The sequence below is a fragment of the Diospyros lotus genome, chromosome 1, assembly GCF_014633365.1.
Source record: "Diospyros lotus cultivar Yz01 chromosome 1, ASM1463336v1, whole genome shotgun sequence".
NCBI lineage: Eukaryota > Viridiplantae > Streptophyta > Magnoliopsida > Ericales > Ebenaceae > Diospyros > Diospyros lotus.
The window spans coordinates 25,933,770-26,055,665 of NC_068338.1; the positions used below are offsets into that span (position 1 = coordinate 25,933,770).

Below are 121,896 nucleotides of genomic sequence, written 5' to 3' on the forward strand. Positions count from 1 at the left end.
ATTAGTGGTATTTTTCAGTAGTAACGTTATTCAAAATTACAGAAGTAACCTCCAAATTTGCATGCATGTATGAATCCAAGCTTAAAGAGTCAGAAATGCTGCGTGTAATAATAAATTTTTTCTTCCCAATCCTTTTGGGAATATTGCTACGTGTGCTAGCTATGAATATTCTCCTGTTTGGAAAGTTTCCTTGTAGCTAGTCAGTCAAGGGAGTTGTTAAAGATATATATGAGCATTGATTAGAACTGGGGCCATCAGTCAAGCTAACAATATCTAGTTTTCAAGCCAAGGTCGAAATCCATTGGATATCAACTTGATTTTTCAATCGGAGCCTTCATTTGTCAATCCTCCACTACTAGTTGGGATCTACCTAAGATGAGCGAGGTTTTTCAAGAGGAAGATGTTAAGCATATCAAGCAAATTCCAATCGCATGGTATCAGCTTCCGGAGATGTGGCGATAAATGACATCAGAACCAGCTGAAGGGGTAGGCTGGTGAGGCAATTGCCTAGGAATCCTTTCAGTTTAATAAATAATTATTTTAATTTTATTATTAAAATAAAATTAATAAATTTTTAATTTTTCATTAAGGGTTGGGGCCTAAATTAATGATGGCTTAGGGCCCCCAAACCCTTGAGCTGGTCTTGGGTGACATGTGTGAAAGGTTCCTTCAGTACAAAGAGCGCATGCAAATTGTGTTCAGTATTGTTAATTAACTACAATAAAATAATTATATTATTAATTTAATAATTATTATTTTTATAATATTATAATATTGTTCAAAAATATAATTATAATATTGTATCTAAAAAAATAGTATAGAAATATTAAAATAATATAATACTGTGTAAGAGAAAATAAAAATACAACAGTATATAAAGGAATGGTAAAATTGAGACCTATGTAATACATAATTCTCTTAAAATAGATTCATTGTCTCACCAAAAAAGTTAGAGGCTAATTGACGTCTGTTTTCTAGGGTACAATGGCTTATAGACAGAGAAGTTAGCACAAACTTCAAAACCTAATAGTAAATTGAAACACTAGTTGAACACTGTTAAAACTGGAAGAGTATGAAAATTTTTTAAAAAATATTTCTGCTGTGAATTGCCTTTATTTTTCAATAAAATAAGCCCTCTATTTATAGAGTAGGAAGAAGAGAAGAGGAAGAAGAAAAGAAGACGACAGAAGAAAGGAGGGGGACAACTGAGGCTGCTTTCCTTTCTTAAAAATATAATATAATATTTATATATAATGAAATAAGCAGCCACCCATGTGCACAGTTGCGCATAGTGCACATGCACAGTAATTGCATTATTGAAATTCAAACAATCGCCCCGCACAGTGCGCGAATAGTGCATTCTCATAATTCAACACATAGTGCATGCATATATAGTATACCCCTTGTTTTTTTTCTATCCTTTTTTACTTTTATAATAATATAAACTATACATTATATTACACATACTCTAAAAATAATTTTTCAATCAATTTTTGATTCACCCATTTATCAATTTGGACATATGAATATACCAAAATTTCCAACAATCCCCCACATGAATGAAAATTGATGGAGAAAATATATTTTGATTCGGTGATAATGTTCATTGTTATTTTGGGTGAAGCTTCAAACGACAGCGTTTTTGGCAAAGGCAGGAAGGCCTTTTGGCAACTCCTATGGCTGCCCAAAACAGCAGCGTTTTGGGCTCTAGGTGGAGGGCCAAAACGGCAACCGCTTCTGCCGTTTCAATTGGCGTGCTTCTCTTTGTCTTTTAGCCTGTCTCTCTCCCGATCGTCGATGCTCTGCTCTGTACTTTATACGATTCGATCACCACCGCTTAAGTCTCATTTATATCAGCTACAGTCTCCTCGGGATGATGGAAGAGAGACAACCTCCGATTATCCACTGCATCTAGGATTTGTTTTGATCATTCTCTTGTTCTCATTCTCTCTGTTTCGATGTTCTGATTTGTTCTATTCTCTAAGTTGTAAGCCTCTAACCTTAGATTGTGGTTATGGGGCGGAGTTAATTTTCTGAGGGATTAGTTTTGTACAATGAGATCGGAGAGTTGTTTTTGGTTTGTAATCGGTGGTTGTAAATTTTTATCCCTATAGTACAGTGAACTCCCTTTGTCGGAGCTCAACGTGGACGTAGCCCTCTTTAACGGGTGAACCACGGTAAATCTCTTGTGTTGATATCGTTAATTTGTTTTATGCTTGTGTATGATTTTTTTGTCCGGTCTTTTGTATAAGAAATTGGTCGCTTTTATTTGAGTTGGTAAGGGTTGATTAGGGTTAAGCTTACGGCTCATCCCAACATTCATCGATCAAAACTTGCATAGGATAGATAGGTGTTATCTCTTGAATCTTCCCTTGTGAAAATATATTTACTTTACAAATTGTCCAGTAGACATGATGTCCTTGAATTGTCCTGTTATTTATATAAATAATAACATATCTCACACAAGAATCTTCTTATCGATGTTTAGTTCTCATGATTATGTTCATTTTGGCCATGAACATCATCCTAGTTCTGCAAGAGCTTTTAAAGAATTGAGCCCTATACAATTCTCATTTGAAGCGGCCCCACTTCTCTCTCACATAGGTGATTTCTTAATTCAAAATAATCCGCTTACTCCACTCAAAATTTCTGAGTTTAAAAATCATTAAAACAAATATTGTTATCCTTTCTCTCACGGGTATCACTGTTTCATTATAGGAATGGACAAGAAGGGAAACCCCCCACAATGACCTAATAAAGTTTTTACAATTAGGTTGTCCCTTTAAAGCTAGATCTTTGGATCTTTAGTTAACTAGGTTGGGTTTCCATTATATCAACTTATTCTTTCATGGGCTTTAATCCCATTCCCCTTAACAATTTTTTAACTAACTCTCTATTCAACCTTTGGCTAGCAGATTCGTAATATTATCTTTTGACTTCACATAGTCAATAAAGATAATTCCAATTTAGAGTAATTGTCTAATGGTATTATATCTACGACATATATGTCTAGACTTACCATTATACATGCTACTTTGTACCCTTCCAATTGTAAATTAACTATCACAATTTATACATATTAGAGGCACATGTTTCCACCATATCAGAATATCCTCTAAGAAATGGCGTAGTCATTCTGTCTTTCCACCACATTTGTTTAAAACAATAAACTCAGATTCCATAGTGGATTTGGTTATAACAGTCTCTTTAGAGAATTTTCAGGCCATGGTTACCTACAAGTGTGAATACATATCCACTTGTAGATTTCGAGTCTTTTACATTAGATATCCAATTTGCATTATTATATACTCCTAGGATAGCTGGGTATCTGGTGTAGTGCATCCTATACAGGGCTGGCCCTAAGGTGTTAGGGGCCTTAAGCAAAATTTTATATGGGCCCCTATATTTAAAAATAAAATTACATGTAACGAATATAAATAAATTTATTTTACTATACAAAAATATTTAAAATTTTCACAATAATAGTTTAAAATTTACAAATTTCTCCCTATAGGCACATGATTGCGCCTGCAGCCTGTCGCCTACATCAAATCAATTTATTATCTTCTTTCTATTAGTTTAATTTTCTTAATTTAAAATTAATTAAATATAAAATGGGCCCAAACTAATTTATTAAAATGTGAGATGAACCCATGCCTACAAGACCACCTGGGCCTATGCCAACAAGGCTAGGACCGGCCTTGGTAAGGGGGGCCAAGGCAACTACCTTGGTTGCCTACCCTCAGGGTCAGCCTTGATCCTATAGTTACGAGTATATCGTAACTACCTAAGTACTCTTACTATTGCTTTCCAATATTTAGCATTGGGACTACTTGTATATCGACTCAATCTACTGACTGCATAAGTAATATCTAGTCTAGTACAGCTCATTAAATACATTAAACTTTCAATTACTCTGGAGTATTCTACTTGAGAAATACTCTCATATCTATTCTTGGATAGTTGAAGATTAATGCCTAATAGTGTTCTAGCCACACCAGAATCATTCTTATTAATTTTTTTTAGAATTTTGTTCATGTGATTGACTTAAAATGAGACCATCTAATATTCTTGTGATTTTAACCCTAAAATCACATTTACAAGTCCTATATCTTTCATGTTAAACTTTAAATTTAACATATTCTTATTAAATTTGATCATCTTATCATTACTACCAACAATGAGTATATCATCCACATAAAGACACAAAATGATATAGCCATTTCATGTGTCTTTAATATATACACACTTGCCACACTCATTGATTTTAAATTAATTGGTTATCATTGCATTATCAAATTTTTCATATCATTGCTTAGGCATTTGTTTTAAGCCATACAATGATTTTACTAATTTACAGACTTTCTTTTCTTGTCTTGCTCGGGTTGTTCCATATATATTTCTTCATATCCAAATCTCCATTTAAGAAAGTTGTTTTCACATCCATTTGATGTACTTTTACATTTCGTAGAGCTGCAATTGCAAGTGTCATCCGAATGGAATTTATTCTCAATACAGGAGAATAAGTATCAAAGTAATCTAGGCCTTCTTGTTGCCTGTAACATTTGATCACAAGTCTAGCCTTATACTTATCAATAGAGACATCTACTTTCATTTTCCTTTTAAAGATCCACTTGGACCCTAAAAGATTACACCCAAGTGATAGATCTACTAACTCCCAAGTCATTTTTAATTGTTTCTTTCCACAAAAGTCCAAAAGAATAACATATAGTTTCTTCATAATTTTGTGGTTCTTTTTCTAACAAGTTAAAAAATCTGGGCCAAAAGATTTTCTACTCTTGTTCTTTTGCTCCGTCTAGGTTCATTCTGAAGTTCTTGTTCATATTCTGAATCATGACTCTCTTCATTCATAGTAACATATGTTCATTTAAACGAACTTGAACTCTCCTTAGAGTTACAAGGAAACACATCTTCAAAGAACGATACATTTCTCGATTCCATTATAGTGTTCTTGTGTATATCTGGGTTTTTAGACTCATACACAAGGAATCGATAAACATTACTATTATGTGCATACCCAATAAAAATATAGTCCACTGTTTTAGGACCTATTTTCATTTTCTTTGATATTGAAATAATAACTTTTGCTAGACACCCTCACACTCTTAGGTATTTGTAGGATGGTCTCCTACTTTTCTAGAGTTTATAGGAAGTCTTTTCTTCTTTCTTTCGAGTATCTTATTTAAAAGATAATTGCTCGATAAAACAATTTCACCTCACATGTTTTGAGGTAATCCAGAACTTATTAACATCACATTCATCATTTCTTTCAATGTGTAATTTTTACGTTTCACAACACCATTTGATTGAGGTGAATAAAGTGTTGTGACTTTATGTACGATTCCATGTTGTGAACAAAATTCACCAATTGATGTTTCATGCTCGCCACCTCGATCGCTTCTCAACACCTTTATTTTCTTGTTAAGTTGATTCTCAACTTCATTCTTATAGAGAATATTTTTTTCTAAAGCTTTATCATTGCTTTTAAGAAAACAAAGATATTCATACCCAAAAGCATTATACTATATTGAAAAAGAAAATATAATTGTAATTATTGTTTTTTTATGTAAGAATAATATTAAAAACAAAAAACGCCGAAGCGACTACAACTAAGGCCAAGGCATAGAGAAAAATTGAGCAAGTAAATGAATAAAAAAAAAGATTTATGTATTACTGTAACAGAAATTATATCAATCTGTCGTGAGCACTTGCTATACATTGATACTAATTTATAGACTAACAAACTAAACAACTATGACTTATCCATTAACAACTAACAACAGAAGATAGCTAACAACAGAAGTTATCTTATTTGACTAACAGCTTTGAATAAGTCAGTAAAAGCTATCTTGTTTTGACTATTGTAATTTGATTTTTGAACTGTGCAATATCTGCTCATCTTGTTGGACTGCTTCAATCTGATTTTGAATCTAATTCAACCAATTGTGTTGTTGATCCATGCGGTATCTTCTCATCTTGTTGGACTATCTTTTGGTTTGAATTTGCTAACTCGAAGTCTTCTTGACCACTCAAACTCTCTCCACTGATTTTGAAATTATTGTGAAAACTCACAACCTTATCACTCCAAGATTTTTGGGATTCCTTATTTCTCCTTTGGTTCTCATACTTGATGTTGCTGACATGTGCTGCATCGTTAGTATCCCCCCTCAAACTATGCTGGGGCTGAAGGTACAATTTGGTCCGAAAATAATTAAGAGAAGCTTTGGACATTGGTTTGGTGAAGAGATCAGCAATTTGATTACTAGTAGAGATATATCGAGTGATAAGTTGACCTAGAGCAACTCGTTCTCGCACAAAATGATAATCCAATTCAATATGCTTACTACAAGCATGAAAAATAGGATTGACAATCATATGCAAAGCACTAAGATTGTCACAGTATAAAATCGAAGGAGATGACATTGGAATTCGGAGATCTTTCAAAATAAAGGTCAACCACGTCAATTCAGCTGTAGTATTTGCCATGGCTCGATACTCAGCTTCAGTACTTGAATGGGATATAGTATGTTGTTTCTTTGCACACCTCGATATTAGATTTTGCCCAAGGAAAGTACAATAGCCTGTGGTAGAACGTCTAGTGGTAGGATAACTTGCCCAATCTGCGTCAGAAAAAGCACAAAGATCAAGTGTAGTATTTGAAGTAAAATTTAAGCCCAAAATGAATGGTTCCCTTGATGTATCGAAGAATACGTATGACCATTTTTAAATGAACTTCAGTGGGAGCATGCATAAATTGAGATATATAATTAACACTAAATAAGAGGTCTGGACATGTAAGAGTGAGATATTGTAAAGCTCCAACAATTCCTCTAAAATGACTTGGATCCTCCAAAGGTCTGGTATTAAGACAATATTTTGTTTTTGTTTCTAAAGGTGTACTCATAGGCTTACAATCAACCATGTTTGTTTTCTCAAGTATGCTGAGAGCATAATGTGACTGTGAGAGGTGAGGCCCAACAGGTGTTTGAGAAACTTTGATCCCAAGAAAATGATGAACCGGCCTCAAGTCTTTCATTGCAAACTCGCAGCTGAGAAGAAGAACGAAAAAGCTAACAAGCTCAATAGTAGACTCTATAAGAAGAATATCATCCACATAGAGAAGCAAAATGAGTGAACCATGATCAAAATGAAAAACAAACAAAGACGGATCAGCTAAACTGCAAAAAAAACCATATTTAAGAAGAAAGGCACTAAATCGATCAAACCAAGCACGAGGTGCCTGTTTTAGGCCATAGAGAGCACGTTGAAGTTTACAAACATAGGTTGGACATTGCGGATCAGACATTCTTGGCGGTTGCTGCATGTAGATATCTTTAGAGAATAAACCATGTAGAAAAGCATTTTTTACGTCAAGCTGTCGAATGGGCCATTGTTGAACAAAAGCTATAGTTAGGATCATTCTTATGATACCCGGTTTGATGACTGGAGAAAATGTCTCTATGTAGTCAACTCCATCAATTTGACGGTTCCCTTGTGCAACTAAACAGCCCTTGAGACGATCTAGTAAGCCATCAGGTTTAATGTCATCTTTAACAACATCTTCCTCTATCCATTAACCTTAGAAGAAACAGAATTACCCATGAAAACCTTCTCCCCATCAAGTGGCTTAAAGGTGGCGACAACTCCCTATTTGAGCACACATGCCTTGTGGTACTAGTGTCAATCCACCATTCCCTCAGGTTAGACCCGACCAAGTTCACCTCAGATATCATGGCTAACAGGTTTATATTGGACACTTCTGTAATCATGGTATCTGCCACATGTGCCTCATGGGCCGTGGTTTTTCTTTTTGGAAGTCTACACTTTATAGATTTGTGTCCCATCTTGCCACAATTGAAGCATTTCCCCTAGAACTTATTTTCGAAGACTCCTCATTTGGGTCCCAACTTCGGCTTGTTTTTCTTATATTTAGAGTTTTGCCCATGCTCCATTAATACATTCACCTTAGAAGTAGCAAGATTGAAACTTTTCTTCTCTGACCCTCTGTTGTCTTCTTCAATTCGAAGTCTAACAATAAGTTCTTCAAGGCTCATATCCTTTCGTTTGTGCTTAAGGTAATTCTTGAAATCCTTCAAACCAAGAGGCAACTTCTCAATAATAGCAGCCACTTGGAAAGATTCACTTGGGATCATCCCTTTTGCATGAATTTTATGTAAGATTACTTGAAGTTCTTGCACTTGATTGACCACAATCCTAGAATCCACCATTTCGAAATCGAGGAATCGCCTAACTATGAACTTCTTGGTTCGAGCATCCTCAAATTTGTATTTTTAGTCCAAGGATTCCCATAATTCCTTAGCAGTTTTCATTGTAATGTATATGTTGTACAATGAATCATGCAGACTATTTAAAACATAATTTTTGCATAAAAAATCAAAATGTATCCATGCATCAACTACGTTGATTACTAACATATCTATTTCACCCTCATTTAAAGTAATATTATCCATAGTCAAGAATCTCGCAAGATTCAAAGTAGTGAGGTAAAATAACATCTCTTGCTATCACCTCTTGAAATTCAATTCGTTGTTTGTTAGGCTTTTCTCCATGGCCCGCAGGCACAACAACAGGCATCTGGGTTGCAAGAACAAATCTTTGCGCCCCAATATTAGAGGTTCCAACCAAATTCACAAGAATAGCCATCTCTTGAAACAAAACTTATCCGTGAGGAATTTGTTTTAAGATTGCCAGCCAACTATAATAAAATAATTATATTGTTAGTCAAACAATAATTATATTTATAATACTTAATTATTGCTCAAAAATATAATTATAATAATGATTATAATATTATATTTAAACCAACAATACAGAAATATTGAAATAATACAATACTGTACAAGAAAAAATAAAAGCACAACAATATATAGAGGGATGGTAAAATCGAGACTTGTGTAACACACAGTTTCCTTAAAACAGATTTACCGTGTCACCGAAAGTGCTAGAGGCTAATTGAGATCTGTTTCTAGGGTACAATGATTTACAGACTAAGAAATTAACACAAACTTTAGAATTTAACAACAAACTAGAACACCCTTAAAACTGGAAGAGTATGAAAATTTTTAGAAAATAATCTTATTGTGAATTTTGTTGTTATTTTTCATTGAAGTAAGTCCTCTATTTATAGAGGAAGAAGAAGAGAGGAGGAAAAAAGAAAGAAGAAGAAAAGAAGACTATGGAAAAAGGAGGAGGGCAACTGAGATTGCTCTCATTTCTTAAAAATATAATATAATATATATGCACTGTTGCACATAGTGTACATGTACAGTAATTATATTATTGAAATTCAAACAATTGCCTCGCACATAGTACACCTCTTGTTTTTTTCTTTCTTTACTTTTATAATAATACAAAATATATAGTATATTACCCATGTTCTAAAAATAATTTTTCAATCAATTTTTTATTTATCCATTTATCAATTTTGACATATAAATATATCAAGTATACCAAATTTTCCAGCAAGGATCACCTGAGGCGCATTTGAATTCAAATGGGACAAGATTTGGAAAAGCAACCTACATGATCGATTGAAATGGTTCTTTGGAGTCCAACAAAAACAATGTTGGCTCAGCAAATCTTAATTAGACACCATTCTCGAGAATCAATGAGACAATGATGCATCTTGCTTTACAATGCCCAGTGTCAGGAAGAGCATGGTTGGAGCTTCTTCATGCCTTATCTGACAGGTGGTTGCTCAATGATTTCAAATCATGGACTTAGTTTATGTTAACAATCTCGATTGCCATAGAAGGTTTATCATTTAATGCTTTTACCACTTTTGTTACAATTCTAAATGAAACCTTATAATAGCGATAGAGAAATGAAACCTTCTTCATGCCTTGTTTAGCTTTTCTTGTATTTGGGTATTTTGACTTTGCTTATGTTTCTTCCTTTATCCTCGGTCTTCAGTGTTTCCACCTCCCCATATATATATATATATATATAGTTTTTTATATATAACTTCAAAAGAGAAGAATTTTACCCAACCCTTGTTCCCAAGTGAGGTTAACCACTACCTCGCGAGCATTGGTCCTCAAAATTAAAGAGCCTAACTTAATGTTATGTTTTTATTTCTTATCTCTATTTTTCTAGCTAACAATTTATTTTATTTTTGGAAAAATTGTAAAGAACACCATTGAAATGTGGTGAAATTACAAGAAACCACCTAGTTTTTGATAAATAACAATAACCACCCTGTTATTAAATAAAAGGGTAAAATGATCCATTTATCTCTCATTCTCTCTTATTTCTTGTCTAATTAAAAATAGAAGTTGAAAAATTAATCGACATCGAATGAAACCTAATGAACCTATGTGATGAACAGACAGAGAAAAGAAGAAGATGAAAAAGATTTGATGGAATCTAGATCTAGGTTCCGTTAAACCCATACAAGAAAAGAAAAATAAGAATAAATGGGGTCGTCAAACCCATAACACAAGGAAAAAAAAAAAACCAATCTAGTTTTTGATGGAACCCAATCTAAGTTCAAATTCAAGACAAAAAAAAAAGAAAAAAAGAATTCGACAAAACTCAAGAAATAAAACTAATCTAGTTTTTTATGGAACCCAATCTAAATTCAAATCCAAGACAAAAAAAAAAGGAAAAAAGAATTCAACAAAACCCAAGAAATAAAAGTAGAAAAAGAATAAGAAGAAGAATGAGGAGAGATCGAGAGAGAGAGAGAAAGAGACTTAACATTGTCGTCTTTGTCATTGCTACTATTGTCGTTAATTGCCTTCGTCAGCCATTTGAAGAGAAAGAGAGAAACAGATGAGAGGTTTGAGAATAGAGAGAAATGTTAAAAAAAAAAATAAAGGACAAAGTGTTTAAATATAAAGATATTTTAGTTATTTTTTAATATTTAACAAGATTAATTAATAGTGAAAAAAAATTCCAACATTACATTAAATTAAACTTCAAGATTTGTCATCATCAAAGATACCTTATGCAATCATGTTAAATCTCAAGAGTACCGCATAAAATCTTTCTTTTAATTTTTGTTTATTGAAAACACAACATTACAATATCATGATCTGATAGACGAACAAATGCATCGAAATTTCTATCTATGTGCGAGTAACAAGCCATTGTGATGCTTACACAACTAACAATAAAACAAATACACTAACAAGGCTTCTCTACCCCCCGGCAAACCCAAAAACCTACCACAAGGCTCTCCCTTCCACCGTAAACACCGCCGGCGAACCCAATTGTTTGTGATCTGTCATGAAAATTCTCATTACTAAGTCAACCTTACTCCTCAGGACAAGTGTTTGTTGTTTATTGTTAATTTGTGGAACAGTAGAGGTAGGCCCAACTACAATTTACTATATATATATAAAGACTAATGAAGTGCTTAAGAAAATAATAAACTGAAAAAAAAGGGGGCCCAAATCACAAAATGGATTCCTGTTTGGGAGCATGAAAGGTTGAAAATCAAGCACACTGACACTGCTCATCATAGCATACGAAGAGAAAGGCCTAAAATTAGAGAGGAAAAAGAGCCCCAGTTTGTCTCCTGAAAATCCGCAATCCATCATATCTGGTCGATTTGCGCTCTGTTACGTACACTAATTAAGCTATTTAATTAACCTCTATCACGGTGGATTAAATTACAATATTTGTATATGATACTATACTTGATTATATAGAACGAGCACAAGGGTATATGTTTCATATACTAATTATAACTTAAATCGAACATTTTTTAATAAGAGAGAGGTCTTATAGTTACACCTCAAAAATATAATTGTTACGCTAGACGTTCTACCTCCTTTTTTAATCAGAAGAATGCATGATCAGGAGCTGTGTTGGCACATTATGTATTATTGTTAATTTTATGTGAAGTGATGGTTTGATTTTGTAAATGTGATTAAACTCAAGCACATAGGACGAAGACAACATATGGCTTGTCCAACATAATTTGGCAGAACATGAATTTATTATGTTTTTGGAATAACAAGCCATATGTTTTGAGTTTCTGCCAAATTATAGGTTGGAGACCTCGGTTTAATCTTTATAATGTGAGGGTGTTTCTTAACTAATTAATAACATTATCGTACATAATTATGGTTTTATGTTGTTGTAGTTAAATTTTTTTTCTAATTAAAATCATCGTACATAATTAAAAAAGGTAAAAGTGAACCCAAAGTGGATGTTGAGGGAGATACGATATTAAGCAGGACCCAGTGGAGGGGCAGGGGCATAATCATGATGGATTATTAAGCTTTGTACAGTTGTGGACCAGTGGCCGATTAAAGGCATCCATTGATCATCGGAGATGAATTATTGTACCATATTATTGTTGTTGTTATCACTTATGTAAAAATAAGTGTAATTTAAATTAAAAGTAATTTGATTGTCTTATTAGTTGATAAGCTTCCTGTATATTAATGTATGTGCTTTTTAAGACAATGATGCTTTACACACATGTTGGTTCATTAATTAACTTTTGTGAAGGGATTTACATATTCACTTTCCATGCAACAGTAGTAGTTGTTACTTTGGACGTACAGCACTGCGACAAATTCTCAAAATTCAGAGTTATTATGGCTGACAAAAGTGCAACAATAACCTTAGTTTTTCTTGAAATTTACGAGTAAAAACAATCTCTTTTTTTTTTTTTCTTTTAAAATGTGATATACAAATCTTTTGTTTTTATTTTTCTTCTTTACTTTCTTTTGCTACGTAACATTATATTGAAGAGAAATAACTAATGTTACAAGTTCAAAGATCTTTAGGTTGTAAATTCAATAATTTAATAAAAAATGAGTGATTAGTAAGCAATTCCAATAATTAAATACGAGATGACTAATAAGGAACCCATTAATACATATCAAATGATGATGATAAGTAAAAAAGTAACAAATTTCAACAATAATAATAATGAACTAAGTCGTTACAAAATAAATTTAGATCATTAATATGACCAAAAAACCCAAGTAAGGCTAATAATAATCAAAAAAAGATAGAGCTTTTACTCCAAATAATAACTTCTTTTTTTTTTTGCTAAATATAAAACAATCTAATAAGGATGAATCATATTTGTGAAGCTATTATGTATTATATGAATTCCCATTAAAGGAATAGTAAAAACCACTCAACTAAAAAAAAATACTTAATTTCATTCAAAGGAGATGCTGGACATAAGGGATCCTACAACGACTTCAACTTCTTGAGATCGTATAAATTACAGGAAACAAAGGGTCACTAAAGGGGTATTGAGTAGAAGTTGAACTGATTAACCAAACTCCACCATCTGCCTAATTAAAAGTATATAATAATAATAATAATAATAATAATAATAATAATAATAATAATCAATAAATTAAAGAATTCATCATGAACTAAAGTTAAGGTTTATGTTGGGTCCTTACATGGTTCTATTTTCTTCTTGAATTGCTTTTTAGGTATTGACTAATTGCTTCTTCCCCTCTTTTCTTATTTGAGGAATTGTTGCAATATTGTCAACTTGGAAGAAATTTGTACATTGTGTGGGTGTCATTCCATAATAGCTGCTCCAACTTACATTAGTAAACATAATTAATTAATTAAATAACCAAAGCATACATTAAATATATGTGTTATGAGTACCCATTCTAGGATTCTCTTTAATACTGTAAACCCTAGTTTTGCTTGTCATTGTCGAAGCCCCCACCACTGCTCTCTCTCTCTCTCTCTCTCAATAAAGCAAAGGCTAATGGTAGAGAATAAAAAAGATAAAAAGAGTTTTTCTATCCTGTGTTTTAGGGTATATAATAAAATGTAATAAATGTATTCTATTTATTATAAAATAAATAAATTATATATAATAAACCCTAATCCCTAAATATATTTGTTATAATAAATCCTAAACCCTAAATCTTAAAATATAATAAGTATATTTTATTTTCAAATAATAAAATAGATTTGTTATATCCCATTTTTAGGTTTATTTATTTTTGATTGGTTTGTGTTTAAAAACAAATATATTTCTTATTTAAAACTAATCAAAAAATAATTGAAGGTAAAAAACGAGATATAATAAATGTACTTTATATGAAATAAAGTCTATTTGTCATATTATTTCTCTTTTATGTTGGGTCAAATTTTTGTCCTACTATATGATATTCTACATTTGGCTATGAAAGAGGCCAATAGCCCCACGGATGTAGTAATTCTTAGATTTTGCAAATAAAATCTTTATGTTCTAACAAAATAAAAAAAAAATATTTATTTCAGTTTATCATGCATGTGTGGTTAAGACAAGGAATTAATAAAAAAAAAAAATCAACAGAGGTATTGTTAATAATGTACCCAAAAGACAAAAACAAACCACCTCTTACAAAAATCAACCTCAAGTAGCGAAGCTTTTCCCACATAATGCCTAAATAAAACCATATATACGGGGAGAGACTTATTCATAAACTGCCATAACATGGGCTGAATTGCAAACAGCTACCATGTAGAAAGGATCCATGGAGTTTTGCCTTCATTTGAATGGCTAAAGCCATCACCCTCTCTCCTTAACCATCATCGTCATCCTTATCTTCATCTTCTTCCACTGTAACTCAACAAGCAATTCAGATCACAAACACCATGAGGTTCCTCGAACTTCCTCTCTGCTACCGCGAACAACATGAACATTTTCCCCATGAAGTAACTCAATGTCTGCCTCTTTTAAGCAGGCTCTCGGAGGAAAAACCACCCAAAGATGGGGAAGATTCTGGGCTGCAGAAGGAGAATTTTGGGGTTAAGGAAGAGAAGATGGAGAGTGTTAACGTGGCGTTAAACATTGGATTGCCTAGTACTGGAGATCTTCATACTGATGAGATTAGGAGCATCAAGGAAGAGAAATCAGAGACTTACAGAAGCTCTGAGGAGCAGGGTTTCAATATGGAGAGTAGGTTTTGGATCCCAACACCGTCACAGATCCTCATCGGCCCGATGCAGTTTTCTTGTTTCATATGCAGCAAGACCTTCAATAGGTATAACAACATGCAGGTTAGTAATCAGTTCTACTAACCAGCTGACTGTGATGCTTATCCATGATTAGGGATTGTTTTAGCTTCCTTTTTTCATGATTAAGGAAAGGTTAAGATCGATGCCAGACTATTACTTCCTAACTACCCCATTAATAATCTTTCTGGAATTTAGTTCAAATTAAAGATATGGCTGATGCATATAATCTTTTTTCCTGAATTGCTCTCCTCTCTTAGCTAGAACAATTAAATAATAAAGTGGGCCGATTTTTTCCTCTATATTATGGCTTTTAGATCGAGTGAGATACTATAGCCTAGGGCAACAAAAAGGATGGGGAAATTGAGCCTGCTAAGCGGATGAATTCAGGGAAATTGGGCTTGCTAACAAAAAATAAGGTGAAGAAGGAAAAAACAAATTAAAGATTACGAGTTGTACAAATTCCAATTTGGTCAGCCGCTGCAATATCAGTCCGTAACATCATTTAATTAAGAAGAATGTTTTTTTTTTTCTTCCTTTCGTATAAAGAACAGCATTAGCCTTTCCAAGGATGTCAGTATTGTACAAGCCTTTGATGTAAAATTAATTTTCATATATAAGGTATATATGTACTTTCAGAAATTGTTGTTGATATATAAATAACAATCAGTCATTACTGATCGTTACTGACTTGATTATGTTGCCGGTAACGAGTTTTTGTCTCTTATGTCCCAAATCTCTGGTCTCTCTTTCTTTTTTTCTTTCTTTTCTTTTTTCTACCTAGTCTTTCTAATTTCTCTTTGTTCACAACTGACCAAAAATTCTTTCTTTTGATATTGACATTCTCACTTTTTTCAATAATTTCGTATAAGATCCTGGCTTTGGCCCTATTATTTTTGGCAATTTTGATTATCAGTTTCCTAACTATTGCACCGGTAATTCCCTTTACTAAATCATATATACCTATCAAAGAAAAACTCACCTAAAGATACAGCTTGGCAATGCAAATTAATACAGATCTAGAGAATTAAGAGGAAGAGGAGGCCGCAGGTGATAACTTGTAACTCCACCTTTTGATTTCCTTACTTCTAGCAGACTGGAAATTACCTCTAAGACATGTCCTACTTCCTCTCTTTTCTTTTTTCTCTTTTGAGTTCTTTTTTTCTTTTTCCTTTTTTTGGGGCAAATTTCTCATTGATATGGGACAATTTTTGTTGTTTGGACCTACTTATATGGGGCATAAGTTGTATGGAAAATCTAAGGCTTAATCTAGGATCATCAAAGGCATCGATATATAAATCACGTACCAACACTCTTGGCATCAAAGATTGACATTTTGCACAAGTTTACTGATACTATACGTATATATATATATATATGTATGTATATCTTATGCAACACAAATGCATGTCCATATATATATTTTTGCCACAGATGCATATGTGGGGGCACGGATCCGAATACAGGAAAGGACCAGAATCACTTAGAGGAACACAGCCAGCAGCAATGCTGAGGCTGCCTTGCTACTGCTGTGCCCAAGGCTGCAAGAATAACATCAACCATCCGCGAGCGAAGCCGTTGAAGGATTTCAGGACCCTTCAAACCCACTACAAGAGAAAGCATGGCACAAAGCCATTTATGTGCAGGAAATGTATGAAGACATTTGCAGTCAAAGGGGATTGGAGGACACATGAGAAGAATTGTGGGAAGCTCTGGTACTGCATCTGTGGCTCTGACTTTAAACACAAGAGATCTCTCAAGGATCACATAAGGTCTTTCGGAAAGGGACACTTTCCACACCCTTCTCTTGAAGGGTTTGAGGATGAGAAGGGGTGCATCACTGGCTCTGAAGATGAAAATATTGCTCGCTAGCTAGCTAGCTAGTATTATTCCCTAGAAGCAGTTCATGGGGGTTTCGAGTTCATGGGGGTTTCGAGTTTTCGATGAAGTTGATCAGTAGACGTGGTACAAGTTATATAGGAGCTTTATTAGGCTTGTCCAAGCTCGTGCTCAGTAACAAAAAATTCTCAGACATGTCAATCACATTAGTCACCGACCCAAACCTTTTATAACTTGGTTAAGATAAAGTGCAGTCGCTGATGCTGTCCATTGGAGGGTGGTTTGCTATGGAGCACTTGCTGAGCGATGAGCAATAAACATATAATTAATAGTAGTTAATTTAGGCTGTAATCTTCAGTTGGAGTGGATTTCAACTAATAATTGAGGTGATTACCTTGAGGTAGTGAAGCAGATGAATTTTCTCTTCCTGTTCAAGCTTTAATTTGATCTCTGCTATGGAGAAAATTTGTCTGCTTCATAGCTGATTGGAAATCTTGAATGATTGATTGTAAGGATATATATAGTATTGTCTTTGGACATTAATTAATTACCCTATCTTTTCCATGTTCTAATCGGGCTTACAGCCAATATATCTTGATGATCTTTACACACCTATGTACATCCTTAATTTTGGCATCGTTTTGGGTGTTAATTGTGTTTCAGCCTTGCCCTTGCTTAGAGTTCGACACAACTTTCTGGTTAATTATTAGATAATACGATTGAAAAGAAATTAATGAGCTGGTATTGTTTTCGCTTCTAATAATTTAAGTCGAATTCTGTGAATACAATATTCCTCTGGATTAATATGGTTGGCCATGACACTTACAAAATCATTTCTTTCATACATACGCGCAATAATTTTAATTCTTAGACACCAAATGTCCGATGCGGGTGTTGACAGGAATATTAGAGGTTGAGATGTCAATTAGCTGGCCTATTTGGCCCTGCTAAAATGGTCCCACTGGAGTAAGGCCAACCTTGGCCTACTGGCTACGTACTGCCGGCAACGGGGGCATAGGTCCTGACAAGCTCCCTTGAGGTCACTTCACACTTGCTATCAGAGATGACTCAGTTCAAGCTCGAACCCGGGTCTAGAAATTGACTAAATTCAGCCTCAGCTCAGCTCAGCTCGAATTTATTCAATTATACCTCTAAGTCAAATAGAATAAAATATGGTATAGAGACAATCTTATAGCATTTAATTACCACAACATTTCTTAATTTTATTCAGTAATATTTTAAAATATTCTTTAATTTTCTCCAAATTATCAATTAAAAGCGACATTATTACTTACATTATCTTTACGTCTATTCAATATTTTAGCTAGCTCTTCGCTTTCATGCACCCGCTCAGTCTCACTCTCCACTTATCACAACTTGACATCATATCTTCAAAAAATTTTAATTCGTTGCTAAATATCTTATCCTGTATTTTGGTTTCATGATAATGTTTATGCACGCCCGTACATATGAACTCACCAGCAGCAGGGTATGGATACGCCAGATGGCAGGAGTCCAGAGCGTGAAACAAGAGTGGAAGGACACGTGGCAGGCATGTAGACCCGCGGGAACACACCCGCTGCATGAAGAAGCTGAGTGCGTGTCGGTTCGGTTCGCTGCCTCCGCCGCCTTGCAATCTAAAACCAGCAGCCCCCTCGCCTCCGCTTTTTCGCCGTGTTGCTCTCTCAATCTTCGCTTTAAGGATTCGGAGGCTCAAGAAGCTGAAGTTCAAAGATGAAGGTCTGTTAGTTTACATTGATTTTTTGACCTAGGATTTAGGCGAATCGAAAGAGGGAAAGAGGACGGCATTAGAGAATCGTTCCTAATTTTGTTTGAATTAAGGTACATGAAACGAGGTCTCACGCGCACTCAGCCGGCGAAGAAGAGAAGGTGGCGGCGAGGAAGCAGAAGGCGGACGGCAAGGCGCACGAGGCGGAGCAATCGCCGAAGAAGGCGAAGCCGGAAGGCGACAACGGCCATCCCGACGGAGCGGCTGCCGGCCATGTCGCCATGGAGTTCAGAAAGTTCTGTAAGGCCACGAGTGAACAACTCTCGGTTCAGCAAATGCGCGAGATCCTGGAGGCCAACGACCAGGACATTTCCGGCTCCGATGATGCCGTCGTTTCGAGATGGTTAGTTCCAATCAGCTTGTGCTGAAAAAGCGTAATAACGCGTCTGGAGTTGCTTCTTTTAATTGAGATTAACTGTTTCTTTATTCGAAGCTGTCAGCGTTTGGAATTAGTCGATCGAAATTCGTTAACCTGTAGTGAAACAATAAACATGAGACTAAAGAAAAAAACATAACGAAACGAAGAATAAAAAGCACACAAGAGAATTTTTATGTGATTCAATCAGAATAATGTCTAGTCCACAACTGTTCTCTGGTAATTCCGACAGAATAACAGTATATTATTGTTCATGTCCATATAATGATTTTCGACCCCTATTTATAGTGTGGGGCATTTACAATTTGAATGAATTCTAAATATGGAAGGATTTTTCTCAGTGGATGACATTTCTTTATCGTCGAATTATCAGGACCAAACGTCGTGATTTTTGGGGATTTGATTTGCCTCAGATAAGGTAGGTGGATATCACCTCCAATTCCAATTATTTCGTGATTCTTTCGTTATGTGACCTAAACGGTTCGGCCAATAAGTTGAAAGCATCGCTGGGAGCTCGTTTGGTTCCGTGGTCTGAGCTTAAGTTTTAGTGATGTGTGACCTTGCTCTGACGATCTTGGCCTTGGGCCCATTAAGTTTTGGGAGATTGGATCGACCTGTTAGGTTGAGTCAAGCCCGCTTAACTCTATCCGAAAAGCACCCATAACATTAGCCCCCCCCCCCCCAGGCTCTCAGTGCGATCTGCGAACTGAAAGCTGACAATGGTTGATTGATGCAATAGATCTATCTAGTTGCCCTCTCATCCTTTCGTCTAATCAGTTTGGGCTGCACTATTCCGAATATAAGTTAAGATAGACTCAAAGAATTCCCTAGCTCACAACTAGCAAGCTTGAAACAGCGCATCATTGATGGACGTAATAATTAACAATCAAGATATGTGTCCAGTAGTTTACGAGCAACCATACTTAGGCAAATCAAGGCAAACCTCAGTTAACACGTCCTGACATTCAATCGTAATGGCAAAACAGTACTAATTCATTGACGAGATGATAATCAAATCGAACCAAGTCTCAATTAATACGTCATAATGAGATAATATTTGGATCATATTGAAAACCTTGTCAAGATATTTGTCTAGGTAAATCGCACTACGATCTCAGCTAACATACCATGGCTCCCATTTAACTGACTTGCATCGCCAAACTATATGTCTAGATAGATTGCACTGCAATCTCAGCTAACATACCATGGCTCCCATTTAACTAACTTGCATTGCCAAGCTATATGTCCAGATCGATCATAGGCTGATCCCAACTAACATACCATGGTTTTTTACAAGTTTAACGAGTCGAGAGGGAACACCTAGGTAGGTCACAGACTATGACTTGAGTCAAGATAAACAAATCCCAACTAGTGAACCCTTAGCTCGAAATCATTAATGGAAGTGGTTGCTCATTAGGTACCAAACCATGACATTAGGTCAAGATGAATGGTTCTCATCTCACAAAACACGACCTAAGAAATGATCAAGATGAATGCTCAGTTAAGCCGCAAACCATAGTACAGTAGCTAAGATGAATGGGCCTTAGCTCGCAAACTATGGTCTGGGGGAGGACCAAGATGAATGCTCAGTTAAACAGCAAACCATAGCACAGTGGCTAAGATAAATGAGCCCCAGCTCGCAAACCATGGTATCTCTACTCCCAATTTTAAGGACATTCAATCGAATATCAACAAGAATAAAGTGTAATAAGCTTGCTGATTAGTCTGTTGCACCACATAGTCCCTCAACCGACCTCTTTTAATCAGGTTCTCAATTGCGTCCCTCAAAGCCCAACACTAAGAGGTGTCATGACCCACCTCGTTATGGTATGCACAGAATTTCTTCTTGTTTCTAAATTTGTTGGGAGTTCTTATCGGGTTAGGCCTCCCGAAATCCTCCCTATTTCTCTCATGGCGAAGATCCTCTCTTGGGGATTTGACAGGGCACTGTAGCTATCAAAGCGACCTTTTCGCAGAGGTCGCTCCTCCCTTTTCGCTCTTCGAGTTGGCTTGGAGACCTGATCGCTCAAGCATTCTCCCTGAGCTTCTCTTCCATTGTTTTCATTATTCCTTTTTTTTTTGTTCTAGCTGGAGCTCCCAGCCTCTTCTTTTTGCCCAGCGGTCTTCTTCAAGCCAAACGCCTCCTCTCACCGGATCTTCTTGGCAGCTCGTTCATAAAATTCTCCTGAATCTTTAACAGGAAACCTGTAGATGCTCTCATTATGGGTGTCAACGATTCGAATTAGTCTAGTTCCATAAGAATCCAGTAACCGAACTATTTTTAACGATTCCAAAAAAATAAGAACTATAACCGAACCATTACATATATAAAACCAAACCATGACCAATCTGTCACACCGGACCGATTTCAGTTCTATCCAATTAACATTTAGTTTCTAAATATTTTTGCAAAATATGAAATTATAAACAAATTTGTTAATTAAAATAAACACATAACTTCATTAATGCTTCAACTCTTGAAGTAAAAATAGAACAAAATAATTCATAGACTACCTCATCAAATGAGATTACATCAACCATTTAATATAGCAATAGCATATAAAAGTCTAAAAATAAAAGAGTTCATGAATCTCACTAGTTTTCTAGGAAGTGATATTATTTATGCATATGTATATATATATATGTATACCCAAAAAATTATAATATATATATAAGTATAATATCGATTCCAGTTCGATTCAAATCATGGTTTGAAAAAAAAAAATAGTAACCAAACCAAATATATCAAATCTTAATTTTTTAGAACCAGAACCTAACCTTTGAACCATAAAACCAATTCAAAAGGCACGGTTCGGTTCGGTTTGGTCCGGTTCACCGGTTCTTGGATATTTTTTACACCCCTAGCTCTCATAGAGCTTCCTCTCCTTGCGAAAACCTGTGGAGATCGCAGTCAGGATGCTTTCATCGGAGGTATCTTCAACATTACTCACCTCGCGCTTGAACTTGGCAATGTAGTCTTTCAAGGACTCGTTTGTCCTCTGGAACACTGTGGCGAGGTAGCACGGCAGGGCGAGTTGCCTTCTCAACGCCCTATATTGATCGAGAAACCTCCGTTGGCACTCCTCCCAACTGTCAATGTTACGAGGCGGAAGGCTCCTAAACCAAGCACAGGGAATATCACCCAAGGTCTTTGGGAAGACGCGACACTTGACCAGCGAGCTAGTCGTCTGAAAATTCATCTGGACATTGAACGCGTCCAAGTGGTCATAGGGATCATTATCCTTATTGTACTACGGCATACCCGGAACTTTGAACCTACGAGGGAGAGGTTCAAGCTCAACTTCCCTAGTGAATGGTGCCCTCTTCTAATAGCCATTATTCTGGCCATGAATCCCTTGTTGCGTCTCTAACTGTCGGACTCTTTGAAACAACTCCTAAATGATCGAGTCTGGGTCACAGATCGCTAGGCTTGCGATCGTTTGCTTCGCCCGCTCTCCCACTCTGGGGAATAACGACTTGGGGGTGGGTAATTATCTCCAATGTCCTCCTCACCTGGTGGAGGTCTCTTCTCCCGCGACTGGAAAATCCTCTGAGGTGAAGGGATTTTCGATGGCCTCTAGATAGCCTACGTCTGAGTTTGGACCAGGGCCCTAATTGCGTCAGCGAACTGCATGACTGTATTCTCTAACGCCTCCTGGTGTTACTGTCAGGCCTGGATCGTCTCCATCCCGGCGGTCGGAGCGACGGATTGGACAAGAGCCTGTGGAGGCATGCCAAAAGTGACTCCAGTCGGCAGTAGAACAAGGGCACCCGCTGTAAAAACAACAGGTTTCACGGCTGACGGAACATCTTGCTGTTGATTGCGGTGATTCTCTAAAAAATCGGCCATTGCATCAGAGCTTCTAGTGCCAAAATGTCGACGTTCGAAATTGGTCAACCGAAGTTCGCTAACCCACAGTGAAGCAACAAACACGAGACTAAAGGAAAGAATAGAACGAAACAAAGAATAAAAGGCACACAAAATGATTTTTACGTGGTTCAGACAGAATGATGTCTAGTCCACGACTGTTCTCTGCTTATATATTCTAGCAGAGTAACAGTATATTATTGCTCATGTCCATAAAATAGTTTTTGACCCCTATTTATAGTATGGGGTGTTTACAATTTGAATGAATTCTAAATATAGAAGGATTGTGATCTCGTGGATGGCATTTCCTTATCGTCTTCGAATTATCAGGATGAACGTCGTGATTTTAGGGATTTGATTTGCCTCAGATAAGGCAGATGGATATCGTCTCCAATTATTCCGTGGTCCTTTCGTTATGTGAGTTGAACGGTTCGGCCAGCAAGCTGAAAGCATCACTGGGAGCTCGCTTAGTTTCGCAGTTTGAGCTCGGGTTTCGGCGACGTGCGACCTTGCTCTGACGACATTAGCCTTGGGCTCGTTGAGTTTCGGGAGATTGGGCCAGCTTACTGGGTCGAGTCCAACCCGCTTAACTCTATCCAAAAAGCACCCATAACAGAAGCTATCATGTCTCGCTATATAGATCAATATAGAATTTGTATCTGTTCAATTTTGATGCAGTGATGGCATTCAAAATATGATATAGAAGAAACACCGCAGCTGCTTACGGCAATTGATTTAAAAATTGAGCGTCCCAATGCAACATTAGAAACATTACGTCTAGCTAGACAGCCAGCTTAGAGAAGGCAATTCTTTTCTTCACTCATACATGACTAGAGCGCAAGGGGTTCAAGTTGTTAAAACAGTTGTGTACAAAAATAGGCATTGACACTCTCAGTGCTCGCAAAGCAGGAGCCTCGTCCATTGGGACGCCCCTAGACAGCCATATTTTGGAAATGTGCAACATAAAATATTTGACATGTCAACGACATTAGACATAAATTTCACATCATCAAGTCTTTGGCAGTTTCTATATGATTTTTTATGCTGATGATACAAAAACATTACGTATGATTATGAACAGCCAGGATATGCTGTTCTATGGGGTACTGGATAAATGTCCGATTTGCGGCGGCAATTTGGAGGTTAAGGCTGGCAACTGCTCCTGCAAAGGAGATTATAGTGAATGGTCAACATGCCCCTTCAGCACCAAGGATCCTCCGAGAAAAGAGGAACCCATCAAACTACCTGAATCTGTCCAAAACTCAGCTGTTTCAGATGTAATTTTCAGTCATATTTGTGCATCTTAACCACATTACTTACTAATTTGCAATCATCAGATATAAGAATTGTTGTGTTAACTACTCTGCCATCCTTGTTATGTCGGTATAGTTGATAAAGAGTCGCCAAAGTAACACAAAGCAACGCAAAAAGAGGGATGCAGGATCGGCGGACAAGCCATTTGCAGGAATGATGATATCTTTGTCGGGTCGTCTTACTCGGACACATGCATGTTTCCCAAAATTTTTCCATTGCTGATTGTGTCAAATCATTACTCGGTTCCTATTTGCTGTTATTGCATTCTTAAATGTGCCTTTGCAGCAATACTGGAAATCAAAGATTGAAAAAAATGGAGGCAAAGCTTCAAATTCTGTTGTTGGTAATTTGCCGACTCAATGGAAAGCTGAGAATTTTCAGATATTATGTGAACTGTGTTAATGTGCATTCTGGAGCCATTCATTGCAGGTGTAACTTGTCTGGTTGTATCCCCCGCCGAGCGTGAACGTGGCGGCTCATCTAAAGTTGCAGAAGCAACGTAAGTCTCCATCTCCTGTCTCGATACCTAACATATTCAGTAATTACGTATGCAGAGGTATGCATGGTCAGCATCCGCATGAATATGGCATGCTTCTTACCATTTGTTTAAAAAATATGTTCTTTGCCAGTATTTACACGAAAATTTTGCTTGTATCCCTCTTGTTGGGTGGGAAAATATTCTGATAATGGATGAGAAGAACAAGGAAACAAATTTGTTTGACAGCTGCACAATATTCTAATCTTTGTTTGATGTTGGAAATATCCTACAGGGTGAGGGGCATACCAATAGTGGGTGAAGCTTGGTTGATCGACAGCACTGAGAAACAGGAGGCTCAGCCATTAGATGCTTATGATGTAGTTAGTGATCTTGTGGTCAATGAAAGAAGTATCCCGTGGGATAAGCAAGATCCCAGTAAGGAGGCACTCGAATCACTAGTAGCAGAGGTAGGTTTTATGCTTTCTCAACCTGGTTGTGGAGCCTGCTCAATCCATTATAGCAATGCTGATTGAATTTCCTCTTACAACTTAAGTGGTGGATTTGCAGGTCAAAGTATATGGGAAAAGAGGAGTCCACAAGGCCTCCAAGCTGCAGGATGAAGGTGGACAGATTCTCGAAAAAGATGGAATATTGTTCAACTGTGCTTTGACTCTATGCGATTTGGGACTAGGAGTGAATGAGTGACTAAAAATTATATATCTTTGTTCTGGTTTTTGGTTGCTTTAGGATCTGAGTACTTAGCATTATATATAATTGATGCAGCTTTTGCATAATGCAATTGGTTGTGGTACCAAATACGGGCTTGCATCTGTACTACAAGAAAGGGAAAGCTGGGGCTGATGCCAGAGCAGAAGAAAGGCTCGAAGAAAGGGAAAATGTGGACGGTGCCATCAAGGAATTTGCTAAGCTCTTTGAGGAACTAACTGGAAATGAGTTTGAGCCATGGGAGAGGGAGAAGAAGATTCAAACACGGAAATTCTATCCGGTGGACATGGTACTTTTTCATTTTGTTGTTCCTTTTGTTACTGTTCGCTGTAGTGTGCTAGCTAACTGGAAAATGGGTATGGCTGTGACCAAAAAGGCTGATGGAGTCGATGTTAGGCATGGAGGGCTTGGTCTTCGACAGCTAGGTGTTGCTGTCACCCACTGCAAGCTAGATCCAGTAGTAGCAAATTTTATGAAGGTTTTATGCAGTCAGGAGATATACAGGTTATCCCCAGGGGGAAAAAAAAATTCTGTTCTTCTGCAGCTTCTCCTGTCTTTGGCTTATTGTCGTGGCTAACCTTTGTGTTGGTTATGAAGGTATGCCTTGATGGAAATGGGCTTGGACCCCCCTGATCTACCAATGGGGATGCTCTCCGATCTTCATTTGAAGAGATGTGAGATCCTCTCTCTTTCTATTTTTGTGTACAAGCATGTCTTCGTGCACGTATGCAAGGCTTGCTTTCTCAACAAACTGATGACACCATTGTGTTCAGGCGAGGAGATATTGCTGCAGTTCATAGAAGCAGTGAAAACAATGAAAGAAACAGGACAAAAGGCCATAGCTAGGTGGACAGATTTCACCATGAAATGGTTTACTCTCATGTATTCTACCAGGCCTTTCTTCTTCCGTGAATATCAAGATCTTGCAGACCATGTAATAAGAAAATAGTATGCTAATTCCATGCAACCATATGATATGTTACCTATGGATCACCGAGTTCGTGTGTGGTTGTGTAGGCTGCAGCTGCATTCGAGACTGTCAGGGGAGACATGAGTGGTTCCACACTTGATGACCCTTTGTCTGATGGATACAGGAAATTGGAGTGCTCAATTTTGCCGCTTGAGAAGGATTCTGATGATTACAAGATGATAACAAATTATCTAGAGAAAACCTATAAACCTGTCAAAGTTGGAGAGATTGTACTACCTCTGGCTCTTCTTGTGCATTTATAGTCTGATTCACTACTTAGCATGCTGAGTGCAACAATTTCTTTTTTCCCTTTTTGCCCACGACAATTTCTATTTTTCCTACTTAACTATAGAGCTATGGGATTTCCGTGGAGAATGTATTAGCTGTTGAGCCAAGTGCCAGACCTTCATATAATGAAATAAAGAAGCTTCCCAATAAGGTCCTGCTATGGTGTGGTAAGAGGCTTTCTATTCTCTGTGTTTCTGCCTCTTCTACAGTTGCCGGAAGCCATTCTTCCTCTGTTCACTGTGTTCCTTCTCTTCCATTTACTCTCCAAATCAGGGACACGGACCTCAAATCTGCTGAGGCATTTGCACAAAGGATTTCAACGGTCGATATGTTGGCCACCTACTCCAGGATATATGGTATTTTAAAACCAGTGGCATATAATAATTGCATGTCTCCACTTCCCGTCACGTCCCAACGCACTGGGTTTCTGTCTGCAGTTTGGAAGGTCAATAGTTTGTTCAATACTGATGCGGGCGCAAAGGAAGTCAGTTGACACTTCCCTCCTTGGTTATTTCTACTATACTTTGGCAGTTTCCATTTTTGGGGTTTTGACTACATGGTTTGATCAGAAACGGCCTTGCGAACAAAACTCACGGCCTTTGGCCGTGATGCATGGCGTTTTTTGGCCAAATTCGGTTGTTTAGGCCTCCAAATTAGCAAATTTGCTATTTTAGGAAAAATTTGATTAGCTGATAACTTTTTCTAGGAAGGTCTGTTTTAATTGCAGACATTGCCGTATGACGGCACTGATCTTGTTTCAATTAGCGCTTCGATTTTGTTTATTTAGTTTCCAACTTCCCATTTTTGAAAAATTTTGTTGTTCGTGGAGTTCCTATATAGTGAGGATTCCTAAGAATGTAAAAGACAATTCCTGGATGAATAAAAGTTCGGAGAAAATTCTTTGTTTGTGATTTTCAGTTTCTCTACGCTAATTCGCTGCATCAAATACACTGGGTTTCTGTTTGCAGTTTGGAAGGTCAATAGTTTGTTCAGATGTTGCTGCCGGAACTGCTAGATATGGATTTACTGCAGTTGACAGGCCGGATGGATTCTTGGTATTGGCCATTACTTCCCTGGGTGAGCAAATCAGAGAGTACAATAGGGCATCGGAAGCAGAGGTATGGAAATGCATTTGTCTAGTTCATTAAAGTTGTGAGATCGATGGTGTTAAAATGGAGTTATAATGATCTGCATTTATCCAAGCAGGAAGTGAAAACTCCGGAAGAGAAGGTGGTTGGGGTCAGGGGATTAGGGCGAAAGAAGACCGATGAATCAGAGCACTTCATTTGGAAGGATGACATCAGAGTCCCATGCGGTCGACTAGTCCCTTCAGAGCATAAAGATAGACCTCTGGAGTATAATGAATATGCTGCCTATGATCCTAAGCAGGGATGTTGCTAAACTAGTTCAGGGTTTCTAATTCCGAGGAGGAAGATAACAAAACGGTTTTGAGATATTGTATTGTACCTGGCAGGTGTGCATAAGGTTTTTGGTGGCAGTGAAGTATGAAGAGCAGGATGTGGTGGATGAAGACAAGGATCCAGATGAAGCAGGGGAGATGGAGTTGCAGAAGGATGAAAACAGCAGTTGAGGAATGAGAGGATACATCCGCTGTTGGGTTTTGGAGTTGAGGCTTGTTTTTGCGGTTGAGGCTTTACGGATATTAGATGACTTTCTCTGCTTATCGTCAAGATGGACGGTTACCCTAGAGACTAGGTAGGATGCCTTGCATGTTTGTAAATATGAACGCTCAACTGGGAACAGGATGACCCATCTGTTATAAGTGATAGCATGTAAATAGCAGCAGAAAGTTTTCATCTTTTGTCATCTGAATGAAGCTTAATGTGTTTTAACTATGTTAATTTTGCCATCCGAGTAGTTATTGACACCGTAAGGTCCCTTCTATCTCTTCGCTTCCAAGAATTTAATCGCAGACCCTGCCAGATTGTATCAGAATGCCATCATCCAACAGCTAAAGAATGCACACCCATTTACGCAAATATTAGTTGTAAAGGACATATAATAGGAAGTTAGAAATTGCTTAATCTGGAAGTTTACTTGGTACCTTACCTTTGTATCTTTATTTTTAAGACATTATTATATTAGTTCACTTGCCAGTCAACCGTAGCAACCAGTGGTTTAGTCAATTTCATCTTCAAGTGTATGCATTTGAAGTGAAATGTCATTGATAGATTACTACGGGAGGAAACCTGAACTTGTCCAAGATGAATGGGATTACCTGCGGCCTGGCGACAAGATCATGGTAAAGATCGTACTCTGCTTCGTAGTCATGTAAGCTCAGTTCGGCCTTCTGGTTGGTATGGTAATGGTGCTTAGCCAAACCCGATTTCCCAAACCCAAACAGACCAACTTTATCACAAATTCCAGCCGCGAGCATTACAGCTTGCATTCCAGAGGAGTAATGGAACATATTGCCATCGTGAGCAGATCCCCATTCTTGCACAGGCTGCTTCATCTTCTCCACAAATCGCTTCAAAGAGTAGTACTTCACAATCCGAGCACACAGCAGATCGAACCGCGGATCGGTGACGATCAGTGAGGCTCTCTGAGAAGAATTGCAGATCGTGTAATCCAAGAAATGAGTAGGCTGGCAAATGTACATGACTGTCGCTACATTTGAATCGTAGGAATGGCAGAAACAGCCCTTTCTCAAAGCACAGAGGTGCAAGATGTTGCTGTTGATGAACGAGATGGTGGTTTTCGACCCGACATGGCGCTCGAAACGGCTCGTTCTGGCATTGTTCAAACGGATCACTGCTTCGTGGCTATCAATCAGCTCGCCGTGCTCGTGGTTCAGCAGAATCCCGCTGTTGCCGACCACGGCGCAGGATGAGTACTTCCTCCCCGAATCCAGAAAGCCGTTGCGTTTCTGAATTGGAGCCATAACTAGGCTGACCAGCTCCGACATGATCTCCGGCTCGAACCGCTTGCTCCTCCACCAGTGCCGCAAGTTCCGGCGGAAGTCCGGCAACGAACTGTAGTACTTCGGCGTGCGGAGCTGCGCCGACGAGAGAAACGACCGGGGCCGGCCGCGGGTCGGGAGATTTCCTCCCAATAACTGCCCGATTTCTCGATTCAGCTGCAGTTCCCCTAAATCAGCGGCCGCGAGTTTCATCAATGTTTCGTTAACCGCCGGCAATTTCACCGACACAGCGACGTAGTTCTCGATCTGAGTCGCCACGAATCTACCATACCGAAGGTCAACTTGGCAGCTCAGAGTCACCGCGGCGGCGATGATAAGCAAAACGCTGAGGAGCCTCACCGACAATTTCATCGGAGACGAGCGCGGTCTGGTTGACCGATCAAACGGCGCCGCCCGCTAAATCTTGCAGCGAGCAACCATAGCCACAATTGTAGAAGACATTAATACAGATGTTGAAGAGAGAAGACAAGTTCGATTGCTCATCATTTGCTTGCTTTTGAAGCATTCAACACATCACAAATGTGCGCACATTCGAGATAATGAAATGCGACCGAGAGAGAGAGATGGAAACTTTGAATGTAAGGTGTATGTGGGGTAGTTGACTCCAAGGTGGACCTTCATTCTGCTTTATCCAGACAATTGGGATTCGGGGAAGGAGCCTCTCCCCTAGCCTTTGAGTTGACTCCAAGATGGATCTTCATTCTGCTATATCCAGACAATTGGGATTCGGGGAAGGAGCCTCTCCTCGAGCCTTTGAGTTGTCTCCAAGATGGATCTTCATTCTGCTATGTCCAGACAGTTGGGATTCGGGGGAAAAAGCGCCCCCCCCCCCCCCCCCCCCCCTTTGTAATTGTCACGACTTTTTTTTATTTGCCAAGAAAAGACAAGAAATCGACTCTAATAAGGTCTCCTTGTTAACAAATCACCAAATAGGAAACTATGTATTTTAATTATTCAACGTCATGTGCCCTCTATGTCAAACTCTTTCCAAAAATACTTTTGCACGCTTATTCTATAAAATGGATTTCTTTACTCCATGACTAATGTTTGGTCCTTTTACTCAATATATTTAAATTTGATAAAATTTTAATTATTAGATGTATAAACTCACCTATATATTTAAATAATAAAATGAATATCAAAATAGACGATGAACAAAAAAAATGACCCAAAATAATTTGGTTAAGAAGAAATTGTCCACCATTGAAAAAGAATAGTTGATCAATTAGTATCAAACCCTCAATTTGTTTGTACGATTAGATGCTTTGTATGCGTCAGACATTTAAAGTGTATTTAATTAGAATTATTTTTTATGAAAAATATATGATCAATGAAAAAAATTTCATACTTGCATATTTGATTATTTAACATTTTTCATGAAAAATTTTTATAGTACAACATATTGAATCATATTTTGACCCATTTTCCATAAAAAAATTACAACTAGAGAGAAGGTAGGAATTGTTTTCCATGGAATTGAAAAATATTTTCCTTTTTCATCTTTTTTTAATCAAATAATTGGAATTATTTTCTATGAAAAATGTCATATCAATGAAAAATTTTCTATGTTTGCATGTTTAATTGTTTAACAGTTTCCATGAAAAATTTTCATAGTACAACACATTGAAGTATATTTTGACCCATTTTTCATCGAAAATTACAACTAGAGAGGAGGTGGGAATTGTTTTCCATGAAATTAAAAAATATTTTCCTTTTTTATCTTTTTTCAATCAAATAATTAGAATTATTTTCCATGAAAAATGTTAAATCAATGAAAAATTTTTCATGTTTAATTGTTTAACAGTTTCCATGAAAAATTCTCATAGTATAACACATTGAAGCATATTTTGACCCATTTTTCATAGAAAATTACAACTAGAAAGTAGGTGGGAATTGTTTTCCATGAAATTGAAAAATATTTTCTTTTTGCATCATTTTTCAATCAAATAATTAGAATTATTTTCTATGAAAAATGTCATATCAATGAAAAAATTTCTATGCTTGCATGTTTGATTGTTTAACAATTTTCATGAAAAATTTTCATGGTATAACACATTAAAACATATTTTTAACTCATTTTTCATAAAAAATTACAACTACATAAGAGGTGAGAATTATTTTTCATGAAATTGAAAAATATTTTCTTTTTCCGTCTTTTATTCAATTAAACACACCATTAAGGTCACGAACATGAGCGATAAAACTAAGAAAATAAACAAAATAATAATGACCCCATATGAAAGTCTAGAATGTAAAATAGTAAAACCAGGACTCTCTTGTGATGCGTCAAAGGAGAGTCACGTGAGCATAACATTGCCTATTTCAGGTTAGTTTCATTCTTATTAAGATTTTATTCATAGCAATATTGGTGATCCTTTACTTATGTCTTATGACATGAACCAACTAAACATCAGCAAAACCAAAAATCAAATTAACCCACAATTTCAAATTCCTAAGAGGATAGCTATCATATCATCTTCGCTAGCGCCAAGCTTCTTCTTGGGTTTATATGCACCAGAACTTTTAAAAGAGTAACAACATGTGGATATATTGACAGTTCAAAAGAAACAGTCTATAATTCCCTACAGCCCCTTGGCAGCAATTCAAAAGATGAAGAAAGTAAATGGAAAACTAATGAAGGATGTCAGTAAGATCAAACATAAGTTGGCAAAGATCCATTACTACGAAACGCCAACGATATATGCATTCCATGAATCTTGTTGCTCGAAACTCGAAACCTCTTCATACTTAACATCTCTGGCAGAACCGAACCCCTCCATGCTTCTGATTTCATCGCTATCTGGCATCTGCCGCATCCAGAAATGGATGGACTGAAACCCTGCCTCCTCTAAGCAGTCTTTGATCTCAGGCAACGACCACCTGCAAGCACAAGCATCGTGTCTTAATGCTTTCAGACATTATTGCAAACATGATCATTGTATCATACGACAAAGGAGCCTGAAAGAAAATGCCATCTAAAGAAATATAGACTGAACAGAAAGATGACAAACTCACAGCCTCCAGCTATATGAAAATGCATGGCGTAGTTTTTTCTGCTGCTTTTGGAGGTGAAAATGGAGGCTAATTCTTGTTTTACGCTGAACAATGTCGAAGCCAGCTTGCTCCCAAACATACTAGAAATTAGAACAGATAACCAAGTCAAAGTTCAGAATTTAGAACCAATTTCAATATAGAAATGGTCGGTAAAATGGTTCCATCGCTTTTGAAGAACAAAGGCAATCAGTTAGTCAATCTAGATTTTTCTTTCCTTGGGAGAGATAATAGACCATCAATGAACATTCCTTGCATATTTCTCATAATGCTAAGGCTAGTTTGCAATGAAGACTTCTTTTTTTTTATGGAAAAGAAAATGAAAAGTAACATAGCTTACATGCATGCAAACAAGAAATCCACTTTTCTTTTCCTTTTCTTTTCTTTCCATAAATCCTAGTTACAGACGTAAGATACACATGAGCAGGGTGGCTCTAGCACCACACAGAAACAAATTGGAGATATATTTGGACTTTGGTTGGCTTGGTGTGTGTTACTGTGCTGCAAAAATGCATAGCAAATCAAATTTTCATATGCTTAGGTGCCAAAATAGATTCTAGATGACAACTTATTTCTTTTTTGTAACAATAACCAAATTAAGTAGCTTCTTCATAATTTTGGTTTATTGCCTAGTCAAATCAAGAGTGCTGCCCGAAGAGAGAGGATAGTAGCAAGGACAAGGAAAAGGCAGGAGATGCAGACATACAATAACAATACCTAGGTTTAATCCCAGTAAATGGGGTTGGCTACACGAATTCTAATTTTCCAACCATCTCTATGCACAATCACATCTTCTGTAAGGCCATTATACCTTGCTCAATGCTAGAATATACTATGAATATATTCATACTGGCATCAATGCCTTTATATCTATCCAAATATCCAGAAACAAAAATGAAATAGCTTGTAGCAGTGATTGTGGCATGACAAGTCAACCAAGTACCAATATTACTGTAGTATTTGATGTTGCATGCATTAAGGAAGGAACTTCAATGATATGATGCTCCTTACAGAATAGGATTTTATTAATTGTAGCACAATTGACTACTTTCAATGCATGGAGTATGTATTTGGCGCCCAAAGAAATATAGGAGATGTTTGAACCTTTTATTGCTTTGGTGCATTTTCTTGTGGCAAAAAGGGATCAAGACAATTCTATAAAATTGTTGTAGATGATAGTTTACTTTGTTAACTAAAATCTAGTCTAAATCAAACTGCCTTTCAATAGTTTGTGTTATAATTGTGACCTAGAATTCAAATTTGTCTATGATTGGGATTCCTAATTTGACCGTTATAAAAAGATAAGGAGCCTATTTTCCCTATTTTATCAGGTTTATCCGATGGGATGTCTCATTGTTTTTATTCATAATTTGTTAGTTAATTTTTGGTTAGTCTTATTCAATTGTTATGGTTAAAGAGGATTGAGTCTTGGTCCTTATCTTTTTTGTTTGTTTTCAGATTAAGTGGGTAGATAGTGTGTCTTATTTTTCAGGGAAGTGGGTTGTTAACCCTCAAAACTGTATATATTGAGTCATATTCTACTGGAAATAGATATGATTTTTCTTGCCCAAGTTTTAACATGGTATCAGAGCTGTAGGTAGTTATTTTCCTAACACTGATTCTACCAGCCTTCGTATCCTTAAGCCCTGCAAACTTGTACTACTGCAAGATCAAATCCTACCCCATTTTTTGACCCTAGAGATTAAGTGAGTTCCATCTAAAGACCATGTCTACCGAAACAAAATCTAGTGGTGCATCCGAGACACCTGTTACAACAACTGTAAACGGAGATAACAAAGGTACACCTTCAACCAGAGAATTACAAAATATCTAGGCAGCCTATAGGCTAAATGGTAATAATTATCTGAAATGGTCTCAGCTGGTTCACACGTTCTTGAAGGGAAGAGGCAAGCTGAGCCATTTGCACGACACTAGACCTAAAAAAAGGGATCCTATGTTTGAGGCTTGGGATGAAGAAGACTCTATGGTAATGTCCTGGCTATGGAATTCAATGCTTCCGGAGATAAGTGACACTGTCATGTTTCTACACAAAGCTCAAGAAATTTGGAATGTTGTTAAGCAGACTTACTTTAAGTTCGAGATGCAGCCTAGATTTATGAGATTAAAACAAAAATCTCAACTACAAAGCAAGGGAATCAATCAATCACTAAATACTCCAATCTCTTGCAAACTTTATGGCAAGAGATGGATCATTATCAGTGTATCAAGATGACTTGTAATGAGGATGCAACCCTTCTAAAAAGGTTTGTTGAAAAAGACAGGATTTATGAATTTCTTACAGGTTTAAATATTGAGTTTGATGCAGTAAGGGTACATATACTTGGGAAGGAAGACTTATCATCCCTAAATGAGACTCTAGCCATTGTTCGAGCTAAGGAAGGAAGAAGAGTTATGCTTGAGCCTCCTACGATAGATAATTCAGCTCTAATGACAAGAAGAGTGACCCTTAATCATTCCAGTTTTGAACAATAAGGAGGTGAGGCTAAAAGAACACCAGATGGGTCTCGATCAAGTAATGATCTATCGTGGTGTACTTATTGTAAGAAACCTAAACGTACTATAGATAAATGTTGGAAGCTGCACGGCAAACCTCAAGCTGAGGAACAAAGTGGACAGGAGGATAGGATAGCTAAGTTCTCCCCACTGTCTTTTCTATCTGAGTCCTCAAAAGTCACATAAAGAAAGAATTTGGTTATATCACCTACATTTTGGTCATCCATCCTTTAATGTTCTTAGATTGATGTATCCTTTATTGTTCAAAGGATTAGTTGGAGATGTAATACCCTAGATTTTCAAACTCAAATATGATATAATACCTGAGGTTATTAGGTTCTAATACTTGAGGAAATAGGTCCTTTCAAGGAATTGGAGAAGCCTTAAGGGAAAAATTCAGTTTCTAAACCAGTGGCAAAATTGTAAATACTAAAGTTCGGGTAAAAGTGTAATTTACCTAAAAATCTTGGGGTGTTAGCGTAATTTATCCATTTTCTAGGGACCAAAAAGTACAATTAAAAATGGCCCGGGAACCAAGTTGCAAGGGCCTAAGTGCAAATTACCCGAAAAGTTCAGGCCAATGTGTAGTTCTTGAAACTTGTAGCTAGATCATTGGAATAATGAACTGGACCAACTAAACCATTTGGGAGTAATGATTGTGGATTCCAAACTTATTCCAATATAGTTAAGTCATGATTGCGAATCTCAAATAACATTTAATCCATCATTGGATCATTTTGAAATTCAAGACTTAGCTTCCAAAAGTCTTCAAACCTTATTTTCAATGACATATGGCAATCAACCATTGGCCACTTGGAAGAAAAGATAAGGTCACATGATGGCTCATAATGACCCCCTGAGGTGGCATTACGTGATTAGCCAAGGAAAAGCTTACTTAGCTTCTAAGTTTCCAAAAGTCTTCAAACATTATCTCTAAGGACATGTGGCAAGCATTCATTGGCCACTTGGAGATAGGATTTGAAGTGTAATGATGAGAAATGTGGAAAATGCAATTAACCATGTGGGATGTAGTCATTAATTAAAGGTGTAATGATGGGAAATGTAGAAAAATGAATTAAACCATGTGGGTTGTAATGATGGGAATATTGGAAAATCTAATTAAACATGTGAAGGTTCAAAATATCAGGGACACGTGGCACACTTTGGTTGGGTGCACATGGATGGAATGATGACGTGACACGTGGCGCGATTTGGTTCGCCGAAGTTTCCTATAAATAAGGGCTTTGGGGTTATTCATTTTAGGCACCAAGCAAGGGAGTTTGAGAGAGGAAACACTGTCGAAAAGAAGGGAGAAAGTTGAGAGAGAATAAGCCTTGAGGGAATTTTCAGGGCCTTTCTCGAAGTTCGTACCAATCAGTCAGAAAACCACGAGAAAACTGTTCCCGCTTGTTATAAACAGTGCTTTCTTGGGTAAATAGTCAAGGTGAGTGGTTCTTGTGCATGCTTCCTCTTGATCATTCTTAGTTTCATTTGTGAGTGGTTCTTGTGCATGTTTCCTCTTGATCATTCTTGGTTTCATTTGTGAGTAGTTCTTGCATACTTCTTGCTTTCTCTTGGCCATCCTTGGTTTCATTTGTGGATGGATTTTGGCTTACGTCTTATGTTTCCTTTGTTTCAAGCATATCTTTCCTATCTTTGAACACATCATGGAGTTTGCGGTTGTGGTTTGTTGATGAGTCATCGTGGGAAATCGTGTCCGTGCAATAGGACCGGGTCGTGGCATGCATATCATTTTTCCCTTGGTTTGTGCATATTCCTTCTGCTTTGTCTTACATCATGTTGTTTAATGACTGTGGCTTGTTAGTGATTTGTCATATGTGAACTACCACAGGGACCCGTGTAAGAGGGCTAACCACGTAGGCTCGCGTAATAGGGTTATCTCGTGCTTGTGTAAAAGGGCCGAGAGGTTCAGACATGGCAACACCCCAGCATCTGCTATCACATGAGACTATCTCGTGCTTGTGTAAAAGGGCCGAGTGAGTCAACCATGGCTACGTTCTGGCATGTCTTATCTCGTGCTCGTGTAAGGGGGCCAAGAGGTTCATGGCAGTACCCTAGCATGGCTATCGTTGGGAAGATTTTGCGGCATATCTACATATTACACCTGCATGCACTATTTTCTTTCTTGTATCACTTATTTAGATGTCATTATCTAACTCGGGTGTTTTATACCCCTGGAACATTCATCGTTCCAGGTATATGAGATGTACCAGGTGATACAGGTTCCAGTGTGAGTAAGGGCAAGGAGGTGGTGCTTGACTAGCTCTGGGTTTTTTTTATTTCATTATGTACCCATGTAATCCAAGTGATGTATTGTAAATAACAGCTAGGATACTCAAGGTTATAAAGGGTGTGTGTAGGTGTCCTACATTTGTACCTGCTATGATGTGTTTCATGGAGTATTGAAGGTCATATGCATTTCTTATGCTTGTAAAGAAAATCTAGTGGAAACTCTTTTATTTAGCTTTGGTTAAGCTTGTAAGTTCGATCCAATGCTTCCGTTAGTAAGGGTTTCCATAACACCCGTAGGTGATGTCTTAATTATATTTTAGGTTATTGCGTATTTGGAAAAGTGGGGCATTACAGGAGAAGACTTTCAGTGTGATATATGTGAACTTGCAAAACATAAGAAAACTTCATTTCCAGTTAATATGAAAACGAGTTCTTCTCCACTTGCTCTTATCCATAGTGACATATGGGGTCCCTCTCCCATTTCTAACATCACTAGGGCTCGATGGTTTGTCTTTTATCGATGATTGTTCTCATGTTACCTAGGTTTATCTTTTAAAGAACAAATCTAAAGTGAGTTCCATAGTTCTAGTTTTCTATAATATGTTGAGAACCTAATTCAATGTTGAGATTAAAACAATCCGGTCTGATAATGCTAAGGACTATTTCAATCAATTCCTTATTTCCTATTTTCAAGCAAGAGGCATAATCCATGAATCCTCTTATATTAATACCCCACAACAAAATGGGCTAGCCAAAAGAAAGAATGGACATCTTCTTACAATTACAAGGGCTCTCTTATTTCAAAGAAATGTTCCAAAACAGTATTGGGGGGAAGCCATTTTAACTGCTACTCACCTTATAAACAGATTGCCTTCAAGAAATCTAAATTCCCAAAGTTCACTCTAACTATTTTCTCAATTCTTTCCACAAGTTTCAGTTTCCAATGGCCTTATGCCTAGAGTGTTTGGGTGTGCAGCATTTGTTCATCTACACTCTCAACATAGGGAAAAACTTGATCCTAGAGCTCTTAGATACATTTTTGTGTGGTATTCACCTACTCAAAAGGGTTATAAGTGTTTCCATCCACCAACCAAAAAATTCTTTGTATCAATGGATGACGCAGTGTGTAACGCGTGTGTGAAAAAAATACACCAAAATAAATCCTTGAAAGAACAAACTTCAATGACCAAAGCTTGGCTTTCAAGAAAACGCAAAAACAAGACTGTTTTGCTAAGAACACCCAAATAGGTTGCTGAAATTTGTATTGAGAAAACTTGATTACAACTCCTAACTTCTAGGTATATTTATAGTGTTTGGCTAATCCAAATCCATCTAATATTTGTAAACAAAATCCAACTAAAATCTTAATAGAAATAAATTCTAAGTAAAAGTCAACTAGAATCCTAATAGAAATAAAACCCTAATCAAACATGAAATAGAATCCTAAATCAAGTAGAAATATGAAATAGAATCCTAAATCAAGTAGAATCCTAAAATATATGAAGTATTAAAATATTATTTACTACTATTTCAGTGCTACTGTTCCGGTGCTATTGTTTCGGTTTAGTCGGGTCGACCTTGGGCCGAATCTTGATTGATGACCGCATCATTCAACTCCACTTGAGAAAAATTCGATCTCGAATTTTGATTCGGGTAGGACAAATCCACGTCCAACAAGTACAAAGAGATATTAGCCACATTGAATGTTTGGAAATATCCATATGATTGGGCAAATCCACAACATAAACATTATCATTGGTCTTCTTTGTAATCTTGTAAGGACCATACTTCTTTGACTTTAACTTATTTTGCTTTCCTGTTGGAATCCATTTTTTCTTCAAGAATATCATGACTTCATCTTCAACCTCAAATACCTTGTGCTTCCTATGCTTGTCAGTTGTCGCCTTGTACTTCTTATTTGTGCAACCTTTGCTTGACATCTTTCTAAACCGCTTGAACTTTTTTGCTAAGGGAACATGAGCAAAAACATTCCTCCCCTTCTTAGCCATATCTGCGTTGGCATGGGTCCAACCATTGCTATGTTTGTTGCCCTCTACCTCCATTACATTATTAATGTTAGATTGAGGACATTGAACATTCCATCTTGGGCGCTTCTCTAATTTGGTAAATCTTATCACAGGTCTTTCTACTCTTAGCTTTCTTGATTTTGACTCTTCAACGGCTTCTGAATTCATTAGTAGATTTTTCTTACCAGGAGAAGCATTCTTTTGCAACTGTTTCAAATAAAGGCTCATTCCATGACTACCAGTAGTCTCTCCATCATTTAAAATATTGATGTTTGAATCCTCCTTTGGTCTAAGCATTTGATCAACTATAGCAGCAGCTACTACAACATTCTTAGTTTTAGAATCTAATTTCAAATTAATACCGAAAGTAATTGCACTACCTGAGTTAACTAGCCTGGGAGATCCAACATCTCTATCCACAAGGAGACCCTTGTGACTATCTTGCTTTTGCAATCGCAAAGGTGAATATGTTCCTATTGCCTTCGATTCAACCATGCCAGAACCTAAATAAACTATAGAAGAATCTGTTACCATGGCCTCCATCTCCTTTATAGTCGCAAGCTGATCAGAAGAAACACAACCATCCTTGGATTGCGAAGCAATTTCTGAGCCCTTGGAATTGGAAAATATCCCAGTATGAGTCAACAACCTTGGAGTTTTTGTCGTGTTAGTAGCATAAACCAGACCTAAGTTTGCAAACGTTGAGGTTGTTGGGACAACATAATCTTCGAGATCAAGCTCCAAACTCACCGAAAAGCCATTCTTTAGTTTATACTCATCGTTTCCCCAATGGTTATGTTGTTGCGCATTCCTCCTAACCCCTTTACCACTAGGGTTGGCTATCACCCTCATCGTCGCTATCATTCGTCATTAGTCTTCTAGGATTAATGGCTGGTCCTCCCGATTTAATGTAGCCGGCTTGATTCACGCCCTTAGTCCAGTTCCGATTATCCTTAACTCGTTGTAAAATGCCCAATTGGTTGTAGATTCGCTCCAATTATTGCTGCATTGTACGAGTTATTTCCCATTGTTCTTCGATTACTCTCCAAACCGCGGGCAACCCCCAATCACCGTCACGAGGCCGGTTGCTACCGTTACCTTCAAGATTGGCCATCTGATTGGTTGATGAACCGCTCTGATACCACCTAATGCAACGTGTAGCGCGTGTGTGAAGAAAACACATCAAAATAAACCCTTGAAAGAACAAACTTAAATGACCGAATCTTGGCTTTCAAGAAGAAGCAAAAACAAGACTATTTTGCTAAGAACACCTAAATAGGTTGCTGAAATTTGTATTAAGAAAACTTGATTACGACTCCTAACTTCTAGGTATATTTATAGTATTTGGCTAATCCAAATCCATTTAATATTTGTAAACAAAATCCAACTAGAATCCTAATAGAAATAAATTCTAAGTAAAAGTCAACTAGAATTTAATAGAAATAAAACCCTAATCAAACATGAAATAGAATCCCAAATCAAGTAGAAACATGAAATAGAATCCTAAATCAAGTAGAATCCTAAAATATATTAAGTATTAAAATACTATTTACTACTATTTCAGTGCTACTGTTTCGGTTTAGTCGGGTCGACCTTGGGCCGAGTTTTGATTGGTGACTGCATCAATGGATGTTACATTTGCTAAACAAAATCAGTATTTTACTCAACATTATCTTCAAGAGGAGGCCACAATAACTAAGGATAAGGACATAAACTTATTTCTACTTGAATTTCCATCCTTATTACCCTCCCCCCCCCCCCCCCCCCTCCCTTCCACATTTACAACCTACATCTAATACTCAAACCAAAACCTAAGAATAGATACAAGATGGACCAACCTAGGAGCCTGTACACCATAGAGGTGTCAAAAGGGCCGGGCGGCCCGTGACGGGCCGGGCTTTGGCCCGGCCCGTTACTGTTCATACGGGCTGGGACAAAGAAATTGGGCCCACGGCCCGGCCCGGCCCATTGGGCCTTTATGGGCCAGTAAGGCCCTTACTCATTTTTTTTTTTTAATTTTGTTATTCTTTAGTAATTATTGATATTGGATACTAAAAAATTTAATTTCGCAATATATATAAATAATAACCATCAATTAATTTATTTAAAATTTTTAAGTTAAATTTTTTATATATTTAAATTATAAATAAACATTCTCCTTTTTATATGTACATTATTTTTCATATCAATTCACAAGAAAAATTATAAGGCATATAGAATTTTGAAATATAAAATAATGAAATAATATTTAAAACTTAAGAATTAAGATAGAAAATATTTTAAAAAGAAACAAATTAATTTTTATATATGTATTATTTTGATATTTATATATGTATATATTATATGTATTATTTTTAAAAAAATTATTTAAAAAAAAGAAAAAAAAAGGGTCGGGCCCACCGAGCCCGGCCCGCTAGGCCCTGTGGGCTAAGGGCCCAGCTCGGCCCTCTAGCCCACGGGCTGGCCCGGCCCGGCCCGTTTAAAAAGCCCGTGGGCCGACTCGGGCCGAACCGGGACGGGCCGGGCCGGCCCTTTTGACACCTATAGTACACCATCCACTTCTGGTATACTCAAGAAGAAAGGGAACAACTGCTCATCCGACACCTGCTCAGGCATCCGAATCAACACTTGGTCCTGATACTGATTAGAAAGAGGTAATCAGCTCTCCTTCCACATCTCCTAATGAGATTGAACCTGTTGTTGATCCATCAAACACAAGTCATAGTGAACTTCCTATTGCTAATAGGAAAGGAACTAGAGCTTGCACAAAGCACCCTCTGCACCTATTTATGTCCTACAAAAATCTGTCCCCTAGCCATAAAGCTTTCCTTACCAACATAAGCTCTATTTCCATACCAAAAACAGCATCCAAGGCATTGTGTAATGAGAATTGGAGGAATGCTATGAGTAAAGATGCAGGCACTCAAAAAAAACTGGACATGGGATCTTGTAAGGCTGGCTAAAGGGAAGAAGCAAGTAGGATGCAGGTGGATATTCACTGTTAAATATAACTCATATTGGTCATTAGAAAGGTATAAAGCAAGATTGGTTGCTGAAGGTTATACCCAAACTTATGGTGTAGATTATCTTGAAATCTTTGCTTTAGTTGCAAAAATGAACACCATAAGGATATTGTTATCCCTAGCAACTAACCTTAGTTGGACACTATAGCAATTTGATGTAAAAAAATGTTTTTCTACATGGAGACTAGAGGAAGAAATCTATATGGAAATGCCACCAAGATTATGTTCAAAAGTAGGAAAGGATGTTGCATGCAGATTAAATAAAGCTTTATATGGTTTGAAGCAGTCTCCAAGGGCATGGTTTGGAAGATTTACCGAAGTTATGCTAAGTTTGAAATACAAGCAGAGCCAAGGTGATCACATTCTATTTGCAAGGCATTCTATTTCCGAAAAAATAACTGTTTTATTGGTTTATGTGGATGACATTATAATGACAGGCAATGACTTGGAAGGAATGGAAAGTCTTAAGAAGTGTTTGATTAAGGAGTTAGGCAAGTTGAAGTATTTCTTGAGTATTAAAGTGGCTCACTCTCAGCTAGTGTTCTAAAATGCGCTAGACGTTAGTCGGGTGCCAAACTGGAGCATAGGAAAATTATTGTTTTTTAAATTAAAATTCATATTATCCCAAATGCACATACAGATATCTATATATATATATATAAATCTTCATATATATATATAAATCTTCCTCTATATATATAAACAGATATACCTATATATATAAACGAATACCTATATATATATGTGTATATATACCTGCAAAGTGTAAACAGAACGGTGACGAAGAGACGACAGCGAAGATGGGTTGGTTTGGGTTTGGAGAAGAGAACGACAACATGACCGATTCAAAGAGGAGAACGACAACAGGTTGGAGGAGATTTGCACAGCAATGAAGGGAGAAGAGAACGAGTTGGCGACGACATGGCAATAGGGAAAAGAGATAACGAATGTAGGTTGTAGCAGCAACGGCGAAGGGGGAAGAGTGAGGAGAATTAGGGATTTCTTTGAGGAAAAGGTTGAAGTATCAGGCGAAGTAGGGAAAGGGGGGGATTTTTGTGGAGATCAGCGTTGTTTTGGACACCCGTAAAAAAGTTAGGCATCCCAGGCGGCTAGGCGCCAGCTGGGCTGCCTAGGCGCCGATTCGGTCTGATTACTCGAGCCCGACACCTAGGAGACCAACTTCCCTGTATTCGCGGCGGCCAAGGACCGCCTAATGCCTCGGCAACGCCTAGGCCGCGTTTTAGAACACTGCTCTCAACAAGGGATTTTCATATCTCAACAAAAGTATATTCTTAATCTATTAATAGACACAGGTATGCTAAGATGCAGACCTGCTGAAACCCCTATTGAGCTTAACCACCGACTTGGTAACAACCTAAAAGATGCAACAACAAATAAGAGTCTCCACCAAAGACTAGTTGGGAGACTAATCTACCTATCACATACTAGGCCAGACATAGCATATTCTGTTGGAGTCGTTAGCCAATTCATGCACAATCCCAATGAGGTACACCTGAAAGTAATGTATCAAATTTTGCATTACTTAAAAGGGTACACCAGGTAAGGGAATTTTGTTCAAAAGGGGACAAGAATTAACTCTTGAAGCCTATATAGATGCTGATTATACAGGGTCAATGATTGACAGGAGATCAACATCCGAGTATTGTACATTCCTAGGGAGAAACATTGTGACTTGGAGGAGTAAGAAGCAAGGTGTTGTGGCAAGCTCTAGTGCAGAGGCATAATTCAAGTCAATGGCTCTTGGAATTTGTGAGTTGTTATGCGTAAAAATAATTCTAGAGGATTTGAAAATCAGGTCAAAGGCTCCTATGAAACTATATTGTGATAACAAGTCAGCCATTAGTATTGCACATAATCTAGTGCAACATGATTGTACTAAACATGTGGAGGTTGACAGGCTTTTTATAAAAGAAAAGCTTGAAAATGGTCTGATTTGTATACCATTTGTGCCTACAAGAAATCAACTTGCAGACTTACTCACTAAAGGCCTTTGAAGTGCAATTTTTCAAAAGATAACAAGCAAGCTAAGAATGAAGGATATCCATTTACTAGTTTGAGGGGGAGTGTCGGAAGATAAGGAGCTTATTTTTCCTATTTTTATCAGGTTTATCCAATAGGTTTATGTCTCATTGTTTTTATCCTTAATTTGTTGGTGAAGTTGGTTAATTTTTGGTTAGTCTTATTTGATTGTTATGGTCAAAGTGGACTGAGTCTTGGTCCTTATCTTTTTGTTTGTTTTCAGATTAAGTGGGTAGATAGTGTGTCCTATTTTTTAGAGAAGTGGGTGTTAACCCTCAAAACTGTATATGTTGAGTCCTATTTTGCTGGAAATAGATATGATTTTTCTTACCTAAGTTTTAACAACCGTAATTAGGACTTCAAATTTGACTATGATTAGAATGCTATCAAATTCGATTTTGATTGGGATTTATCTTATCTGGAGAAATATTCTCTTGAATCATCTTCTGATTAGGACAGAATTTCCTATATACATCTACAAATTATTTTAGGTCTATAAATAAGTGTCCAATACCTTGGAATTAGTGCAGCAATATCACTTTTGTAATACTAATATTACATTCGCGATATTTTGTTCTTTCTGCCTGTGGTTTTCCCTAATTTGGATTTTCCACGTTAAATTATGTGTTCGTTTGTGTGGTTGATGGTTTGATTGTGGTTTGTTTTCGATCTAAAATTCGTAACAGTTTGGATTTATTGCATATTAAGATCAAGAACACTACCAGTAAAAGGGCTATTAGCAAGTGTAGAAAGTAGGAACAAAAATAGGAGATGCTGAGCTGGAGAACAAGATACTGGCTTCAAAAAATAATGCTGACACATAAAAAGAACAAACTCATTTTGGATCAGGTAAGAAAATAGATATACATATATCACAATGTTTGATGCCTAAATTAAGAGAGAAACCTCATTAGCATGCTGCTCCTTAGGGAATGGTATTAAATACTGTAGCCCACTTGTTTGCAGTGGTCAAATTTGGCGAGTCAAATTCTGACCATTTTAGGACACCAGTGAGCTAATGGTGCAACTTAAACGAATAGTATGAATCATTATTTTAAGGTTCCCGTCCAATATTAAGAGCTCTCAAATGATAGTGACGGTGGAAATGAATCTTGTCACAGTGATAAGTAAAAAGCTTTCAAAGCAGTAAGAGCATACCGTGAAATTAGGAAACTTTCTCTGCAGCCTAAGCTCACACTCTGATGATGTGCCTCCATATAAATCCATGACAAATATGCCACCTCTTCTAGACAAGGCATTGCGGGCATGCTTGAAATATGAAACCAGCTCTATTCGACTATGGAGACAACAACAACTGTAGTTAAAAGCACAGATAATGTCTCTTGCTGGTAATAGAAAGTCCTTCATCAACTTGCTATTAGTAAGGCCACTAGGCCTTCCTTCTAGAGTTGAATCAAGTGGAACTGCCTTTGAACCATCATCTTCATTATTGTTCAGAGAAACATTTCCTATGAGGTATGGATTTTCAAGTTTGACAAATCTAGCATCATGAGGATCCAATACATTGCCATGAAACAGAGATATTCTTGAATAACCATCAGCCCCAATTTTTACTATATTGTTTTCCAAGCACCAATTAAGTGCCTCAAGGTCCAAATCTAATCCTACAGCAGTCCTTCTTGAGTCACTGCGAAGCCATTCTGTACTGCCATGCGCATAACAATCACTTAATGTTAGTATACCAAATTAGACATGGATACACCTATGAAAGGCAGGTAAAGATTTTCAAATGTAAGGCAAACCTACATTAAGCACTAAACATAAATCAAATTTTAAGCTCAACAAAGTTAGGTTGTTAAACTGAACATCTATATTTCAAATCCTGAAATCCTCTATCACTAACTTGGAAATGCAAAGATGTGCAAAAGCCAGCTTGACTACATAAGCAGAGTCAGTCTGCAACTCTTAACTTGTAAATACATTTCATGTTCTCATTAGTATCATAAAGCAAAAGGCAAATAACGGTCTTTTGATGAGCACCATATGCAGTTTTTACACGACATGCTAGTTCACATTGGTATATGCACTGAATGTTTCCAGTAATAGTCAAACGTTACAACCTCTGCAACAAAAATGTGGAACAAAATTCAAGCCAAACAGATGCTATATCACCAAGCCACAATGGGAAGGATCATTATATGATTTCCCCTTGTGTATCAATCCCACCAATGTTAACCTCATGGATGAAATACCTTTCCTATCAATACATAATTATAACATTGCAGCACGCCCCCGTATAAACCAAGACAAGTAAAAATGGAAAAACAAGAATCAAAAGTTTTTAAGGGTTTAGGGTCTAGTGAGCGACAAAGGATTGATTGTAACAGAAAAGCCACTCTACCATTTACAATACCCTGTCACAAAATAGCCCTGCTGCCACGGTCCATTGAGATTCAGCCCCCCTTATTGCTCCTATTGTTCCTTTAAAAACTTTTGCATCAACTAGCTAACGAACCAGTGCAATGCGCAGGCATATCAAACAAGACAAGTAAAAATGGGAAAAAACAAGAATCAAAAGGGGGTGAAATTTATAATCAGCACCTAAGAAGAGCAGTGCCACAAAAATCCTCCTGGAGATGAAGGGGCAGCCTCCCACCCACATACATCAAAAAGAACTTCTGCAGATAAGTTATGTCTCCTTTTGGGGACTGCAACCAACAAAGAAACGCATTGTAGGGACAACAGAAAGCTGGAGGGTCTTGGAGAGAAATAAGGATCGAAATTGATGGGTCACCTGCACAGATTGCTGGTAGAGTGAAAACTTGGAAGGAATGTCAATGCTTGATGGGTGGTTTTGGTCATTTGGGTCTTCGCTTGGCCCCTCTCCTTCTCCTTCTTCATCTTTCTCGGATTCTTGCTCTCTTTCCTCTTCGTTTTCAGGCGGGTCAATAGGGTACAGTTCATCGTCTTGGTCTTCTCCTTGGGGGTTGAAGAAGGCTCCTCTGCGCGGACGAGAAGCCTTGTGTTGGTGTCGCTGCTTCCTTCCCTGCTTCCCCATTTCCTTCCGCAGCCGCCGCCGCCAAAAATGAAGATCAGGAAGCAGATTTGTGTCGCAAGTCAAGGTAATTACCGGTAGCCGGTATAAATGCATCTGACCAATCAGACAGACTATTATTACACAAATGAGCTTAATTACATTGTAATGTAACTCGTTGAATTTTATATTTTATAATAAATTAATTATTATATTTTAGTTTTTGTTAGTATAAATATTAATTAATTTCTTATTTTTAAAATTAATGTATAATATGATTTTCAAGATTTATATTAATATTATTAATTAAAGATTTTAATGAATTATTGTTTTAATTTAGTGTTTAAAGTTTAAAAATATCTCCCGATTTGTTATTTCTGGGCCCGAGTCCTTGTATTTTCACATTTTACACATACACCCCGAAAACAAAGGGCGTGCCTGCTTACGACTTACGAGACCAACTTGGACGCACATACAAATTCCACGAATCAATTCCAATCCAAAATTCGAAGGATCATCGGTCATGAAACCCACGAAGCAATTTCCATCATCATCGATCGCTTCCCTGTTTTCTTTCCCCGATCGTCAATCTTCCTGTTTCTAGGGTTTGCGAATCACCAAAACCGCCTCCCCAATCCGATCACTTTCTAGCTACTGCTATTCGATTGATTCGTTGTAAATACGGGTGTGTATGCGCTAAGATGTACAGCAACTTCAAGGAGCAAGCAATCGATTACGTGAAGCAAGCCGTGGAGGAGGATAATGCCGGGAACTACGCCAAGGCCTTCCCGCTCTACATGAACGCGTTGGAGTACTTCAGGACGCACTTGAAGTACGAGAAGAACCCTAAGATCAAGGAGGCCATAACGCAGAGATTCACCGAGTACTTGCGCCGCGCCGAGGAGATCAGGGCCGTCCTAGATGATGGCGGAGCCGGTCCGGCCGCCAACGGGAGCGCCGCCGTGGCCACTCGGTCGAAGACCAAGCCCAAGGATGGGGAGGGCGGCAACGGTGGCGAGGATTCCGAGCAGTCTAAGCTGAGGGCCGGGCTGAATTCGGCGATTATTCGGGAAAAACCGAACGTGAAGTGGAACGATGTGGCGGGTCTTGAGAGTGCTAAGCAAGCGTTGCAGGAGGCTGTCATATTGCCCGTTAAATTCCCTCAGTTCTTTGTTGGTCAGTGTTTTTTTGTCTTTTGTCTACAATTTTAGGTTTTGAGATTGATCGAAACTACGTTGTTTTGTGCTTGTTCGTTTGTTAGGCTGATTGCTATGTGTTTTGTCTGGATTAATTTGTTAGTTTAGTTTCGTAATTGATTAGTTAATTTGGATTTACTTTGAGTGGCTGAACTACAAAGAAGATAAATTATAGCCCAAAATTGAACAGACTCCATTCTTTAGCTGAATGGGACTGTGTGAGATATTATATGCAGCTTGGATACAGATTTTTGTGTGTTACTATCAATCTTACATGTCTTTGTGTTTGATTATTCTGCCTAAACTCACTCATGGGCTTTGCATTAGGTTTTGTAACTATTGATACTGCTCTTAATTTCTACTTCTTTCTTCGGTCATGACATGTTTGAATAAACCACAGTAGCATCGTAGTACGAAGGGTGTTTGCAGTGTACAAGGCTTCCAACTTTGTGAGGCTCATTTTCACATGCAGCTTTACTCTTTGCAAAGTGGCAATGGACTACGCTATATTTATTTATTTTCTTGGACAGACAAAAGTTGTACAATTGTAATTAAAGAAGTGTAGTAGCTAAGCTATAACTCCTTCTAGCAAAGCGAAGCAACTTGTGTTGTTTACTTAGAGAAACGAACTAATTACCATCGTCATCACAGGCTTTAATCCCATTAAAGGGGACTGGCTATGTTGATTATATTATATCCTGAACAAAAAGACTTGAGGCAAACTGAAAGTAATTGAGTGTGACTTTCATCAATTCATATATTATATGCCTATTCATTTAATGCCAAATTGTCCACATAAGACAAAAAGGCTCAATTTTGCTAGCTTGTTTTGACATGTGTTTCTACTTTGTGATACATATCTTTTAATTCCTGTATATAAGCAATTCAAACTCCATTCTTCTCTAAAACCCTACATAAGACTTCTCTAGGGACTTTGTCATAAGCTTTTTCTAAACCTATAAACACTACAACTCCTTTTGCTTATCTTTATACCTTTACTTTAGGCACATTAGCAAGTATAGCTTTCATTGTTTCCATATGAGGTATGAAACCAAATTGGTTTGTAGGCACCTTATGTCTCTTCTTAATCTTTGCTCAATCACTACTGTGTCCCAAAGTTCAATAGTATGGCTCATTAGCTTGATTCCTCTATAATTTCCACAACTTTGAGCATCTCTTTATTCTTGTAAATAGGCAACAAAGAGTTATTCCTCTGCTTGTTTCACGTCCTTTTTGATTTCAGGATCATATGAAATAATTCCATTAACTTAAAATGCCCACTTCTCTTATGCATTTCCATGCTTCTGAACATGTGATTCCTATTGTCGTTAGAGCTACTAAAATTCCCCAACATAATGCTTGTTGATGTTAAAACCATAATAAGAAGAAATAATTGTTTTAACATGAAGAAATCTTCTTTTGAAAGAATAATGCTCCGTCAATTATTCCCTTGAGAATGCCACAAATATATACACAGTGGATCTTAAGAATTCTCCTAAATTTTAGAGATTAGATTCCTACTTTTTAGGACTAGATTACAACAACCTTAAATACAAACAAATCTAATAAAAATGAAAGATAAGATATAACAGCCAAGATAAATCATAGAGGATAAATCAGATGATAACGAGCTTAGTATCTCGACCATTAGCTCGACAGCTCGGCCTTCCCTCAGCTCGGCCTCATCAGCTTAGCAACTCAGCCTTCCAACACTCTCCCTCAAGTTGAGGAATAGATACAAGTCATTCCCAGCTTGCCAATTAGTAATTCGAACCCTGGCCTTGCAACAGTTTTTGTGAAAATATCAACCACTTGATTAGTAGTTGGGATGTAGGATAAGTTGATTCCTCCTTCTTCAATTTCTCTCTTTGTAAAACTCTTATCAATTCTTACATATTTCATTCGGTCATGCTGAACCAGATTCTTCACAATACTGATAGTAGATTTGCTATCACTATAAACTTCTGTTGGTTGAGTTAAGGATATCCCCAAGTCTTTCATCATCCTCTCCAACCAAATAACTTCACATATCCCTTGAGCAATAACACGAAATTCGGCATCAGCACTGCTTCGAGCCACTACGGATTGCTTTTTGCTCCTCCAAGTAACCACATTACCCCATAATTTGGTGCAATAACCTGAAGTTGACCTATTATCCTCACGTGAACCATCCTAATCAGCATCCACAAAACATTCAATTCTTCTTTCATTAGTTTTCCTGAACATCAGCCCTTTCCTAGCCGTTCCCTTGAGATATCTTAGAACATGGAACACTGCATTCATATGTTTTTGAGTAGGAGAATGCATGTATTGACTTATGACACTTACTGCATAGGCTATGTCTAGCCTTGTAAGTGACAAATAAATTAGTCTACCAACCAACCTTTGGTACCTTTCTTTTTCAACAAGAGTGTCTTCTTTTTCTTCGACATTCCAACCCTTTTCTAGAGGAGTACCAGCCGGGCTGCATGCTAACATCCCAGTTTCCTTTAACAAATCAAGTGTGTACTTCCTTTGAGAGATGAATAGCCCTTCTTTACTTCGGGCCACCTCCATTCCCAAGAAGTATCTCATGACTCCTAAGTCTTTCACTTTAAATTCAGTTTTTAATTGCTTTTTCAAATTTTCAATCTCCTGTAAGTCATCACCTGTCACAATAATGTCATCAACATAAACAATTAATATGGCCTTTTTTCCCTCTACTATAGACTTTATAAATAGGGTATGGTCAGCTTGTCCTTGCTTATATCCCAAACGATTGAGAGTCGTGCTAAATTTCTTAAACCAAGCCCTTGGAGACTGCTTTAATCCATATAGGGATTTCTTTAATTTGCACACATTTCCACTGCCAATTTCCTGTTCAAATCCTGGGGATATTCTCATATATATCTCCTTATCCAAGTCACCATTCAAAAAAGCATTTTTAATATCAAATTGAAGTAGAGACCAATCAAGATTAACAACAAGAGAGATTAATACCCGAATTGAGTTGAGTTTGGCCATAGGAGCAAAAGTCTCCTCATAGTCAATCCCATATGTTTGAGTAAACCCTTGTACAACCAATCTTGCCTTGTATCTTTCAACACTTCCATCTGCATTATGCTTTATTGTGAAAACCCATCTACAACCAACCACCCTTTTGTTTGAAGGTAGTTTAACAATCTCCCATGTGTTATTTTTCACCACCAAGGCACTCATCTCCTCCATAGCTACAACTTTCCACTTAGGATCACTCATAGCCTCTTGAATATTCCTTGGAACGACAATGCTATCAATACTTGCAACAAATCCCTTGTACTGAGGGGATAACTTAGCATGAGTCAAGTGATTAGACATAGGATACTTGACACAAGATCTTACCCCTTTCGTTAGAGCAATAGGCATAGCCCAATCCAAATTATCCCTGCTGGTAGACTCATTCTCAATGTTGTTTTCTGATAGACCAACATCTAGAAGTGATGATTGGTTTTGTTGTCCCTCAGGATGGGCCTTTGAACGTCTAGAATACACTTGCATAGGATTTTTAGCAGCTGAATATGGAGTTGGAATATGAGATTCAGTTGTGGTTTCTAGCTGAGAAGATGGATTAGGAGAAATAGGAGAAGAGCTTGAAGGATCTGCCCTTATGTTATCGGAACTTAAATGCCTAACAGGCAAATAGGCCAGTAATTCTCCCCCTTGAGAGCATAAGGGCAAATAAGCATCAAGGAAAGGAGGAAAGGAAATAGGATTAGGATCCGAGAGGGATGGAGATGCAGCAACTGAAACTGGTGAGGGATAAAATGATTGGTCTTTATAGAATGTGACATCTGTGGAGACCAAGACTTGTCTTTTGAGTGGGTTATAGCATTTGTAACATTTTTGGAAAGGAGAGTACCCAATAAAAATACATTTTAAGGGCCTTGGGGTCCAACTTTGTACGGTTAAGCTGATTATTGTGAACATACACAGTGCAGCCAAAAATTTTTGGAGGAAGAGAATGTAAATGGCTAACAGTTGGGTAAAGAGAACAAAGGACAGCAAGAGGGGTCTGAAAGTTTAGGGTCTTTGAGGGAAGTCTATTGATTAAATATGCAACTGTAAGGACTTCTTCCCACAATAGAAATGTGGGACATGGGTGGTAAACATCATAGCGCGAGCCATTTCTAGAAGATGGCGATTTTTTCTTTCCGCCGCACCATTTTGCTGAGGTGTGTATGGACAAGAGCTTTAATGTAAAATGCCATGTTTTGATAGATAATTGGTAAGGTCATGAGAGAAATATTCTCGACCATTATCAGTACAAAGAATTTGGATGAAAGTTTGAAACATATTTAAGATGAGTTTGTGAAATTTCTTAAAAATGTTGCAAGCCTCAAATTTTCCCTCATAAGGTACGCCCAACATGCCCTAGAATGATCATCAATAAAGGTTATAAACCACTTAGAACCAGAAATATTAGAGGTTTTAGATGGTTCCCAAATATCACTATGAACTAAATGGAATGGTTTAGATGGCTTATAGGATTGAATTGGATGAGAAGAACGAGACTGTTTGGCAATGGTACACTGTTCACATGAGAAAGTTTGATTTTTACTAAAGAAAAAATGCAGATACAAGAATTTAAGATAAGGAAAACTTTAGTGACCTAAACAATTGTGCCACAACAAAATCTTGGCATTGGTTGTAGCTGTCAAAACAACCTTATTTGTAGAAGAAAAAATCCTATCCTCTGTCAAATAATAAAGCCCATCCTTAGCTCTAGCATTGCCAATCGTCCTCCCCGATACTCGGTCCTGAAATAAGCAATATGAAGGAAAGAAGGTCACATAGCAATTCATATCTTGAGTAATCTTATGGACTGACAGTAAATTGCATCTTAAACCAGGAACATGTAAAACTGATTTAAGTTTTAAACCAGAAATACAAACTGTTCCATGTCCTTTGGCTGGAGAGGTGGTACCAGCAGCCATTGAAATATTTATAGAGTTGTCACAAGGGGTGTATTCTGTCATTGAACAGGCTGAACAAGCCATATGGTCAGAAGTATCCGTATTTGCTATCCATGTATTCTTAGAGTGTTTGCTGGAACTTAGAGAGTAATGGGGATTACCTTGTAAAGCAATAGCTGCCATAGGAGAGCCTGGAGAGGATATACCTTGATTCAACAGCATATACAAGGTCTAAATTTGCTCTTCTGATAGGTTAAGGCTGGTACTGCTTCCTGCTTCCTTTGGTGCATCAACTATGTAGGCAAGTCCTTCCACTCTCCTTTTTTCCTCTTGGATTCCAGTTAGCTGGTTTCCCATGAATTTTCCAACATGTTTCTTTGGTATGATATGGCCTTTTACAGTGGTCACACCATTGCTTTTCTCGTCCTAGATTCCTTGGTTGACTCTCTTCTTGTTTAAAACTTGCTAAAGCAGAATTTTGGTGAGTTAAAGGGGACTCACCTTGTTGATTTAGCATTACCTTTCTTCGGCTTTCCTCCCCCCGAACCTCAGCAAAAGCTTCTCAAAGTGAAGGCAGAGGTTTTGTACCCAAGATCCTGCCTCTTACTTCATCCAAATCATGGTTAAGGCCATGTAGAAAATCAAACACCCGATCCCTCTCAATCATCTTACTATATTTTGTACTATCCGCAGAACATTCCCAATTAATGGTGTAAAACAAATCCGTCTCATGCCAAAGTTCAACCAAAACATTAAAGTAATCTGTAACATTTAGATTACCTTGTCGTGTGGTCCTAATGGCATATCTGATCTCAAAGTATTGAGATGAGTTCTCCAAATCTGAGTACATGTCTTGGACCGAATCCCACATCTCATTTGCGGTTTTTTGAATAGGTAAGTTCTTCCTATTCTAGGCTCCATCGAATTAATCAGCCAGGCCATTATGGTGGAATTCTTGGCTTCCCAAGTACCATATGTGACTGTTGTGCTCAGTGAGAAGGAGTAGAGCCTGTTAAGTAACCAGCCTTGCCTTTTCCCTTGATAACTAGCATAACTGACTGAAACCATTCCCTAAAGTTACTCCTATTCAACTTATGGTGAGTAATTTGTATAGGCAAATGATCAATTGAGTTGCTGGAAAAATGTGGAGAACTTGTGGCAAAAGCCTCAGTTAGAGTGGGATTAGGTTGAGTATCCGTCATTGATGAAACAGGGTGTAGACGGAAGAAACAAATAAAACTGATTGATGAAGTAAGGTGTGGACGGAAAAATAGAATAGAGGTTGCTTTAGGATCGAAGAGCAGGCTCTGATACCATGAAGAAATCTTCTTTTGAAGGAATAATGCTCCTTCAATTATTCCCTTGAGAATGCCACAAATATATACACAGTGGATCCTAAGAATTCTCCTAAATTTTAGAGATTAGATTCCTACTTTTTAGAACTAGATTACAACAACCTTAAATACAAACAAATCTAATAAAAAGAAAAGATAAGATATAACAGCCAAGATAAATTATAGAGAATAAATCAGATGATAACGAGCTTAGTATCTTGGCCATTAGCTCGGCAGCTCGGCCTCATCAACTCGGTAGCTCGACCTTCCAAAATAACACATTAACGTGCTCAATAAAAAACAAAACTATATAATATTACAATTCCATAATGGCACAATGGATCAGAAGGCTTCATTTGATGAATGAGGCTTTGTTAGGGAAATAGTGCCTTGTTTTGTCTGTGAAAGGGATTAAGATTGGAATGTGGTGGTTGACAAGCAAGGATCTTCTTGGGGGAAGTAGGCTGCTCTGGGATTGATTTTTCTTGTAGTTCTGGTCTTCAGTGTTATTGCAATTCATTGCCATGACCCCCTCCTCTATCTTAGACTCCACTCTATCACCCTAGTCTTGCCTAATCAACTGGATCATTGTGTCTGAGTTGTTGTTTGTTTTTGTATCTGTATCGGTGCATCTTGGCTGGTGTTAGTGATTGGTGCTGTGTTAAATTCTTGAGTGCTGATTATGTTTTCTTGGAAATCTAGTGGCTGGCAGTATATTTATTTGTTAACTTATAGATTTATGGTTGGCTGTAGTGCTAGCAGTTGATTTTGATAGACAATTTCTTTGTGCCTCAGCTCTTTTTTAATTTAAAAAGGCTATAGGGTCTTGCTATTTTGCATGGACTTCAGCTATAATTCCTATCTCCAGTGCCAGGTATTATGTATAAGCATCAAATTTGTAAAAACTTTCATCTCCCAGGGCATTGAGGCATGGCTAAATCTTCATAATTGTTATTTTATAGATCCTACTCTAAAGGAGTGTGTAAGGTAGCATAGAGCATGTTATTCATTTGTGGGAGAGTTGTATGCTCTGCCATACAATAAACTCAATTACCAGACATGACTAGTGGGTTCTTGATCAACTAGACATGTGAAAATGTTTGTTGTGAAAATGTTTGTTAGTGGCCCTTTAGACAAATGGCTTATTATCATGGAAGAAGGTAATTGGAGCAGCCATATGGACCAGAACAGGCTGTTGTGTTTCCATACTGTACTTGTTGGTTTCAGCATGTCAACTAAGTGATGGAATACCACTATATCAATTATCTTCATTCACCACCATCTCATGGAACTTCTCCATATGAAAATGGTATTGAAACTTCATTTCATCATTACTCGTCCAGGGGATGTTATCCACTGCCAGTCCTAAGCCCGGATAAAGGTGGAGGGTTGCGTTAGGTAGCCGACAGCTAGCATAAAACCTAGTCAGATCCAAATATGAATTCTAGACAAACTATCTGTTAGGGCGTAACCCATATAGAAGTCTAGAATTTATGTAGCCGACCCCACATAGTGAGATAAAGGCTAGATATGTTATTGTTGTTGTTGTTTATATAGACCAGAATAGGTTCAAGGTGGCATCATGATATCCAGTTTATATCTGTTATTCTTTTGAGGGAAAATGGTTAAAAAAAAAGGGGTGATTTCAAAATACCCTTCACCTTTTGTGAACTGCCTTGAACCATCACGTATATATGCTGTAAGTGCTTCCTTCTTTATGTTGGATTTTGTGCTGCTGATCTATATTTGTTCTAATTCTATCAGTGTTGAAAGTTGAAACCGTGTTTGCATTATCTTATGCAATTCAATGTTATAATACTTCTACTATTGCTTTCCCTTTTAGGCAAGAGGAGGCCTTGGAGGGCTTTTCTTTTGTATGGTCCACCTGGAACGGGGAAGTCATACTTGGCAAAGGCTGTTGCAACCGAAGCAGACTCTACATTCTTCAGGTAAGTTATACATCATTGAATTCAACCATCAAGTTTGATAATTTTATTGGTATCGTGCTGCATGTGATGTGAAGCCTTTTTTTTATTCTCTAGAAAATATTCGCTCCTTATCTTATGTACCTTTGTTTTTCCTTGTTCTTCCATTTTCTGTTTGACTTTTGATGCAGCATTTACACCCAGCTTTATTGTATCATCTGTTTGTTTATCTGGTGTTTTTTTTTCCTCTTTAGAGGTTTTGAAAGCTAGAATTCATCTAGCCAACGCCACATAGTGGGGTTAAGGCTTGGGATTGTTGTTCTTGGTGTAGAGGTCTGGAATTTTCTTCCGCTGTCATCCTTCTAAGTGTTTTTGCATGTAAGGCTCCCTTATGAATGGTTACTTGCATCCTCTTCAATGGTTACCTTTTCTTTTGGATGAGCTTTAATAGCTCATTTGGTTTATTTTCTCTGAGAAATTATATTAATATTTCCCTTTGAGTCATCAGCAATCTGTAAGCACATGACTCTAAGAAATTGTGGTGGTGGTGTTATTGTTGCAATGAAGACTATCTCTTGAACAGGCATTACTTTGGTAACCCTATGGCATTGCAAAGTTGTTTTTTACATTTTATTCCCTGCTCTTTGCTTTTCTTTTGCTCCCTTTTCTTTTTATCTTGCAGATATCTTGAGGGAGGTTAAGGTGTTAATTTCTTCCAGCTGTTCTGCATTGTTTTCTGTTATTCAAGTATTGATTGGAAACAAATGCTTAAGTTTTGAACAACAACTGCCTCTTGGAAATATAATGGGATAAAACTCTCTTGAGTTTTCTGTGCTTTCATCAACAAAAGCAGTTTTCTATCTTTCCAACCTGTTTTATTACAACCTAACATCATCAGAGTCATTAGATCTTCTCTTAGTTTTTACCCTTGTTTGTTACCAAGGACATAAGCACTCTTAGGTGGAGTGGGCCATCATTCACCAGGTTCTTGGTGAAATCCATACCCTATTCCTAGGCAGAAACACCAGACTTGGTTTGACTAAATTGACATGAGTTTGGCCAGAGGATGGACCTTCAACCTGTGTTAGCTTAGTGTTCAGTAGCCAATTTGCAGTAATTGATGTTTTGGCTCAGCTTGAGCACTTGTTTTTCTTGCTTTAACCCCTTTTACATGCTTTATGTGTTTTTTTTTCCTTCCCCTCCCCCCCGCCCCCTTTTTTTGTTTTTGCCTGGTGTAGAGTAGGGGGTTCATCATTTAAGTTGGCTCTGCTGAGTGCTTTGAAGAAGGTATTTTGTTGTGTCGGGCACTTCTCCAAATTTATCCTATTCTTGTTTTGCTTTTTCTATGACCGGACACTTGGGAGACATTGGCACTCATAGTGAAAACATGCACATTAAAAATTAACCACATTATAAGTTTTTTTTTAAAGTTTTTTGTTAATCCTTATTAAATAATAAGGTTATATGAGGATATGACAAAAGACAGAAATACATGGAAGTCTAGAATTCATGTAGCCGACCCCACATAGTGGGATAAATGCTGGATATGTTGTTGTTGTTTAGTCATTTTCCTCTAGACATGCCGTTTTTAAGCATTTTGAAGGCTAAAACTTTGTAAATTATTTATGAATTGGGCTTCCAGTAATAGATACCAGACATTTTTGTTTGCACTTCTTTCCTAATATGCAAGTGCTTGTTTTTTTTTTGTTTTTTTTTTTTTGTATAATATATTATAAATGCACTTCTGATGTAAAAAAAAAAAAAAAGTGGCTATTGTTTTGATCTGTATATCTAATATGATTATGTCATGTAAGGGGCCATTTGGTTTATGGGATTTTTAATTTTTTACTGTTGTAACCTTTGTTGTTATTAGTTTGTTACACATAGAGAGTAGCCACGTGCAAGTGGTTATGGTATAGTGAATGGTTGTTATAACCATGGAAGAGTGTAGAATATGCCTTGGCGGGGATCCTCCCTCCCGGCATTTTATAAATCCCCATTGATCCTTTCAGATTGGGGCATCCAGAAATTGAAGAGAATTCTATCTTCTTCTCCTCACATCTCTCTCTCTCTCTCTCTCTCTCTCTCTCTCTCTCTCTAAATTCTGCTATGTTCTTCTTCTCTCTACTTTGTATCTTCCTAATTTGTACCAGGTTAGGAAGAAGACCATTGAGGCTTAGGCTGTGACAGATTATAGTGTCTGTATTTGGCTTTTTTAGGCATAATGCCTGGTTTACGTTGCAGCATACCTTTCTTTTACCATAGTTATGCTTTTAGGGGCATTTTTCTTATTATAGTTATCTTAGCTTGTCCAGAAAAAGAACATTGCTCTTCATTTGCCTGTATATTTACTGTTAATGTATGCTTAATAATGACCAGTTTAGGTACCAAGCCTCTCCATTCTGCTTGAGGATGGAGAGAATGTGACTCATACAATTTAGATAGAATGTACCAAGGAAAATTTCACAGAATAACTATAGACCTATTAATTAGTATTAAACAATTAAGAAGCAACATGTTTTCAAAATAAATGTAGTTGCACCTGTGATCTGATGAGGATACTAAGATCAATATGCGGAGAAACTAAGAGAGATGGGGTTAGTAAGGAACAAATATATTCCTTGGTTTAGACATGTATAACGTGACCAGTAAATTCCTTGGTTTGGGAAAATGTCAATGTTCTTGTTGACAATAATGGTAGGAGATGTTTGAATCAAAACTAACTTGGGTTACTCACTCTTCACACACACACACACACACACACCCCCCCCCCCCCCCCCCCAAAAAAAAAAAAATAATAATAATAATAAAAATAATAAATAAATGCCTTGGGTATAGAATAAAAAGAAGGGTAAATTGCTTACACACCCCCTATGGTTTGGCCCATCTGCAAAGTCACCCCTTATAATTTAAAATTGGCCATAAAGTCCCTATGTTTTCAATTCTTTGGGAACACACCCTCCATCAATTTTAAAATCTAACACCGTCTATTTTATGTCAAAACAACATAGTTTGAGATAATAATTTAAAATAAAAAAATAGCTAAAATAAAAAATGAAAAAAAAAAAATATTGGATTGGAGGCATCATCAGGAATGACGGTATTTGCCAGAAGCTGATGTTTCCAGCACCATCGTTTCGCTGGAACTTCAGCAAAATTGTCAGACGATGGTGATGCAACCATCAGTTTTTCCTCTCTCTCTCTCTCTCTCTCTCTCTCTCTCTCTCTGCGCTAAACTAACCATTGCCACTACATCCCTCTGTTCTGATACCATCTTTGTCTCCCTCTGTCCATCCTCTTCTCCATCTCCGGTCTCCAATCTCTCTCCCTTTGAACACTATTACATCCTCCTTGGCAAAGCCCTAACTGCGATTCACTGTGCTTGCAGCAGTACAAGGCAGGAAGTAAGGGAGAGAAAATACAGAGAGAGAGAGAGATGGGGTAGGCGATAGGATTGACAGGAGGCAAGTAGCCGCCTTGCCATATCTTCCTCTCTCGCCGCTGCTGGAGTACCATAGTGAGAAGAAAGGAACCCAGATTTGTCACCGCTGCAACTCACTGAAGACCCCTGTTATGCAACTTCCTGCTGTCAAGAAGACCAAATCAATGCCAGAGATGAAGAATAAACAGCAGCACCAGCAACGATCTCTCGCTCTCCCCAACAGTTGCAGAGAACCTATCAGCTGGTGGGTCACTGACAATGGGTTCTCCGCCAGCTTGAACCCATGGGTTCCAACCAATGAGCCCTTTTTTCTTAATTTTTTTTTTTTTAGTTAAATTTAGTTTTTAATTTTAATTTTTTTTTCTGACTCAAAACCACATTGTTCTAACATAAAATAGATGGCATTAGCTTTTAAAGTTGACAGAAGGGGGGGTGTGGGCGCAAAGAATTAAAAGCATAGGACTTTTAGGGCCAATTTAAAGTATAAAGGGTGTCTTCGCAAATGGGTCAACCCACGAGGAGTGTGTATGCAATTTACCCTAAAGAGAGGCATGGCAAATTGTGGTTTGTCAAATTCTATGAGCATTAATGAAGCAAAATAGACAGAATGATTCTTGTAGCCAACCCCAGGACTTAGTTGAGTTAGATTTAAATAGTGATTGCATAAATCCCCCCTTCAGCACATAAGCTTCAACCATGCTATCTACTTGCCAATCCATAATCATGAAATTGTATAGAATTTGACTCTATTAGAACATTTCTTGTACCTGATCAGTGTTATTAAAGGCCCAAGGTGCACTAAGGTGTAAAGAGTGCTGGAGCCTGATGGCGCAAGGCGAGGCACATGCTTGGTGGATACCAAGCACATGCTGACTAAAAAAAAAATGAAAAATATATGTCATAGTTGAAGAATAAGGTATAAAATAGGTCATAACTCCTAATAATTTATTCACAAGTGTGTTATCAAGAAAATTAAAAAATTCAATATATACTAACTAAAAAAAATATTAAAACAAGTTACATACCTATAAATTTCAGCAAAGTACATCACCTCATATTTTAGCAACTCACGTATAAGTATCACAAGAGTTAAAAACTCTATAAGAAATTTTAAAATCTATTGTTGGCATATATATATATATATAATGAAAAGAACAATAAAAAATGCCAAAAGATGCAATTTAAAAGTCTTTAAATCAATTTAAATTAAATTTTAAACAATTTAGTGGTCTTAAATCCTAATTAAGATTAACTAATTATGCATTTTAAATAATCTAAAAATCATCCCCACCATCAAGATCAAACATTTCCATATTTTCATCATTAAAAGCATCATCTCCAATATACTCTTCTTCCACATCATCTCCCTCTCCATCTTCATCAAGTTCAATTGGAGCATTTGAAATAGTAGCCCTTTTACTCATTGTCAAAAGTTTCCTTTTCCCATTAGGATTCTGTTAGATATAGTTAATTTTTAAAAAAAGTTACAGCAATAGATATAAACCTTAAACAGTAAAAAATAAATAAAGTAATAATCAAACAGTAAATATAAACCCTAAAAACAGTTTTAAAAAAAAAAAGCCAGGCCCGCCTAAGCCCAAGGCTGCGCCTGAGGGCCTGGTGGGCCTAGGTGTGCCTGGCTGGTCTGTGCCTGCCTGGGAGTATTCCAGGGCACCAAAACCTTTAATAACACTAGCTGATAAATATTTTTTATCTGGCAGATAATATGCACATTTGTGGTGTGTGTTTTTGTTTTAGTATGTTTTGTCTTTGCTATATATTTTTTTTCTTCTATCAAGTGTTTCCTGAGCTCCTGAACCTAGGCCTACAAGCTCACAAATGCCAACTGCTACTGTTGTGCAGTGTTTCTTCTTCGGATCTGGTTTCAAAGTGGATGGGTGAAAGTGAAAAACTAGTTTCAAACCTTTTTGAAATGGCTCGTGAAAGTGCACCTTCTATTATCTTTGTTGATGAGATAGATTCCTTATGTGGACAGCGTGGTGAAGGCAATGAAAGTGAAGCTTCTAGACGAATCAAAACAGAACTTCTTGTGCAGATGCAGGTACCTTCTTTTGGCGTGGAATTAGTATCCCCCCCCCCCCCCCCCCCACCCCAAAAAAAAAGAAAAAGGTAATAACAATAATAAATGGTTTTATGTCAATTTTAAATGTCTACATTAGCTGAAGTTTCATAATATTAAGTGAGTTTTAGTGGAGAAATTTGGAAGTAGTCCTTCATTTCCTGGCCAGAGAAGAACAATGTTGTTTTTTTTTTTTTCAGTCTTATATATAACTTCTTTTCAACTGTTTTGATCCAAAAATACTCAAAGTTGAAGTCACTTCCTATTCATTTTCTGCTTTCTTGATCCCTAGTTGTCATTTATTTGGGACAGTAATCTGGGACAGTAATCATTTGAATGAGATTGGAAACCAAAGGAGCATAAAAATTATTTTCTTATAGTTAACTCTCTGAATTTTTCTTTTCAAGTTAACTACTTGCGAAAGGTGTTAACTCCAAATTGTTAGAGCAAGATTGTCGTTTTTGAGGCCCCAAGAATGAGTGAACTCCATTTTGGACTTCGGAGATGGGCTCAACTTGTGCAACCAAAAGATGAGATCCACCATTTCATTGGGTCAACAAGTTAACTTCAGAAATTGGTTTAGCATTCAATTTGAAGCCTTTCCTTTAATATTTTATATAGATATTGAGATAATACTGTTGAGTCACAGCTTTCATTAAGCTATTCTATTTTGTTTTGTAGTTTAATGGTTCTAGTGTTTTACCTGAAACAAGCTACTTTACCTCATTAGTTGCAACTAATATGTGTGTGTGTGTGTGTGTGTGTGTGTTGTACAGCGTAAGGCCTTGGATATAAAATATTGGTACAAAATTTTCATACAGAAGATATGGTTTGCTGATAATTATATATTGGGAAGGAAACCACCTATGAAAATGGCTCAATTGAATTTCACATCATTGTGGTTTCATTTTCTTTACAAAAATTACGTGAGGATGTATTCTTTCATATTATATATATATATATATATATTTCACTTTTTGTCTTCTTTCTTTGTATCTTCATCCCCACCCCCACCCCACCCCCCACCCAAAAAAAAATGGAGGGGAGGGAAGGAGTTCATAAAACGATTTAATTATTCTAATATTTGAACATTTTCAGGGAGTAGGAAACGATGATGAGAAAGTTCTCGTTCTTGCAGCTACAAATACTCCCTATGCTCTAGATCAGGTAAGAAGACTATGAATTTCTTGTGTGATTTCGTCCATGCTCCAGATTGATGCAATAATATAGACACGGATAATTATCATAGGCCATCCGAAGGCGGTTTGACAAGCGTATATACATTCCCCTTCCAGACTTGAAGGCACGCCAGCACATGTTCAAGGTAATGAACTAGGTTATTGTCTCCTTTTCTGAAAATAAGATGCAGAAGTTTGAGCAACATGAATGTGACTCGTCCTTTTGCAGGTGCATTTAGGAGATACTCCTCACAACTTGACTGAAAGTGACTTTGAACATTTGGCACGTAGAACAGAAGGTTTTTCTGGTTCAGACATTGCCGTTTGTGTAAGTGCTGGGTCTTGTATTAGATGCTTTACTATTTCCTAGGTTTTCTTCAGTAGCATCTCTCCTCATCTGAAGGAAGATTTTGATTAGCTTTGGCAGATCTCTCTCTTATTGTATGTGTGATTACATGTTCTGTTCTTTGCTTTTCTTCTTATAGGTTAAGGATGTCCTCTTTGAACCTGTACGGAAAACCCAAGACGCCATGTATTTCGTGAAGACTCCTGATGGTATATTGGTGCCATGTGGATCAAAGCAACCAGGGGCTGTCCAAACTACTATGCAGGATCTTGCTGCAAAAGGGCTTGCTTCAAAAGTACGGTTAAATGCTTTAGATATAAATGCAAGTTGAACATATTCTTTTGAAAGTTTTTGTTGTTTGATGTGAACCTGCGAAATTGCATTTGGTTACTCCCTGTAAGATGGCATGCTAACATCGGGAAATGAATCTGAATCAGAAAACTGTTGTTAGTCAATGATTGTAAATCGTTTTTGGTTACTTTATGCAGATCATTCCACCTCCCATCTCGAAAGTGGATTTTGACAAGGTCCTTGCCAGACAGAAGCCAACCGTGAGCAAAGCCGACCTTGAAGTGCATGAGAGATTCACAAGAGAGTTTGGAGAAGAAGGGTGAGGGTGATGAAATGCTGCAGATTGGGGGGTCGAATGCATTTGAATGTTGCAAGCTTGGATTTGAAGATGTAATCGTCCATTGAGAACTGCTTCAATCGGGAAAGTACACAACTTAGGCTTTTCTTCTGCACTGAGACTGGGAGCTGAGAGTTGGTACTTTTCTAAATTAGTTCTCCAGTTAAATATATTAAAAAAGAGAGTTCTCCACGAGTATTGCCTCGGAATGTTGCCAAATATATATATATATATATATATATAATGTGTTTGAAATGCTAGTTGCCAAATATGATGTATTCTGATAGCTTCATGAGAGACGATAAGAGAACCCACCCTTTTCCTGATTTGTTGCAATAAGATTTGTATAATAGAAGAAGTAATATTTATATTGATAGCTTAACAGACCAGACTAATTCAGGAATGTTTCAGAGTTAATATATTGATTGGGTCAACGGGGTAGGGTTTTTTATTTTTTTCTAAATGACGATGAATCTGGAACTTATTAGGTGGATAATCAGTAAATTTTAAATACACATAATAACTCATAAATAATACATAAATGAGCTCATATCAAAAGCAAAAAGAGCATGTTTACTTTGCCACGCCACTAGTCCAGCCCTTGGGAGGGATCGCAAGGTCAAATTTATCTCTTGTGGCCTTTTTGAGAGACTCAAAAAAACATTTATTCTCTTTGTGAATTTTTAGAACAGGGGGTGAAATTTTAAGTGTGACATTTTAAATATTAGTCGAGGATAATTTTAACTAAAATTATTTTATTTTATATTTCCTTTTTTGTCTTACAGCAAAACTTCTAAAATTTTTGCTTTTGTTCCATAACACAAATATATATATGTATATATATATTTGTGAAATTTGTCCTCTACTATCACAAAACACTTGGAAAAACATTTTTATTTGAAAAAAATATATATATTGTTCTCAACCCTGGCTTAAAAAACTGATGTTATTTATGTGATGAAAGCTTGATTTATTATACTTAATAACCAATAATGTAGTCATTGAATTATTGATTTAGAAACAAAAGTTTTAAAATCTAAAGAATCTAAGACTCACTCTTGTTTGTGCGTAGGGTTTCTTAGAATTTTTTAACTTATTATTGAATATATTTGCTTTATATTGTTGTACTTTGACCATTTGTACTTTTAATATTTTAGTCTTAAAATTAATTTTACACCTGAAATTTGCATTGTACTCTTTAAAAAAATTATCAATAATGTAAATTTTTACATTTGACTAACTCTGGTATTGTTTGGTGAAACATGATTTTTATATATCAATTAATAATAGAGTCTAAAACAGTGATGTGGCCTCAAATTTCCCATACAAATACTACTGCACAATTACTGTATATCAATTAATAATAGAGTCTAAAACAGTGGTGTGGCCTCAAATTTCCCATACAAATACTACTGCACAATTACTGTAAAATGACCACAATAATACAAGCTTTATGGATAACATGACATTTTGATGATTTAATTATATTCAATGTATAATTTTCATTTGGACTGACCCACAGTGTGCATGGAAGTCCTCTTAGTTTTATATGAAGTTTGACAAGGATTGGCCAATAATTACTAAACAAATTAAATCTCATACAGCATTACATGATGCTACTACTACTTTAGCAAAACAAATAGCATGTAAAAAAATTATCAAAATGTCGTGTTCAGCACTGTATTGCTTGAGTGAGCATCTAACATTAGCCGGCTACAAAAACCTCCAACTGAGTACACACAGTTGAATCCATTTACTTTTTTCATTACATGTTTACAGAATATCCAAAATCTGATTCCAAATTTCAATCAAATTCAGCCCTAACTCAGGCCAAGCCGGCTATTTAATTGTTTTGCCCATAAAAAGGCCCTGCAAAATTCATGTAAAATCATCACCATTTTACATTCTCAAACCAGCCGGTCCAGCCATACCTTGTTTTTCCAGTATTTGCTGTTCTGGGTTTTCACCAGAAAACATGGTAGCCAAAGTTCTCGCCGTCTTCTTCTTCCTCAAGTTTCTGGTTTTACATGGAATCGCCATCACCACCAATACGAAGGTAAGTGTTGATGCAATGTGCATGTGTTTTTCGGGAATGCTAAGAAAGGGCATCCCAGGAAACAACACAGTCAAGATCCTAGTTCTTCCTTACTTTCAGGAATTTGGCCAGAGTCCCGGAGCTTCAGTGATGAAGGCCTAGGTCCAGTGCCCCCTAGGCCTAGAATCCATAACAGCATGCTAAATTATACATACCACTGCAAATGCAAGGTTCTGGCTCATATGGCAGTGCGGCAGTGCTATGCTGAACCCCTTGTAGGAAAATCATTGGAGCTTGATTCTACTTTAAAGGGTTTGAAGCAGACAACAAACCTCTCGAGCATTTCAAGCTACCATTTTTCCAGTCAGCTCGTGATGCTGATGGGCATGGAACTCACACTGCCTCCACAGTGGCTGGTTCTCAACTGCTAGACCTGCCATCTACAAGGCTTGTTGGTTTGGTATCTGCAATGATGCCGATCTTCTCATGGCCCTGGATGATGCAATTCACGATGGTGTTGACATTATTTCTGTTAGTTGGTCCTTTGCCACCCCAGACGAGTTACTTACAGGACGCAATACCAATAGGAACTTTCCACACATTCCAGAAAGGAATTCTTGTCTCTGCATCAGCTGGGAACAGCTTTTTCCCAGGCACTACATCTAATGTTGTTCCATGGATCCTCAATGTTGCTGCAAGCACTATAGATTATGAGTTTCAATCTTATATTTATCTTGGAAATTCAAAAATGTTAAAGGTGATTTATCTGCTCATATATGATCTTCTCACCTCTGAAAAAGGTGAGTTTCAATCTGCTCATACGTTTACAGGATTTTGGTTTAACTCAACCAAACATGAAGGGCTACTATAGTTTGATAGCAGAAAGTGTTGCAGTAGCCCCAGGAGTTCCCCAAAAGAATGCAAGGTAAATTAAACTGAACAAAAAGAAAGGATCTTCTGCTCACTGTCTCGGATGTATATAATGTTTTCTGCAACAATTTTGATAAATAATCCAAAATTCGTATTGCACATTTTTCCACATACATCAAGAATGTCAAAATTTTCACCGTGAGAAATACAATCAAATCTAGTGATTATTATCAGGCTACTATCTCTGTGTTCTAATGACTTTTTCTGTCAAATATTCCTCTCTAGCTTCTGCAAGAACAATACTTTAGCCCCTACCTTAATCAAAAGGGAGATTGTGGTCTGTGAGATTGAGTCAAACAGTGATAGTCAAACAGAAAAGGAGACTTTTGTAAGAGAAGGTGGTGTTGTGGGGATAATACTCATAGATCCACTACTTTTAAAAGATGTCAGCTTTCAGTTCGTGATTCCAAGCACGTTAATTGGTCAAGAACAGGCAGAAGAATTTAAAGCTTATGTAGCAGCAGAAAAGTAAGTTTCAAGCTTCATCTGACATAAATGGAAAAACTGATCTATGTAGGGAACTTTTAAATTTAAGGATTATTCTACTTTGCCCGAATTAGTTAATGTACGGGATGACTAAAAATATCAAATGTCAAAAATATCCTCACCTTGAAAACACCGCGCGCGCATTTAAATAAAATTCGGACGGATTTCATCTATGTGAACTGGGCGGACTTCAACATTGTAGCACGACTCTAAATTTAATAAGAAATCTTTGCCATTACGGGAAACTAGTTGCTACAATCAAGCAAAACAGATACAAACCTTTTCACTAACTTGCACTGCAGATGGCAGTCTTTTTCTCAATGTGACCGAATACAGTAACTCCAGACATTATAAAAGTAGGTTCTATTTGACTTAAAATGGCGTGCATCTTTCAGTCCAATGCATTTCAATGTGAATTCTAGCAATGAAAAAGGAGTTTCTTTTTTACTGAATTCATTTATGGATAAATTGACCAAACCAACACCCCCCCCCCCCCCCCCCCACACACACACACAAACTTTGGTCATTTGGCCTGGACGGCCCATAAATTTTAAAATTCACCCAATCAATTCTCAAACTTTCCAAAATTAGCCACGACACCAAAGGACAAAAGTTCAAGGACTAATTTAACGAATTGTAAAGTTCAAGGATTTTTTAGTCAAAGGACCAAAGATCAAAGGATGTACAGTCAATTTATCCTTCATTTAATTGGAAATTGAACTGCATAAACTGATGTGGAAAAGTACACTTTTCTATATTGTATTGTATTGTGTTACTTACACTATACACTAGGTATTTATTACAAGTGTGGATTCCAATTTAGGCAACCAATCCCAAATAGTTAGGGATTAGTCAACCCAATTGAGGTAGCAAAAAAATAAAGGAAACAATACTAATAAGGTAACTGTTAGAATAGTGTATATATCGTAGTTTAGCTATTGTATTACATTAGCATTAACCATACTATACTTGTACTGCACAGCCTATGGCCCGTTACTTCCTGTATATAATTGACTCAATAGTATCAATAAGAGAGAAGATAAATCATTCATCCATTTTTTCTCTCTAATTTATCATGGTATCAGAGTCTAAACCCTAGTCCTGGTATGTTTCTCTCTCCAGCCACATCCATACCCTATTTTCTCTCTCTTCCCGCACTTGTATGGGCTTGTTCACCCCCTTCCCCAGTTTCACAAGGAAGAGGGAAGTCCTAACATGAGCATTGGGGATAAAGATTTAACAACCTTACAGTGAAAAAATCAAATATTTCTTGTCATCACAAACTCTTGTTATTAAGGAAACCCATTGCCATGACTATTATTACCCTAGACAAAGTCCAAGTTGATGAATTTCTCACTACTGCAGTGAATAGTTTCAGAACTCATTAAGTTTAGTAAAACAGCATTTTCTCATTAACCAAATGAAGTATGCAAGTTTAAATGTTTCTACCTGACAAAGCAAACTCCAGTTTGTCGTAAACTGGAGAGAGTATTGCACAACATGAAATTCACTGGCTATGGGAGTCACAGGTATATAATATGTCAGATGTAACATTAATCTTACACCTCCATTCCCTGTTTCCATTTCTAAACTGGCTACCATATCAAACTCAGGTCACCTTCTTGGAATCTGGCAACCTTCAAATCTGCAACGATGTCAATAAGCAAGTCAATTCTAGCAGCAGTTTGTAAAATCAAATTTAATTACCAAAGAAGTTCAACAACAGTTATCAACTTTTTGATTGTTGCACTATAAAGTAAAGATCCTAGATAACATCAACGGGATTGAAGAAAATGCCAACAATTCACAAACTATACCTTTATGGTCCTACTCTCATAAAATCCAGTTGAAGGAACAGATTCAGACAAAGTTATGATTTTGATCTAAGAACATCATTTGTTTTTTCTGCATTACTGGTGCAAGCAATGCATCACACCTCTCCATATACCTATTGAAAGATTTTGACATCTTTACATTCTCAAAGCTATGTCAAATCTGTTTCTTTGGCAGTACAAACAAATGCAGACGAAGTGCCCCTATATCACACAATGGTACCATGTCAATTCCACACTGGTTCAAGATGCATAAATATTTAACTAAAGCTACACATTCAGTTCATGAGACTCGCAGGTTAAGCAAAGATTGTAAGAATTAAAACTTCTTGACTGCATAGAAAAGAATTTCATGTACCTCTGGCCACTGTATTAACATCAATGAGGAGATAAATGATCATAAACTTCTTCTCATAGCTCAGTCTTTGCAAAGTGTTGACATGACATTTCCACAGAGACTCCTCCCTGATTAAACCACCAGCCAGTATTTAAAAGCTCCAAGTATCTTTCTTCCTTAATATGTTGAATGTACTGCAGCAACAAGATGCTAATCCATATGCTTATGTTGTGTATGGGTCCTTCATCAGGCCATGAATTTGGGGGATGTACTGTGTATAGATTTGAACTTCAACATGCTGTTTGGCAATAACCTTCTACTTTGTACAAAATTGAGGTGGATCACTTGCACAAGTTTCCATTACAGCCCATTCTTTACCCATCTGTTTAAGAGTCACCAATAATCATCACAAGAGCATAAACCTCCTTTAAAATGATGAAATCTGTTTGAATCTCGAACAGTAATCTCTCTCCCTTCAATCATAGATATTAACTTGATTACAGCATGACAGTCACCACAAACTCGAAGATTTTTCACAATCTGAATTGGAGTACCAGGGGAAGTGGTAATTAATCCAAAAGCAATGGCCAATCTCTCACTGTGTTGAGAAAGAATAGCTTCTTTGTGCTCATCTTCAACATCTTGTAGCACAAAATTAGTATCTGGAAGATATCCTGCATCCTTCAATCTTATATGTAACTCTTCGAGTTTTAAATAAATACGATCTGATAAGGGATGTGAATTATCACCAGCTATGAATGAAAATGTCTTGTTCTTCACCTCAATCCAGCTGTACCCAGCTTCTTTTCTTACCTTCCTCTCCTCCATCAATTTTCTCACCTTGGCTCTTTCTTGCCACTTTCCTGCTGCTGCATACATATTTGATAGCAGGACATATGCAGCTGAGTCTTGTGGCTGAAGTGAAATTATCTTTTCTGCAGCAAGTTTACCTAAACCCAAATTCATATGAACACGGCAAGCTGCCAAAAGAGCACGCCAAACAGTTGCATCCACTGGGAGTGGCATCCTGTTTATGAGATTCATGGCTTTTTCAAGCATTCCAGCTCGACCATATAGATCAACCATGCATGAATAGTGTTCCATTGTTGGATCAATGTGAAGATCTTTGACCATCATATCAAAGTATTTTTTACCTTCATCAACTAGCCCTGCATGAGTGCAGGCAGAAATTACACCTACAAATGTTATATTGTCCATTTCTATGTTATTCTCTCGCATTTCCTCAAATACTTTAAGAGCCATCTTGCCACAGCCATGTTGTGCATATCCTGAGATCATCGAGTTCCATGAAACTAAGTCTCTCTCCTGCTGCCTCTTGAAAATTTGGTTTGCACTCTCAATGTTCCCTCTTTTTGCATACATGGTAACAAGAGCACTACTTACACATAGGGCACTACTATATCTTGATTTAATTGAGCTCGCATGAAACTGTTTTCCCTGCTCCACTGCTGCAGCAGGACTAGCACATGCGTTGATGACACTGCAGAAGGTAAACTCATTTGGCCAAACCCCCTGCTTTGCTAACTGGAGGAAAATTTTAACAGCTCCCTCAGTATCTCCAATTTGAGCATATCCAGCTAGCATTGCAGACCATGCTACAATGTCCTTCTCTTCTATAACTCCAAAAACTTTTGCAGCTTCACTGGTATTACCTATCTTAATGTAAGCATCTAGAAGTGCAGTGCCTACTGAAGGTGAGTTCTCATAATTTGCTTTGATCACTTGTGCATGGATTTGGAAGAGAGAAACAGTAGGATGAGCAGTAAGGACGGCTGAATAAGTGAAATGATTTGGTCCAACACCCTCTCTCCTCATCTGGCAGAAAAGCTTCACTGCTTGCTCTTCTTCCCCATTCTGCAAGTAACCACTAATCATGGCTGTCCATGACACCACATTCCAAAGCCCCTGCATTGTACAGAACAATCTTAAAGAATCATCCATTTCATGGCATTTACTATAAACAACCATAAGTGCTGTTCTGATTTTGAGATCATAAGCAAACCCATTCTTAAGAACCTGACAATGGAGCTGTCTTGTAAAACCCAGTTCTTTAAGGCTGCCGCATGACTTAGTAATTGTAGCAAAAATCATTTGCGTAAGCTTTATACCAGTGAGTCTCATGTCATAAAATAGTTCAAGAGCTTCCACATCAAGACCATTTGTCACAAAACCAGTAATCATGCAATTCCAGGAAACTGCATCTCTGTTCTCCATATTGTCAAACACAGCTCTGGCATCTCTGATCATCCCTGACTTCGAATACATATTAATCAAAGAGTTACCTACGACTGTAGTCAATGCAAAACCATTTTTAACAATCATGCTGTGTACTTGAGTTCCCTTGTTAACTGCACCATCATCTGCCAAAGCTCCAAGAACAGCAGCAAAGGTAAACGGATTAGGGGTGAATCCCTCTGTTTTCATCTGGAAAAATATTTCCATTGCCTGATCAACTAAGCCATTCCATGAATAACCTGCAAGCAATGAAGTCCAAGACACCACATTCTTGTCCTTCATTTCATCAAAAAAATTCCTCCCATCTACAACATTCGCAGTTTTCATATACATATCAACAAGAGAAGTCCCAACACTAACATCCCCCAAGAACCCAGATTTAATGCAATGAGAATGCACTTGTTCACCAATAATCTGATTGGACAGGCATCCGCAGACCTTCAGAATACAAGAAAGGGTAGACCCATCCATCTGCAAGCCAGAATGGTGAGTAACCATAAAGAGATTTAGTGCCTGGACATAGAGATTATTGCGGGAGAACTTGAACAGCAAATGATTGTTGTCTGAAAGGCTTCGTTGGGGAATTTCATCGAACGGGTGGCGTCCCCCACAAAAACCGGCAGATTCTATACCTCCCGGTGTAGTCTCAAGCTCGATGGCAACAACTTGTGATCGTCTGAAAGATTTGGTAGGAAACCAGTTCTGCAATTGGTGAAAAGATTCGAAAGTTCGGTGGATTTTAGTTGGTGAGGCTTTTCTAACATGCTTTAGAACCATCCCGGCCTTCAAGGAGGGAGAGCGTTTGAGTTAGCTCTTGGCACCAGCCCAGAATTTTAAAATGCCGTTGTCTGGATCCGGTGCGGGTTATATGACCCGCCCCACGTGGCCATGTATTGTTAAGCTAACGCTTGTCAATTTTACTTTATTGTGAACTACCGTACCCATCATCCAAAGACTATAACAGTCATTGCTCGTTGCCCTTAGAGCATAGTTCAAGTGATAAGTAAGTAATTAGTTAAGATTACTATCAATAATTCATGATTTTGATACTCAACTTAAATAAGAGTCAAAAGTTTATTTGTGATTTACCTTCTTTATTAAAATCAAGAACATGAGCGATGGAGACCGTGTAAGAACAATAATCTCAAAATTATAGCACCCGTAATCTAACAATTAAAATTTATTAAATTTGAATTTAATAGTATTGTTATTTACCACCAAGTTATAAGTGGTCACATTTAACTTTAATTCTTAATTATTTTTGTAAGTAATACTGTTGACATATTTTTTTGTAATACCTCGCATCGAACTATAGGAAGGTCCAAGACAATTTATCCTGATAGGCCTACACGAATTTTCCAGAGGGGTCACCCATCCTTGAGCTTCCTCAGCTCAAGCATGCTTAACATGAGAGTTTTTTTGTTTGCATTTAACTTAAAAAGTATCCAGCTGGTATTGTTTTCTTCCTTACTTATTCTCGATATATATTATCCTCCTCTGGACTCTTGGGTATTACACATCGTGTCATCATGGGCCCATAGTCATGGATCAGCTCTTAGCTCTCGCCCTTCAAATGACAAGAGCCCCACTGCACTTATGAGTCCCTCAGTCGCCTTCTGAACAATCAATGTGAGACGAACCCGGTGCTAACGCACCATCGCCAAAACCTCAAAAAATGTCAATGTTCAATTTTAGCCAACCGTGATTCGTTAAGCCTGCAATTAATGAGTAAATGCAGATACAAGGAGGAAGAACACAAAGAATTTTCACGTGGTTCTGCCAGAACGATGCCTACTCCACGATTGTACCCTGATTATTCTTTCAGAGTGACAGTATCTCTTTATTTCTGTTGATTTTTTTTTTTATGATATTTTTTACCCCTATTTATAATAAGGAGCGTTCACAATTTGCATAAGATATAAAAAATATAAATATGATATAATATGGGACAAACAGTCCTTATCATCTACATAAAATCGGAGTGAGATCCTCATTACGAGAGATATGGGTTGTTTCAGATAAAGTAAATGGGTCCTATGCCTCTGACTGTCCAACAGCTTTGTTGTCTATGTGAGCTGAAGGATTTAGACCGGCGGGCTAGAAGCATTACTGGAAGCTTGTTGGATATATCGTTGGGAGCTCGCTTGGTTTTGCGATCCGAGTTCGGATTTTAGCGATGTATAAGCTTGTCTTGGCGGGCTTGCTTGGTTATTCTGGACTCTAGGCGATTGGGCCGGCTTACTGGACTGAGCCTAGCCCATAAAAAGTAGTGCAGGAAATACGTATAACAAATACATATTTATATATTTTAAAATGATATTTCATATTGTTAGAATAAATATAGGAAACAATTATATTGTGTACAAAATTATTTTTAAATTTCACAAGACAAAGATAAAATTTAATTTAAGATAAATCTCACCAAAATAAGATTAACCAATGCAAAGTAAAGATAAATTAAGAGATATACCCAATCTATTCTCGTTCTTAATAATCGTCTTCCTTGTGATAACACTGGTTATTATCAATAATAAAAAAATATATAATTCATAATATAAAAATATAAAATTTTAAATATTTGAAAAATCCAAATTCAATAAGAAATCCCAAAAAATCTAAAAGTTGGAAAAGTTTAAGAAGCCCAAGAGGTCCAAATACCCAAAATAAGTTTGATAACAAGTAATTTGAATTATTAAAATATTTAAAACATTTTAATTGTGCATCATAGTATACTTATAAATTTGGATTATTAAAATTCTAATAACACTAAATTTACCATAATATATATATACAAGTTAGGACATAATACACATGCTAGTGTGACTATTATTGATTTTAAATATTATGAGTGTCAATTGTTAATCTACTATCACCATGCCTAGGGTGATGTTATCTTATTTATTGAAAAAATTATAGATTTGACTTAAATTATAATAATTTTGGATTTTTGTTGTAAGAAATGAGCTAAATGGTTTTTTTTTTTTATGTAACGTTTGTTAAAATAAGTAAAATAAGGAAATATTAAGATAAATTTATAATACTTTTTAGATTAAGATATAAATTGTCAAAATAATATTAAAAAGCATTCTAATATTTTTTTCAGACTGTTTATTAAAATTTTTTGAATTTATTGAGAATTATATTTTTTTCTATATATTTTTTAAATGCATATGATAAGCAGTGGAATAAGAGTTGTTTTAGCAAAATATCCCTGTTACCAAATTCATTCAAAATTGTATATTAATATCAACAACAAGTTTATGATTAAAATAGTATTTTATAATGTCCAAAGGTTTAAATCCAGTATAGACTGCACTGAATGTCCAGTTCTTAGTGTGTATAGATTGTGTTCGCATCTGAATTTATCTAGGGGGTGCATCAGGAGGAAGGTCACCAGCCCTTGAGGATTAGTCGAGCGAAACTCAGACACCCTAAATGAATAAAAAAATATATTTTATGATTAATGCGAATTGTCAAAAAAATAAAAATTAAATTAAAATTAGTGTTTTATTTTCTAAATTCATGTTCAAAAGTAGATTATAAAAAGACTCCAAAAGTATAAATGATTATTGGTGAAATTACAATAATTCTACGTAGATAATTAAAAATTGTCAAAATATATTTTCACAATAGATAATAAAATATAAAATTGAATAAAATAATTTAAAAATTGGTAAAAATAAACTGTATTAGATAATAAAATATATATATATATATAGAAAGAGAGAGAAATTTAAAATTTTAAAATATATTAAATAACATTAATTATCCTACAATTGACATATGAATAATTTTGTCTTATTTGTCAAATATCAAATAAATTTATTTGGAGGAGAAGCCACACACTCTAGATAAATCTATCTGTAAAAAGTCAAATAAGAAGTTATGTCAGGATTTTTCTAAAGAATGTCAAATAACTTTAACAAACGTGTTAAAAATAACAAATATCTGGAATGTTTATCATATATGCAATTTTTCACCCCATATTTTGATTAACAAACCTTACCTTAATAAATAAGATTATATCACAAATAATAGTAGAGAAACTAAGATTAATGAAACTCAAAAGGGTGATACTAGAGTCACCGGTGAAATAGGCCTGCCTCAAGGCATAGGCCTCTTATGCCTAGGGCCTTCAAAAAAGTGAGGCCCAAAATTGATAATTAATTAATTTTTTGTAATATTTTGAGATATAAAATTATTAATTCTATTTTATGATATTTATTTTAAAATTTATATTTTATTTTATTTGAAGAAGGAGGTTCCCAACTCCTCAAGTTTACAAATCATTTTCAATGTTAGGTAAGGTATAGTGAGATATTATTTAGATTAGAAAACCCCTAAGTTTTTAAATTTATGAATCATTTTTCAATATTAGACAATAAATAATGAGATATAAATTAGTAACGTAATCAAAAAAAAAAAAAAAGATGATAAGTGGTATTAGTTTAGATGGATAATTTAATAAAATGATTATTTGAACGACGAAAATTTTGTTTAGAGAATCTACATTGATTTTGGTATTAAAAAAATAAAATTAAATCAATAAATTTTAAATTTGTAGGACTCGTCTATAAACTCTTTGTATTTTTTTACTTATTCAATTTTTATATTTTCATATCTTTTCTTCTTGTCTATATATTGTCATTTGAAAAATATTTACTTTTAAAATTTGAATATAAAATTTTAATTAACAATTTTGCATCTCAAAAAATTAAATAAAATAATTTTTAATATTTATCTATATTATTAAAAGACCACTAAATTAAGTCTTGCCTGGGACCACAAATGTTGTTAAGACACTTGTGGTTAAATGACTATTTTTTATTCTTCCTTTATAAATGACTTATTTACGATTGAGATAAAGTGAAGTGAACACATATAAAAAGTGCAATAAATTTATAAAATTGAGTTGGATTATAATGTTAAATGACTAAAAAAGACATATGAGTATATAACTAATTATGAGCAAACACACAACTAACATTAATAAAATTAGAATATGACATTTCATTTGAGTGAACTTACCCCAATCATGCCAAATTCATGAGATTGAGTTGAGAGAGTTGTAATCTAACAAAACACGACCTATTAAATTTGCTTACAAATTAAATCTTAAGAAACCTCTTAATGTAATGTTTGGAAAAGTGGCAAAACAAATAACGGAATCATACATAATTGAATAAAATATAAGGATCAAATGAAGAACATAAACATTTTGTTACATTTATATTATTTGAAAATAAGAAAATGTAAATAAACACAATATACATTTACTTTGTTTGAGTAGAGAATTGAAGGGATCAAACAATCAAAAAATGAAACAAAGTTAAATAATATCCATTCATTTTCAAAATAAACAACCAAATACGAAAACAACAAAGGTAAAATAGTATAAATAATAATTTTTTTATAAAAATATTTTATTTCCTCTTCTTACACATCAAATTAAGGTGTAAATAAACTAGAGATACGTAAGAGGATAGAAATGTATTATCTATTTTCTATTTTATTATGAAATCTCCATTTAAAGGAAACGGTTTTTCTTTCTCTTTTGTCGCTTTTGTCTATATATATATATATTAAATAAAATAATTTTACTCAAAATATAATAAGAAATATTTAAAAATAATAAAACTTAAATTCGATATGTCAAACCCATAACTTATTTTTGGAATTATCGTTTTTGTATGGTCTCTTACCTTTCGTGTCCTCGATTTTAACAAAAAAAAATAAGTCACAATTGAGCCTTACCTAAATCAAATATCAAATTTGTGACTTAATCTCAATATATCATTCGCTCACATCACCTATGTCCCGAGACAAGCCCATAACTCATTCTTGTAATGAAAGGGAACATTGGAAGGGAGAAACAGTGGGACTCCATTGCAAGGTTATAAATCGTGCAATATTACAAATCCCTTTTGTCACTTTTCATCTTACCCTAATCTTCTTCTGTCTCTGTTTGTTACTTTCCATTCGACATCCGATTCCTTCTTTTTATTTTCTCTGTTTTTGGATTCTCAAAATCTTCCAGTAGATTTGACCGTTGAAATAAAAAACAGAAATTTGCTATAATCTTCTCTTCAAGCTTAAGCCCCGGACTCACCACTCTAGGGTTTTTGTCAGAGCAAAATCAAGGGAGCTTCTTCACGTTAAGCCCTATATTAGGGTTTTTTTTTCCTCCCAAATGAACCCTTCCAGGGTTTATTGAGTTCCAGGGGTATGAATTTGCGGACCCTTTCAAAGTGATTTAAGTTTGTTTGGGTCTCGGAAACAGCTAGTGAAGATGATTGCAGAGAAGCCGAGTTGGGTTAGGCATGAGGGGATGCAGATTTTCTCCATTGATATTCAACCTGGAGGGCTTAGGTTCGCTACTGGCGGTGGTGATCACAAGGTATGCAAATTTTTTTATTGTCTTGTTTGGCGCTCGAAAGAAATCAAATCCGGACATTAGATAGTTTCAATTTTGATGAACCAACTAAAGTGCATGGCTGCTTCACTTAACCAATTGCGGGATTAAATTTCATTAGTCAATTGGGTCTTCCAACTTTACTCGAATGTACTGTTTTTAGCGGTTTAAGTTTCAGTTTCAGTTTTTGATTGTCAGCTTTACTTTTACGCCAAACGAGGTTATGGGGTTTTTATTACGCGATCTGCATTACTGATGAGTGGGTGAACTGATATAGTTGTGTTGGATTTTTAGTTCTTAACTCGACGAATGCTCGTCATGCCCTATTTTCTAAGAAATTTAGAAGCAATGCAACTTCAAGGCAGATACGTGATTAAACTAATCCGTGTTCATGTGCATTTATCATGTTATTGATACCCTACATCCATCCACTAACTCCATGCTCATGCTATCTAAAGATTTTGTTTGCTTTGGAAAAATGATATTGCAATCAGGTAACCCTCTCTCTCTATCTGTGTGTGTGTGTTGTAATTTTAGCAAACTTGCAGTTTACATTTGAAGTTTTATAATTTGGAAGTGTATCTTTGCTGGAGCTGCGAGGCAACTGTCATGATTAACTTCTTGACTTAAATCAATTCGTGTCATTCTAGGGGTTCATGGGTTGAGCTTCTATTCTTATCTTTTCCTTCTCTAAGATTATTTGGAAGATAGAGATTATACTTTCTAACTCATTTTGTTTGTGGGCAGGTTCGGATATGGAACACGAAATCCGTTGGCCGGGATCTCGAAACAGATGGATCAACAGCAAACCTTCTTGCTACCCTTCGTGATCATTTTGGGTCTGTTAACTGTGTTAGATGGGCTAAGCATGGTCGGTATATGGCATCTGGGTCTGATGACCAGGTGATTCTTGTCCATGAGCGGAAGCCTGGTTCTGGAACCACTGAATTTGGCAGTGGAGAGCCGCCAGATGTTGAAAACTGGAAGGTTGCAATGACCTTGAGAGGTCACACGGCAGATGTGGTAATAAGACTGCTTTCAATGGCTCCTTTGAAACATTGGATCCAGTTGCATCTGTTCATTCTAAATATAATTCGAAGTAGATATTTCCTACATGCACACTATCTACTTTGTTGGTTGTGATATTAAAATTGTCTGCGGATTGAACTCCCTCACCCTGGTTAACTTTTTCACTTATAATGTCCTACTCGTGGATGGTAAATATGTAAAAATTCATATGGTGCACAAAATGGTTTGAAAGATAAGGTCATTTTTAATTTCTTTTTATAATTCAAGATCCCCACACCATTCAACTAATTGGCTTCATGTCACTGTGAACTATCTAATCCAGGAGTTGTTCTTCCATGTTTGAAGTAGGTGGATCTTAATTGGTCTCCAGATGACTCAATATTAGCTAGTGCAAGTCTAGACAATACTGTCCATGTTTGGAATATGACCAGTGGCATTTGCACTGCTGTTCTTAGAGGTCACTCTAGTCTGGTTAAGGGGGTTGCTTGGGATCCCATTGGTTCCTTTATAGCAAGTCAATCGGATGATAAGACTGTGATTATCTGGCAGACAAGTGATTGGAGCCTTGCTCACCGGACAGATGGTCACTGGGCAAAATCAGTATGTATATGCTGTCTTGTGGTTTTTGTTTAGTTTGTTTTTCAGTTTTATATTCTGATGAGAGTTCTTGTTTCAGCTTGGTTCTACTTTCTTTAGGAGGCTCGGATGGTCGCCTTGTGGCCATTTTATAACTACAACTCATGGTTTCCAGAAGCCGAGGCATTCTGCACCTGTTCTGGAGAGAGGAGAATGGTCTGCTACTTTTGACTTCCTAGGACACAATGCTCCTGTTATTGTTGTAAAGTTTAACCACTCAATGTTTAGGAGGAATGTCTCAAATGCTCAGGAGGCACAAGCTGCACCTGCTGGATGGACTAATGGAACTTCAAAGACAGGGGGCAAAGAGTCACAACCATATAATATAATTGCAATTGGTAGTCAGGATCGCACCATAACTGTATGGACAACAGCAAGTCCTCGACCGCTCTTTGTGGCCAAGCATTTCTTTACTCAGAGTGTTGTCGATTTATCCTGGTTAGATAGCCCCTTCAATTACCAAAACATCCAGTATAGTTATACAACTTCATTTATTGGTTAATTTTATCTTCTGATCACCTCCTTGATCCTTTTTTTCCCTACTTTGTAGTAAGAACTCTGTCTCTTGAAACAGGAGTCCTGATGGATACTCGCTATTTGCTTGTTCCTTGGATGGGACTGTGGCTACATTCCATTTTGAGGAGAAAGAACTTGGCCAGAGGCTAACAGACGCTGAATTGGATGAGCTGAAGAGAAATCGTTATGGCGATGTCAGAGGCCGACAAGCAAACTTAGCAGAAAGCCCAGCCCAGTTGTTGCTTGAAGCAGCTTCAGCTAAGCAAACCATGAACAAGAAACTGAACCCAGATGCTCCTCAAAGCCAAATACCCATAAAATCTTCTGGTTCTTTGGAGGTTGCCACAAAGGCCTCTGAAGGTCAAGTCGATGATGGCAAGAAAAATGCAGTAACTAGTGGTGATGCATTGAATAAAGTTCCAAGTACTGCTCAGATGTCTAGTCCTGTGAGGCAAAGAGAATATAGACGCCCTGATGGTAGAAAGAGGATAATCCCTGAGGCAGTTGGCGTGCCTGTTCAGCAGGAAAATATCTCTGATGATGTGCAGTCTCAAACACTTGATTTCCTTCTGAATTCGGATAACAGAAAGGATCTTAACGGGGTGGTGCTTACTGATGGTGGCATAAGAGAAAGCCATGGAAGGAGACCAGCAGTTGGAAACTCTGATATAAAAGAGCGATCAGGTGTCACTGCTAAGGTCACTATTAGCGAGAGTCTAATAATTGAGAAGGTCCCAGCCTCTGCTGGTAGGGATGGAAGTGTCAACGTGGAACAGACAGGAATTGCAAAGACTTCTAATTCTTTGACTGCTTGTACTACACTCTCAATTAGGGTATTTGACAAGAAAGAAGGGGAAGATACTATACCAGTTTGCTTGGAAGCTCATCCTCTTGAACGTGCTGTAAATGATATTCTTGGAGTGGGAAACACATTTATGATGAATGAAACAGAAATTTCTTGTAAAAGAGGCGATCAAACTGTTTGGTCAGATAGGATCTCAGGAAAAGTCACTGTTTTGGCTGGTAATGCTAACTTTTGGGCTGTTGGGTGTGAAGATGGATGTCTGCAGGTTAGCACGGAGTTCTTGAATTGTCCCACTCTTTTGAACTGCTACAATTTGTTCTCTAAAATGCATTACTTTTTTGCTTAGTTTCTTTTTTGTCTTTTTCTGCATGTTATTTTTATTTTGGTCTAGTTGTTTAAAGTTCCTCATTTTCCTTCTTTCTTTCCTTCATTTGATGAGGAAATTAAATTAATTTGGTTGATAAAAATTATAAATACATGAGGAAAATACTGAAGATCTCTCAAAGTTACCAGGTGTTGCCTGAATATTCAAGTATGCGATATAGACAAGAAGTTTAATTTTTGAGACTTAACTATCTTTTGAAACTAGCTTGCTGTTGAAATGGTGTGTTGATGACCCTGCAATCTGCTTATTTACTTGAAAAGCTAACAAAAGAAGCTCATTAATCCAACTACATATTGTAAGATCTTTAGGCAGATTTTAGAGTAAAAAATTGAATATTTTCTTGTTGGCAACATTAACTATTTGCCATTATCCCATTATGTGGGGTCGGCTATTTAAATTCTAACTCGCCAATCATTTCTATCTATTGCTTTATCTTCTGTAAGACCCTTATAATTTTGTTTGTCTAGAATTTACGTTGTTTGATCCAATGTGTTCTTGCACAGGCTATTGGCTACCGAATGGAACTCTCCTCTATCCATGCTTCAGACTGTTGAGTTTCACATTGGTTGACAATAGTGGTTCTTTTGACAAATGTTTGGTTATCAATTTTGTTAGGCTAGTAACTAAAAGCAAAATTTTCTTTTTCACAGTTAAAATAAAACAATGGATTTAATTAAATAAACAACTTTGTCTTGTACTTGAAGTTCAGCCTCAGATGGTAGTTTTATTTGCACTGCTTAATTAAGGGCTTTCTGTATCACATGTTTTCATAAAATATATGATTGCTTTTTGGAGGATCGACTGATTGAGGTGTTACAGTTTCTTGAATCATATCTATTGTTTATTTAAACTGATAATGTTATTTATAATAATTTATTCTAGGCTGATGGTTGAAAGAGAAATACGATTAAAATTATGCAGCTCTAGTAGTTAACTGGCACAATGCTAGATGCAAGTTTGCAGCTTTGTTTTCTCATAGAAATAATTGGCCAGTTATTTTGGGAAATCATTTTGTTTTTCTTTTGTGGTAATGTTTGTCCATGTCATTGCCTTGTGAAGGTCTACACGAAATGTGGGAGACGTGCCATGCCAACCATGGTGATGGGATCTGCAGCAGTATTCATTGATTGTGACGAATGTTGGAAGTTGTTGCTCATCACAAGAAAAGGTTCTTTATATTTATGGGATTTGTTCCACATGAAGTGTCTTCTTCATGATTCATTGTCTTCTCTGGTTACTTCAGATCCAAAGTCAACTGCTAAAGATGCTGGTAATGTATAGAAAACTTGGGTTTTTGAATATGGTTTTGCAGTAGTGTGCCATCTGAAACCTATTCTTTTTCCACATTGAAGTGTTAAAAAATATACCAGAACACTGGGATCATAATTGACTAACCAAGTCCCAAGATTTGTGAGATCAGATCTGGAGATTGGATTAACATTTATGTTTTCAATTACAATTGCTGTTTCCCATGTGTGTACTGAACTCAGTGTTGGAAGTTGGAACGGCTTGGTTAGAATTCTTGTTAGGTTCTTTTGTTTTAGGGTGCTTGCGTGCATTTGGGGGTGGGGGGGGGGGGGGGGGGGGAATGCTCTTTGTATCTTTAATATCTCAATTTTCCTATTCTCTTACTAGTCTTTCTTTTTGTTTTGAATTGAGTTTTAGATATGATTGTGAGATAGTCTGGGATGAACTATTTCTCTATCCTTTCATATCTATATTTTCACTTTCTCACTATTCTTTCTTTTTGCATGTTAAAGATAAAAGTAGAATACTTGCTGAACTTCACTTTTAACTAAAAGATGAAATGTTGCTGTTGAATTTCCTTATACATATACCTTTCATATGGAATGATTACAGTCCTTTTTTTGTCTACCTGTCTCCAGGAACAATCAAAATAATAACAGCAAAGTTATCAAAATCTGGTTTTCCTCTAGTTGTGCTAGCCACACGCCATGCCTTCCTCTTTGATATGAACCTCATGTGCTGGTTGAGGGTTGCAGATGATTCCTTCCCTGGTTCAAATTTTTCTAGCTCATGGAATTTGGGTTCGAATCAGAGTAGTGAGCTGGCTGCTTTACAGGTGGATGTTAGGAAGTTCTTGGCTAGAAAGCCAGGTTGGAGCAGGTTTGTATGCTCTGTGACATTCATAATTGATGAAGCCTCAAATTTACATGTATAGCTTATTAAATATGGCCTTTCTTTGGTATGTGACACTCCCGAAGGGTTACAACAAAAACATCATGCCTTTAGTCCCAGTAGGGTGGGGTTGCCTACATGGATTCTATCTTGCCTTTCATCTCTATCCATGACTTCTTGTTTTGTAAGACCATTATATACCATGATATGCCGAAGCGTTTTCCACCATATTTTTTTGAGCATGCGTTTTTTCTACCTCACTAAGGGTTAAAAGGCAATAAAAGGAGACAGCCTATCATAGGGTCAAACATCACCTGTGAATTAAGTAATCTATATAGCTGACCTCACCTAGTAGAATTAAGACTTGGTGCTCTCATTGTTGTAGCCTATCATAGGATTATTACAGAAAAAACCTTAAGCATCATATTCTTGCTGACAATCCAGTATTTGCCTTCATAAACATGCCAATTAATTGGATGAAAAGAATTCCTCTCCTGAGATTTTTTTTTTTTTTTTTTTAAAAAGGCCTTGGCATTTTTTGTTGTCCCTTGCTATTTGCTCTCTTAGAAGGCACGGAGGAACTGGATTCAGGTGGCATGAGACTTCTTTCTATGGCATTTCCATGAGCACAGGTTGCCTAACCTTATGAATTCCAAGGATAAAATAACATAGAACAACTCTCTGGAAACTAGGCATTGCACTTCACGTGTAGTAATTATAGTATCACCCTGTTACTCATGCCAAAACAATGTGACACCAATTAGGAAGATTTCCCTTGAGTGCATGGATCACTGATGGTCAACGTGCTCTTATGTTGCTGCATTTTGTCCTTCATGGGCTTGAAGCATGAGATAACTTCTTCATGTGGAGGGAGGATGTTGCATCTGTTTGACTCTCCCTAGACCCTATAGTGGATGGGACTCTTGCAAACTGGGTTTTTTTTTTTTAGTCTTTTCACAGGAGTTGGCAGCAAAAGAAAAGCCTTTTTCTGAAGATACCATGGTACACCAAATGCTCTTCCATGGAATTCTCCCAAGTGCAGCTGTGGGTTCCTGGGGAAGTCTGCACCTATGATCTATATCCTTGAGACATTTTAATTTGTTAAGTACCCTTGTCCAAAAAGTTGGTAGGAAAGGGACCAACAATAAAAAGAAGGTGCACTATGTACAGAAGTAGAATGCACAACAAACATGAATAATGGGGGGACAAACACAGATAGCAAGCCTTTATTCCAGGATTCCATGAACCAAAGCTCTGTTATTGTGTTAAGATACCACTGCTCCTCAAAGCTCAAGCTGTTAGGAAAAAGATCCAGCAATGTAAACCAAGCTTTCAAATGTACTTAACTAGATATTTCCCATTCTTGAGTTAAAGGAACCTTTCCATTGTGAGCCTGCAGTCTCAAATGCTATTGATCAATATTTACTAACTGGGAGTCATTGCAAGATTGCATAATTTCAGCCTTACAGTTCTTCTTCTAGAAGTTTCTCATGAAATTATGTTTGACTCTACATCTTTTTTGCTGAGTAACATGCAAGGCTTTCTCCAAATTCGGTGTCTTATTCAATTGATTCACAATGGAATCCAACTTACTTTGTGCTAACTTTTTAATGGTGATTTTAATTTTCAATACTTCACCACTTTATTTGTCTGTGATTTTAGTTCAGCACTTTTTAAGTCTATTTTCCTCTTGGTTATTCAGCCTTGTTAATAAATTTAAAGGTTGCTGCCAGAGTTTGAATCTGTGTTGTTGCTGTTATAGGGTTACTGATGACGGAGTGCAGACACGTGCTCATTTGGAAGCTCAGTTGGCTTCAGCACTAGCATTGAAGTCGCCTAATGACTATCGCCAATGTCTTCTGTCCTACATACGTTTTTTGGCAAGGTTTGTTTGGTTTATGTGTTTTCTATGTATAGAGGATGTAATTTTTCATTTATTCTGGCTTAAAATTTGTACACCTTGGGAAACAAATGTGTTTCAGTATGCTGTTGAATTCATCTTTCTTTAATCAAGTTAGTATTGTAGTTAAGGTTTAGTTTTGATTCTCAATATTACGGGTTGCCGTTTTAAACTTATTGGTGCTTTAGGAAACATCAATTAACTGCTATGTAGAAACATCAATTAACTTGGTGCTGAACATAGATGATGGTTGGGTATGCTACAGTTGCTAGTTCAAAACTTCTCTTGGCATACTTGAATCCTGGTTCTGATGTTGTGAGTATCTATTGATGTTCTTCTCAAATGGCCAAACCATCTTAGTCGTGTTTTTCACAACCTATCTTTAGTGGGAACCGTGTCTACCTTATTATGGACAATCTCATTTCTAATTCTATCATTGTATAGCCGCTATCCACTGTACATTCCTCATTATGGTTATGCTAATATTTTGTGTGCCATCTACAAATAACATACACCACAATACCTCTTATTGGATGCGCTTAGTAATTGGAACAAAGAGATAAAATTCCATTGTAATTGAAAATGCTTCAGTATCTCCCCCATGAGTTCTAGCATATGCTTTTGCTCCATGATACATCTTGAATACTCTGCATATGGCAACTTGGACTCCCTCGTCTCTAAAATTTCCACAAGACTTTGGGGGAAAAACCAACCAACCTCCTTTACATTATTCACTCCAGTGAAGCACACCTACCTTGACAATTTGTTGTTGAAAAAAAAAATGTTAAATAAATTTCTTGTTTTGGTTGTGATGGATGTGGATATCTCTCAAGGCTATAACTTTCTTGTGCAATAGAAACTAATCTTCTGGCTCTTGTGGGAAGTAATTTGTTCTTATCTGGCATGTAGAGAGGCAGATGAGTCCCGTTTGCGTGAGGTTTGTGAGAGCTTTCTTGGACCTCCAACTGGTATGGCTGAAGCTGTATCTTCCGATCCTGAGAACCCAGCATGGGATCCTTGTGTACTGGTAAGGCTTGCACCTGTTCTTTAGGTGTGAAATGCATTTTATTTAAGAATCTTTCTTTTAAACTAGCTTGTCATGATTAGAAAATTCAGATCCTCATCTCATGTTTCCTACTTATATTTATCCTATGTTGTGGACTACTTCTGTCTATGATTTGGCCATGTCTTTAAATGATCATTTTGTTTGGTTGTTACGACTAGATTGAATTAAATCCTAATTAATGTAAATTCACTCGAGTTCTTATAAAAATGACAACCAGCCCGATATAAGAAGGGAAAATTGAAAACAAAAAGAGAAGAAAAAGATCGACAGCAAGTTTCAGTGAAGGGATGTGGGGAGAAAAAAATGAGGAGAGGAGATGAGAAAGAAAGGATGAACAGAAAAGACCCTCAGGGTTGCCAGTGAGGTGGTGAGGGGGTTGGTGGTCTCCTAATGAGGTCTAAGTTACACTCTTCTGCTGATTCAGACCAGTTGTAGACTTGCAAGTGGAAGTATGGGCTCTTAAAATGCCAAAATGGCTAGAGAGTAGAGACGCTTTAAGAAACTTTTGACAGCCTATGCCAAATTGTACCTCAAGTTTTCTTCCTGGAATCCTGTAAAATTTCATAGAATAAAATACTACAGCAATAGTAAAGCCACCACTAATGGAATTCTGAATACTTAAAAATTCATAGAAATTAATCTTATGCTTTAAAATTACTCCTGGTATTACCAAATATACAGAACAAATAGCACCTGATCATTCTGTTGGTCTCATGAGTTGACTGCTGGTGCTTGTAATCTCCTCATAAGCTGTCTCTATGGAGATCACTTTAGACTGTAAATGTGCATTGTATACGCACTGCGTGTGCCCAAATGCTTATGGCATTACTCTTGTACTGATCTAGAATGGAACTTCCAATTTGTTTGGTCACTTGTAATATGTAGGCATTTGCAAGCATTGCTGTACTTATGTCAGATAACACTGATGGAGCTGCTATTGTACTGGATATGTAACAGAAAAACCATAGAGAAGCATAAAAACATAGGCAAATGTTTGTACTGTTATATTTTATCATTTGCCTTTTGTAATGAAAGCTGAAAGTACCTTTATCAGATGCAATGTTACATTATTATGCAGTAGCAATTGCACCATTAGAGGACGCATTTCGTAAGTTAGAATTTTTAAAGCTTTGGGCTTTTTTTGATGAGTTTGTTTTGAGGAAGGTTTTTGTTGTAGTTTTAGGTTGTTTAGTTATTGCTATATGTTGGGAGTTTGGTTTTGACAAGGGGAATTCTCTTGTAATCAAATGGAGAATTGTGTCTGATTGAAGAACTAAGAGAATATATATATATATATATATAGAGAGAGAGAGAGAGAGAGAGAGAGGCGGGAATTGAATCAGTTGTATTCACCCATGCCTCAATTAGCCGAGGGTTTTGGCTTATATACCAATCCTGAGAGGATTGGTGCTAGAAATTCAAACTATACATCTTCTACACACTTCTATATAACTGTCTCTTTTCCCTTATTATAATAGGACCCCTGATACAATCCATATGGAAAATGCTATTGGTACACTTTTGTGTACATCTTAAACTACACAAAGGTGTACCAATGACAAAAAAGTCTCTTATGAGGCGAATAGAGGCGCGTGAGGCGCATGAAGGCGAGGGGTATTTTGGTTATAATACCCATTTATGTAGCCCAAAATATATAAAAATGATGTACAAGTAGCATGACTCAATCCATATTACCCCTTCCTACCTAATGGCTTTCCTGCCTTGTATCGGGTTACATGACAATTCCCGTCCCCCCCCCGGTCGCTTAAAACCTTGCTTGTCCCCAAGAAGGTTAGAGTAAGCTTGCTATCTTGGGAAACTGTTTTAGGAGATCAGGTAGGTACTCCCATGTGATATTTTTTGGGTGTAGATTAGTCCAACGGACTAGTACTTATGTGATTAGTGCTCTTTGTTTGTATATGATCCGCTTGCCCACGATGGCTATAGGCTCAGCTTCCTGTTGAATTCCTTGGGGTGTTGGGGGTAGAGTAGGGCTCACCGGGTTGTTTCCGGTAGAGTGCTTGAAGAGGGACACATGGAACACTGGATGAATGTTGGATCCCTCTAGAAGTTGTAGTCTGTAGGCAGTCTTTTCCACTTGAGCCATCACTTCATAGGGGCCATAGAATTTGAGACTGAGCTTAGTAACTTGTGTTGGGGATAGAGCCTTCAATTGGACTTGCCTTAACTTTAGATACACCTTGTCTCCCACTGAAAAGGTCCTTTCACTTTTTTTGTTTGCAAATTGTTTCATTCGATTCTATGCGTTGGCTAGCTCATTCTTTAACGTTTGCACTATCTGTTGCCTCTGATGAAAGTAAGTATCCATTGTAGCCATAGAAGTGGTTTCCTTTCCCATTGGTAATAGTGGTGGCTTGTACCCATAAAGGGCCTTGAATGATGAGGTCATCTTTAGGGCAATATGGTGGTTCGAATTTGTCATGACCCTAGGAGCAATAAATGAGCATTATTGTAATAGGGTATAATAGTTTGTTAGGGATATTTGGCTGTTTGTTAGGAGCACATGGGTGCTGTCAGAAATTAGTTAAGTAGCTAGCTATGCCTATAAAAAGGCCAATTGTAAGAGGAGAGCATTATGTTTTGAATTGATAATTGAATAGTCTGATTTTCCTTCCTCTAAACTCTCTCTCTCTCTCAATCTTTCCCTCCCTCACTTTTCGTTCTTTCCTATTCTTCTTCTAAATTCTCCCTTCATTCTTCCAATTTTCAATCCAACTCTAGGCTAAACCCTAGGTTCATGACAAATGGTATCAGAGCATCGTTCCTCGGCCATTTTCGTTGCTGATTAAGGTCCGTCGGATCTCGATGGTTATTGTCCAATGTAGTGGATTCACGAAATCTGAAAGTGATTTTAGAATTAAGCAGCAATGAGGTAGGCTATAATCTTAGGAGATAACCCTAGCGATTCCAATGACGTGATCGAATGACAATTCGGTGAGCCCAACGACTGCAACAAAATTGATTACTAGTGATCGCAATCAGATTGTGGTAGCTGATCCATAGCGAACAGTTGCAGTGAATTACGCGGTTGATGAAAATTGTAGACTACCGATCCACATCAGGTGGGGCGATTGTACGTCTCCATGATCGCAATTTCAATTCCGGCCTGAACGGTGTTGATAGGCGAGCTAACTTGAGATGACACGAATGGACCAGTGTTCGTGAGTAGCAGAAGTCCGTCGAAGGGAAATGCGGACCCCCAGGAGTTTTGTGATCGGAGTGGACGATGGGTGCGAAAGTTTCGACGTGATAGTGAATTCCGCTGGTGTTAACGTGGACGACCAGGAGACTTGCTACCAAAGCAGAAGGCCGGTACGAGAGCTCTGTTGTAGTTGGCGACTCGGACGAGGAAGGTGTTGTAGCTATTACCAAATGCGACTAGTGAGTAGGCAGTTCTTAGCTTGGAATTCGAAGTGATCGCTATTTTGCACTGGGTGTAGTGATTTGAACTAGCAGTGAGTCTGGTGATTTCGGAATTGGAAGTGATCGCAAATTGGAGTGGGCGTGGTGTTGCGGTTGTACCCATTGCGGGTAGAGATTAACAATAGAAACAGAGGAAGGATTTGGTGTAATGGTCGTATCAATTGTTGTCATCAAACGAGGCAACCTTTCGGTGAATCACATAGTTTGGGCGGATGAGGTGGACGTCTCACTGATTGAAATTACAGATTGGTCAAGTTGGGCAGGCCTGAATCACTAAGGAGGGTTAATTATGAGTGGAGACATGGGTCGGCCGATTCCAAGTCGTTGGAGGATCACCACCACGATTGGAACTACCCACTAATCAATTTCCTAAGGTTACGGAGATTGAGCTTGGGTTGATAGCTGAGGCTGAACGTGGAAGGCAAGGCAGATTTGAGCCTAGTTGATTCTAGTGGCGAAGTCGGCAGTCAGTGTTCGAATTTCTTCAAGCGTAACAAGAGGTGACTCGGTTGTGAAATTTGGTAATCTTGCGAAGAGGAAGTACGAAGCAGATCCCAGTGAACTTCGGCAATTCCGACAGATCTGAGTTAAAGGCCGGGGCAATTAATTCCAGTGATTAGAAGTCTAACGACTAATAGCAGTGAATCAATGAAGAGGATTCCATAGGAGGTGATTCCAATTGAATTCTAGGCTGCGAGTCAAGGGAAACAAAGATTAATTTCGGCTTTGAATTTTGGTTAACTTGTTTGAAAAAGAGCGATATGTATAGAACCCCTATCCCTTGGTCTTCCAAGTGTCATGTTCGTGAGATGTTGACCATGGGGAGCAGGGCACACATGACACAAATGGGGTCTCAATTGCAATCGAAGGATGTTGCATTTTTAGTGGAATGTCCTGCTCGTGAAGCCTTGGGAAGCAGTGTGCACATGAGACAGTCAAAGCCTCAATGGCAGCAAAAGAAGGCTGCATTTTCAGTTGGAAACAAAAGGAATCATGAGCAGTTTTGCCAGAAAAATCAGGCATGGAGAAAGTTGGATAATGAATCTAGTCGAGTTGACAAGGAAACAGAAAGTGTGATACATGATACGAGCAAAGATTTCGGCCATATGTTACATGAGCAACCGCAAGAGTTTGCAATGATACTAAGAAGTATCATTACAGCTTTCTCGCTGAATTCTTCGATGATTATCGCGAGAGTTTTAACAAAGAAGAATTCTTAAAAATGAAGCAGCTAGAGGAGAAGTGCAACATCAGAGATGATATTAAAGGTGAATGGCATTATCCTAAGGGAATCTGTAATGAACGAATTGATAGGACAACAAAGGCAAAGGGACAATCTGATATTGTTAAAAGAGAAGTTCATGTAGAGGGAAATTCCAGCAAACACAAGGAAGGAGGAGTTGCTGAATTATTTGCATGTAATCAGGAGATTTTGACTGAAACTTCAACCAATATTAAGAAAGTTGGCGCTGTAAATGAAGCGAACAAGTCAATGGAAACTCAGGATTCCAAAGATGAAAGAAGATTGGATGAGGAGATTGGGGTTGACTCCACTTTACAAGAACAAGAAGTTGATGATCTCGGTGATGCACAGCCTAATCTAGTTGTAAATCATGTTGGGGAAGAAGGTTGAGATGGAGACTAGGTGTCAGTCATTGAGAAATTATTGGCTGGAATTGAAGTTGTAGCAGCTCCTAATGTTAATGCTCACAAACAACCTTGGTATGAGTATTCAAGGCAAGTCTACAATCCTCCATTGTTGCTTTTCGAGGCTGTTGTTGATATTTTTGTAGCAGAGCATGGCTATGGGTTGAATGGGGATATAATAACAGCAACTATGGCTGTAGATCTGCTCTCCTTACTTGTATTGGACGGTAATGAAGTACTAATGGAAGCCACGAACATGGATAGTCCTTCCATGGGACTCCAAGGTTCAGCTACTAGCTATGTTAATCCAGAAGTGGCTGATCATGTCCATATATTGGAGACCAAGCTTGATTGGATAGCTAGTCCCGGGGGTGGTTGTATTGGGCTTGAACTCGATGAAGTTTTCCCTATTGAAATTCTGGGCCAATTTATTCTTGAAATTGATCTTGGAAACCTAAGAATGAAGAAGAAGAGGCCTAGAAGGAGAAAGAAAGAAAGATGAATTAAACAGATAGAGAAAGCGGGCATTGGATGAAGAAACAATAGCTCGGTTGTAATAAGTTTCTTAGGGACAAGAAATCTTTCAAGGTGGGGGAATTGTCATGACCCTAGGAGCAATAAAGGGGCATTATTCTAATAGGGTATAATAGTTTGTTAGGGATATTTGGCTATTTGTTAGGAGCACATGGGTGCTGTTAGAAATTAGTTAAGCAGCTTGTTATGCCTATAAAAAGGCCAATTGTAAGAGGAGAGCATTATGTTTTAAATTGAGAATTGAATTGTTTGATTTTCCTTCCTCTAAACTCTCTCTCTCTCGATCTTTCCCTCCCTCACTTTCTGTTCTTCCCTATTCTTCTTCTAAATTCTCCCTTCATTCTTCCAATTTCCAATCCAACCCTAGGCTATACCCTAGGTTTATGACAGAGTTGTACCACCATTGGGCCAAGGGTAGCCATTTGTGCCACCCAGTTAGATGCACAAAACACAAACACCTCAAATACATTTCCAAGCACAGATTTACTCGCTTAGTCTGCCCATCTGTTTTCGGATGGTAGGCTGAGGACATGTGTAGGTGTGTTCCTAGGGACTTCATTAGCTCCTTCCACAATAAACTTGTAAAAATTTTATCCATGTCTGAGACAATCGTTTGAGGCAGTCCGTGTAACTTCCCCACTTGGTTTAAAAATGCCCTAGCTACCTCTTGGGCCATGAAGGGATGGGTTAAGCTAAGAAAGTGGGCATAGTTCGTCAGTCTATCAACCACCACAATGATACAAACCTTTCCCTCATACTTAGGCAGGCCTTTCGCAAAATCCATATTGATATAAGTCCACGCTTATTCGGGTATGAGTAATGGTTGCAATAGGCTAGGGGGGTGTATATTCTCATGCTTACATCTGTTGTAAACATCACGTCATCACATACTCCTTAACTGTCTTCTTCAACTTAGGCCAATAGAAAAGCTATTTGATCCTGCAATAGGTGTTTTGTATCCCCGAATGTCCCCCAACTGGGGAGTCATGTAGGGCCTTCAATATCCTCTTCTTGATGGAGTCACTATCCCCAATCACTAACCTCCTTTTATACCTGATCAAACCATTGCCAAGTGTGTATCCTTGTCTACTAGAGCAATCAAGGATTAATTGCTCCATTAGCTCCTTAGTCCATTCTCCTTTATCATAACTGGATGCCACTTCCTAGTACCAATCTGGAGTCAGAGAAGTGATGGTTGTGGATGTCCTTTCTTCAAAACATGGGGAGAGGGCATCTACTTCCTTGTTTTCATGTCCCTTCCTGTATTGAATCACATAATCAAGTCCCATTAATTTTGACGTATCTTTCCTCTGTAGACGAGTGTGAAGTTACTGCTGCAGTAAGAACTTTAAGCTCACATGGTCCGTTCTTATAATGAATTTTCCCCCTTTTAGATAGTGTCTCCACTTCTCCACAGCTATTAGAACGACCAATAATTCCTTATCATACACATTGAGGCCCAAATGTTTAAGAGCCAACGCTTGGCTAATGAAAGCTAAAGGCTTGCCTCCTTGCATTAATATTGCCCCTACCCCATTATTGCAAGCATCAGTCTTTAACACAAATGACTGACTAAAGTTGGGGAGACTTAGTGTAGGAACTTCACTCATAGCTTTTTTAAGTAGCTTGAAGGACCCCTCTGCTTATTTACTCCAATGGAACCATTCCTTCTTCAATAGTTCTGTCAATGGCTTGCTTATTATCATGACCTTATGAGCAATAGAGGGGTAATATTATAATAGGGTTATAATAGTTTGTTAGGAGATATTTTGTAATTTGTTAGGAATACATGGGTGCTGTTATGAATTCAGTTAGCAGCCAACTATGCCTATAAAAAGGGCTACTGTAAAAGGATGGGATTATATGAAATGATATTGAATTCCCTTTCCTTCTAATTCTCTCTATCATTCTCTTGGTTCTCTGTAATCTCTCCCTCCCTTTCTGCTAATTTCTCTCCCCTTCTCTATTCTTCTGCAACTCTCTCTCATTCCCATCTATTATCTTCCCCTTCTGTCCAATTCCCTCTCCAATCACTTCTATTTTTGGTCCTAATTCCCTTGGAATTTTTCGATTTCCAATCCAAACCCTATGCTAACCCTAGATACATGACACTTATAATGCCATAATTCTTCACAAATCTTCGATAGTAATCTGTGAGACCCAAAAATCCCCTCAGAGTTCTCACATTAGCAGGTCGGGGCCATGCAGTCATGGCTGCTATCTTCTGAGGATCTGTGTTCACTCTTGCACCCGAGATTATATGGCCCAAGTACTCCACTTGGGTCCGTGCAAATGCACATTTAGACTTCTTGATTAACAACTTGTTGAGTTTAAGGACTTGTAAGGTGGCCCTTAAGTGCTCTAAGGGTTGGGAAAAGGTAGGACCATAAACTAGGATGTCATCAAAGAATACCAGGATAAATTGGTAGAGGTATGGTTCAAATATTTGATTCATGAGGGCTTGAAAGGTTGTTGGGGTGTTGGTTAAACCAAAGGGCATTATCAAGAATTTGTAATGTTCTTGATGGGTTTTGAATGTTGTTTTATGTATGTCTTTAGGATGCATTCGTATCTGATAGTACCTCGAACAGAGGCCAAGTTTGGTGAATGCTATGGCTCTGTGTAATTCATCCAATAAATCCTTGATGATAGGTATGGGGAATTTGTTCTTGATAGTGAGGGAATTGAGTTGGCGATAATCGATACAGAAACACCAACTTCCATCTTTCTTTTTGACTAGGAGTAAAGGAGAGGCATACGGGCTTAGACTTGGTCTGATGATGGACATTTGCAACATGCCTTTAATCATCCTTTCTATTTTGAATTTTTGTTTTGGGGGGTATCGGTAAGAACGTAGGTTAACAGGTTCAGTGTTTGGTTTAAGGTTGATGGTGTGATCTAGGGGTCTTTTAGGTGGTAGGGCCTTAGGTTCCTCAAACAAGTCCCCAAACTCAACTAAGAGTGAATCAAGAGAGTCTAGTTGGTTTACCTCCCAAGGAGTTAGGGCATAGCCATTAGTGATCAGCTTTAGCTCTCCTCCTCTGCCTGATTCTTCTTCCTCTTGCTCTAGAGCATTATAGAAAATAATTGGGCCACATGCAACCATTTGTTTTTGAACATTTTTTGTAGCCTCTTTCCCATGATTAACTTACTCATCTGCACTGCCTGTTATAGTCATTCTTCTACCCCCCTTTTCAAATGTGATTTCTGTCTTGTTGAAATCAAAACATATGGGGCTTATCTCTTTCATCCAATCCACTCCGAGGACAATGTCACATCCTCCCAATTTAAGTAATCACAGGTCAGCTTCAAAATCTTCTCCCTGCATCTGCCAACAAAACCCCATGCAGGCTAATTTGCATAACACCTTCTATCCATTAGCTACAGTGACTGATAGGGGGTGAGTCTCCGTGAGGCTGCACTTCAGCTTCTTAGCCGTCCCTTCATGTAGGAAGCTGTGGGTGCTCCCACTACCGATTAGTATCATCAAGCTACTGTCCTAGGCCCGCTCTTCCACCTTTATAATCTTACTGTTAGTCAGTCCCCTTAACGCATGTAGTGAGATCTCCATATTCTCTTCCTTCCCCTGACTGCCTTCCTCTTCTCCTTCTTTTTCCTCTTCCTCATTTCCCTCCAATAGTAATAGCTGACGTTTACACTAATGCCCCAGGGAGTATTTGTCTCTGCATCGAAAATAGAGGCTAGCCTACCTCCTCTATTCCAACAATTTATTGGCCATCATCTGTTGTGGGGGTGCCGGGAGAGCTAACCCCTTACTCCCCTGACCACTTTGTCCACCACCTCTACTCCACCCCTTGTTCCCTATTGTACTGATCCACTCTTTCACCCCTTACTGATCCCTCTTTGCTTCTTCATAAGTGCCTCCACAGTTAGTTCCTGTAACTTGGCACACTTTGCAGCTTGGTTGATGGTCCTAGGTTGAAACATCTTGACTGTAGAATGTAACTCTTCGTTCAAGCTGCTAATGAAGCTTGATGCGAAATAACCTTTAGTAAGGGTGGGATTCAAAATCAACATTAGAGCTTTCAACTCCTCAAATTTTTGCTGATAGGTCTGGACTGTTCCCCTCCTGCCTTAATTTGTTAAATTCCTTGACAACATCCAACATTCCTCTTTCGCCAAAACGATCGCAGAGATTCTCCACAAACTTTGCCCATGAACAATTCTCCTTTACCCCACTCCATCCTTGGAACCACGCGTCTCCCGTGTCATTTAGATAGGCAGTTGCTAAGGTCACCTTATGTTTTTTAGCCACATTATAGAGGTTGAACATCCGTTCATAGCGCCACACCCACCATCTTGGGTTATGGCCGTCAAATAAGGGGATCTCCATCTTTGGTATTGGAAATCTGATTTGATTAGAACCAGTCGCATTTCCATGCCTCCTCCTTCCTTCATTCTCCCCTACTGCTTGAGGTTTTATCTCAATTTCATCCGATCCGTCAAATCGGGAATTCACTCCCTGACCGGGTAAGATTGGCTTAGATCTCTTCCTAGGAGTGAATTCAGGAGTCTTACTTGGGTTTGGCTGGTGAACATCATCATAAACTGTTGCATTTGATCCCGTAGGATTTGGCCTTGCACCCTCATATGATTTGGCAGCGTCGTATTTTGCTCCTTGCTTTCTTTGCGCCACCTATTCATTGCCCCTTTGATCCTCCTCTCCACTACCAAGTCTACCAAACTTTAGAGTGTTTCCATTCAAATCTGCATGTCTACTACCATCGCCCACACCTATTGAAGTTGTGCCTCCATTTGCTTCATCCTTGCCCCATTCGCCATGATCAAATTAGGAGGATCTTTTTTTGTGCCCGGGACCTTGCTCTAATACCAAATTGTTAAGAGTTTGATTTTGACAAGGGGAATTCTCCTGTAACCAATATTCTCCTGTAACCAATGGTGTGTCTGATCAAAGAGAATAGTGGGAGAGAGAGAAGAATTGAGAGAATATATATATACACATTATATGGATGGAGGGAGAGAGAGAGAGAGAGCTAGAGATTGAATCAATTGTATTCACCCATGCCTCAATTAGCCGAGGGGTTCGGATTATATACTAATACGGAGAGGATTGGCGCCAGAAATTCAAACTATACATCTTCTACACACACCTATATAACTGCCTCTTTTTCCTTATTACAATAGGACCCCTGATACAATCCATATTACCCCTTCTTGCCTTGTACCCGGTTACATGACACTATCATTTACATGTTTGATGGTTTATCTGTCTATAGTTTCTATATTAAAAAGTAGAAAAAAAGTTTTATTTACTGGATCAATTGTGTCACCGTTGAGGCTACTATTATCTAATAGTGGCAATGGGCCAGGCTTTACTCTCCTTGTCCCCAATCTTGATATCCCAACTCTCTCCCTATTTGTCCTGTGGCCTATTGGGGTAAAGAATCGAAATTTCATCCCTGCCCCCAATAGGGAAGAATATCTCCAAACTCGTCTGGTTGAAATGTGACTTTGTCCCCAAAGCTGATTAAATGATCTTACAAGGCTTCCCCCACTTTGTAAGGGTTTAGGAGATGATTGTTTTTGCATGCAGCCTTCCTTGCTTTGCAAAGAGGTTGTTTTCACAACTCAACCCATGATCTTTCAATTATAATGGAGCAAACTCACATACCAAGGCCCACCCTTGATTCAATGAGACCTTATAAAAATAATAATAATAATAAAACAAATACTTACCAAAAGAATAGATGTAGTAGAAACCAACTAATCAACATCAAGATTGTAGCTCCCAAGCTTAGGAAGCTACAATGGAGGTAGAGGCAGGCTAGGAAGAAAAAGGATACAAAGTCAGCAAACTGGCTGATGGCTTGGGGAGGAAAATAAAAAGGTCATACACTGATAGATGGACATGATTTGCTACATCATCTAGGGAAGAAAAAGGGGGAAGGAGGAGATGAAGCTGGGATGGTCAGAAAGGGGATAGAAGTTGGCAAGTGGTCAGCTGGAGAAGAAAAAGGAAAACCAAAATGAAATCTCTGAAGAGGAGAGGATTGAGTGATGATTAACAAGCGACTATGTTAAACAACATGAAATTCTCAGGTCTATATACAAAGGAGAGGATTGAATGTGACTGAATGTGAATGATTGATTGGGATGAGAGATCAGATCCTAATGTGGCCTTAAGAATATATTAAAAGCTATATTTGCAATTTTATGTACTAGTTTTGTGTGAGGTGTATTTGTCAAACCCACCCATCCTCAACCTAAAAGAATTGGGGAAGCTCGAAGCCAGTCAAATAGTGTGGACCTCACCCCAATTGGGGTATGTCTACAGGTTTGGGTAGAATTGCCATCTCTCTAGTATTAATCCCTATCTTGAGAGTTAATATTCATTTTAATGGGGTTGAGTTGTGGGCTACAAACTCTCTAAAGGCTACACTGACTATTCATTTCTGACATAGATACATGTTGGCTTGTGAAAATACATCTCGTGCACAACATGAGGCCATGGTGTGCCCAGTGGTGGCCAGCTGGTGAAGTTGGGGTATGTGTGGAAGTTGAGAGTTGAGTTTGTTTTTGTTTTTCCCACCTTTTTTGTGTTTTCTCGAACACAAGTTCTTTAGCTTAAGTTGTTTTTTATATTTGTGCAATAGTCATCTTTGAGTTATAAAAGAGTGTCACTGTTGTATATTGGATAATGTTTAATTTTTCCCACCTTTTTTGTGTTTTCTTGAACACAAGTTCTTTAGCTTAAGTTGTTTTTATATATGTGCAATAGTCATCTTTGAGTTATAAAAGAGTGTTACTGTTGTATATTGGATAATGTTCAAATTTATGGGTTAAATGGTATTTTTCATGTTTAATTTTTTTTTTTTTTAATATTTTGGTGGTTCATGTAAATTAGATGGAGATAGCAATATCTTCCCCCTATGTTCCTGATATGTTAGCATTTTCATTCTTCTTTTGAATTTGTGCATCCCATATTCCATATTAGTTTTTCTATGGAAAATGTTATATGGAACATACTTGGCCCTTTTTGTCTATCCAGTTTGAGATTATTATTATTATTATTACTACTACTACTATTTAATTTTTTGGGGGGTGACTGGATTCTTGGCAAAGTGGCTGGCTAGTGTTCAACGCCGAAGGGTTAGTTGCCTTGTTCTTTGTTGTAATTTTTGTTTAGCCTTAAATACAAACTGAAGTATTTTTTTACTATCAAAAAAGAAGAGAGAGAGAAGTTCTTCCTATGTTGTTTTTTCCCCCTTCGGTCACAGTTAAGCCATTAATGCCTGCCTTAGACCTCCCATTTTTATTTTATGGTGAACTTAACCTTCTTCTCTTGATAAGGAAAAACTACCTTTTCTTTTCTAGACTGAAACCGTAAGAGCTTGCATCAGTACATTTCCACTATGGGCGGGGGTGGGGTGGGCTCTAAACTTTCTGCATAATCAGATTTGATTGACTGGCAGAGTTTTATATCTTCCTTGTTTGGATATAGTGAACTCAAAACACCTTGTTATTTGCCCTTTTCTATTTGGTTTCTACTACTTAGTGTTGGATGGGGATCCCAAAGTCATTTACCCGGGCTTCTGCAGGGAATGAAGAAGCACAAACTGCTGAGGGAAGATATCCTTCCATCAATGGCATCAAACAGAAAAGTTCAGCGCCTGCTTAATGAATTCATGGATCTTCTATCTGAATACGAACTAATTGACGCCAATCCAGAGCATAAAAATTCCACCCCTCCGGCACCCTCTTTGCCAGCAACGGATGAAATGGATAAAGCCCCTCCAACTGAGAAGACGGCTTCTTCCCCTCCTGCAGCAGATCAGATAGGCTCTTCAGCACCAGCGAACGATAAAACAGACTGCGGCCCAACATCAACAGATAAAATGGACTCTGTTCTCCCAGTAGCAGACGAAGCAGAATCCACAGGGCCCATGGTAAATGAAGTAAACCTGGATCAACCTGCTGCAGATCAACTAAATCCAGCGACACAAGTAAAAGAGACTGCTTCCTGATGATAATCTGTACCTTCTCATAGTAGAGGCAGTGTTTCAAGAGATTGAACACCGATGCACAGAGTTGTTAACTATTTGATTCTGCCGTGCTTGGCACTGTTGCATGACGCCGGTTTGACCCCCCGGAGTTCCAGGACTGGATCGCCGTTCTCATGGTGATATCTTTGTGTATACTTTTGTCTCCGGCACATGCTCATTCAAGTAATTCTGGGGTGTGGAACTGGAGTTGACTTTTGTAACAGCAAAAGGTTTTGATTTTAATTTTAGTTCTGATTTTGATAGCAACTTAACAAGTTTCTGTAATCAAGTTAATTTAGCGGATGCGGAGTTAAAAGGTGGATCTTGTCAGTTGTATATCATTCTTACCTTCTTCCGTTCAATTCTGTAGTGTGTAATGATCATTTTTTGTTTAATTATGTTGGAGTAAGGTAAGCTCATAGGATTGCATCGGATGATTGTCTGGTCCATGCAATGCCTCCTGCCCTTTCTACGGTTTCAGGATGGTCAAGTCATCTGGTAGTTTTCGGCCTCTTTGTGAATTTGTCTTATCAACTGGACTCAAACGCTGGACATGAATATGGGTCTGAGCTAGGGAGGAGAGATTAGAAATTCGGTTTAGAGTTCTTCTACAGGGTTAGACAGGTTGACAGACATGTTTATAGAAAGGGAGCTAAAAAATTAAAATGCCCTCACTCACATTGCATTGGAAAAAGTGTAATATAATGTGAGCGATGATATTTTAGTCTTTTAGTCCCTATTTTGTAAGTTTGTCTGTCAATTTGTCTGGCTCTGAAGAATTTTCCTTCAGTTTAATCAAATTCATCAAATCAAATTGATCAAATTTGTCGGTTTGATTTGGTTATTTTCTTGTAATGGTTCGGTTTTTAGTTTGGTTATATTTTCAGTTTCTTTTGTCGGAATAACTGAATCGAATGAAGTATTTTTTTTAGTCAATTGATTAGTTCGGTTTTTTTGGTCTATTAGGAAGTTCGATTTTTTTGACTTTTTGTGTTAGTTTGGTTTTCGGTTCGAATTATATGATTTATATTTGGTTAGCTTAGTTATCGATTAGTTCGGTTATTTGGTTTAATTGCTCAATTCGATTCAATATCTATCGATTGCACTCTTAATTTGAGCTAAGAGTTGTATAAAGCCCAATTGAGCTCATTTATTTACATTAGTCATAGACTATTTTTTGAGTTGTGTCATCTCAAATTAATTAAAGAAAAATATTATATTGATAAATAAGTTTGGTAAATAATTTTTATAAATTGATTTGACATGCATGTATTTATAATAATTTTATTTAAAATTAATGATAATTTATAGTGGCAGTAAATTTATTAATAATTTTAGATAGAATTATTATGAATTTAGATTAAACAATTATGAATGTGTAAGATTATTATAAATTTGTGTATGTCACGTTAATTTATGAGAGTTATTTATCAATTTTTTTTGTAAATATAACATTTTTTTTATTAAAACAACAATGATAAAATATAAAATTTTAAACTAATTCGATCTTTTGAGGAGACAAACAATATAATTTATCCTAGTATTAAAGGCTCAATTATATATATTAAAAAAATTATTACCTTTGGCAAAACCTAGTCATATTTTTAAAAATTTTCTAATCTTTTTTATTTTTACTTTCTACTCCCTTTTCACCCTTACTCTAAAAAACATGATTTATAATTCTTTTTCTTGCAAGGTTTATAAAACACAATGTTTATCCTTCAGTCTTGTTAGTTTTCAACACAAAAAAATCTCTTTAATCGAAGTCCTACCTATATTATTATTGAAAAACGCAAGATTTATAAAATTCTCACATTTTTTTCTCGTTTTTACAAAAGTTTTAGCACAACGGGTGAGTGCAACTTTTTTCCGCAATATAACTCGAATATATTTAGTTTTAGTCTAATGTCTCTAATTAACCACTTCATGAATTAAAAACCTATCAAGAATAATGATGGAAAAACTTCGTATTTTTAAAGTCTAGTAGGAGTAAAGATTTTGTGGACCGAATAAGGATGAAAATAAAATAAATAATTATAAGAAAATATTGAAAAATTATTAAAAATATGAGTAATCTCTTTAAGATAAATTTATGATAGTACAATGATACCTCATATATACAAAAGAAGAAGAATATTATGATAAAGATGTGAAATGAATAACGAATTTATTGGTCGAGTTTAATGACCAACAAATCACTCATTTTAACGACCTTACTACAACAATCACAATTGTTGTTGCAGGAATGGAAAAATGAAAAATCGTGACAAATTAAATATATATATGATCCTTATTCAGAAGAAAAGCTACATTAATGCATCATAGTACGAAACCGGGGTGGATTCATCGATCTACATTTAAAATTGTTAGGTGGCCGTCAGAGGCAACTTGTCACTCACCAAATTCCAATCAAATTAATTGCCAAACCTAATGCTTTGCTCTTGGCAACACTAAATCCGATCGCCAATAATTACTTCACAAGTATTGTTGAAGTGGTTTTCAATTTTTTATTTTAATTTTTATTTAAAATAAAAAAATGAAGTTTATTGTTGTGGCATATTTATTTCTTACAAATTGACTGCAGTCCTCATGGAGTTGTTATATTTTGTTTTTTTTTGGTTAAGATAACACTTTTTAAAATAAATAAGATAAGATTATAATATTTTTCAGACCAAATATAGAACGATCAAGATAAGACTGAGAAATATTTTAAGATTTTTATTAAATTGTTTGTTAAATTTTTTTGAATACACTAGATGACATATGTGTAATTTTTTCTTATTTGTAAGATCTAAGATATGCTTATTTAGAAGGAGAAAAGATAAGCATATATGAAAAATACCATATAAGAAATCACGTGACTTTTTTTTAAGAGTCGTCAGATAAGTTTAACAAATACATTAAAAATGATAAAAATCTGAAGTATTTTACATATCTTACATTTTTTTATTTTTTTTTGTTACGCACCATTACGAGCGTCCCCTGCTGTTCGGCCCCACGATATCAGCAAAAGATGTAAATTAGAGAATCCAACAATCAGTTTCAATCCCTGACACATCCGCTAACGTGAGGACGAAATACCTTTTTTTTTTTTTTATCTATATTATAGTTAACAAACAGTCGTTTAATAAACAACTGACCAACCAACCAACCACACTTCTCCTATCGACCCATGTCACCCACCCAATACCTTCAGCCACCGGCACTTTTGATAATCAGATGCAAAGGCTGGATTAGGAGGAGTTGTAATATAAGAAGAGATGGTGGTGCATTCAATTTAATATTGAAAAGAAAACAAAATGGTATAAGAATTGTGGGTCTGAACATTAATATTTACAGCTGCTTGGAGTATGTATGTACGTATAGTGGACGAAACCCATGAATCCTCATCATCATCTTCATAAATATTCTTCAGTCTCAGAAGTCATCAATAGACAATAATTATTATGTACCTAACGCCCACATGTGGTGTCCTTGAGGTTTAATCCACACGAATTGGAGGTCACAGAAATGGCCACAAGTAGTGCTGTAGACATCCAAATTAATTAACATCATGTGAGAGTAGCATCAAACCAGCAATGAACCCAATGTTTCTGCCCCATCCTACTAATTATATATATATATTACAGAATTCTGTGCAAAAAACCCACATGAATACATGCAAGATGGTACGAAATTTTAATTAAGTTTATAGCATTTAAAATCTAATTATTACTGTACTGTATATAAATTGAATCTATACGGAGTTTTATGAAGAATGTTGGTGCTGTGATTGACAATATATATATTAATTTATTTTAGCTCATATTTCAGAAAATGCCATTGTTATTAATTACATTATTTTTAACTTTTTTTTTGTATTTTTAATCAACTTAAATATTTAATATTTATTTAAATTAATTATAAATTACTATACTTTTAACTTTCTCACCTCACTAAGTTTGTAAATTCAATAAATTTCTCAAACCATGATATACATCAGATTAATAAATCAAAAATATTAAAAATAATTTTGCCTAAAATTCTATGTCGAAGACAAAAACTGACTTTTCAAACAAATGTTATTATTATTTTTTGAAATCATATTCTAAAACTTAATAAGAAAAAAAGTATTTTCAAGCCAGCTGTTCCACCACATTAATATATTGTTGGAGGTAGGTTGGACCTTATCTAACCAAACCATCCAATAAAAGAAGAAAAAGACATTATTTCACAAGAATAATGCTCAGAGTTAAGATGATCACAATATCATTAATTATGTGGTGTCTTTTTATTAGAGGAGATTAAGAAGATCATGTGCTATTATTTTCTCTGCTTATCATATCTTTTAATAAAGATATGACACATAATTGATAATACCATCATTTGTCATGCCTTATAATATTACCCAATTCACAACTGTGATCGAAATATATGTAGGAATTGTAAAGTCAATTTGGGTCATTAACTCCATAGTTTTTTAATGTAAAAACCCATTTAATTGATTTTTCTTAGGCTATGGTTTTTGTCTCAAGTTTAGAGAGCCAAATAATTAGAGGTAAATAGGGATCAATTTAAATAAATGTCTCTGAATGTTTTATTATACCTCTCTTAATAATATAATATATGTAATTTGATAATAATAATTATCGCTAAAGATATAATTTTGAAACACGAAAACGGCAAAGACGATCTGAAACGTTTTTTGAGCTATTTTTATAATTTGTAAAATGTTTCGGAGTGTTTAACAAATTACAGAAAATGGCCAAATACGTGTTTCTGCAGACCAATAAGTTTTAGTGTTCAATCTTCTTTTTCTTTCAGTTATTTGCGTTTTCGAATCCCGAAGTTTCATACCGTGCATTAGAGCTTATTGCTCCCTCATCGTTCCCTTGTTTTTGGTCGTTGTTGCTTCTTGTTGCTCATATATGTGTGTGTGTGTGTGGGGGGGGGGAGGGGGGGGGGGAGGTCGAGAGAGAGATTAATCGAGAAAGAAGGCTATTGTGTTGTTGGACGGACGAAAAAAAATAGAAGAAGATGCACAATCGAAGGAGCCAAGAAAGGAGATTAAGGGCGTTGGGACTGCTGTGTTTTTTCTTAATATCAAATATATTAATAATATATTATAACATTATTGCACCAAGGGAGGAACAATTCCACTTTATCTAATTTGTTTGTTGTAGGCGCATTATTGGCGCTGCAACAACCTATCTCTTTCATTATATTTTATTCCTTTCAATTTGATTTGATAATTTTTAAATTTTTTGTAATTAATTAATTAATCATTATAATATAATATACACGTATAATAATTAAACATAAGATATTATATAATAATTAATTACACAGGGAACATTTCTCAGAATTAGTTGTACAAGTATTACTAAAATAAAATTATACATTAACTTTAACATGCTATATTTTTACGTAAAGTCTCCTAAATAACTATTTTTATAATTTTTTATATTAAAAATTATATTTATAAAAAATTCCTATATATATATTTTAAATTTACACTTTATCCGGCTTTTCCTTTTCTTACCTTTTAAAAAAAATACCGTTTCACTATTTCTGTTTTATATCGAAAATATTTTCTATTTTCACGCAGCATAAGTTATAAGTTAAGATGCAATCAAGTCGAATGCATATATTGCAAAGAGGGCATATATAACTGTCCTGTTGGCTTGTGTTCACTAGTTATATATATCTTTAATAATAATTTATTATTATTAAAAACATAAATTAAATGATTTAGAGATACGTAATATTACATTTAAAACACACTTATCAATTTTTATCTTTAATAATTGTATTAATTTGAGTCTAATTATTTGGGTTTACAGGATACACTTACTGAAACAAAATGTCTATAACCATTTGTGAAAGCAATCCACATATTAATAATTAAATTAATATTTCTAGGCCTAGCTTGGAGTTAAAAAAGGATCTTCAAAGTAAACTAGCCCTAAAGTCTAAGGAATTGCGTGCACTCCATCATATTTACGATTTTGAGCATCATCAGCTATATATATGAACTGTTATCGGGCTTCTTCACCTGAGCTCTCTCGTCGTTTTTCCTGTTTCTTGGGCTCTCTCTCTCTCTCTCTCTCTCTCTTCCTGCTTATCATTTTCTTCTTCAATGGAGTTGCCTAGTATTCTCCAGTTTCTAGAGAGCAGGACCATTTTAGTCACTGGTGCCACTGGCTTTCTAGCAAAGAGTACCCCCACCCCCCCTCTCTCTCTCTCTCTCCATGTACATATGTATATAATATAATATTTTTTATAAATAAGATTACACCGCTAGGAACTTAATTAGTGTTTGAACTTAGAATTCAGACTGACCACATTATTATTAGATTACAACTCGCGTGATTAGACATGCATATATATATATATGTATATATATCTGTGAATATGGTGACACCATGCTTGAATGGATGTAGTTTTTGTGGAGAAGATACTTAGAGCTCAACCAAATGTGAAGAAGCTCTACCTTCTTTTAAGAGCTGCAGATGCCAAATCGGCCTCGCAGAGGTTACACAATGAGGTCAGCGCCAACACTTCTCTCTCTCTCTCTGACTATATCTCTGAGTCACGCTTTGTGTAAACTTTTCCCGGTAAACAAACAGGAAATATATATCTTGACTCATGAATCAGATGCCACCTTTTAATATACGAGCAGTCTTTTTATATAAAATAATAAACAAATAATTTAGAAAACGTATCACCATCATGCATTATTTTGGACGAGTGGTATCTTCTTCTGTGCAATGAACCAAACTCCATCCAAATCAAAATTGCATGATTTAATTTTTCAGCCGTTTTGAATGGGTGATTGCTGCTATATATTCATACATACATAATTACATATACAGTAACATACATGCATGTGTGTGTGTATATATATTAATTATAGGTCATAGCAAAGGACTTGTTTAGGGTTCTAAGGGAGAAAATGGGGGCAAATTTGAGCTCCTTTCTAGCCGAAAAGGTGACGCCAGTGGCCGGAGACATTTGCACCGACGAGAACTTGGGCGTGAAAGACTTGAACTTGGTGGAAGAGATGTGGAGAGAAGTGGATATAGTAGTTAACATGGCCGCAACAACCAACTTTGATGAAAGGTATATATGCACTTACTGACTTTCAGTTCATCTTATCATCATATATACAACATATATATATATATCAATAAGTACTAGATTCAAATATTGATTGCGCGTTTTGTTTTTTTATTAATTTTGTGTGTAGATATGATGTGGCATTGCATCTAAACACATTGGGAGCTAAGCATGTTCTCAACTTTTCAAAGAAGTGTGCCAAGACAAAGATGCTTCTCCATGTGTCCACTGGTTAGAACATTCATTGGTCAATCAAGGACTGATGAATTAATTGCTTGTTAATTTGATTTATGTTATATTTATTATTATTATTATTATTAGTATTTTGGCACACAAGTTATTGCTCTCTTCATAGAAGTTTGAATGTGTTTGATTAATTATGATTTAATAATAATTTAATTTCTTAATCATCACCACACACACACAGATAGAGTTATTTAGGCTAGTCGACAATTAATTAATATATAATTTAAATAAGCACCATTTTTAATTAAAATGGGGTAATTTTGCAGCTTATGTATCTGGTGAGAGGGGTGGACTCATATTGGAGAAGCCCTATCGCATGGGTGAGGCTCTGAATGGAGCCCCAGGGCTGGACATCGACATGGAGAAGAAAGTCGTGGAGGCGAGATTGAGCGAGCTCCAGCAGGTAGGAGCCACAGAGAGAGAAATTACAACGGCAATGAAGGATTTGGGCTTTCAAAGGTTAGTTGCCACAACTCATCAACAATTAATTAACCTTATATCTTATTAACCAATTAATTGAAGCATTTATAATTTCTAATATAATTTACTTGATTAGTAATCGTAAGACCCAAGTAGGGGATGATATACACATGGTCACTTTAAAATTTCTTTTTTTATTTTTATTTTTTGAATACGTAAGAACTTAAAACAACTGCAGCTTAGCCTCCGACATTGTAGACTAAAGATGGAGGACATCCCATTAATACAACACAAGATGCAAACAAACTATGGATAAATCCCAACAACACTTGCATAATTGAGCAGGAAAGTTAAAGAAAATCAAATAGTGAGCAACACAACAGGCTTTATAAATCAAACCCACTTCTTCAACAAAATTGCAAATAGTCGAGAACTAGAGATGAGGGCAAAAAGAACCTAACAAGAGAGAATCTTCTATCCGAACAATAAACCCATTTAATTTTTTGGAGGCTATTCTTGATGGCTTGAGGGCTCCAAAAAGGGGATAAAAGCGATCTTTGCATATGAGTGTACTCTCATTAAGAGGTCATGGCTACAAAATAACCTCATACATAGATTGAAATGGAGAAGAGAGGTTTATGACTGATGGGGGGTTCATACATGCACCCATTTGAGTGAGGAAGAAAAGGGCCTCCCTTGGGACAAATTCATCCTTTCACAAAAAGAAAGGTTGCCAGGGACACTGAGTGGGGGTACGGTGCAGACATTAATGAATGCACAGAAAGGAAGAACAAGGTAAGATTTATTATTATTTGGCCCAATATATAGGTTAGATGACTAAAGGGCGAGCCATATGTCAGAGTAGTCCGGTGGATTATGAGTTTGATTCTTCTTTTACATAAGAGACAAAGATCTAACTTGTGATTTACCTCTCATTGCATAATCAAAAACACGAATACAAGAGGTTGCAAAAGAACGATCATCTCAAGTAAGATTTATTTAATTCGATGCATCAAATGCTACCTCTTCTCATACTTGTCCCTGAAATGGACACTTAAGTTGGCAGATCGGATTTTTAGTTTAAAAAAATAAAGATAGGTTGTCTTGTTGCCCCACTGCGCTCCTCTTAAATGAATGAAATGTTAATTTAGGTATATTTATAAATAAGCAATTAAAACATTTCATACAAAAAAACTTAACATTATAACAAATTTTATTTTTGAAGCAATTTTATTATAAATCGTCTCTACAAAGTATTAGAGACAACTATTGAATGTGCCTCTGACAGAAGACATTTGGAATCCTATGTTATGAGGGGGACCTTTACGTTTTTGTTTGAAAAGACATCTAGAGACAAAACTAAAATGTCCCAAAAAAAAAAAAAAAATCAAATCTATCGCGCAGTACTGCAATTAAAACATGCATCAGTTAAAAGTGAAGTCTATTCAATCACTTAAAACATTGCATCACATCTCATATTGATTTAAAATTTGTGTAGAAGATATAAAAATTAATTTACCATCTTCAAACATCATTCATTTAAAAATTACTTTTTACTTCTATATGCATAGTACAACCCACAGATGACAGATCTAATATAAGATAATTAGATGAGGATTCCGCCAATACATTATTTAATTATTGGTCTAAAAAATTGTACAAGAAAATAAATCTCCTAAAGTTGGGGTAATTATGTCTATCAATTAAGCCAAAGCCACAATCAGAAGCCATTTTCTACGCTTAAATTTGGGATTATTTTCAACACAATCTCCAACTTCCAAACTAACTTCCCATATAGATGATTGAAAAACACAATTAATAAAGCAATGCTATAATTAAGGTGAAACATAACTTCTGCTTTGATGGCGATATATGAGAACATATATGTGAATATATAGGTCATGACACATCAACGTATATAAACCTCGATCATAAGTATTCTAAGATATATATATATATATATATTAGCGTATACCGTACCTAAAGACACGGTGTAAATAATATTAAGATTAAAATACAATAATATTTACAATATTGTAAAAAAAAATTATAAACACTAAACAAAAAATAAAAATTAAAGTTATTTTATACTTGTTAATGTTTTATAATAAAAAGAAAAAAATTATTAAATCTACATGATAAAACACTTCAGTAAATCTCTACAATTTGAACAAATTAAATTAAAAATTAAATATCAAACAATACATATCAGCTACCACCGGCCGCCATGGTCGCGACCATCGATGGGGAAGGGGGCAACCTCGGTTCGGGGTTGGAGAACCTTGTGTGGTCGGGAATTTTTTGATTTTTATATTATTTTAATTTTAAAAATTTTTATCGTGTCTAAAATAAAAAATAGAATTAATAAAATAAAATAGATTTTTTTTTTAAATATTTGCATCTTTAAGATAAGATAGATTAATCAATTTCATATTTCTTTAAGTATCAAAGATTCAACACCTAAAGATAAAAATATTAAATTTCGAATTAAGTTTCCTACTTTCATATCATTATTTGTGTAACGCCCCGTTTTCTCGGGCGCATTATAAATTGGGACAATTCCGGAACAATAAATTTTTTCTTTCAAACACTAAAGCTAAACCACATCATTCCTCGAATCCGTCCCGGAATTCCCAACTATTAATCTCGAAAGAGAATCACTATATACATCAAATGCGGAAGCGAAGATCGAAACCTGATATCTTAACGTTGATCATAAATCAAATCTTACATCTTCAACATTTCTCAAAACATTCAGAATACATGAGCTACATACATTTCATTCTTCATGCACTCTGCTAAGTGCCGTTTCATGCCTCATTTATCCTTGAATCTGTTACAATCTCCACCTGGAACGTTTGAATATTCTAGGGACAAAACCCAAGTTAGATGATGAATCATCTAAGTAAGGGTACATAATGCTATGTCATGTGTGTATGCAATGTTTTACCTCGTAGGTGTCAACTGCACCCCTTATGTTACCTACCATTTTAGCGGCCCCCTTCTTTCAAATCCGAGGTGTATGGGTGCATCCTTGGTAAAGTAGCGGTGCTAGTTCGTACTCCCTACGGCCTCAAATACGAGTGATCAATGATATCAACGTGTATTTATGCATTTCATAGTCATGTCATGGATGCAGTCTACGTGTTGGTTACATATCAAGGCATGTCAATATGATGTAAACATTTTCGAAAAACATAAACCAAGCATTTTCCATAAAACTAACTTTAATTGGGGAGTACCACTTACCTTCTCAAGCTTATCAGGTTACCTCGATATCCGTGCCTTGCCTCGATTTACGTGCCAACCTAAAAAATTGCACGAGTCATTTCAACTTCGGCCTCAAAGTATCCTAATCACCAAAATTATTTAAATAAACGTTAAAACCTATTTTTTCATAATTTCTAGCATTTTCTATAATTTTATCTCTATTTCTTCCTATTTTTCCTCCATAATTTCAAATATTTCTAAAAATATTTTCTCAAATATTTCACTACGACAATTCATAAAATAATATTCTGGAATTTATGAAAATTTTTAAGAAATTTTACTTACCTTAACTTAGCATCTCTGACTTCTTGGTATGCGTGTCATATCCTCGAAAAAGCATGCCCAAACCATATTTCTTGCCAAAATCTCTGAAAAATTACTAAATTTCAAAATCCTATTTTTCAGAATTTTTCTAGCACTTTTTTTCTATTTTTTTCTTTCTTTTCCTTTTTCTTTCTTTTTCTTTCTCTTTCTCTTCTTCCTCCCTTCTCCTTCTTCTTCCTTCTTCTCCCTGCAACTTCCGCGACAACCATCGCCCGTCGCACCAACCGGCCTTGCCGCCGCTGTTGGCGTCTCCCGCCGGTCGAGCACCGGCCTCCGGCCTCGCTAGAGGCTGCTCGCGCAGCACCCGCGGTCGCCCCTGCCTCGCACCCAGCTTGGTGAGCTCGTGGCCATGGTTGCCATGGTCGAGGGTTGCCGCTTCCGACTGCCTCTCGGCCGTTGTCGACTACCTCCGACGCCACCGGGTGCTTCCCGTCCTGCCGCCGCTGCCGCACCAGCCTACTCAACGTGTCGGCCTCCCCTACTCTGCTCAAGCTCGCGGCCCAGCTCACTGCGTCGGCCATGGCTGGAGCTCGCGGCCACTTTGGCCGCCTTCAGCCTCCATCGCCATCACTGGTCTCTTCCCGAGCCTCAAATGACCCCACCGACCTTGCTGGATGCCGTCGTGCCCCCCCTGCTCGCCTTCAACCGAGTTGCCTGGCCGTGGCTTGCTGTTCGCGGCCATGGCCGCTTGTTGTTGCTTCCTCCAGCCACCATTTGGCTTCAACTCTTGTTCTCTCCCTCTTTCTCGATCTCCCTTTCGCATTGCTCTCGACTCCCATTCACTTTGTTGCCTTTCTTCGATCAAGCTCACTGCCTATTTATAGGCAACCGAACGCTCCTCTATCTCACCGGTTGCTTTCCAATCTTGCAGAGCGGCGTGGCTAAAATCTTGCAGAGGCGTGGAGATTTAGATTTTTGCAGGGAATGGGTTAGATTTGCAGAGGGGCGGGCGGCCATCGCACACGCACACACTGCACGCCTATATATATATACTAATATATATATATATATTATATTAATAGATATAAAAATTACACATTAATTCTCAATTTTATTAATATCACCTAAATTTTTTTTTTATTGCAACTATACTCTTAAACCTCAATTTAATTTGCATTTTAATTGTAACAGCCCGCCTTCTTGGGCATGTTATGCCTTAGGAAATTTAGTTAACATTTTTTTTTTTGAACATTATTTTAAAATTCCCTAAGACCGTATCTAGTGTCAGATGAGATATCTAGACTAGAAATAAATGTAAAGCAGAAGCTGAATCGAACCTGCTCATGGTAATGCATAATTTAATAATTGTACATGGCATTTAATACATGTTAATACATAAAGCGTTTGATGATGGAACAATATACATAAATCTTAAACTAATCATATTATAACATAGTACATTTACTCGTATCTTGATGTCTCGTGTCACTACACATCACCACTCTCTGAATCATCTCTGCAAGTCCCGGCTGGAACGTTGAATGTTTCAGGGGCGAACCCATGTTCGATGATGAATCATCTAAGTAAGAATATCAAATGCAATGCTATGAGTGTATGTAATGTCTTTCATCGTAGGTGTCAACTACACCCCTCATGCTGCCTATCATTTTAGCGGCCACCTCTTCGAAGCCGGGGTGTATGGGTGCACCCTTGATAGGCCAGTGGTGTCAGTTCGTACTCCCTACGGCCTCATATGCATGTGATCAACAGTATCATTGTGCATGTATGCATTTCATAGTCATGCCATTGATGCAGTCTACATGATGGTTTCATATCATAGCATGCCAATATGATAAAAGCATTTACATTTATAACTGTATTAAATTCAGGCAGCATACTTACAGCTATTTTGTCTCGAACTTCGTGCCAAGCGGCTATCCCTTAATCACAAGGACCCCTACAATATAGATTTATTTTTAGAATACCATTTCTTAGTTTTTCATAATTTCTTCCATTTGCTAGTTTTTCATAATTTCTTCCATTTCTCTTTTATTCCTAAGCTTTATTTCTTCCAAAATTACATAATAATTATCTAGGCTTCATGAAAATTTACTTTCTTTTTGCCAATATTCCTTAAATAATGTTCCTAGTATTCTGGAATTTTCTTGGAATTTTCTAACTTAAATTCCTATTTTTCCCTTATTTCAAAATAGCTAAATATGTAATTATTACATAATAATTATCTAATCACTTATTTTATTCAATTTATCTTTACTAATATTTCCTAAATAATACTTCTAATATCCTGAAATTTTCTTAAAATTTTCGGAATTAAAAATCTTATTTTTTCTCTATTTCCATAATAAAAAAATCTACCTAAAAATTAATAACTTTAACATTTCCAGAAATATTTTTCACAAAATATGCCATAAGTAAAATTTCTGATTTAATAAAAATTTTTACAAAATTTTATTTCTTCTATTTTTTTTTCTATTTCTTCTTTTCTTTTCTTTTCTTATTTTTTTTTTGGCGGGCGCGTGGACTGCACGCGCCTCTGCCTCAATCGCGGGCGCGTGCACCCACGTGCCCGACCCCTCCCCCTCGCGGTCATCTTCTCCGGCGGCTCTAACGTCGCCGGCGATGCTACCAGTGCTCGGAGCTTCGAAAGAAGTCTCCTTCCTCCTTAAACTCGACCCCCAGAGCTCAATTATAGCATTAAATTTTTGAAAAAATGACATTTGCTACCTTGATTTCCCGATTGAAGGCTCGGCTCCGGCGAAGTCGCGATTTTTCGGCGACGCTTGGATCTCCCTCTTCGCTGCTTCGTTGGCCTCCAAACTCTCCAGAAATGATGCCCGCGACTTGAAGATCAAAACCCTACTCTCAAATCTCTCAAACCCTCTCCCAATCGACCGATCTAAGCCTTGCAATTTTCGGATGGATTGACTTGTGTGAACTGGGCTATTTATAGACAAAAAGCATGCCGCTTATGTCAAATCGAAGCCCACGTGGCCGAGAAGGCCATACCACTGATCAATCGCCATTAAAACCCCCCCTAGCCTTATTAATTCCCGGTTGCAGGCGGCCATGCGCGCTGCCTGCAACTTCCGAATTTTCTGGATTTTTCTTGATTTTTTTTTTTTACATATTTATACATACATACATACGGATTTATTACATATTTATATTTATTTCTATTTATATTTTACATACCCAATTACATGCTTTATATAAAATAAATATACTTAAACTAAATAAACTAATCATTTAAACCGAATTAATAAACTTAATTTTATAAAATGCAACTTAGGGTATTACATTACTTGTAACATCTCGTTCGAGTGATAGGAAGAACCGGAACAACTTACCCTGATGGGCCTACACGAACTTCCCAGGGGGGTCACCCATCCCTGGATTACGGTCAAGCACGCTTAACTTGGGAGTTCTTTGCCAACATTCGACCCAAAAGGTATCCAGCTGGTGTTGTTTCCTTGCTTACACTATTCTCGATATATACTAATTTCTCTGGGCTCTTGGGGTATTACATTAATACAGAAAACGCAAAATTAATAATCCAATTCTTATTTGAAAATGACGATTTCGCCCCAGTGTCCTTACTGGGCTGTTGTTTAATCCCGAAACCACTGAAGGGTTGCTTATTACACAAAACCAGAGCCCCCCTAGGGTTCCGTTAATTTTTCGGGAGCCTCCTACATCGATTCGGTTTTATAGCCTAAATGGCAGCTGTATTTTAGCTGTATTTAAAATTAAATTTTTAAAAAAATTGAAAAAAAATTCCCGACCTTGGTATAAAAAAAATTACACTTTAGTGTTTTTTTATTTAAATTTTTTTAAATAAAATTAAGTATTGATATATAGAAATTAAAAAAAATTGTATATTAATTTTTTTTTTAAAATATTAAATTTTAAAAAATTTTGGAGTCCAGACTGTTGCTAGTCGAGGGATTCAAAGGCCCTCGACAACGGCCAATCGGGGCCCCGTAGGTCATCTCGGACCTTCATCGCCCCCTTTGTCAGTTGCTTGCAGTGCCTAGCACCCACCCGCCATCGTCCCTACCACCCTCCTCACCATCATTGCACCTGTCGTCATTCCTTTTGCCATTCCTCACTATTGTCGCACCCGCCGACCCCCTACTCGTCGTCGACCCTCCCTTCCTCCCACCGTCGTCGCACTTACTGACCCCCTACCTGTCGTCAACTTTTTCTTTCCTCCATCGCTGTTGCACCTGCCGATGGAGAGAGAGATGCAATAAGTGAGGGAATGGGAGAGAGGGTGCAATAGAGGGAGAGAGAGAGGCAGTAAGTGAGGGAGTGAGTGGCTGTCGCACCTGCTGGCCCCTCACCAGCCGTGAACCCTCCCTTCCTCCCTATCGCCGCCGTACTTGTTGATGGCGTGATTGAGTGAGTCTGTGAGGGAGAGAAAGAGAGAGAGAGATGCAGTGAGTGAGGGGTGGGTAGGTGAGTGTGTGAAAGAGAGAAAGACAGAGAGAGAGAGAGAGAGACAGTGAGTGAGGGAGTGAGTGGGCGAGAACATCATTCATCTCAACTAATCTTAATCATTGATATATATTTAAAATTATCTCAATTATTGAAATATCTCTCTCATACATTTTACATATATATATATAATAATCTATATATATATTATTAAAAATATATATATTATTAAAAATTAAAGAAGCAAGGCAGTACGTGAAGGCCCAATTTCTCGATCAAAAAACACACAGTGTGCGTCTTCTTCCTCCTCCAATTCAGAAGTGCGCTGTGCACAAATAAGGCTCTCTTTCCATTGTGTTAATTTGATACGTGTTGTGTATGTGAGGCATAGTGGTGCCTTCTTCTTCTCGAATTTACACCCCATCAATCTCCCTCTTGTTTTCTTCCTTTATTTTGTTATTCTGTCCATCGATCCACCGAGGGGGTTGAGGCGAAAGGCGGAAAGGGTAGCAACGATGGCGGGGCTGGGCTAAGAGGGGTTGCAACGAACGATGAAAGAAGGGGCGATGACGGCCGATGGGGTGATAGGGGGGTTGAGGATGGTGTGGGTTGGTGGGTCTATGAGAGAGAGAAAGAGAGAGTGAGAGAAAGAGAGAGGCAATGAGTGAATGATGGGTGGGTTTATGAGAGAAAGAAAGACAAAGTGAGAGAGAGATGTACTGAGTGGGTGGGAACATCATTTATCTTAGTCAATCTTAACTATTGATATATATTTAACATGCATGTCAATTTTGAAATGTTTCTCTCATACATTTGAGATATTTTTAAAAACTCTCCTGCTTTATTTATATATATATATAGATATATATATGACAAAAAAGGGAATCAAATCAATCTGTCAGGTTCAGCTTGTTCTGGGATATCATAAATTTTATCCAAATTAGATTCATAAATCAATCTATGTATGTAAATTTTTCCCAATTTACATATTTCTAGTTCTAATTAATGACTGCAAAATTTAAATATAAAAAGACAGAATTTAATAGGTTCTGTAATAATTAAAGTTGCCTAATTCATACTCTTGAGACAACCAAAAGAGTATGAAATATGACGTTTTGAAAAAATTTAAAAAAAACGAAATTTGACATTTTGATAAAATAAAAAAAAGAAATATGACATTTTGATCACACACAGATATATGTATATATATATATATATAGAGAGAGAGAGAGAGAGAGAGAGAGAGAGAGAGAGAGCTAACAGCCTTTTGGCGAACCATTAATTTGGATCTGTTTTTGTTTGGTAGGGCAAGGAAGTATGGGTGGCCGAACACCTATGTGTTTACAAAGGCAATGGGAGAGATGCTTTTGGGAGACTTGAAAGGAAATCTACCCTTAGTTATCATTCGTCCCGCCATCATAACTAGTACTTTCAAGGAACCTTTCTCAGGTTGGGTTGAAGGTGTCAGGTACGTACCATACAAACTTTTATTTTTTCTTAGTTGGTAATTAAATATACAAACTTAATTATAACCAGCCAAGGGTTTGGTAGTTTTTTTGTTGGGCTCTCCAAGGTGTTTATTTTTGAGCTGGTGTTTAGTTTTTGTTGGGTTTTTTTCACAAGATAATTAATTTATTTTTTGTCTATTTTACTGTAACAAAAATTAGACTCTATATATTGACACGATATCTCCTAGTTTAACTCACTTGAGTCTTTGTAGTGACATCTATGATTAATCTAACTGAGTTTTCATCATAATTGAGTTGAGTTGGGGTCAAATACTAAAATTTTATATTTGGTAAACTCTTACTCTTCCAACTAAACCCAAAACTTAATTTCACAATTTTGGTGATGTTGAGTTTAAGAGAAATAATATATTTAATTTTTTTTGTATATTTTAATTTTATCCTTCTATAATAACTAAAACAAATTTGAATTTTTCATATGTCCCAATAAAAGTCCACATATACTCTTCCTTACTTTATATTTATATATATAGAAAATATATTTTAATAAATATATTTACTTGCATTCTACTTTTAAATATTTTTATAAAATAGATTTATTAACTATACATTCTTTAATCACAAATATTGAGTTATGTACAGTTGATTGAAGAAAATAAAAAACATAATTTTAATTGAATTTTTATTTTATATTTAAAAATCTAAATTATTATAACTTATATATATATGTAACATTTACAATTAACTTTATATTATTTTTAGTCATTTTACTATTTTAACTCACCTTAACTCAAATATTTACCCAACATACCTTTTAAACTTACCTCGATAAACTCACCTCGACTCACGCACGAAGTTGTTGAGTCGGGTATATTTGTACATTAAATAAATTTTACTTGACTTGTGTTTTGACTGATTGCACGCAGAACGATTGATAGCTTGGCCGTCGGATATGGCAAAGGAAAGTTGACATTCTTCCTTGGTGATCCAGGATCTATAATCGATGTGGTGGGCTAATTAATTAATTAATTAATTAAACGCATCATTTTCTCATTTAGTAAGCAGTAATTAATTAATTCTGATCATGATTCAACCATGTTTATTTTGCCCAAGTAATTAAGAAAATCAATTAATGTTCATTTAGAGGATTAATTAATTATTATTGGATGAATGCAGATCCCGGCAGACCTAGTGGTTAATGCGATGATGGCGGCCATGGCAGCTGATTATTATGCAATTAATCAAGCAGCTTCAGGGGATGAAGAGACCATAATATATCATGTGGGTTCATCGGTAGCTAATCCCATAAGATTCACCAAACTCCAAGATTATGCCCTCCATTACTTCACTAAGCATCCTTGGATTGGAAAAGATGGAAAACCCGTCAAAGTTGGCGAGGTCACAGTGTTCAGCTCCATGGATAGCTTCCGCAGATACATGGAATTTCGTTACGTCCTTCCACTTAAGGTTTGTTAGTTGATTAATTTTTCTAGTTAATGTCAACTTTAGTATTTCTTTAACTAAATTAGTTAATGTCAAATATGTCTTCTAATTAATCATTAATGTTACTGGGATGTTTTTTTTTTTAAATTACTAAACCCCCTTAATTAAAATTTATATTTTGGGACACTTTAATTACCTCTTATAGTTTTGTTTTGATAGATAACCTCTTGACCTAAAATTAACTGTAAAATTCACATGCTGAAAAAAATTTTAAGTGACTATAGAATGATTTCTAAGGAGGTCTCTGTCAAAAATAAAATTTTAAGATGGTAAAACTGTCCCTAATTGTAAACTTAATGTAAGGGGATTTAATGGATTTTAATTTTTTATCTTTATGGAATCTAATGGTACTGTCATTTCCTATCCTTTCAACAGGGATTACAACTAGTAAACACAGCATTTTGTCAATATTTTCAAAAAATGTACTTGGATCTACGCCGAAAAATCAACTTTGTGATGCGGTTGGTTGAGATTTACCAACCTTACCTGTTCTTTAAGGGCATGTAAGTGCTCATTACATATATTTGCCTTGGTGTTAATCTAATAATTTATTAATTAATTACTAATATTTATATCCATATGGCTAATTAGCCTAAAAGCGAAGGTGTTTTTTGCATTCAGCTACGATGATATAAACATGGAAAAGTTACGGATTGTAGCACGAAATGGTGGCAACGTTGAGACAGATGTATTCTACTTTGATCCCAAGATCATTAACTGGGATGACTACTTCATGAACACTCACTTTCCTGGTATTGTAAAATATGTGTTTAAGTGATAAATGCATGTAAAATTGTAAAATATTACATTAAGTTCTCATATATATACATATATGTACGCCACAAGAAGTTTACTATCAATAGGTATAGTTGTAAGGAGTTTCGATCTAAATAAGAAGACTATGAAAGGAAGTGCATGGCAAGTGTTGCATTGAACAAATGGAACCTACATCCTCTTGAAGAACTTGTATGGTAAGTAAGTTCTGCTAGTCGAATCCCAATTTTTATTTGTCGATTGAGGTCATGATAAGGAAAAACATTCTGATAAGGAAAGAATACATGTGGAATCATCTAAACTTGTTCAGCAATCTATTCCCTGGGAAGAAAAATACTGTTTGAAAAAGGTAAATGAATGTTTTCCTTGCATCTGTGCATTTTGGGCCTTAGGCAAGTCATCCCTCCCGCCATTCCTGGATCAGGCCTATCTTTGCCGCTGTCCAATCCCATGTCTATTTCATCCAATTCCCAGCACTCAAAAGGGCTTACATATCCACAGGGATTTGGAGCATCATTTATTTTCCTCCAATCCAGAAATGCATGTGTCCTGGAGATACCGGCAAAGTGCTTCATTCAACCATTTCAATAGCTAACGCAAGTAATATGAAAATTTGCAACACAGTTAAATTTTGAACTCACCTGTATCTTTCAGTACTGAGTGGTATCTCTATCTGTATGGTTCTAATACGATCTCAAAAACTTCACCATATTCTATTAGTTCTAACGCAGTGTGTGAATATAACTTATGGCATCATATATAAAAAACACCCGCCATATATGTACGTTCTTAATTTCTTATGTTTTGCTAAGACAATACATTAATTATGGTAAAAGCCAAGCGAGAAACAAAGAAGGCAACATGGTGAAACAGACAATAGCCCAAAAACCCAACCAAAACCCAAGTAGTCAATGCCTCAAATCTTAATTTGCCTAAGTTACTGCCATGTGCATTTAGTTTGATAAAACTCTTTCTAGATGGAAAACGTTCGTATAACCTTAACGACATATATGGAGAACTAGTGCAATTCATACTAAGAACAATGAGAGTGCCAATAACAGAAAGAAGAGTGAGTTTGAGAACGAACCTCCTATGGTAACAAGTAATGTCTTTTTGATAGCTAGCCAGGTCGACAAGGACTCTAATTTGCCAGCTCTTGCCGGTTTTCCATTGTCACCTATTCATGGATTCCTTTTGAAGTAGCGAATGCTATGTTCATGAACAGATGCAAATTCCTAAGACAGGATATCCCAAATGGTATAAATAGCTTCATCTGAAGGTTGCTTTGCGTTCATTAACATTGCCACTAAAACTGAGTTCACCACCATATCACCTGGTATCTGAAAGGAATTGTGAAATTTAGCTAGGAATTTTGGTAAATAAAATTCAATAAAGAATCACTAAAACTGATGTAGACTCACCTACAATGTATACGTTCAAGTATGGA

General features: G+C 36.8%; 8 protein-coding genes across 20 annotated transcripts; 5 read left to right on the forward strand and 3 right to left on the reverse strand.

Moving 5' to 3' along the window:
- Positions 1 to 14,425: 14,425 nt before the first annotated feature.
- Positions 14,426 to 30,396, reverse strand: LOC127787220 (beta-1,6-galactosyltransferase GALT29A-like). Of its 5 annotated transcripts, XM_052315154.1 has the most exons (3): positions 28,870 to 30,396; positions 14,893 to 15,002; positions 14,426 to 14,754 (listed from the first exon to the last, which is right to left on the reverse strand). In XM_052315154.1, exons 1-3 carry the CDS (start codon positions 29,923 to 29,925, stop codon positions 14,688 to 14,690), a joined length of 1,233 nt encoding a protein of 410 aa, XP_052171114.1. In that variant the 5' UTR covers positions 29,926 to 30,396; the 3' UTR covers positions 14,426 to 14,687. The 5 variants fall into 5 exon arrangements, with proteins under 5 accessions (XP_052171114.1, XP_052171145.1, XP_052171138.1 ...); XM_052315185.1 differs by lacking the exons at positions 14,426 to 14,754; positions 14,893 to 15,002 and adding an exon at positions 24,076 to 24,105; XM_052315178.1 differs by lacking the exons at positions 14,426 to 14,754; positions 14,893 to 15,002 and adding an exon at positions 25,627 to 26,159.
- LOC127787243 (protein ADP-ribosyltransferase PARP3) lies at positions 18,329 to 28,045 on the forward strand. Its single transcript, XM_052315199.1, has 17 exons — positions 18,329 to 18,561; positions 18,664 to 18,953; positions 23,936 to 24,131; positions 24,244 to 24,360; positions 24,454 to 24,511; positions 24,598 to 24,667; positions 24,939 to 25,113; positions 25,214 to 25,347; positions 25,430 to 25,661; positions 25,749 to 25,876; positions 25,970 to 26,046; positions 26,146 to 26,306; positions 26,390 to 26,572; positions 26,695 to 26,797; positions 26,904 to 26,986; positions 27,599 to 27,742; positions 27,837 to 28,045. The coding sequence occupies exons 1-17, from the start codon at positions 18,556 to 18,558 to the stop codon at positions 28,029 to 28,031; spliced, it is 2,352 nt and encodes a 783-aa protein (XP_052171159.1). The 5' UTR covers positions 18,329 to 18,555; the 3' UTR covers positions 28,032 to 28,045.
- Positions 30,397 to 32,095: 1,699 nt separating the features above from the next.
- Positions 32,096 to 47,577, reverse strand: LOC127811071 (uncharacterized). The gene is made up of 5 exons (XM_052350785.1): positions 47,238 to 47,577; positions 47,045 to 47,151; positions 45,641 to 46,148; positions 32,590 to 32,708; positions 32,096 to 32,454 (listed from the first exon to the last, which is right to left on the reverse strand). The coding sequence occupies exons 1-5, from the start codon at positions 47,499 to 47,501 to the stop codon at positions 32,256 to 32,258; spliced, it is 1,197 nt and encodes a 398-aa protein (XP_052206745.1). The 5' UTR covers positions 47,502 to 47,577; the 3' UTR covers positions 32,096 to 32,255.
- Positions 47,578 to 47,918: 341 nt separating this feature from the next.
- On the forward strand, positions 47,919 to 64,917 carry LOC127809836 (protein SUPPRESSOR OF K(+) TRANSPORT GROWTH DEFECT 1). Its single transcript, XM_052348971.1, has 8 exons — positions 47,919 to 48,653; positions 56,782 to 56,887; positions 62,169 to 62,367; positions 63,484 to 63,552; positions 63,635 to 63,709; positions 63,793 to 63,891; positions 64,049 to 64,204; positions 64,398 to 64,917. Exons 1-8 carry the CDS (start codon positions 48,179 to 48,181, stop codon positions 64,521 to 64,523), a joined length of 1,305 nt encoding a protein of 434 aa, XP_052204931.1. The 5' UTR covers positions 47,919 to 48,178; the 3' UTR covers positions 64,524 to 64,917.
- A 1,265-nt stretch (positions 64,918 to 66,182) lies between these two features.
- LOC127791577 (pentatricopeptide repeat-containing protein At2g27610) lies at positions 66,183 to 73,229 on the reverse strand. 5 transcript variants are annotated; one of them, XM_052321571.1, is made up of 3 exons: positions 70,179 to 73,229; positions 69,438 to 69,633; positions 66,183 to 67,264 (listed from the first exon to the last, which is right to left on the reverse strand). In XM_052321571.1, exon 1 carries the CDS (start codon positions 73,188 to 73,190, stop codon positions 70,551 to 70,553), a length of 2,640 nt encoding a protein of 879 aa, XP_052177531.1. In that variant the 5' UTR covers positions 73,191 to 73,229; the 3' UTR covers positions 66,183 to 67,264; positions 69,438 to 69,633; positions 70,179 to 70,550. The 5 variants fall into 5 exon arrangements, with proteins under 5 accessions (XP_052177531.1, XP_052177532.1, XP_052177526.1 ...); XM_052321572.1 differs by having other exon boundaries at positions 66,183 to 67,507; XM_052321566.1 differs by having other exon boundaries at positions 67,362 to 69,633.
- LOC127813059 (subtilisin-like serine-protease S) lies at positions 66,513 to 67,974 on the forward strand. Its single transcript, XM_052353821.1, has 4 exons — positions 66,513 to 66,593; positions 66,937 to 67,329; positions 67,403 to 67,497; positions 67,728 to 67,974. The coding sequence occupies exons 1-4, from the start codon at positions 66,513 to 66,515 to the stop codon at positions 67,972 to 67,974; spliced, it is 816 nt and encodes a 271-aa protein (XP_052209781.1).
- A 5,025-nt stretch (positions 73,230 to 78,254) lies between the features above and the next one.
- On the forward strand, positions 78,255 to 101,352 carry LOC127808624 (protein HIRA). 3 transcript variants are annotated; one of them, XM_052347204.1, is made up of 11 exons: positions 78,255 to 78,810; positions 79,573 to 79,848; positions 80,203 to 80,454; positions 80,531 to 80,646; positions 80,719 to 80,928; positions 81,065 to 82,076; positions 83,256 to 83,466; positions 84,083 to 84,323; positions 86,098 to 86,220; positions 87,145 to 87,262; positions 100,507 to 101,352. In XM_052347204.1, the coding sequence occupies exons 1-11, from the start codon at positions 78,703 to 78,705 to the stop codon at positions 100,930 to 100,932; spliced, it is 3,093 nt and encodes a 1,030-aa protein (XP_052203164.1). In that variant the 5' UTR covers positions 78,255 to 78,702; the 3' UTR covers positions 100,933 to 101,352. The 3 variants fall into 3 exon arrangements, with proteins under 3 accessions (XP_052203164.1, XP_052203157.1, XP_052203172.1); XM_052347197.1 differs by having other exon boundaries at positions 78,256 to 78,810; positions 80,531 to 80,928; XM_052347212.1 differs by lacking the exon at positions 78,255 to 78,810 and having other exon boundaries at positions 79,701 to 79,848; positions 80,200 to 80,454; positions 80,531 to 80,928.
- A 5,624-nt stretch (positions 101,353 to 106,976) lies between these two features.
- LOC127796363 (alcohol-forming fatty acyl-CoA reductase-like) lies at positions 106,977 to 120,597 on the forward strand. Of its 3 annotated transcripts, none has more exons than XM_052328495.1 (10): positions 106,977 to 107,147; positions 107,373 to 107,476; positions 107,846 to 108,051; positions 108,179 to 108,279; positions 108,561 to 108,753; positions 118,013 to 118,174; positions 119,099 to 119,180; positions 119,349 to 119,639; positions 120,051 to 120,178; positions 120,297 to 120,597. In XM_052328495.1, exons 1-10 carry the CDS (start codon positions 107,069 to 107,071, stop codon positions 120,451 to 120,453), a joined length of 1,503 nt encoding a protein of 500 aa, XP_052184455.1. In that variant the 5' UTR covers positions 106,977 to 107,068; the 3' UTR covers positions 120,454 to 120,597. The 3 variants fall into 3 exon arrangements, with proteins under 3 accessions (XP_052184455.1, XP_052184535.1, XP_052184610.1); XM_052328575.1 differs by having other exon boundaries at positions 120,280 to 120,535; XM_052328650.1 differs by lacking the exon at positions 120,051 to 120,178 and having other exon boundaries at positions 120,297 to 120,535.
- Positions 120,598 to 121,896: the final 1,299 nt, after the last annotated feature.

Bases quoted from the DNA above. Each gene is read 5' to 3' on its own strand.
- LOC127787243 (XM_052315199.1), top strand. The intron at 18,954-23,935 runs GTTAGTTCCAAT...GATTATGAACAG, and splicing joins GATGCCGTCGTTTCGAGATG to CCAGGATATGCTGTTCTATG. The intron at 26,798-26,903 runs GTAAGAGGCTTT...TCTCCAAATCAG, and splicing joins TAAGGTCCTGCTATGGTGTG to GGACACGGACCTCAAATCTG.
- LOC127787220 (XM_052315154.1), bottom strand. From the start codon at position 29,925: ATGAAATTGTCGGTGAGGCTCCTCAGCGTTTTGCTTATCATCGCCGCC. The intron at 15,003-28,869 runs GTAATCCCATTC...TACCTATTGAAG, and splicing joins ATCTTGTCGCCAGGCCGCAG to GTCTTGCTGCATATGAAACA. The intron at 14,755-14,892 runs GTAAGTCTCTGA...CTCCTTCTGCAG, and splicing joins CCCTGCTCCTCAGAGCTTCT to CCCAGAATCTTCCCCATCTT.
- LOC127809836 (XM_052348971.1), top strand. From the start codon at position 48,179: ATGTACAGCAACTTCAAGGAGCAAGCAATCGATTACGTGAAGCAAGCC. The intron at 63,710-63,792 runs GTAATGAACTAG...GTCCTTTTGCAG, and splicing joins CACGCCAGCACATGTTCAAG to GTGCATTTAGGAGATACTCC. The intron at 64,205-64,397 runs GTACGGTTAAAT...TACTTTATGCAG, and splicing joins CAAAAGGGCTTGCTTCAAAA to ATCATTCCACCTCCCATCTC.
- LOC127796363 (XM_052328495.1), top strand. From the start codon at position 107,069: ATGGAGTTGCCTAGTATTCTCCAGTTTCTAGAGAGCAGGACCATTTTA. The intron at 107,477-107,845 runs GTCAGCGCCAAC...TATTAATTATAG, and splicing joins CGCAGAGGTTACACAATGAG to GTCATAGCAAAGGACTTGTT. The intron at 108,052-108,178 runs GTATATATGCAC...TTTTGTGTGTAG, and splicing joins ACAACCAACTTTGATGAAAG to ATATGATGTGGCATTGCATC.
- LOC127811071 (XM_052350785.1), bottom strand. From the start codon at position 47,501: ATGGGGAAGCAGGGAAGGAAGCAGCGACACCAACACAAGGCTTCTCGT. The intron at 46,149-47,044 runs GTGCTGATTATA...TGCGCATGGCAG, and splicing joins TGTGGCACTGCTCTTCTTAG to TACAGAATGGCTTCGCAGTG. The intron at 32,709-45,640 runs GTATGCTCTTAC...TCTAATTTCTAG, and splicing joins GAAAGTTTCCTAATTTCACG to TATGTTTGGGAGCAAGCTGG.
- LOC127808624 (XM_052347197.1), top strand. From the start codon at position 78,703: ATGATTGCAGAGAAGCCGAGTTGGGTTAGGCATGAGGGGATGCAGATT. The intron at 80,455-80,530 runs GTATGTATATGC...TTCTTGTTTCAG, and splicing joins ATGGTCACTGGGCAAAATCA to CTTGGTTCTACTTTCTTTAG. The intron at 82,077-83,255 runs GTTAGCACGGAG...TGCCTTGTGAAG, and splicing joins GTGAAGATGGATGTCTGCAG to GTCTACACGAAATGTGGGAG.
- LOC127791577 (XM_052321571.1), bottom strand. From the start codon at position 73,190: ATGGTTCTAAAGCATGTTAGAAAAGCCTCACCAACTAAAATCCACCGA.
- LOC127813059 (XM_052353821.1), top strand. From the start codon at position 66,513: ATGGTAGCCAAAGTTCTCGCCGTCTTCTTCTTCCTCAAGTTTCTGGTT. The intron at 67,330-67,402 runs GTGATTTATCTG...ATACGTTTACAG, and splicing joins GAAATTCAAAAATGTTAAAG to GATTTTGGTTTAACTCAACC. The intron at 67,498-67,727 runs GTAAATTAAACT...ATTCCTCTCTAG, and splicing joins GTTCCCCAAAAGAATGCAAG to CTTCTGCAAGAACAATACTT.